Source organism: Zootoca vivipara, chromosome 12, assembly GCF_965207765.1.
Source record: "Zootoca vivipara chromosome 12, rZooViv2.hap1.1, whole genome shotgun sequence".
NCBI classification, from domain to species: Eukaryota; Metazoa; Chordata; class Lepidosauria; order Squamata; family Lacertidae; genus Zootoca; species Zootoca vivipara.
The window spans coordinates 47,565,174-47,689,102 of record NC_142595.1 but is presented as its reverse complement, the minus strand read 5'-3'; the positions used below and the strand labels follow the sequence as shown (position 1 = coordinate 47,689,102).

At 48.6% G+C, this 123,929-nt stretch overlaps 6 protein-coding genes across 10 annotated transcripts; 2 read left to right on the top strand and 4 right to left on the bottom strand.

Annotated features, from left to right (window-relative positions):
* Positions 1 to 6,082: 6,082 nt before the first annotated feature.
* Positions 6,083 to 18,767, bottom strand: REM2 (RRAD and GEM like GTPase 2). The gene is made up of 5 exons (XM_035136595.3): positions 18,603 to 18,767; positions 12,017 to 12,303; positions 11,019 to 11,092; positions 7,284 to 7,491; positions 6,083 to 7,104 (listed from the first exon to the last, which is right to left on the bottom strand). Exons 1-5 carry the CDS (start codon positions 18,638 to 18,640, stop codon positions 6,830 to 6,832), a joined length of 882 nt encoding a protein of 293 aa, XP_034992486.2. The 5' UTR covers positions 18,641 to 18,767; the 3' UTR covers positions 6,083 to 6,829.
* A 6,698-nt stretch (positions 18,768 to 25,465) lies between these two features.
* LRP10 (LDL receptor related protein 10) lies at positions 25,466 to 39,252 on the bottom strand. Its single transcript, XM_035136270.3, has 7 exons — positions 38,697 to 39,252; positions 35,769 to 35,807; positions 33,593 to 33,725; positions 32,822 to 33,012; positions 31,081 to 31,939; positions 28,773 to 28,902; positions 25,466 to 27,392 (listed from the first exon to the last, which is right to left on the bottom strand). Exons 1-7 carry the CDS (start codon positions 38,785 to 38,787, stop codon positions 26,814 to 26,816), a joined length of 2,022 nt encoding a protein of 673 aa, XP_034992161.3. The 5' UTR covers positions 38,788 to 39,252; the 3' UTR covers positions 25,466 to 26,813.
* A 9,927-nt stretch (positions 39,253 to 49,179) lies between these two features.
* Positions 49,180 to 75,840, top strand: MMP14 (matrix metallopeptidase 14). Its single transcript, XM_035135851.3, has 10 exons — positions 49,180 to 49,292; positions 60,893 to 61,041; positions 65,631 to 65,753; positions 66,620 to 66,927; positions 67,438 to 67,599; positions 68,150 to 68,313; positions 68,984 to 69,122; positions 69,506 to 69,656; positions 71,304 to 71,419; positions 73,441 to 75,840. The coding sequence occupies exons 1-10, from the start codon at positions 49,194 to 49,196 to the stop codon at positions 73,761 to 73,763; spliced, it is 1,734 nt and encodes a 577-aa protein (XP_034991742.1). The 5' UTR covers positions 49,180 to 49,193; the 3' UTR covers positions 73,764 to 75,840.
* A 4,272-nt stretch (positions 75,841 to 80,112) lies between these two features.
* MRPL52 (mitochondrial ribosomal protein L52) lies at positions 80,113 to 84,605 on the bottom strand. The gene is made up of 5 exons (XM_035135396.3): positions 84,568 to 84,605; positions 82,769 to 82,853; positions 82,253 to 82,320; positions 81,482 to 81,546; positions 80,113 to 80,277 (listed from the first exon to the last, which is right to left on the bottom strand). Exons 1-5 carry the CDS (start codon positions 84,593 to 84,595, stop codon positions 80,131 to 80,133), a joined length of 393 nt encoding a protein of 130 aa, XP_034991287.2. The 5' UTR covers positions 84,596 to 84,605; the 3' UTR covers positions 80,113 to 80,130.
* Positions 84,606 to 84,713: 108 nt separating this feature from the next.
* SLC7A7 (solute carrier family 7 member 7) lies at positions 84,714 to 103,690 on the top strand. 5 transcript variants are annotated; one of them, XM_088656220.1, is made up of 11 exons: positions 84,714 to 85,017; positions 86,820 to 86,874; positions 88,095 to 88,637; positions 93,773 to 93,898; positions 94,354 to 94,498; positions 95,609 to 95,732; positions 96,042 to 96,145; positions 98,248 to 98,344; positions 100,940 to 101,089; positions 101,972 to 102,155; positions 103,332 to 103,690. In XM_088656220.1, exons 3-11 carry the CDS (start codon positions 88,097 to 88,099, stop codon positions 103,412 to 103,414), a joined length of 1,554 nt encoding a protein of 517 aa, XP_088512346.1. In that variant the 5' UTR covers positions 84,714 to 85,017; positions 86,820 to 86,874; positions 88,095 to 88,096; the 3' UTR covers positions 103,415 to 103,690. The 5 variants fall into 5 exon arrangements, with proteins under 5 accessions (XP_088512346.1, XP_034991284.1, XP_088512345.1 ...); XM_035135393.2 differs by lacking the exon at positions 84,714 to 85,017 and having other exon boundaries at positions 86,802 to 86,874; XM_088656219.1 differs by lacking the exon at positions 84,714 to 85,017 and having other exon boundaries at positions 86,825 to 86,874; positions 88,073 to 88,637.
* A 1,509-nt stretch (positions 103,691 to 105,199) lies between these two features.
* OXA1L (OXA1L mitochondrial inner membrane insertase) lies at positions 105,200 to 115,894 on the bottom strand. The gene is made up of 10 exons (XM_060281839.2): positions 115,782 to 115,894; positions 113,857 to 114,006; positions 113,525 to 113,714; positions 112,505 to 112,648; positions 112,122 to 112,207; positions 111,575 to 111,739; positions 109,986 to 110,090; positions 109,276 to 109,438; positions 107,301 to 107,381; positions 105,200 to 105,439 (listed from the first exon to the last, which is right to left on the bottom strand). The coding sequence occupies exons 1-10, from the start codon at positions 115,869 to 115,871 to the stop codon at positions 105,336 to 105,338; spliced, it is 1,278 nt and encodes a 425-aa protein (XP_060137822.1). The 5' UTR covers positions 115,872 to 115,894; the 3' UTR covers positions 105,200 to 105,335.
* Between the last annotated feature and the right edge of the window lie 8,035 nt (positions 115,895 to 123,929).

Sequence of the window (123,929 nt, the reverse complement as noted above, 5' to 3'; positions counted from 1 at the left end):
GAATTAAAGGGTAAGAAGGTGCCTCAGCAGCCTTTGAAGTTCATTTTCCGGTTTGTCAGCTTGTTTCAGCAACCTGATTTAGACAGAAGAGATCGCATTTTTGTTGCTCCTGTCAAATAACTGGGAGTCTGAAACCTTGTTGGTCCCGACAGCTGATCTTGAGATCTACCATTAGATCTTGATCTGCTTTCCCCTTCTGTCGACTTGCCAGGAGCCTTTGGTTTTTTAACTTGTTTATGGCACATCCCCAGTCTTCCCTCCCATGGCTCCCTGTTCAGGAACGACTGATTTGAGAAGGAGACGGACTGTTTTCCACCGAGGCTCTGGGCAGGATGCCTTGCTTGAACTGTGCAAGTCAACATCCGCGGTTAGGCTGCCTGGGTGTCCCTGGGCCAGATTCAGCCCACTCGCCATCACTCATCCCCTACACACACTCCTTGTGACTCAAAGGAGTCTCTTGATCCTGGTTGGCCCACCTAAGCTTGCCTCCTGGTGGGAAACAGCTAAGAGCCCTGGGCTACCCCACCCCCCAAAGGATTTCCTGCAGCTTTTATTCCCAGGGGGTTCCTCGAGTATGCGTGATCCCCTTGCCCGGCAGAGAGAGTGGTTAGTGTAGAGAAAATGGCTGTTCACAGCGCACGTTGCCCTGAGCTGCCACCTTGTCTTATTTTCTGATGCTCTCCTCTTGTTCTCTTCGCCGCGTTTAGAGAGTTGTGAAATACAAGGCATATGTTGGTAATTGGGTCAAACGTTCACTGCTTGGGTGAGTGCAGATGTACATGCATTGGTGCGCTTCAGGGTCTTTTTTTGCTCCTGGTCTTGCAGGAAGATGGCCAGAGCCTGTTCACGGCGCCGTGTTAAGTTGCTCAGCTGTGGCTGTTGTTTGTCGCTTGAAAGCCACGGGATCCAGCTGGTGTGGGAGCGGAGGGGCAACCCTCCAGGCTCCCCGATTCTGCCATCCTTGTGACGGAATGCGTGACTTGTAGGGTGTGAGATTATTATTATTATTTTTCCCCATGCTGCTTTTGCTCATGGATATCTTGGCAGATCTTTTTCTCCTTCTTCCTTTGGAGATGGAGGGTGTGCGCACACCCCAGGAGTAAATCATGTGACCCATTCTTCTGCTGCCTCCTGCTCTTTGTGCAAGGCGGGCTTCTCGGTTGCCTGCTCCTTGGCTCCCAGGTGCTGTGAGCTGCAGATGGCTCTGAATGTACGCCTGTGAAATCTGTCAGCAAATTCAGCATCTACCCCCCCCCCAGCCTCCCGCAACCTCTAGCTGTACACCTGCATGGCCTCCCCTAGGGACACGGAGAGTGAGGATCTATAAATAACTTTAACCTTTTCTCCTGTTTCCCAAATGGCGTTCCTTTCCCCTGATTACAGGCCTGGGTTCATCTGTGGGGACTCCACATAATAATAATAATAATAATTTTTTATTTATATCCCGCCCCCAAGCCCCTTGTCCTTGATTTCGGTTGCAGAAGGCTAGGGTGGCAGTCTGGCTGCCAGCTTGCTCAATCGATGATCATCGCTATGGCAATGGGAAACATTTTGTCTCCATGGCAACCACCCAGCTGTGGACCCACAAGGGTGTTTCCATGGTGAAGAGATGCACATCTCCTTCCCATCCCCCCCCTTTTCCTTGCTCATCCAATTTCTGAGCACTTGAGCCATGGAAAGGGAGGGGAGGGGGAGGGGAAGACATTTTGTTCCTCATTTTCTCAAGTGCCCTAGCTTTGATAGCTTTCGCTGGCAAAGGAAGGGATTGGGGAGGGGAGAGAGAAAAAGGGGCTGCAATGTGGGTTTGGTTTTGCTAAGCTAGGAGGCAGCGGAGGCGAAAGCATTCCTTGCTCCTTGTGCAAAAAGATCGCACCCTCTTTCTGCAATATTTGTACGGCGGCAACTACCGTCCTTGGTGACCTGAAATTGCATTTAGGTGTTTACTGAATGAATGATCTCTCTTTTTACCCTCCCCCCTTTTTATTAAAAAAAAGAGCCATCTTCATGGTGAACAAACCTGTGTTAGTTGATGAGCAATCTGTCTTATGTGCTCCCGTGTATGAAAATGAGAGGGTCTGCTTCGAACCAGTTATCTGGTTTTGGAGACGTGTGAAGGGGAAAGTTTATATTATTGAGGCATTTTTCGTCTTTGGTTGAAATTCAAGGATGCATTCTGTTGGTTCTCTTGTGGGTTCAATTCTTGGGGGGGGGGGCAGATTCACTTTGAGGACCAGCATGCTCAGAGCGTTGGTTTAGGAGCTGGGAGATGTTCAAATCCCCACTTGGCTATGTAGCTAACTGCAGGGGTGTTCACACATTACATTCAGCAAGTATACAACCAGTGTACACCAACAGTATAGTGTTATACTCATAGAATGTGTAATGTAAGGATTTCTTATATACATAGGGAGGTGTGTGTGTGTTAATGCATCTATAGCCAGCAGTCCATCTAGTCAGGAATCCTGTTTTCATAGTGGCCACCGCTGGAATATATATACCTGTTTATACCTTCAATTCTTAACCCAGGGACCCCGCTGTAGCTTAAACCACAGAGCCTAGGGCTTGCTGATTAGAAGGTCGGCGGTTCGAATACCTGCGATGGGAAGGTACTGGTTTGCCAGAAGCGGCTTTGTCATGCTGGCCACATCACCTGGAAGCTGTACGCCAGCTCCCTCGGCCAATAACGCGAGATGAGCGCCGCAGCCCCAGAGTCGGTCACGACTGGACCAAAGGGTCAGGGGTCCCTTTACCTTTTACCTTCAATAGGCTTCTGCGTCCTCGATTGGCCTGGCTCTCTTTTAAAGCCCTCCCAAGTTTAAGAACTTGTAATGGGCAAAGGGGTTGCATAACACATAACACATCCAGGTGTTAAGTTCCTCTCTTCTACAGGACTCAGACACCCTCCGCCCACCTCAAATCTGCCTTGTGGCTGTGAGGTGTGACCAGCTGGTCCCTTCAGAAAATGCAAGTGCTTCTGAAGTTTTTGATAAGCCCCTTTCTCTCCCTACCCACTCCTTAGCAGTGGTAAAGGCACAGGGGCAGAGGCGGCTCAGGGTGGATGTTTTGAAGGTGGCAGTGGATGCTCAGGATCTGTGCAAAGGTTTGCAGGGAGGGGAGGGGAGGGGTGGAGAGGGAATAGAAATCTTCGTTGCAGGTGCTTCTCTTTTAAGGCAGGCGTAGGAGGGCCCCTGGAAAGCGCTGACAGCTTGAACCGTCAGCCTGTCTCCTCTGCTGATGAGGGGAGGCACACGGCTTGCATCTTAAGCAGGCTCCTTGCGCTGCCTTTCGCTTGTAGCCCCGCTGACTCCTTCCTCTGCTCTGCCGCTCTCATTGCTCATCAGGCCTCGGCTTCTGTAGGCAAACCCCCTCCTCTTTCTCCCTCTCCTGCTCCTTTATCTGTCCTTTCCCCACCCCCGGCCTATAGAGGCAAAGTGCAGCCCCTTGAAACCTGCTCTTGAGTGGGTTAAAGCCCAGGGAACAGATGAAGGAATGGACTGGTAACAGAGCATGTACAGAAGGCCTGCCTTTCTTGTCACAGCCAGGTCCCTGCAAAGCTAAGAGGAAATCACATCTTGGAGGGACCTCCATACCGGTGGGTTTTCTGTTCGGCTTTTTTGTGTGTGGATGCACCCTGCAATTTTAAGAAGAGCCTTCTGGATCAGGCCAGTGGCCCATCTCATCCTGCAAACCCGCAAGCGGGATTTTAACACAACAGCATCCTCCCTGTGCTTCCCAGCTAGTGGTATTCAAGAAGCATGACTGTCTCAGCGAAGGTAGCGTTAGCCATTGTGCCTAGTAGCTGTTTATAGCCTTGCCTTCCATTAATTGGTTCAGTCCTCTTTTATAAGCCACCTTGATTGTTGATCATTGCTGCTGCCGCCTCTGGAAGTGAGTTCCATAGTTTACCTATGCATTGCATGAAGAAGTACTTTCTTTTAGTAATGACTCACTAATAGGGAATTGGTGGAGGATTTACACTGCCCTGTCTAATTCACGAGTCGTTCTGCGATGCTTCCTCCACTGCTGAGTCTGGAGGGGAGCTCTTGCACGAAAGCACAACAACAAAAAAGGAGCATTTTGTGGTATAAAATCCTGCAGGATTTCACCAGGAAGTTAAGGGACACGTGCTGATTGGAAACAAAGCCGTGAGCTTAGCCACCCTTTGGGTTGACCCTTGTTTCGATTGTGTTGCTTCCTGATTAATTCCTCTGGGTTCGGGAGCTTTTCTCACTGTTCTGCCTTGCGAAAATGTGATCTTGCCTGCTGAGCTGAAGTTCAGTTCAGCAAAATATTTCTTCAGATTTTTCTGTGCATCTGATAAAATCCAATTCAGTGGGTAAGATTGGGGTTTTTTTGTGTGCAAGGCAGAGCCACAGAATGACAAGAAAAGCTCTCTGACCCAGGGGAATCGGGCTGAGCAAAGGTGTGGATCAGCCGGTCTCCCTCGAAACTCTTGCAGGCACAAACATGGAAAACGGGATCACGTATAACTGCCCTGATCCAGTTGTGAACACAATGGAGGTCCACTGCGTTTGAGCTTCTCATCCTATGCCCCACCCTGCTGTCAAATCATGCTAATGTCCACTTCTTGAGTAGGAGCTGTGCACTTCCAGGATCGCATAATTTTAATGGCCTTTCCACAAGTCATCTCCTGGCTTTACCACTCACTGCCTTGCCTCCTGCGTTCTTCCTCCTTCCCTGCAATTCCCCTGCCAGCCCATCCTTTTGCATCCCTTTTTTGCAGGTGGCGCTGTGGGTTAAACCACAGAGCCTAGGGCTTGCTGATCAGAAGGTCGGCGGTTTGAATCCCTGCGGCGGGCTAAGCTCCCGTTGCTCGGTCCCAGCTCCTGCCAACCTAGCAGTTCGAAAGCACGTCAAAGTGCAAGTAGATAAATAGGTACCACTCCAAGCGGGAAGGTAAACGGCATTTCCATGTGCTGCTCTGGTTCGCCAGAAGCGGCTTTGTCATGCTGGCCACATGTCCTGGAAGCTGTACGCCGGCTCCCTCGGCCAATAATGCGAGACAAGCGCCGCAATCCCAGAGTCGGTCATGACTGGACCGAATGGGTCAGGGGTCCCTTTACCATTTTTGCTCTCTACATCCCACACCACTTCTGAGCAACCCCTGGCCCAGACGCTACAGGTAAGATAAATGAAGGTACTATAATAGAAAATGGCTTTAATTGGAAAATAAGCACACAGCATTTGTCAGGCACTCTTCCTCAAGGTGTTTTGTTGTTTGTTTGTTTTTGGCAGGTGTGGGGTGTACATATAAGGCTACATCCTTCAAATCCGTCTTTTTGGAAGCTGAAAGCAGTCTTTTTCTTCCTGTCCCTTTAAGAGCTGCTTAAAAGAACCAGGCTCCAAGCTGGTTAATCATTAAATGTTCCATTTCATTATTGGTGTAGCCTTCGAAACAAAAGGTCCAGCAAGTCAGTCAGAAGACACACACACACACATCCCTGCCCCACAATCTCAAATTCTTTGAGGTTTGTGCCTTTAGTCTGCCTCTTAAAAGGGAGGTTATAAGCTACGGCATGTGGGGGATTCTCCATCTGTAGCTGAATGGAAAAGACTGCTGTCACGATGGCTTCTTTAAAACGATGTGCTAGATATGGCGGTTAACTGATCATCCATCTTCCACAACGACTCTCCTTAAGAAGAGCATGCCCTTCAGGTGGATGGTGATATTAAAAAGAGAAGCATATGTGTATTTAAAACAGCAATTCCTTTGATGAATTCCTTAATAATAAAACAGAGCAATTGTTTAAAAGGTGAGCATTGGCATAGGAAGCATCATTAAGCAAAGGAATTAAAGCTTTCCAAAGCTGCAGTTAGATGGTTGAAATAAGCACAGGTTTTGGGGACGCCCTTATGTGCTCTTTAAAAGTGAGGTACACAAAGCTTTAGAGATGCTATTCCTCCACCGTATCGATGCAATGAGATTGAAATATCCCCCAGCTGGTGCCTTTAAGCGAACACAAAGCATTCCTGTTTGCTAGACCATACATTCTAAAGTTGGTGCCTTTAAGCAAGGGCCTCTTAAAAGCGAGGTGCGCCGCACGACTATAGAGAGAATAAACTTCTAGCATTTCATATCCTCTGTATCCTCTTCGGTATATGTACAGACGCAGAGGGCAGCAAAATAATGCCTCCTAAGATAGCACGAGGGGTAAGGCTTTGCGCAAAGAGTCTAGGGGCCATTTGTTTACATATACAGTAGACATAACGTTTCACTCCAGAGTTAGTGCCTTGGGGGGGAAAAATTGTCCCATGAGAGATTATGGGCACCTGAGCGTCACGGACAAGAAAAGAACAGAAATCCTGAACAAAAGTCCTGAGTCTCTTTACTGAAGCGTTTTGTACCAGTTGGGCACGTTTAAGACAGACGCCCTTAAAGGCAGACAAAAAAATTTAAATCTCACAAGAGCGCCACGAGCAATATTTGAAAAAGTGAGAGGCACGTGAGTTTGGAGAGCAGTAGGCGCCTCCAGTCCTGTAAAGCATACTGTATATTAAATGTGTGTTTTTTGTAAAAACGTGTGTGTGTGTGTGTGTGTGTGTGTGTGTGTGTTTGAGAAGGCCTCTCGAAGAGCCAAGATGGTGCAGAGGACAGGAGCAAATAGTTTGTTCGGTTATGCTTTGAAGATGATGGGAGGAGAGCTGAGCCAAGGAGGATTTTGGGAGCCTTGCTATGTTTGGGAACTGCCCTCGGCCGACGTGGCTGCTCTCCTGAACTTGATGCAGCTGGGGGTAAGGGGAGTCTTACGTGTTTCCTTTCGTTGCAGAGATTTCTGGCATGCTGGCTGGCGATGGAGAGCGATGGGGCTCATAGCACTGAAAGGTCGTTGCAGGATTTTGACCTTTGCTTGAAGAAGCGTCCATTCCTCGGCACGAGGCTAGAGAGGAAGCGTTTGGCTTTCTTGGTGAGGCTCTCGCGCCGGCCCCCAGCCCCTTCCCTGCTGAAGGCATCGCCCTCGCGCCGATGGCGGCGCAGCCGTATCTGCCGCACGACGCCTTCGAAGAGCTCCTCCGTGTTGTGATGCAGCGCCGCGGACGTCTCGATGTGCTTGCAGTTCATCATGACAGCTAGGCTGCGGCCCTCTGGATATGGAGGCAAGAAACATGAGAAAATAAACGAGCAAACAATTCTCCTGGGTTTCTTCTCCTGCCTCGGCCCTTCTGAAAGAACGAATTATTCCCAAATGGTAGGCCGGAAGCCACCTGGGCGGTGCACAGACGGTCTCCCCAGCGTTTAGGGAGCGGGACCTCTAGCAACTCACCTTCGCGTGAGACCTCCCGGGATCGCGCCAAGTCGCTCTTGTTCCCCACCAGGATAATAGGGGGGTCTGTCCGAGGGCACCCTGCCCGTAGGCTCAGCAGGGTGGGGGGGACCCGTGTGAAGCTGCGGCGATCGGTCACCGAGAAAACCAACAGGAAGGCGTCTCCCGTCTGTAGGCAGGATTCCTGCATCCAGCCTCCGGGATCTCCCTGCGGAAATAGTTTGCGGGGAGGGAAGAGGTCAAAGTCAGGGAAAGTGAGGGCATGTGCATGTCCAGATCAGGGGCTGCCAAACTTTGTTTGATAGCATTTGGGGGGAAGTGCCGTGGGCGCCAGTCACAAAATGGCCGCCATTGGGGGTGTGGCATAATAAGACAAAACGGCTCCCCCACCTGAACAAGAGACAGGACCACAAAATGGGGGGAAACCCACTCCTGCCTCCCAAACAGTGCCTCTCATATATTTGAGGGGTGGGGTGGGGATGGAGACACGAGAGCCACGCTGGTGTGGCTTATTTGGTGATGAATTATGGTGCTGGAGGAGACTCTTGAGAGTCCCATGGACTGCAAGAAAATCAAACCTATCCATTCTTAAGGAAATCAGCCCTGAGTGCTCACTGGAAGGACAGGTCGTGAAGCTGAGGCTCCAATACTTTGGCCACCTCATGAGAAGAGAAGAATCCTTGGAAAAGACCCTGATGCTGGGAAAGATTGAGGGCACTAGGAGAAGGGGACGACAGAGGACGAGAGGGTTGGACAGTGTTCTCGAAGCTACGAACATGAGTTTGACCAAATTGCGGGAGGCAGGGGAAGACAGGAGTGCCTGGCGTGCTCTGGTCCATGGGGTCCCGAAGAGTCGGACACGACTAAACTACTAAACAACAACAATAACCCAGTTATAGTTCACAGCTACATACAGAATCTATTGCTATGGACATTTCCCCTGTTAAATCTTAGCTAGTAAATCATGCAAGTTTTATTTTTCTATAGCTGTATGAGATTTAAAAAGATATTCACACACACAAATTGTTCTGAAGAAACAACAAATTGTTCATAATCAGCAACATGTTAAAAGAAGCAACCTCTCTCTCTCTCCCAAGAACTACCTGCATTTTTTGTATATGTGGGTGATATTAAAAAGAACTACGGTACATTAACCAAAGCTGCAGCTTTTAAATATATTGGAAAATGTAATGGATCAATCCAGCATGTTACCAGAGTGAACGTGACAGCGATATTAAGGTGGGTGGCTGTTGAACATTTCCGATTGGTGTGTTTGGTTACTGGAAAGTTCAGATAAACAGGAGTGTGTTTTACATATTTTTTTATTATAATTATTCACACCTCACCTTTAAGGATACAAATTGTTCCAAGGTGACTTACAACTAAAGTCAAAACACAATAATCAAAATCGCAATTAAGATGATATTGAAACATAGAGCAGCTCATCAGGATCCTTCCCTGGGCCCTTCCGAATTGGCAACGGCGGGAGGGGAGAAGGCATGCAGGTATTTGAAAACGCAGATTTCGATAATCGGGGAATTTGGATAATAGGAATGCAGATAATGGGGGTTCTATTGCTTACTCTCCTGGGCAGTTGAATATGCTCTCCATATATTTGCATAATAGCACTGTATGCTGCAATCAAGCCGCCCAAGAACGCTGCCAGTTTCCAGAACAATTTGCATATCCATGCATGTCAGTGGTATACACCCACGCCTGACTCCCAAACGGCTGTGTTAATTTAATATGGATTTGCATAAATTTGCATACCACTCTCCCTCACTTCAGGGATGCTGTGCAATTTTGGAACGCATTTCCATGCAAACGAAATGCTAAAACAAAACAATAATAAAACAAGGCAATTCCATCCGGTTGTCTAGCTTTGCGTAAATCTTGGATATAATTGCATACATTCCTCACAACCATGCCATATTTTTTTTTTTTTGCATAATTTTGTCTTGTTTCCGTTTGCCCCTTGCAGTAACCCAAGAACTGCAGAGAAAACTATGCCCTTGCCAACCGGAAATCCCACTCGACAATCTCTAAAACATTCTGATATTGCCTGGCATTGCCCACAATATTCTCCTAAGACTTAAGATGTAGAAAACTGGTTCAAATAAACAATAACAACAGAGATTCTCAGAATGCTGGATTTGTAACTGAGAATTTCTGTAGACCTGAAAAATTGTGGAATACCCCAATTTTGAAAACAGAAAACCAGGGCAGATGCTGGAACCAAAGGTGTAAATAAATACTCTCAATCTCGTCAGGGTGAAGCCTGCTATGTACTGTGCTAGACTGGTTAGATTGGGGCTGTCACCCATCTAAAGATATATATTACCATTCGTGGGGCAATGAATCCACTTTGGTAGATGGGTGCGTGACTCACAAAATGCTGTTTGGGGAGGAAGATAAATTCCCCACCCATGCCGCTACAGTTGCAATCCACCCCTTCTGCTCCTGGTGACAGCTGTACCGTACAGTCATACCTCGGTTTAAGTATGCTTCGGTTTGAGTACTTTCAGTTTAAGTACTCCGTGGACCGCCTGGAACAGATTAATCCACTTTCCATTACTTTCAGTGGGAAAGTTCACTTCAGGTTAAGTACGCTTCAGGTTAAGTACGGACGGGGCCGGCCCTACGGCAAGGCTGGGGGGTGCCGGGCCGACGGGGGCGCTGCACAGCTGTGCCTGCGGCTGCCGCGCTACACCCGCCAGACAGCCGCGCTGGGAAACGGGGCGGGGGAACGCCGGAGGGATCTTCGCGCCAGGTATGCTTAAGACGGCCCTGAGTACGGACTTCCAGAACCAATTACACTCCTACCTCGGGTTAAGTGTGCTTCAGTTGAGTACTCTGCGGACCCGTCTGGAATTGATTAATCCACTTTCCATTACTTTCAATGGGAAAGTTCGCTTCGGGTTAAGTACACTTCAGGTTAAGTACGGACTTCCAGAACCAATTACACTCATACCTCGGGTTAAGTACGCTTCAGGTTGAGTACTCCACAGACCCGCCTGGAACGGATTAATCCACTTTCCATTACTTTCCATGGGAATGTTCGCTTCAGGTTAAGTACGCTTCAGGTTAAGTACAGACTTCCGGAACCAATTGTGTACTTAAACTGAGGTACCACTGTATGTTAAAACTAAAAGGAATGAGAGATCAAATCACAAGTCTCCATTGTATGGTCCGGTTATGAGTTTTGATTCAGTCATCGTGCCTTTGCTTATGAACAAGCCAACAGCTTTGAAGACCAGAGCACATTTTCTGTGGGTGGTATTCAGATAAGTCATGCCCAAAGTAAACCCACTGGAAAGGAACGAACATGACGATGTTAGGCCCGTTAATTTCGGTGGGTCTGCACTGGGTAAAACTTCATTGACTATCACCTTTTGTTGTTTTGGATTCCAAGTGGTCTGTGTCCCAACAGATGCTTATTTTAGAATCAAAGGTATTCCTTCGTTTGTGTGTAAGAGATAATTCTATATGGTCATGCCTTCCATCTTATGGCTGACGCAACTACTTGCATTAATAATAATTTTTTAAATCTTTCTTTCTGGTGTGTTGCCAGATTTATCCGCTTTTAAGTTGGTCAAAGGCTTTCAAATCGGTTTATGACTAAACATTGTAGCCGTTAGATGGGATAAGAGAACTTCTTCCTGTAATATTTCCTGGGGTTAACACTCTGGGTACATCCCACCTCAATGGGTAGCAAGGCGACAGAAATGAACCTACCTGGTCCCAGATGTCGTATAATATTAGAGTGACTTCTTCATCATCTACGTAGAAATTTCTTTCGTAGGAATCCTCTGAGGGAATAAAAGAAATGTGGAAGGGGAAAGAGAGGATTAGTATAACTTGAATATTACCTTACAAACTATTGCCAGATATGTCTGTACCATCAAATATCCACTTTGTGGCTGATTTGTCAAGTTATATGGGTAGGATTTGACCATATTCTACTCAAAGGAAACCATTAATGGGACTAAATTAGCCATGTCCATTAATTTCAGTGGGTCTGCTCTGAGTAGGACTAGCTGCAACCCTATACATTTAATAGTTTGAAAAGTTCAGGGGAGCCTTCTGGGTATAAATGTGGGGTAGGAATTAGATAAATGGAATTATTTTTTGAGAAACATCTCAAGGTAGTGTAGTTTACCCCTCACCGAGTCACAATTTCCAGCAACCTTTAGCTTACATCCTGCCCATTATTTATTTGCACGTGTGCTTTGAAGGCTTAGTGTGTACACAGCCTTAGACACAAACACACATATATTATATGATGTCAGGTTTTTAAGATAGCAGCGATTTGAAATTTTTTCAGAAGATCTATCTCACAGCTTCCCATACTTACCCCCTCAGGATTTTAAGAAAATCACCAGCGCAAAGTCATTTCCCACAGCTGCCACTTTGAAATTCTGGCCTAACAGCTTAAATTCAACACAAAACCTCCATTTATCTGGCGAGTTTCTACCTTCCCCTTCCTCAACAACAATGCTATGGAAGGCAGAAATTCAACAGGTGAATCGAGAGCAGGACGCCTGATCCAATATGGCTCTTCTCCTGTCTATTTAAATCAATAAAAATAAAATGTCCTCAGGTGGAGCACGCCGTTCTCTCCTGTTCCACGTCTGCTGCATGTATGGCAGGAAAAGCAGGACCCGTTGAACTTTTGCTTTTTTTTGCAGAGTGAAATATTGCAACGCCTTCCCCTGGCATCTTCTTGGGCTCACCTGTGTGCTCTTCCTCATGGTGGGCGCCTCCTCTAAGGCCTCCGAATATGGCCGCCAAGGTGGTCTTCCCCACCCCGCTCTCGCCAAGCAACATGACTTTGTAGGGGCCGCGTCCTCCTGCGGGGCTTGCCCCCCCAGTGCTTCCCACTTCGGGGGAGCTGGGGGGAGAGTCCAGTTCATCCACCGCCGACGCCCTCACCAGCTGGTGCTTGATGGGCAAAGGCATGCTCCCACGCCGTGGTCCAGCACCCACCAGCGCCGCGGGCAACGTCATGGTGGACGGCAAGCTGCAGGAACAGGGGCGAGATGCGCAAGAGGTCAGAGCATTTCAGCACCAGGACACATCATGCACACAAAACATTTTCAGGTGCAATTCACTCAGGCTCAGGGGCAAGATAACTCCTTACCCTCCAACATTTCTCCAAAGAAAACAGGGACATCCTAAGGAAAAGTGGGAGCTTCCACGATCAAATCAGAAACTGGGTCGGCTTCTCTAAATCCAGGACTGTCCCTGGAAAATAGGGGCACTTGGAGGGTCTGAGGTTGCCTGTGACCCAGATAGCGGAGTTATCAGCGGCAAGTGAATTATCTTTGGTCACAACTGCCCCATGCGTTTAAAGCACATTTATGCCACTTTGTGGCTTCCTCCAAAGGATGCTGGGAACTGTAGGCTACCCCTCCTCACGGAGGCACCATTCACAGCACCCTTAACAAACTACAGTTCCCAAGATCCTTGAGGGGAAGCCATGTGCTTTAAATGGACTCTTAAATAGTTTTTTAAACCCAGAATGTATTGGTTTTGTGCTGCCGTTTTAATTCTTTTTATTTGCATTTGTATTTTATAATGTTGGTTATATCTTTATGATACTTGTGTGGTTCTTCTTCACTCACTGGCTCTTTACTACATAAAAGGACAGTCTGGAATAGCGAATGGATCCCATTAATTTTACCACAGGGTGTGTAGAGATATCACAAGGTTGTCCAAAGATACTCAGTGTACTCTCTGCCCCCAAAATAATGTGTGAAAAAAAGGAATATGAAAATTGTTGTGGGTTTTCTTTGCTTGCCCTTTAGTAGCTGAGATGTCCACAAGTATCTTTGAGGAAATCTTGAGTTATCTCTAAATGGTAAACTTTATTTTCATCACAGCTCCATGCCACACACAGAATACCAACTAGGCTCATGTGCCAGGCTAATAGCACACATTCTCTGAGGCAATGCCTATGTTCCCACGTGGAAAAATACAAATATATTCACCAGGGGCATGACAGAGGGAGAAGGAGGGAAGGATGCTGAGTGTGCACACCGTTCATTTACAATCCATTTACCTCTTTAACAGTCATGGCTTCTCCCCCCCAAAATACTGGGAACTGTAGTTTACCCCCACAGAGCTACAATTCCCAGCCCCTTTCATAATGCACAGTTCCCAGCATTCCTCTGTGTGTGTGTGTGTGCTTGAAATCTATGTTGTATATGTAGCCAAAGTGTGTGCAATACCGTGTGTCTGTTCTGCAGGTTTTCAACATGGCACAACACACAATCACACTTTGGTTAGAAGCACCAAACTCCCCTTCTTTTTCACACACAGCTAGAGACACAGTAAAGCACATAAAACAGGCTTCCTCAACCTTGGCCCTCCAGAAGTTTTGAGACTACAATTCCCATCATCCCTGACCACTTGTCCTGCTAGCTAGGGATCATGGGAGTTGTAGGCAAAAAACATCTGGAGGGCCGAGGTTGAGGAAGCCTGACATAAACAATGCACATCTCTCTCACACAAACAAGCACATTTTCTCTACCGCCTTCTCTTGCACACTCTCTACTTCACAAACACATTAAAACTACCCATATTGCAGAGTATAAAGGCAGGCAGGCACAATATTCAATGCTCTCTTTGTTTATTCAAAATATTTACACCTTGCCTTTTCTCCATGAGATCAAGGAGTGATCATACAAGTGAAAATAATGGTGGAATTTGATACATGTCTGTATAGAAGAAGACTGTACCCTATTCTCCCAGAAATTACATCAGGGCAAGAAACAGACCAGCTTGGCCCCATCCATTGGCCAGTGAATGTTCAGCTGCTCAAACGCTTGCTTTCCTCCTCCCTCCCCATTCGTTATTCCTTTTGCATCATGACTCAAGATTGTGAACCTGCAGGCAGGGGCTGGTGTACTTTTTAATATACCATACGTACAGTGCTTTAAAAATAGTGGGTACTTTGCAAGTGTCAAATGAAAATTTAAAAACGTAATAATATTTCTACTAAATAAGTGAGCATGGGGCACCAGGCTTAGTTTGCAATTTTAATAAACAATTTAATCGCCTTCAACGAAGCAGCCATAAAACACTTAGAAGAGAAACAGTACGGCAATCATTAAATCAATCAAACGTAATTAAACCATAGCAATTGCTACGGCTTTTATCCAATGCTAGTCCTGCTGGGTCATTGAAGTGAATAGACATGACTTAGGTTAGTGGGTCTAATCTAGCTGGATACAACTTGTCACTTCTAAAAACGGAGCAACAATTTATATCCGTCCTCCCTCAAAAGAGATAAGAATAATAATAATAATTTGGATTTGATATCCTGCTTTATCACTACCCTAAGGAGTCTCAAAGCGGCTAACATTCTCCTTTCCCTTCCTCCCCCACAACAAACACTCTGTGAGGTGAGTGAGGCTGAGAGACTTCAAAGAAGTGTGACTAGCCTAAGGTCACCCAGCAGCTGCATGTGGAGGAGCGGGGAAGCAAACCCGGTTCACCAGATTACGAGTCCACCGCTCTTAACCACTACACCACACTGATAAGATTTTGTGCACCACAAGATAAGATTTTGGAGTGTCGTAAGTAAAGCCATTTGAGAAGCTACGAGGCGGGCCTCCCTTTGGAGGAAGCCACTGAAAAGGCCCTTTCCCTTTTCCAAATCAGGAATATCTCTGAGCAATATAGCACACTCAGGAGGATCTCTGATTATGACGATTTTGATAGGAAAGCAGTGGGTCAAGTCTTTTTCTCTGCTCCACGGGAAATAAATGGTTTTTCAGAGACACCCGGGGTTGAGGCTTTGATGTCTGAATTGGCACATAGAATTTTCACCAGGGTTGACCCTTGCGTAGTTTGACGTGTATTGCCATCCCTCGCAGCTTGGCTCGCTTTCTTGAGCTACCCGGCACCTGGGCGTTTATTTCTGTTCTACTGTTGTGGTTTGCATATGGGCCTCTCTCCTTCTAAGTCAGGGGAATTTGAGTAAGTGAAGTTGCTCCCCCACCTCGCTGCTTTTTTTCTTTCCCCCTTGCAGACCTCCTATTCTGCAATACAGACAGAAATTCAACTGGCAGAGCTTTCTCTAGGTTGGAGGTGCAATAACGGAATACATTTTGCCTAGCGTGCAGTTTGTACAAGGCAGAAGAGGAGCTTTGCTGGGGTGTGTGGAGTGGCCATCTTAAAAGGACAGGTGGGAACAGGATCCTGGCTTTAGGCAGAAAAGGGGGCTGCTTTTACAGCTTTCTAATTCTACACAACACAGGAATAAACACACCTTCGGGAAAAGCCAGGGCCTGCCGATAAAACCCACACACGTCCCCCTGCTTAGGAGCATGCACAAATAGAACGAGAGAACGAGCAAACGCCTTCCGCTCACATAGGCGGACAGACACACCCACAGAAAATGACACCAGCCCAGCCAATATACTCAACCAAAAGAGACAGTGTCAGTTTAACACCAATACACAACAGGACTGCATCTCATGTGCATGTGGTCCCTCCCTGGAGAAACACACCAATACATGTGGCAGGGTCACAAGGCCGGCGTGCGCACAACAGCATGATCGCCATGTGCCTGCAAACGCCATGCATGCTTGGGTTAAAACTATATCCTCATTCAATCCACATGATGGGTTCAGTAGGCACCGAAACGCAGAGCCCCCCCCCAAAACTAACAGGTTTGCTGTGTACGCACATTGGCAGAGGGCATGTGTGCGCACACGCGCAACTGCACACCGTGGCTGTATATACACACTGTGTGTGTTGACTGCATTTATAGCCCAGCCCACCTTCCTCCCAAAGGAGTCGAGGGTAGCAAACAAGGGGTTAAGCAACAAGCATATCTTGAAAAAAACGATTCAGGCACAGATGCAAACTGGGAAAGACTTCCAATTCAATGGCTTGTTGAAGATGTTTGGGCTCAGCAAGCACCTAGAAGACAACAGAGATGGCGCACATCTGATGGTCAAGGGGAAGACATTCCAAAGGGCAGGTGGAACAACACTAAAAGTCTGATATCTTCATTGTGCGGAACGTACCTCCTGATAAGGTGGTGCTTGTAGGAAGCCCTCAGCTGTAGATCGAGCGGGCGTATAAGGGGTGAGACAATATTTCAGGTGTCCTGGTCCCACACTGTGTATAGACCAAACTAGCATCTTGAACTAGTAGCTAATTGTACCACCCCTAAAGAATACTGGGAGCTGTAGTTTACCCCTAACAGAGCTGCAATTCCACTTGGCAAACTACAGTTCCCAGGATTCTATGGGAGAAGCACCGTGCACCAGGATTCTATGGGAGAAGCACCAAATGCACCGTGCGTACACAGCTTCAGACTCAAAACATAGCTAAGGTTTAAGCGGGCATCACAATGCATCTCTCAGGCACCCAAATATTTGATGCATAGGTTGTCTACTGAACACTGAAGGAATATGGAGGCATGCGCAGTAACGCCACACAGACACATCGACATTCCTCACCTTGTGAGCCTAATAGCAGAGATAATAGCATTCCAAACATCAATACTTACACAAACCTAATTACCCTCCATTTCATTGACTACTGGAATGACAGACGTCTACGGCATGTCACTCACGACCTCGTGAGCCGCAAGAACAAAGAGCCAGCCCAAATATAGCTGCTCCATCGGAGCATGGGTTAGAATCACAGAACTGTAGGGTTGGAAGGGGGACCCCCAGGGGTCATCTAGTCCAACCCCCTGCAATGCAGGGATCCAATGCTAAAGAATCCCTCACAGGTCCCTGCCATCTAATCTCTGCTTAAAAACCTCCAAGGAAGGAGAGTCCACCACCTTCCGAGGGAGTCAGTTCCACTGCCAAACGCTTCTTAACGTTGGGAAGTTCTTCCTAATATTTAGCTGGAAGCTCCTTCATTGCAATTTGAATCCATTGGTTCAGGTCCTACCCCGTGGAGCAGCAGGAAGCCAGCTTGCTCCGTCTTCCAATGTGACAGCCCTTTAGATATTTGAAGATGGCTATCTTATCACCTCTCAAGTCTTCTCTTCTCCAAGCCTAAGCACATGCAACTCCCTCAACCATTCTTCATAAGGCATGGTTTCCAGACCCTTTGTCATAATCACAACTTCTGCATGGGGACCCATGGCACACTCGCTGTGGTAGCACCAATCTCGCTGATGCCACAGACACACTCTTTTATCCACACAAACCCTCTCGTTCCTTGTGAACGCTGCTTGCAAGCACCCACACCCAATGCAGACAAGGTGCGTGTCCTCAAACACCACCATAAAATCAGGAACACGAACATTAAATTGTACTTTTGGCTGTTGCACACCAAAGCACATGTCAATGATTTTCCCCAGTTGTGACTATTGCAGCTGTGACCAGTTGCCTAAAGGGGTCCGGTGAGGCTACCACATTAGACAACTTGCAACAAACTCGTGAACATTGTGACAACACTGGCAAGCACCGCACATTAGACCCATCTGATTCTTACTTGGAGGCAAAATCCACAATGCACCATAGAGGCGAATTCAGTTGAGCCGAGATGGGCTGCCTGAATTGTATTCTCAGTGGTACTCAGTTGTCTGAAGGAGCCCACCGTGTGGTGGGTTTGATCATCTCCCTTTACACCCCCCCCCCATACTCCACCACACACACCCCAAGCTTGTCAAAATCTACCTTGCTGGAAGAGTTGTTCCTGCTGGAATCCTTTAGGGCAATTAGTTTCCTCTGGATGCTTTTCCCCACCAATCTAGTATTATGGGAGCAAGGTGGACTAGAGTTCGAATAGCCACAATTGTTTCTCCAGGTCAGAAAAGTGCGCAGGGCGGCGCACCAGTTTAATCACCGCTTAGATTGTGGCAGGAGCGTTTGCAGTCAGGCAGCAGCCTACTTTTGTCAGATGATGGGGGCTTTTGACTGTCAGGGCCCTCTCTCTCGCAGAGGCACCGGCAACTCTGATCTCATGTCTCCGGCGGAGGCACTCATGCTCTGCCATGTTCTCCGCTCATACCCTGGCTGGCACACTCATCTGTGCAACAATGCCAGTCTTGGCACACGCTGTCTCTCACAGACATCTGTCGTAGACACGGCGACAAAGGCACAATACCTTGTCAAGGGGACACCCACCCACATCGCCTTCCCCCACCTACAGTCCCTCCACACACACACACACCAGAGAACATTTATACCCAGCTCACCACCAGCTTCACCCCTTCCTTTAAATATCTGCCTTCTTCTTCCTGTTGCCTCTAGAGCTGCCAGCTAAGCTCCCCTTTTAAAACCCCTTCCCCTCCCTTATTTAAAACACAAAAATAGCAGGGGGAAAATAATCCAAACAAACCTGGGGATGCCCCGCCCTGGAGGGGAGTCGTCGCACATGTTTGGAAACTGCGAGGCCGGTCCTTGTCCTCAAACCCACCTGTTCGCGGAACGCCAAGAGCCAGAGGCGAGGATGCCAATTTTGGAGGGGATCCCAGGTTATGCCCACGGCTCCCTGCAGCCCAAATGTGGAGGGAGGGAGGAAGGGAGGAAGGAAGGAAGGGGGAGAATTAGCAGGAGGGATGTGTTGGGATGATAGACAGGTGGACCTAGGCGAAGGGGGTGTGTTTATGGAGAGGGGAGAGCATGGAGGGGGGGGGAGAGAGAGAGAGAGAGAGAGACAGTAAATGATTGGAGGATGGATGGAGAGGGAGGGGGAGAGAGGTGCACGGAGGGAGGCACAGCCAGATGGGAAACAAGATTAGGGCATGTATATGGGGGATTAAGAAAGCCTATGGATCTGTGCATGGCTTGGCAAATTGCTAGGCAGGGACATTTGCACTGGGAACGGATCAATAGGCTGATTAATCTTAGGGGGACGAGGGTGCTGGTGGATTGAGGGAGAAGAGAGACAGGCAAAGGAGGAGAACACACACACACACACACACACATCTATTCTGCCTTTCGGCAACTAAACCCCAGGTTTAAAACCCAACATGATGAAAGGGTGAAAAAAGACATGGCATGGGCTTTGTTTTGTGTCTCTGATTGCCACTTGCTGGGGGAATCACAACTGGGGAGAGCGCTGTGGCACCCAGGTCTTGCTTGTGTGGCTCCCTAGAGGCCTCTGCTTGGCCACTGTGTGAGAACAGGACGTTGAGCTAGGTTGGCCATTGCCCAACCAATTGGTCCTTAACACCTTTCAGAACTGGGCTTGGAGGTGCTGTGGCCGATTCCCTCAGCTGCAGGACAGGGTTACACACCCACCAGCCCCTTCCCCCTGACCAGTGTCCACAAAGAGGGTGGGTAAGGTGCCTTGCGGTAAAAGTGCCTTGCAGGCGACTCAAGGAAGCGAGCCATGCTGCACACACTGTAGGTAGAGCAGGCTCCCTCAATCAACCTCGGCCCTCCAGATGTTTTGAGACTACAACAATTCCCATCACCCCTGACCACTGGTCCTGCTAGCTAGGGATCATGGGAGCTGTAGGCCAAAAACATCTGGAGGGCCGAGGTTGAGGAAGCCTGAGGTAGAGCAATATAAAATTAACAATACAGTAGAGGTATATCTGTGTGTGAGAGACACTGAGGATCTGGAATGGTGACCCCCCCATCTGTTCTAGGCATTTGAAACAGCTTCATACAATTTTATAGGGCAATGGCTCCCCCCACCCCCCAAAAAAAGATTACTGGGAGCTGCAGTTTGGAGAGTTTTTAGAAGACCCGCCTCCTGCAGTGCTACGGTTTCCAGAGTGGTTTAACTGTCTGTCCATCTTCTCAGGGAACTCTCTGAAGGGAATACAGGGGTCTCCTAACAGCGGTCAGCATGCTCAACAAACTGCACTTCCCAGCAGGGTTTTTGAACTACAATCCCCATCACCCTTGACCACTGTTCCTGCAAGCTAAGGATGATGGGAGTTGTAGTCCAAGACAGCTGCCGACCCAAGTTTGGGGGACCCTGCTTCCCGGGATTATTTGGGAGAAGCATTGACTATTTTAAAGTGGCATGATACTGCTTTAAATTTACAGTACTGTATAGCACAAATGGGGCCAAAGAAAGAAATATGGTGTGTGTGTATATTTGTTTGTGTGTGGGGGCGGGTATTTGTTGGAAGGAGTAGCGAGAGCGAGACAGCCTAACGCAAAGAGTGAGTATGGGGCATATAAGATAATGAGAAAGTGAGCATGGAGGGATAAACAAAGGAGACAGATGGATGGGGGGATTAAGGGAAAGACTGATAAAGGCAATTTGTGTGATTGCGAAAGCACATTTGCAAAATCCACTCTGCTGTAGCCGCTGCTAGTCCTGCAGCAGAGCAGACCCACTGAAGTTAATTAACACATGGCTAAATTAGGTTCGTTGATTTCAATGGGTCTACTCTAATTAGAACTTCGGCAGGTAGTGTGTGTTTATTGGTTTGTTAAATTTGTATCCCCCGCCTTCATCCCAAAGGAGCCCAGGGTGGAAAACATGGGCGCACACAAAAGCAAAACAATGCATTATTATTATTACCTGCCCCTATATTTTAAACGGCTTTAAAAATACAGTATATCCAAAACACGGATTCAGCCGTCGAGGCAACTGATGATGTGGAAAGACGGTGAATGTTAGGTGGGTAAATGGATATTCAAAACAGTCACGGGAGGAAGAAAGAGTAAACAAAGTAATTGGATGGAGAATGAAACCAAGAGCGTGGGGAGGGGGGGCGGGGAGCATCCACTGGTGAATGGTTTTCGTATAGGAAGGGGATGGGCAGAGATGAGAGAAGCGCGCACAGGAGAGACTCTCTCCCTCTTTAATGATGCTGAATTAGCTGCTCAGCCTAATTAGGCAGGGGGGAGGGAATTACAGAGTTAGTCACGGGTGGGAGGATGCTAATTAGGCATAATTAATGCCTGCCATAGGGTGAGAGAAGGGAGCCCCCCTGGGAGACACAGGAAACAAGGCTGAGGCTTGCTGGGCCCGTGGGGATCCTCTGCGGGCAAGCGCCCCCTCCTGACTGCTGATTCTGCTCCTCTGTGTTTAGAGGTTGAGAGGCATCCAAATGACAGCACACCTGGTCGCTTTGCAAGCCCTGGTTCAGCATCCTTGCGCTTTTGGCCTCTCTCTCTCTCCCTCACATACACACACACACATACATTCAGCCTCAGCTGCAATCAGCCAGGCATCCTCCTTGCCCTAATTGCAGCCCGGGGAGGATTTGAACTCATGGCGGCGGTAGAGAAAGGGACAAACTCTGGGCCTCCGTTTTCCATCTGTGTTAATGAATCCAGAATGACCACCCATTTGGCACAGCAGTGCGGCATGTGGAAAGCTTTCTGTGTGAACAAGGCCCCCGATGCAGCCTGCATGATATTAGCCATGCAGAGCAAAGCTACCCCTTAACCTTATGACTGAAAATCAATAGCTTATTTTTTTTTTACACACAGTTGCTGGGATTTCCCTGTTTATTGGTGCCTGGCAGCTGTGCCAACTGCGGTTCTTTCCCAACGGGCCTAGGCAGTCGCTGAAATGGCTCCAAAACCCCCTCACCCACAAGAACTTTTAGGCTGGGGAAAAAAAGGTATTAAGGGATAATCTTGGTAAAGGGTTATTTGCAAATAAGATAGCTCATCCTGTTGGGTGGTGGTAGCTGATCACTTCCCCTCGTGCCGTTTTCTTAGCAAAGCTTCCCATCCCAATGTTTCCCTATTTGGACACTTAGCAAAGAGGTAACAGAAGTTGATCTGTATGCCAACCTTTTGTTTGTAGTACTGAATTTACTGCACGCTGCTTAGTTAAATCAATCTGAAGTGTGTGTAGATATGTTTGTTAGAAGAGCTGGGAAGGAACATCAAGAGGCCATTCAGTCTGACCCCCCCCCTGCAAAGGCATAACAACAACAACAACAACAACAACAAATATATAATTATTATTTATACCCCATCCATTTGGCTGGGTTTCCGCAGCCACTCTGGGTGGCTCCCAATAGAATATTAAAAACATGATAAAACATTAAACATTATAGGTAAAGGTAAAGGGACCCCTGACCATTAGGTCCAGTCGTGACCGACTCTGGGGTTGCGCGCTCATCTCGCATTATTGGCCGAGGGAGCTGGTGTACAGCTTCCAGGTCATGTGGTCAGCATGACAAAGCCGCTTCTGGCAAACCAGAGCAGCACATGGAAACACTGTTTACCTTCCCGCTGTAGCGGTTCCTATTTATCTACTTGCATTTTGACGTGCTTTCGAACTGCTAGGTTGGCAGGAGCTGGGACCAACCAACGGGAGTTCACCCAGTCACAGGGATTCGAACCGCCGACCTTCTGATCAGCAAGCCCTAGGCTCAGTGGTTTAACCACAGCGCCACCTGGGTCCCATTAAACATTATAAACTTCCCTAAACAGGGCTGCTTTCACATGTCTTCTAAAAGTTATAGCTGTTTATTTCCTCGACATCGGATGGGAGGGAGTTCCACAGGGTGGGGGCCACCACCGAGAAGGCCCTCTGCCTGGTTCCCTGTAACCTCACTTCTCGCAGGGAGGGAACTGTCAGAAGGCCCCTGGCGCTGGACCTCAGTGTCCGGCCTGAACGATGGGGGTGGAGACGCTCCTTCAGGTATACTGGGCCTTTGAGGCCGTTTAGGGCTTTCAAGGTCAGCACCAACACTTTGAATTGTGCTTGGAAACGTACTGGGAGCCAATGTAGATCTTTCAGGACCAGTGTTACATGGTCTCGGCAGCTACTCTCAGTTATCAATCTAGCTGCCGCAGGCTTCAATCGCCAGCTTCTTCAGAGCACTCACTGCTTGACCTGTGCTAACTGCAAAAAGCAGAGGGCACTGCCAGAGACACTTTCTTGATTTACCTGCCACCAGGCAACACTTCTCCCTCTTCCCACTTTTAGAACTGCGTGGGTCCATTGGCTGAGTTATCTTCACAGCAGCTCAACAAAGGCACTGTTTTTGTCGGTTCTGTCTCACATACAGGAAACTGAGACTCTGAGCGAGGACGACTCTGAGCCATCCATGGCTTGTTTCCATAGCGAAGGCTTTGGGGCTGCTGTTCTTATAGACTGATGTAGTAATCTGTAAGAACAAAGGGTCCCGGTGTATTTTCACCCGCGTACGTCTTTGCCAAGTATCCTGGGATAACGTCAAGCCATTCTGTCTCTCTGTGGCTCCCCACATTTCTTAATTCTGCACTACGTTTTGGGGAGGGGGGATCCTGGCTGGCAGGGACTGTTGGGAATTGTGGTTCCCAAAACATCTCGAGGGCACCGGCTGGTTTACACAATCTGCTAACCCTGGGATGGAAGAGACACAACATTGATCATGGCTAGAGGGGGTAGACCAGGCATCCCCAAACTTTGGCCCTCCAGATGTTTTGGACTACAATCCCCATCATCCCTGACCACTGGTCCTGTTAGCTAGGGATCGTGGGAGTTGTAGGCCAAAACATCTGGAGGGCCGCAGTTTGGGGATGCCTGGGGTAGACTCTCCAATTTGGGACTTGCCCTCATAAGCACATCAGAGGCGGACCAGAGTTGAAGGAACTGATACAACTGACCGTGGAAACAGCTCTAGGCAATCGGGTCTCTCCCTCCTCATCATATCCCCGAAACCTACGAGCCTGTTTTGGCAGCCGGTTAATTAGTTGGCTCAGGAACAGAAATCCACCTTACAGTTCAAAATCTCTCTTTTTAATTCTTAGCAAAAAACTCGAAAAGGCAACAGAAGGTGAAATAACAAAACAGTGCGTGGCCCGTTAGTGGTCACAGCTCAACGGACTAAAATACACAGTGCAAATATTTACTCATCTAGAACTCAATATTGTCAGTTATCCACACATCACACCTACCCGGGGGTGGGGGGGGGTGGGGGAGAGAGAGAACAGAACAAGACAGCAGGAAAACATGAACTCCTGGCTTCCATTAAATGTCGCCACCGATTTCTTCGAGAAGCATCTCTTGTCAGCAAACAAGAATAAATTATATATAATTTATATATGTATATATATATATCTATATATCTCACACCCATACATACTTGTGCCAGCAGCCAACAAAGCCATCTCACCTAATTCTTTTTTTTTTTAAGGGGAAAGACAGAGAATTTGTGGCCTTCCAGATGTTGCTAGGCAGCAGCTCCCATAATCCCCGTTTACCGACTGTGCTGGCTTAGGGATGATGGGATTCGCAGGCCCACTTCCCATCCTTGCTGGGGAAGGAGTTCAAGGCCCAGGTGGGCCAGGAGAGGTACAGTAATAGCTGCCACCTCTGCCCTGGTTTGCTTCGTCTGAGTCACATGGAGCGCCCATAGATTGTGCGATTAAGAAGGCACCGGTTTAGCTAAATCCTGTTAGGAGGTTTCTTCACCTGACAGGATTGTAGTGTATCGTTTTGATTTGGGATGTTCTGCAGATTTTCTAATCCGGTGGGGCTCCCACCCTGTTTGCATATCAACAATTGAAGAAGAATCCATCGTGGTCATTGCATCTGAGCCTGTTATTGCCACCACACTCCCTGTGGGACCTACGATTCCTCACATGCTGCTGGACTCCAACTCCCATGACTGCCAACTTCTAAGATAGTTGGGGTGCTGGGAGTTGGAGTCCAACAATGTCCCAGAGGTTCCCCAGCTCCAATTCACAACTAATGGGCAAGAGCCAAATAGAGTGTGAGAGAACTTCCACTTTTGAGATGTGGGCTCTCCTCCTTCCTCTCTTGCCCCTTCAGCCCCTCCTGAAACCCTCAAATGATGCTCCAAAAGGTAAGGGAAGAAGATCTGGAGGCAGCAGAGGAGAAACCAGAAACCTCCTTGCGCAAAGCTGATCTCTGTTGCACAAATGGGCAGATAACATTGGAAGTCACCCACAACATCCTTTTGAAATTGTTTTTCCAAATATTGTCAGTTAAATTAATTATTATTATTATTATTATTATTATTATTATTATTATTATTATTATTAAAAATAGACATACAAAGATTTGGGCAAAGACTCAGTGCAGATATTACCCTTTTATGCTTCTTTTTAAATACCTATCTAAGAAAGACGCTTAAGAATGAGCCGTTGCCTTAAAAAAAATCAGGTAGAATTAAGAGTTGTTAACTTTTCTAACTTCATGTTTAGAAAACCGTATCTTCATGCTCTGACTGGCTTGAATGAAGCCTTAGCTTCATATTTAAAAAATAGTATTCTTTATATTAAATAGCCAGAGTTACCTTTTAAAATCTAATTTTTATCAGCATTTATTCATTTATACCAAGTTATGTTAATTTATTGGGCCTTTGGATCCATGCAACATTTTCTGTGCTTTTGGTCACCGCCAAAGAAATAATCTGCAATGATCACGACTAAAAATCTGAACTGATCATTGCTCTCGAGGAGTGTTTTCTTTAAAAAAATAAATCCTTCATACACATTTTCCTTATTTAAAGCTGTTCGGATATTCCATGTGCAAAATTTAACTTCTTTCATTTTCTGTGTCTTTCAAAAAAATAGCTTACTTACAAAACATTTAATCAATAAATGGAACAAAACATTGTTCCATCTTTTTCTTTGCCTAAGGCTGTGATTCTGTCTCTATACTAGGGAGTAAGTCCATTTGAACAAATTTGGGATTTGCTCCTGAGTAAACATACATAGGGAGTGCACGGTTAAAACGTTGCTTTGCAACTACTGCAGAAGAATTTAAGCTGAGTTGCTGACTTCATCCTCTCCCCCTTCTTTTAATCTTTCCACAACTCGAATCACGTGATTTTTCTCTCTCTGCTGTGGCATTGCAAAATAAGGATTGGGGCCCCCCCCAATTTAGTCATTGCTTTTAAGGGTTACAGTGCCTGTAAGGATTACTTCTGACTACTACATAACTCTTCTTCCTTCAGGCAGACATATCTGAGCTTCTCCCCGCAGAAGCATATTTCATTTCCGTCCCTTCCTCCTCCTCCTCCTCCTCACTTTCCAAGAACATTTCTTAAAATGTCAAGTGCATGTACATTCCTATCACTTCTTCCACACAAGCCGCGATTTCAGCACCGACTGAAACAAAAACCGCAGCAGGCAGCTCTCAGAAGATGGAGGTGTCAAGATAGCTGGGTGGGCCCTAGGGATTTGTTTCCTCTCGCCTCGTTGCGCAGAACTAGGAACAGCGGCGGTATACCAGATCAGAATCTCTCCCCTTTTAAGAACCACGATTTACGTGGCACGCAAATATCGCTCCCCTGTTCCGCTGAGCTGGTATTTGAATCCTCAAAGTGACCGAGGAAAGAGAGATGTCGCGGTGGCCCCTAGGAGCATATTCTCTTGCTCAAACACCAAGCATGGAAAATAACCTTTAAGAACTTCCTTTTTTAAAACTGCCACCCTTTCCCATACACCACAAAATATACCTTTAGGGGAGCGGGAGGGGAAGGGATTGCTGGTGGGGTGGGGTGGGGGGAAAGGGAGAGGGAGAGGTGGTAAGCGGGAGAGAGCTGGAAAAAATTCTGCTCCTGCTGTTGTGCACAAATAACCCTGTTTGCAGTTCTTAAAAGGCAACGTCCAGTGTTTGGGTAAGAGAGTCCCCGATGGCCCGGATGCTGCTGCAGAAGGCCGCTCAGGTCAGGAGGGGCTCGTCGTCTGCAGCCCAGTCGGCAGACGCACTTCCGCTCTCGGAGTCGGGCACCGTGAGGGACACCAGAAGTACATCATCCTCGTCTTCGGGGGACGGAGGGGCACTGAGCGGGTTGCCCGTCTCCACAGAGCACGGCAGCACAGGGGAGAACAGCCGTACGCGGAGAGACCGCATCATCCCCGAGAACCGCGGGGTGGGAGGGGGCGGGGGCTGGGGCTCTGGCGCAGGCTCAGCAGGCGGGGGCGGGGCCTTCTGGGGAAGAGGCGGGGCTTGCTCTTCCAGCTGGCAGGAAGTTGCATTCTCCTCTCCGGGTAGTGGCTCAGGCAGGGTGTCGGGAGTGGAGTGTGACGAAGAGGTGGTTGTGGCGGTGGCGGCAGAGGCGGCAGAAGGGGAGGTGGCTGGAGCAGGCCGAGGCAGCAGTCCCAACCGCCGCATGCGCCTCGCCAAGCGGCGCAGGAAGCGGCCGCGGTGCGGGCGGCGGTTCCCACCAGCGGCAGTGGCGGCGGCTGTGTCATGGCGGAACAAATGCAGTAGAGACCTCAAGTTCCCCAGCACTGAGTTCTGAAATGAAAGAGCAGAGTGAGGGGTGGGTGGGTGAGGAATTCGGACAGACCGAAAACCAAACACAAGTGTGTTTACCTGGCAGGGAGAGTCCCTCAAGAAATCCCCGGAGGGCATATTTATTCATTCGTTGATTTATTACACTGTTCGGGAGTGGAATTTGCTACCAAGGAGTGTGGTGAAGTCTCCTTCTTTGGAGGTCTTTAAGCAGAGGCTTGACAGCCATATGTCAAGAATGCTTTGATGGCGTTTCCTGCTTGGCAGGGGGTTGGACTGGATGGCCCTTGTGGTCTCTTCCAACTATGATTCTACATTTGCAACCTGCCCTTCCCACTCCCCAAAGCAGCCCAGTGTGGCAAACATGCCGAAACAAGTACAATCTAAACTAGAAAAGATATTTGAAACATCAAAAACGCAAATCTGGAAAACACTAAAAACAATTGCATTTCCTCACAGTTACTAATTTCCAACATTTTCAGTAGCCGTCACCAGTCAAATGCCTGGGATGTCAGGCATGTCAGGATGTCATAAAAATTCATCCGGAAAGCCAATAATGAGGGAGACAGGTGCACCTCACCATTGAGTGCATCACACAAGAAGCCACCACCCAAAGTCCCTGTCTTGGGTCAACACCATCCAGGCAGAGGCGGTAACATTAACAGGGCCTCCCCTGCCAATCATAGGGCCTGAGATGGTCAATATGTTGGGAAGACTCCAGTAAGGTATTTTCGCTCTCCTTCTACAGGTGCATGCCCTACAGTTCCTTTGCTGGGCACACCTTTTATTCAGGTCTTCGCATCTTCGCATGTGATGGTCCCAGAGTTTTCAGAGACCTCTTCAGAACTGAGTGATATGGGGGGCTGCAATACTGACATTCATTGCAGCCCTCAATACGGCGAGAGCTAGCTGACACATATCCATACAGTGAAGCCTCGCCCGAGTGCTCTTGTTGCCTATCGCTCCTCAAAACTCCCGGCTCAGAGTCCCCAGACTTCTGCCTCGAAGACACGGCTTTCTGAGAACGAATTGCATCTTAATATGAGGGCCATTTCCCAGCTGGCCCGGACCATATGGATAGCCCATCGTACAAGCAATGGAGCTTACAGAGTGGCATCTGTGCAGTTTGGAATCCCTGTGGCAGCCAAGTAGCCAGAATAATGTAAAATCTTAGACCTCAGAGGCAATTTCAGGAAGGGAACCTTGTGGGGAGACATGAGGAGTCAAGACATGGAGCACCCGTAGGAATATTCTCAGTAGGGTGGACAAAACAAAATGCTTTGGGGAGCAGGCCAATTTCTCACACACACACAAATGAGGAGAGTGAGGCCTGTACATTTTGCCTCCTACCTCAGGTTCTACAAACGTAAGAAATTTGCTGACCTGATGAGGGTGCTCTGTGGGGAAGCCTTCGACGGGGGGGATGACGCCGCGAGCAATGAGTTGCCCGTAGGAAGGCGGCGCCTGCCGCTGCACCAGCTGGGCCTCCATCCGCGACAAGGGGGATAAGATACTGTCGGGAGAAACACACACACACACACACAAAATGTGAGAGTTGGCACCCATCAACCCTCTCCATCCCTCCATAACATTCTTTTCTTATCCCTCCTCAGGATAAGAAAGGGGACGACAGAGGACGAGATGGTTGGACAGTGTTCTCGAAGCTACGAACATGAGTTTGACCAAAGTGCGGGAGGCAGTGCAAGACAGGAGTGCCTGACGTGCTATGGTCCATGGGGTCACGAAGAGTCGGACATGACTAAACGACTAAACAACAAAATCCCTCCTCAACTCTCCCTCTCTCTGCCTGAGTGGAAGCTTCTAACTTCAACTTCCTTTCACTTCATAAGAACAGCCCTACTCGTTCTGGCTGGGGGCCTGTCCAGCCCAACATCCTGTTCCTACAAGTCGCCAACCTAAGGTCCACAAAAAAGGAACAGGGTGCAACGGCACTCTCCCCAAATGCGATTCCCATTGCCTCTGGCCATGCAGGTGGAGCATAGCCCCTGTGGCTATCAGCCATTGATAGCGTTATCCTCCACAAATGTACAAGCTGGGGGTCCTCACTGCTTCTCATGGGAACCGATTCCATAGTTTTAACTAGGCGCTGAGAGAAGAAGCCCTTTATTTTGTCTGTCCCGAATCTTCCAACACCCACTTTCGTTGGGTGCCCCCGAGTTAATTTTCATTGCCCACGTTTTCCAGCTCTACAATAAAGGTAAAGGGACCCCTGACCATTAGGTCCAGTCGTGACCGACTCTGGGGTTGCGGCGCTCATCTCGCGTTATTGGGCGAGGGAGCCGGCGTACAGCTTCCAGGTCATGTGGCCAGCATGACAAAGCCACCTCTGGCGAACCAGAGCAGCTCCTGCCAACCTAGCAGTTCGAAAGTACGTCAAAGTGCAAGTAGATAAATAGGTACCACTACAGCAGGAAGGTAAACGGCGTTTCCGTGTGCTGCTCTGGTTCGCCAGAAGCGGCTTTGTCATGCTGGCCACATGACCTAGAAGCTGAATGCCGGCTCCCTCGGCCAATAAAGCGAGATGAGCGCCGCAACCCCAGAGTCGGTCACGACTGGACCTAATGGTCGGGGGTCCCTTTACCTTTTATTCATCAGGAAATAAGGATTTGTTTTAAGTTTTTCATGTATGCTAAAACTCAGTCTGGTTTTTTAAAAATTATCTAACCACATCAGTTAACAAACATGTATACATGCGCTATAATGTTATTGTTTTAGCTAAATAAATTGTTTAAATTGTTATTAAGGAAATTATTATTTTTCTCCTTCCAATAAAGTACAGCAGAAAAGTTGTCCCAATATAAACAGTTAACTTATTAAACCTCACAATAAAGTCATAATTATCTGTCTATGTATTACTAATAGTATAACCAAATCTGTAATTTTTTATATACTGTATATACTAGAGCATAAGCCAACCCGAATATAAGCCGAGGCATCTAATTTTACCTCAAAAAAACTGGGAAAACTTATTGACTCGAGTATAGGCCAAGGGTGGGAAATACAGCAGCTACTGGTAAATTTAAAAAATAAAAATAAATACCATCCTATGCCTTTCCTAGCTGTCGGCTCCCCGCTGCCTCACACAGAGCAGGCATAGGATGGGGGTTCGGAGAGTCGCAGCGCTTCTCCGAACGCCCGGTCCTGTGCCTTTCTCCACCACCGCCGCCTGCCTCACTCGAATATAAGCCGAGGATGGCTTTTTCAGCACATTTTTGGTGCGGAAAAGGTAGGCTTATACTCGAGTATATAGGGTAACTGTAAAAACTACTCTGAAAATCTATTATTCCAAAAATGAATAATATTTAAATCTGCTTGTAAATATTAAATTATACCAGCAAGAATGAGTCTTTCTGGGGGGGGGAATGATTTAAATCAAGTCTTACTGACTAGTGATTTTAGATTGATTTGATTTAAATTAAATCCACCCTGGGCTGAAGAGTGTATTTAAGCAAATAAAGTAGATTTTTATACACCAGGGTACTGTGATCACTGCACAGCACTTCCTGGGGACACCTGTCTTCCCTCTCTGTATGGCTGTATTCCTATTACTTCCCACCCGCCTTCCCAGTCCTGTCCCCCCACTTTCCATTGCTCTCCTCATTTTTGATATCTCGTGTGCACATTCCCTAAGCCCCAGCCTTGCCCCTCGCTGCCTGGTTATGTCCCTCACCCAAACTCGTGGCTGCGGAGGGCATACAGCCGGCAGGTGCAGCCCAGCGCGATCACCAAGAGAAGGCCGCACACCAGGCTTCCGATGACGGCCGCCGTCACCACTTTCCGCGGGAGGACGTAGGAGCAGTCCGCCTCGTCGGAACCGTCAATGCAGTCCGCCTGCCCGTCGCACACCCAGCTCTCGTAGATGCAGCGCCCGTCCCGGCACCGGAAGTTCCCCGGTTGGCATGTGTAGCAGTGGCGCTCGTCTGCGGCGTCGGCGCAGAAAGTCTGGTAATTGCAGCGGTCGGCCGGCCCGTAGCAGCCGGCCCCACCGATCCCGCGCCCCCCGCAGGGGTACTGCCCCGCCGGGCAGCCTTTGCAGCCGTCCTCGTCGGCACCGCTGGCGCAGTCCCAGAACCCGTCGCAGCGTTCGGCGGCGCTGTAGCAAGTGGCCCCCTCGCTGTCGCCTCCGCCGCAGGGGAAGTCCCATGGTACGCAAAAGCCCCGCACATGGTAGGTGGCGTTGAAGCCCCGGCCGGAAGTTCCCGGCGCCGCCTGGTAGGACACCCACGCACGGCTGGAAGGCGAGTCCACGGAGACCACTTTCTTGTTGCTGGTGTAGTCAAGGTTGCGCAGCAAGTGGGGGAGCGGCACGGATCCAGGTGCCCCCTCGTACACCCTCAGGGAGTCCCCGACGTCCAGGCTGAGGGCGGTGAAGCGGATGCTCAGAGGCCGGCTGTCGTGGGCATCAAGGGCCCACTGGCAATGCGCAGCAGCGGCCAGGTAGGAGTCGGAGGCGAAGCCGGGCGAGAAAAAGATGCCGTAGAAGTTGTCCAGGGTGAGGTTGCAAGGGAAGACGGGTGGCCTGATGGCTTCTGGAGCAGAGAAAGAGAGTGAGGAAAGGGGTGTGGAAAACACAGAATGAGGCTCTCAGAAGGACTGATAGGAAGCCAAAAGAGGCATGGAATGGCCAGAGCCAATAATACACAGATTTGTATTCCATCAGTTTTGGAGATGTGGGTTGCTGGGAACAACAACAACAGCAACAGCAGCAACAACAACATATTTATACCCCACCCATCTGGCTGGGTTTCCCCAGCCACTCTGGGTGGCTCCCAACAGAATACGAAAAACACGATACAGCATCAAACATTAAAAACTTCCCTAAACAGGGCTGCCTTCAGATGTCTTCTAAAAGTCAGATAGCTACTTATTTCCTTGACATCTGATGGGAGGGCGTTCCACAGGGCGGGCACCTACCGAGAAGGCCCTCTGCCCGGTTCCCTGTAGCTGCACTTCTTGCAGGGAGGGAACCGCCAGAAGGCGCTCGGAGCTGGGCCTCAGTGCCTGGGCTGAAGGATGGGGGTGGAGATGCTCCTTCAGGTCTACTGGGCCTTTGAGGCCATTTAGGGCTTTCAAGGTCAGCACCAACACTTTGAATTGTGCTCGGAAACGGTAGGGATGGGGGACCCCCTTCAGTTCTGGTTTCTCTCACTTTCTGATTTTTTCAGCCTTGAGGTTTTCTTTCCTCATTCCCAAATCAGTTTGTGGTGGTTGCTTTTTAAATGAGAGAGAAGGGAGAGCCACACTTTAGAGGAAAAATAGCACCCCACCCACGAAACGGAGGGAAAGGAGGTCCATGTAGACATGCCTGTGTGTAGAAGGAGATGGATAATTGGAAACAGTAATCAGGGAGGGAAATGGATTGGGAGAGAAGCTTCTCTTCTCTTCCCATAATGCGCAAGACTCCTCCGTACCTCTCTCATATTTCAGCTGAAACCCATCTCCTGTCATGAACTTCCAGTTGTAACTCAGGGTGACGTTGCCTCCCTTTATCCGGAGGGGCTCTGGAGTGTGGTAGCCACAGATTTTCCAAGGAGATGAAGGGAGCGAGGCTGACTGGATGATCAACATCTCTGAGGTACAGGAGAGATGGAAGTGCTGGAACCTGTGGAAGGAAAAGAGAAATAGATATCTGTTCAGTTTCTGTTAATTGGTTCTCATGGGAAACTTACAGATTCTTGCTTCATACAATTAACTCAAGGCAGTGTCAATTTACCCTTGGCAGAAAGCCAAGGTCTGCCTGGCCTGGAAACTACTCTCTGATTGGTTATTGACCAGCACTGAACTCTGTTATCTAGGAATGCTAGCACAGTCGTTTCTTGTTGGGTGTTAGGAGTAGGAGTGCTGCGTATGGTTGGAGAGAGAGAGAGACAGAGAGGATTTATTTTGCTTTGCTTTGTATGCAGAAACTCTGCTTCTTTTATTTTCTTTTAATAAATCCTGTAAATAGTTATTCTGCGTCTAGCCGACTAGTCATTTCTACCTTAACTAGCTTCTGCGCTGTGCAGGAAAACTCTGCTACGTTCGGGCTAAAGCCACTAGAGCTATGCCTGACACTTCAAAATTCTAAGAATATCATGTGTGCATGCCAACTTTTGCTTCTATGTGGCGCTCCCCGGGAAATCTGAAGGATGCGCTCGTGTGAGGTTGGTTTCTGGGCGCAACTAAAAGTGCTCCCTTCTCACCTGATACTGATGATCTCCTCAGGGTCGGCCAGAATGACCCAGCTACAACTGCTGTATGTCGTCCCTTGGGAAGAAGGGCTACGAATCTGGCCTTGTGGCTCCCTCCGGACGTCAGGGAAGCCTTGACAGATAGCTGGGGGGGGGGGAGGAGAAGGTCAGTTAAGCAACGTTGAGCCCCTTTCCCCCATACTTCCAGCTCCTCCTGACTTATAGTTCCCCTTCGTAATACAGTGGTACCTCTCCGTTTCCGGACGTCTCGGAAGTCAAACGTTTCGGCTTCCGCACGCCGGAAACCCAGAAGCTTTGGTTTCCGAACTCTTTTTGGAAGCCGAATGTGCCACACGGCTTCCCCGTTGAGTTTCCCAGAAGTAAATGCTTCCGGAAAGGGCATGCTTTGGTTTCCGAACGTTTCAGAAGTCAAATGGTCTTCTGGAGCAGATTACGTTCGAAAACCGAGGTATCTTTCTAAGCAACCTGGTCTCCATGGTCATTTCAGGCTTCTCTCCCTTGCTGTCACTTATCCCTGAAATGGCTACCACCACCCCACTCCGCTCAGTGCCCTCCTCGGTCCTTAACCTTCTTTTTCTGAGCCTTTGTCACGACATCCTGGTTCTCCAAACCCAATGCAGAGATAGCCAACATTGTGACCTCCAGCTATTTTTGGACAGCAACTCGCATCTTATAAGGGCTATATTGCTTGAGCACCAGGTTGGCTACTATAATATAATATAATAATAATAATTTATTATTTATACCCCGCCCATCTGGCCGGGTTCCCCCAGCCACTCTGGGCGGCTTCCAACAAAACACCAAAATACAGAAATCCATCAAACATTAAAAGCTTCCCTAAACAGGGCTGCCTTAAGATGCCTTCTAAAGGTCTGGTAATTGTTGTTCTCTTTGACCTCTGGTGGGAGGGCATTCCACAGGGTGGGTGCCACTACCGAGAAGGCCCTCTGCCTGGTTCCCTGTAACTTAGCTTCTCGTAGCGAGGGAACCGCCAGAAGGCCCTCGGCGCTGGACCTCAGTGTCCAGGCAGAACGATGGGGGAGGAGACGCTCCTTCAGGTATACTGGACCAAGGCTACCCTTGCCTTTCCCTCAGGGGTGCTGAATGTGTGACACCCCAAATATTTATGGGCTGTAATTCTCCTCATCCCTGATCAGGAGCCATGCTGGCTGCGGCTGAGGGGAGCTGGAGTCCCACAGAGTCTGAAGGGCCACAGGAACCTTATTTCTAGCAAACGGCTATTTAGGTGGCTGCATAAAAATAAAACTAGGCCACAATACGAGCCTGCTGGATCAGGACAATGGCCCATCTGGTCCAGCATCCTGATATCGCAGTTGCTTGTGGGAAACCCACAAGCAAGATTCGAACACAGGAGCATTTTCTCCTCCCGAGGTTTCTAGCAACTGGCGTTCAGAAGCATTACTGCCTAGCTGCTAGACCTTGTCGTGCCTAATCCCATTTTAAAGTCACACAAGATGGTCATCACTGCCTCCTGTGGGAGCAAGGGGGGAAATAGTTTTTAAAGTCCTGTGTCTGTTTCCCAACTTGGCCCTTTTACGTGGTTTTGTGTGTATGCATTGTGGTGTTTCCAGGCATTGTGACTTGCAGTTATTTTTATCGATCGTAGTTTAGCAATTATTTATTCCAATTGTTAAGGGTGATCTTCGTTTCATAATTACTTGCTGGTGTTTTGTGAGTTGATTTTATTGTGTACTGTGACTAACAGATGATTGAACATGACTTTATCTGATACAAGTCATTCCATTTGAAATTTATGTTTTATTACGACTTTTTGTGTGCAACAAAATATGCTGTTTGTTGCATATTTTGTTACCGTGAACCGCCTTGGGTATCGTTAATATAGAAAGGTGGTATACAAATTAAAAATGAAATGAAAATGAAAAGTTATGAGAGAAAAAAACTTTTCTCCATCTCCTTTTCTCTAGGACATGCATAATTTTATAAATTTTCTATCATGTCACACACACACACCCCACTCACTAAGTCTCAAATGCTACAGCCTTTTCTCTTGGGAATCGCTCCACCCCCTTGACAATTTTTGTTACCCTTTTCTGGACCTTCAGATATAAACAATACCCCCCTCCTCCGCCCCCACCTTCCCTCTCCGCCCCATGCCTTGAGCCCCCACCTCTATCCCCCAACTCACCCATGTGTGAGGAGTTGCTCTCAGTGGACCGAATCCCACCTAGGGATTAGAAAGGAAAGAGAAAGTCAAATTCCAGACTTAACATGTCTGTGTTAAGTCTGCTTATCTGAAAAACACACAAACCAAGGACTTCCTGGTATGTTGAAGGAGCACATTCCTTGTGGCCTAAACGTCTGTTAGGCTGGAGTGCACTTTGCCAGAGTTCAGCTGGTAGATTAAAAACTCATGCATGGCAACAACAACAAACATTTCCTTGCCAGCATAGAAAACCTTTGCAACGGTTGCCGATTTGCTACCCAGCTTGGGAATAACATACCTACAATATATTTACAAGGTGTTTTATTTCTTTATATGCCCACTTGGCCACTTCAACCTGGGGAACTGTTACAGGTGACACATATTGTCTGTTCCACATTGGTAAGAAATCAGTATTTTAGTGCAGCGACAGCCACACTTTGGAACGGCTCAGGGCCGCAATACCTCAAGGACCGCCTCTTTCCATGTGAACCTATCTGAGATCATCTTCTGAGGCCCTTCTTCGCATGTCTCCTCCTCGAGAGGTCTGGAGGGTGGCAACACGAGAACAGGGCCTTCTCTGCAGTGGCTCCCCGTCTGTGGAATGCTCTCCCCAGGGAGGTTCGCCTTACGCTTTTCATTAAAGATGCTTTCGTTATACATCTTTAGGCGCCAGGCAAAAATGTTCCTTTTTAACCAGGCCTTTGGGTTGATCCGATTTACATCCTATGCCCTTTTAAAATGTGGTTTTTTTGGGGGGAAGGACTATTTTTATTTTTATTAGGTATTTTGTGGTTTTAAATCTTGATTTTATTCTGTGAACTGCCGTGAGATCCCCGAACATAGGGCAGTATATAAATTCAAATAATAATAATAATAATAATAATAATAACTCTTTGCCCCTTGATACAAGACAGGCACCTTTGCTATACTCTTTTTGGTGCCTGCTAAAACAATTTTGTTTAGGCAAGCCCATCTCGACAGGAAGAAGAACACTGACAGGTGTTCTAGTGTGGTTTTTAGCTGATCGTTGATTTTAATTATCTCTGAATGTTTTACTTGAGATTCCTGCATTGCAGGGGGTTGGATTAGATGACCCTTGGGGGTCCCTTCCAACTCTTATGATTCTACTTATACTTCTTTTTGTAAACAACTTCGAGGCTGGTTTGTTGTTGTTGCTGCTGCTGCTATATAAAGCAGTGTATAAATTCTATGAACTAAATACACGAAGCCCCTTCCCTTATAAACAGAAAGGTGAAAAGCCTGTTAAAAGCAAGATAAGAACAGAGCAACCCTTTCCCAATACCCTTCAGCAGGTGATAATGCTATCTTTATTGCTAACATACAATATGGAGAGGAATTACTTTATCTGGTGGGAAAGATACCACAGTCAGGAGCGAGTCTGAATCCAATAAATCCATTTAAAAAGAAAAGTTAGTTCCACAATGTGGCCTCCCTTTGCAATATATATATATTCCTGGACTACGGGGACTCTGAGGTCAGCAGCAGAGTGCCCCGCAAGACCATAGTGTGTTTTCCAGAGTTCTCTGAACACTGACATACAGGTGTAACTCGGAAAATTAGGATATCGACGAAAAGTGCATTTATTTCAGTAATGCAACTTATTATTATTTATTTTTCTTTTAATTTTTTTACAAATGCTTTCTTTTGGAAATTCCACAGTTATAAAACAAATAGTTACAATAATACAAAAATAAACATTGCCATTACATTTCATTAATTACATTTATAATTGACCCGCCTAACGACAAATAATTACAATTACAACAAATAAAGGCTTGACATATCTTGCTTTGCATGTCATGCACCTATCTCATATATTGGCTTCACCTTTTAAGTCGCATTACTGAAATAAATGCACTTTTCGACGATATTCTAATTTCCCGAGTTTCACCTGTATTTTGATGTCACATTTCTCTCAGATTAGAGAATCAGATTACCAGAGAGGAAAACAAGGCCTTTGACAGGTTGCCTGGAGGAAACAGAGGTGACTCAGAGCAGGTTTGACCTGGTGCATGACTCAGAGCAGATTCTGTTCCCCATATGTTTTGGAGACTGAAGTTCAAAACAACTAGAGGCACCAGGTTGGGGAAGGCAGGCAGGAGGGCTATTAGGCTGAACTCCAGAGTTTCAGGTTTCCTCCATCAGGTATAAACCGGAATGAATGCAAGGGAAATGCTTATTAAACTCCCTCCATCAAGGAAACTTCCTCCTCACCTGGGCTGATACCAAGTCTCCTGGGAGAAAAGGACTCTCAGAAAAGGACCCATAGCGGCAAAAAGTGCTACGCTGACCCTTATTATAAATTACTAGCTGACCCGACCACACATTGCTGTGGTTCTTTCCTGTGACCCCCCCCCCGTCCCGATTATTATTATTATTACTATTATATCTGATGTTAATGTTGACACCAGTGGATTGGCCATCCCCACACTTAGCTTAGACTCGAGGTTTAGAGACCAAACTTTACAGGTGTGCCTTTGAATGGGCAGATCTCTGCCCCCACCCCTGACTACCAAAAATGTGGGGTGCTGCATAGGGCTCCGAGCGGACGACCTTTGACCCTCCAGGTTTCGCTGGACCACAACTGCAACCATCATCTCTGACCACTGGGTATGCTGGTCCGGGCTGATGGGAACCGGAGCCCCGGCATTTCTTGGGGAGGGGGCACAGATTGAGCCCTCTCCCATCGCCATAGCTGTCAAGTTCTCTCCCCCCCCCTTTTAAAGGGAAATTCCCTTATGCTGAATAGGCTTCCTCGCGCGAAAAAGGGAAAACTTGACAGCTATGCCCATCGCCATCATTTCAGCAACTGGGCGACATGTGAAAAGGGGCGCTTGTGCCCCCAAAGGGAAACCGACCCCGCGCCCCACGCGCCAATCTCTCTCTTACCCAGGAGGAGAGCCAGGAGGAAGCCCCGGGCGAGCCCCGAAGGCGTCGGCATCTTGGGGGGCCCCATCGCCCCCTCTGCCCGATTCTCCATCCTCTCCGGCGCCTGCTGGGTTCCCACGCGTCGTGGCCCCGGAGGAGGAAGCCAGGTCTCAAGGCTGGTCGGTGGATCCTTCCTTGGGGATGGTGGAGAGGAGATAATCCTCCCCCCCCCTTCCAAAAGAAGAAAAGACTCCCCGAATCTGCGATGGAAGCCGGCCGCTTTCACTTTCTCGCGCCTCCCTCCCCAGCTTTGACCTCTACGCCTCCATCCCCGGTCCCTTTGCCAAGTCAGGGCTGCTTGTGGCCCATCGCCGCGGCCTCGAGCCTCGTGGCGCCCCGTTCCGCCGACTCCTCCCCGGGGTTTCTCGTTTTTCGGGGTGTTTTTTTTCTGGCGCTGGCGCTGCAGAGGACGCGTCCCCGTCGCCCTCCTCCTCCTCCTCTCCGCCCCGAATGTTTGCAAACTTTTGTTTCCTCCTTCCACTTCCTGCCTTTGCAACTTTCTCAGCCCTTGGCGGGGAGGAGCTGCGGGGTGGGGTGGGGGGTGGAGAGGTGGAGGGGCGAGCCACGTGACCTCTTCCTTCCTGACCCTCCCCTTTCCTCGTTCCTGTTTTCACACGCACACCCATCCTCCTCCTCCTCTTTTTAACTACTTCGTGGCACTGCCAGCAATTTTTGTATTTTATTCCCTCCCCGCCGCCCGCCCCGTGGGATAGACTCAAAAAAGGAAAGAGAGACAGAGAGGGAGACTCTCCCGACCTGAAAACGACCTGAAAACGAAGCAGGGCCCACAAAAAGCAATAGGGGGCATTAAACCGGAGTGACACCGGTCTTTACATGAAAACCTGATCTTCCAAACAATTCCTCCCCCCCGCTCCTTTTGAATCCTTCCCATCCAAAAGGATCGAGCGGAAGAGTCAGCACCCCTTTTTATGATCCTGCTTGCCCTGGGGGGGGGGGAATCCCATAATTTCACCTCCCAAACACACCCAATTGTCCGACGTTATAATGTGGGTCTGTCCTTTTAAGAGTGGGCGCTCCCCTCCCCGGACTCCGCCGTTGGCCAGCGTTTGGCGCCATCTAGCGGCTTCGGCGCGATTCTGCAAGCCGGGACAAGAAGGGAAGCCAAGCGCCACCCCGGCCTCAAATTGCAGGTTTCAAATTTGCTTGCTCAGGCTGCAGCTTGCATTCCTCCCCCCCCCATCGCCCCCGTTTCCTATCGCCAGCTTTAACCCTTTTTTTGCGAAGAGTTGCATCTCATCCATCATAGTCTCTCTCCAGCTGTTTCGCCCTTCTTTTTTCTTTCTTCTTCTGCCTGCCCCAGAATAATCTGGATGATTAATATATAGTTTCACTGAATGCAAGCAGGCAACAGAGTGTGCTAACACATTCCTGCTAACATCAGAAGCAGGGAGCGCATTTAAGTCCGACTAGCTTCTACCAATTGCTGCTCCACTCTGGCACTCCTAGGCAGTTTGATGGCCAAAACAGCAGCAGCAACGAAACCCAGTGGTACTAACTTGCCACAGTGGCTTTTGCAAAACTAAAACAGGCCCTCACCAAAACCAATAGGTAAATATTCCACTATTATAAAGACAAGGCAATCTTTGACCATGTGCAGAGTGCACTTCCACTCACATCACACACCAACCTAAACCCATTCCCACTAAGTTAGAGGGTAGTCCTTTCACATCAAGCTTAATCCCTGGAGCCTCTTTGTTTAGAAAAGAATTCGGAACAGCGATTCCCCCTTCCTTGTGCACTATTTCCAAACAGGCAAGCAGTGCTCTCGAAGCTTTTTTTTGCAGCATTTGGGACTTTTTAGAGAAAATGCCAGTAAAAGGTGGCATGATAGAATTTTTGTAAAATTATGCATAGCATAGAGAAAGTGGATAGAGAATAGTTGTCCTCCTGCGTTTCATTGCACTAGAAACTGTGGACATTCAGTGACGCTGGATGTTGGAAGATTCAGGATAGATGAAAGTCCTTCATGCAGAGCATAGCTAAACTATGAAACTCCCTCCCACAGGAGGCAGTGATGGCCACCAACGCAGATCGCTTTAAAAGAGTGCATGTCTATGGTTTATGTCCTTCATCACTGCAGATGGTGACAGCAGTCACAAAATTAAAAGATGCCTGCTTCTTGGGAGAAAAGCAATGACAAACCTAGACAGCATCTTAAAAAGCAGAGACATCACCTTGCCGACAAAGGTCCGTATAGTTAAAGCTATGGTTTCCCCAGTAATGATGCATGGAAGTGAGAGCTGGACCATAAAGAAGGTATCTGACGAAGTGTGCATGCACACGAAAGCTCATACCAAAATAAAAACTTAGTTGGTCTTTAAGGTGCTACTGAAGGAATTTTTTTATTTTGCATAAAGAAGGCAGATCTCCGAAGAATTGATGCTTTTGAATTATGGTGCTGGAGGAGACTCTTGAGAGTCCCATGGACTGCAAGAAGATCAAACCTATCCATTGTGAAGGAAATCAGCCCTGAGTACTCACTGGAAGGACAGATCCTGAAGCTGAGGCTCCAATACTTTGGCCACCTCATGAGAAGAGAAGACTCCCTGGAAAAGACCCTGATGTTGGGAAAGATGGAGGGCACAAGGAGAAGGGGACGACAGAGGACGAGATGGTTGGACAGTGTTCTCAAAGCTACAAACAAGAGTTTGACCAAACTGCGGGAGGCAGTGCAAGACAGGAGTGCCTGGCGTACTATGGTCCATGGGGTCACGAAGAGTCGGACACGACTAAACGACTAAACAACAACAACAACAATGTCTATGGGATCCTAACCCGTCCCTAATCCTAACAGAGACGTATGGCCTTTTCCCGAAAGTATCTTCTGCATGAAGAGCACACACACACACACACACACACACACACACACACACACACACACCACCACTCTTTCTTTCCCCCTCTCATTCCATAGAACTTGGATCTCTTGCTGTCGGTCTCTCCAGACGTGGTTCCTGGCGTTTACATTTTGCTGATCCCAGATTTTATTTTGTTTAAGGTTTCCCACTTCCTCTTTCTCCTTTGCCCTATGCATTTTCTCTTCTCTTCTTGTGCTGGCTGGGTCCCAGGACTCCTGGGGTTCTCTAGGAAGGGGAAGCATGCTCCAGTGATCATACAGATTAAATCTGAGCCGCCCCCAGCCCACCATACCTGGGAGGAAGGATGTAGATGTTTGCGGTGGGTGTAATGAGATTGCAAAAGGAGGTCATTTGATGGGGTAGGCAGAGAAGCAGGATTCCTCAGTCCCAGCTGCCGGCCTGGGGGTGAAATGGAGGGGGGGTGCAGTGGAGAGGGGGAGAGGAAGGGAGCTAGGTGCCACTAGGACTAATGGGTTTTGTTTTGGTGGTTACCAAGTTATACCGGTAGCTAAGCTCCCCAGTGGGAGAGAGAAACGCAGGATGCAGGACTCTTGAATTCCATCCCTTGATCCGGGAGGGATCTTTGGGCTAGAGAAGGCAGGGGCCAAGAGGAGGCTCTCTTCTTCCAACTCAGCAAAAATCAGTGTTTGCTGAGTCAACTGTAGGAGCCAGTGTCCCCACCCAGCAGGGGAGCAGACAAGGATCAGAGAGAGACATGCAGGATGGGGGGAGAAGGAGGGGGAATAATTTTTTGCTGAGAGGGGAAGCCCACATCATTTGCAAAATCAACATCCTCCACTGACTTGACTTGCTTCCCCTACACACCCTTTCGATTTCCTTCCTATTAGTCCTGTGGAAAGGCTGCAGGTTCTCTTTTAAGCTGCCGTGCTAACAATTTACCTGGTTTATTGGCAAATTCAAATTTTTTTCCTGTTCCATTAGTTTAATTTTCTGTTCAATCTCTTGATTTACTAACATCGAGAATTGTGTTTGATCGCTTGGGCAATATTTTTGTCCTTTGGTTTTTAAATTAACTCCTCCTCCTCCTCCATTGATGGTTGGATGTTTTGAAACCCACCAGAGGCACTAAGGTGCCAGCTTTGAAAACCTCTTGGCCCGCTAGCCCCACCCCTTTCTCCTTTGACCACACCCACTTAGCACCGCATCACAAGCTTTGGCCACACCCTTTCTGCGGGAAGCGGTTGTATATGTGGAAGTAAAGGCGGCCTCTGAGAACGCACAGAGTGCCGTTCTCTCAGCCTCTGCACACGTATTTGCAATTAACAAGTGGAGCTTCTGGAAGGTGGGTGAAAGTGCTTTGATGTGCTTTAAGCATGTTCACGCTCCTGTCTCAGCGACATCTACACTGGCTTGGTCACGTACACAGAATTGAAGTGGGCAGGATCCCCAAGGACGTGCTCTATGGGGAGCTGGCTTTAGGCACCAGGCCCGTCGGCAGACCAATTCTGCGTTACAAAGAAGTCTGCAAATATGACATGAGGGCTGGCAACGTAACCCAGCCATGTGGGAATCCCTTGCAGACGACCACAGAAACAGGAGACAGACAGACAAGTTGTGCATCCACAGCAGTGACCAGAGGAGGAATGACTGCTGGGAGGAGCGCATAGAAAAGAGGTGCCCAGTGCGTCTGCAACAGCGAAACCGGATGTCTTGATCTGCCCCGGCTGCAAGAAACATGTCTCTCCCGTATTGCTCCCCACAGCCACAACAGGCGCTGTTAACTCTCCAATAGTATGACTTAATCCCCAAACAAAGGCCCACTTTTCCATTGTCTCCCGAGACAGATGGATGGACACCAGCTCTTGTCTGCAGCTCTAGCATTAGGAGAGAGAGAAAAAAACTGGATTCACGTCACATTTCTAAGCAATACTAGTAGCACTGCAGAACTGACTGTATTTGCTTATTTCTACCCTTGGACCATAAAGAAGGCTGATCGCCGAAGAATGGATGCTTTTGAATTATGGTGCTGGAGGAGACTCTTGAGAGTCCCATGGACTGCAAGAAGATCAAACCTATCCATTCTGAGGGAAATCAGCCCTGAGTGCTCACTGGAAGGACAGATCCTGAAGCTGAGGCTCCAGTACTTTGGCCACCTCATGAGAAGAGAAGACTCCCTGGAAAAGACCCTGATGTTGGGAAAGATTGAGGGCGCAAGGAGAAGGGGACGACAGAGGATGAGGTGGTTGGACAGTGTTCTCGAAGCTACAAACATGAGTTTGACCAAACTGCGGGAGGCAGTGCAAGACAGGAGTGCCTGGCGTGCTCTGGTCCATGGGGTCACAAAGAGTCGGACACGACTAAACAACTAAACAACAACAACCCTTGGGTTATGGTGGTGATTTCCCCCCTTCCCTTCACCATAGAGCCTCAGGGTGGCTTACAGGGGTGTATAAATATAATATTAATATCAGTTAAAAGCAAGTTGCAGGTAAGATATTAGGGTGGGTCATCTATATCCCTATACTGTACCTATTTCTATATAATTTCCAAGGCCAGAAAGAGCAAAGACTTGCATCTTCAGCATACAACGGAAAGTGCATCATGCAAGTGCCAGGACACAACTCTTTGGGGAGGAAATACTTAAGAGGCTGTCACAGACAATGCCCTCTTCCTGGGCTGCTGCCCTCCCCACCCCCACCCCTGAACTTCTGAGGGCAGTGGAACTACCACCGAGGGCCCAGATCCTATCTAGTCTTAGTTCTTGGAACCAAAGTTTCAGCTCAAAGGTGGTGTGTGTTTCATGTGTGGGGTTGATAAAGCCATGCCAAAGTCCACAGGACGCATACCTGGAATTGCCCTTCCAGAACAGAGTTGGCTTTGCCCTAGAAAGCAGGGCAGAGCTTGTTTTCCCTCTGCGGAAAGAGAGACCCTCTTAAAAGAGGCAGAGTGGTGAGGGATGGTGGGGTGTGGGCTGCCTCAAATGGTGTGGTCTTAAGTAGGCACAGGGCAGGCCTCACCGGAGAATTCCCTTGCCCAGGATTTGGCAATTGCCCAGTGCTGGCTGGCTGGCTGCTGCCACCCAGCGCTGCTGAACAGTCCCATCCTTATCAGGAAGGAAGCCCCTAATGATTTCACGTTTCATATCCTCCCGCAAAGCGGATATTAGGAATATCTGGGTTTGCGCAGCAGACCATTCATGCCTCTGAGTCACCGCCTCTCGTATACAAGAAGCGGCCACCTGTCTGCCCTGCTAAGAAAGGCTGCGGTGCAACTCCTGAAATAGACGATGCTCAGGCAAACCTCCAGGGCAGAGCAGCTGGAGCCGAACCTCGCCGAGTAATCCCTCGCATTGTAACATGTTTGTCTTAACAGGAAGGTCCTTTGGCTCCAACCATTTCCTCACTTTCTCTGGAAGCCAAGACCACCGGTTCGCTCAGCCCAGCCCTACCTCCCTGGTCTGAAATCTGGGTGGGGGTGGTGAGCTCTGGCTCAAAGTGCATTGCGCTCGGAGGCAGAGGCAGAATCCAAGAGTCCCAGGCCATAGCATTTCTTTTTGTTCACTGGAAAATAAACCAGCATTCCAGCTGCCCGGTCCTGCTTTTTTTTTTAGTTGAAATGGTGCTTTTATTGTTTATTTGTTTTTTTAAAAAAACAAACGCAATACTGCTTAATATCATAAAAATCTCTCGAGTGCTTTACAGGAAAAACAAACAAACAGTAATAATAACAATTAAAACAGCAATGATTTCACTTAATATTTTGAGCTGCTAATCTATTTCAGAAAGAATTACTACACCATTCTGAGTCGAAAAGCTTTTGTGCCCAGGCTAATTCTCGGGAATAATTTCCTCCAATTGATTGGCGCTAATTGATATTGATATGGATAGATATAAAATATAGAGTATTATATAATGTGCAGTTGGGAACATTGACAATAGGACCCAGGGAGGGGATGGGTGGGGGGAGGTCTCGAAATTCAGAGAAATCTCTTTATATGGAAATGTATTTGGTTTTGTTATAAATTTATATTTGTAAAATCAAATAAAAGTGATTTAAAAAAAAGATATTGTAACATTTGCCCCGGTCCTGCTCTGAACATTTCTCCTACGCCTCATGCTATGGAAATGTTGGCTGGATGTTGATATATTTCTGTTTCTTGAGAGACAATGGACCGCGCCTCCAGGGGCGAAGTCAAACCTCTGGAGAATCGCAGCGCCTGCTGTGGCTGCAGAGACCGGTGACTTGTAACTGCTGCCTCCCACGTTGTTTAGCGGCACTCAAGTGACCTGTCTGGGAGGCAAGCCTGGGCAGTGTGTATGGAGGTCCTGGACTGGCCAGACAACAAGGCACCCCCCTTCCCCCGGTCTCACTTATGTGGTCTAAAGGAAAGCAGAGCAAGACATTTGGCACCAGCTTGGCTGCAGGAGTTGGTGGAAGGAGGCATCCAACCCGCTTAGGCAGGTACTCCACTCTGGATTTGTGCAGGGTTTAAGATGTCCCACAAGACAGAGGGTACGGATTTGTCCTCAGGGTTTACTCCTAAAGCCCTTTCTCTCAAATGAGTTTAGCCACAAGGCAGCGGAGGTTTAGGATCAGAATTTTCCTTGTCCTAGATGGGCTACGTTCCCAGGTGGGCGAGTCCCGTCTGCCCCTCGCTTCTCTCTCCAAGACATGCAGAAACCGCTTTCTTGACCATTGGACCCACTCTCGGTCTCGTCTGGCCGCTGTCACCCCATTAACCTACCCTGCTCCTCCTGCTCCAACCCTTTGTTCCAGAAGGACATTTAAGTAGAGCTTCCTGGCCCTCTAGCCCAGCATCCTGTCATCACAGCGGCCAGCCAGGTGCCTGTGGCATTGAAGCACAGCAACACACTCACTTCCTGCAGTTTCGAGTGGATGGGATTCAGAAGCATTTACTGCCTCTGACCAGTGGAGGCAGAGTATATAGCCATTGTGGCTAGTAGCCGCTCCATGAATTTATCTAATCCCTTTTATAAAGGTAAAGGTAAAAGGGCCCTGACCATCAGGTCCAGTCGTGTCCGACTCTGGGGTTGCGGCGCTCATCTCGCTCTATAGGCCGAGGGAGCCGCCGTTTGTCCGCAGACAGCTTCCGGGTCATGTGGCCAACATGACAAAGCTGCTTCTGGCGAACCAGAGCAGCACACGGAAACGCCGTTTACCTTCCCGCCGGAGCGGTCCCTATTTATCTACTTGCACTTTGATGTGCTTTTGAACTGCTAGGTGGGCAGGAGCTGGGACCGAGCAACGGGACCGAGCAACGGGAGCTCACCCAGTTGCAGGGATTCGAACCGCCAACCTTCTGATCAGCAAGCCCTAGACTCTGTGGTTTAACCCACAGCACCACCTGGGTCCCTAATCTCCCTTATAGAGCCATTCAACTTGAAGGCCCTCCTTGCCTCCTGTGGGATCAAATTCCGAGAACTTAACTAAGTGCTATGTGAAAAAGACCTTTCTTTCCTCTGACCCAAATTCTTCAATATCCAGCTTCTTCGGAAGTTCTAGCATTATGAGGGGGTGGGGGGAAATCACCCTCTAACCACTTTTCTCCATGACTTGCATAGTTTTACATTAACTTTCGTCTTGTTGCCTCTGCTTGCCTTCTCTTTAAATTGAAAAGCCCCACATGTTGCAACCTTTCCTCAGAGGGGAATTCCAGTCCCCTTTCTAGATCTGAATTTCTCCCTCCCTCTCCAGTAGGTAGACTAGAGCATGAGGCTCTTAATCCCAGGGTCGTGGGTTCGAGCCCCATGTTGGGCAAAAGATTTTTGCCTTGCAGGGGGTTGGGCTAGATGACCCCCCGGGTCCCTTCCAGCTCTATGATTCTATTATTTGATTACCTAATTAATTTCAGAATTTACACATTGCTCTACATTCAGAGAATACCCAAGCTGTGTAAATAATAATAATAATAATAATAATAATAATAATGTTTTACGTTAATGTCTAATTCTTTACAATTTTTATGTGTTTAAGCCACCCAGAGTGGCCGTGAATAAAGGAAATTATTAAATAATAAAGTAATAATAACATTATTATTATTATTATTATTATTATTATTATTATTATTATTATTATTATTATTTTGCCAGGCACAGTGATGGCATAACACCACCACCACCAATACTAGTAGCATGATAGAGAAAGACCAGAAAGGCAATGTGGGGTAGTGGTTAAAGTATAGGACTAGGACTTGGGAGGCCAGGGCAGGGCCGGATTTAGGTTTGATGAGGCCCTAAGCTACTGAAGGTAATGAGGCCCTTTGTATATCCAACTGTCCTTTTTCAACAACAAATTGTTGCTGTTTTTTATGTGTTGAATATATGCTACAGTACTGTATATGGTAATTTATGGACCTAACAGGTGTCTAAAGCCATTTGCACATAACAAAATAGGAGCCTACACAACACAAAACACTGTTGCTGTATGTAGGTTTTATTTGGTAAATGGTTATTTAATTGGTTTTATATTTTGGAAATGTACATCAAGGTTTTTTTCCCTTTCAATTTTTTTGGGGCCCCCAAGAGAGTAGGGCTCTAAGCTATAGCTTGTTTAGCTTATACCTCGGGTTAAGAACTTAATTCGTTCTGGAGGTCCATTCTTAACCTGAAGTACCACTTTAGCTAATGGGGCCTCCCGCTGTCGCTCGCCGCCGTTGCGCAATTTCTGTTCTCATCCTGAAGCAAAGTTCTTAACCCGAGGTGCTATTTCTGGGTTAGTGGAGTCTGTAACCTGAAGCGTCTGTAACCCGAGGTACCACTGTACATAAATCCGGCTATGGACCGGGGGCTCAATCCCCACTCAGCCTCAGCCATGAGCCTCAGGAGGTGCCTTGGGGCCAGACTCGTTCTTTCACTGCCCTAGCCTACCTTTTAGGGTTGTGGTGAGCAGGCAACGGTGACAGCGGGAGACAACCATGTTATGCAGGCCGCCTTGAGCTCCCCGGTAGAAAGGCGGCCTACCGGTATGCATGCAATAGAAGTCGCTGTACAGTAACATTAAGGCGAAGGTAAGTTCCTGCCCCCGAAGTGGGGGACTTACGGTGTTAAAGTTCAGCGCAGAGGGAAGAACCGGGGGATGGGAAAAGAGAGGGGGTGGAAGCGGGAAAGAGCATGCATGCATTTGGGTCGCATGTGCAGCGACCCTCTGCTCAGAAGTTGAGTTCAATAGGCGCATGCAGATTGGAGGCTCCCTGGCTTTCTTCCTTTCCTTTCTTTTCCTCCTCCCTCCGTCCCTCCCTCCTCCCATCTTCTCCCCCCCCCCCCTGCAAGGGGAGTCTCTCTCTCTCTCTCTCTCTCTCCCTCCATCCTCCTCGCAACCCTCTAATTGGAGCCAGACCCCGCGCCCGACCACGTCTCCACTTTGGGCGAGGGGGAGAGACGGGGCGGAAGGAGGGAGCGAGGGAAAAGCAGCGCGAGGAGGGGAGAGGAGAGAGAGAGAGGGAGACGGGTAAGGAGGGAGGGACAGAGAAACTCGACACCAGCAACTTTTTTTTTCTTTTTTTGCACAACGGGAGAAGGGAGAGGGGGAAGAAGAAGAAAAAAAGGCTTTCGAGTGAGTGGGATCGCCACAGAGCGCCACACTCGGGGGGAGAAGCAACATGTGTCCGTGGCTCGCCCTCCTCCGGCTGCTGCCCCTCGCCGTGGCCTTGAGCGCCCTCCTGCCCCGAGGATCCTCCACCTCCCGCTTCAGCCCCGAGGTGAGTGCCCTGCAAAATCGAGGGGAGGGGGGTGGGGAGAGGTAATGCATTGCCAGGTCCTCCTGGCCAGCTTTCCTCCGTTGCCTCCCTCCTCTTTCTCTCTGAATTTCCCAGGCTTTCCTCTGCCCGACCTGCTTCTCCGTTCCTTCCCTTGCATCCCTCCACCCGCCTGCCTTCCCCACTCCTTTGCTCTCTGCTTTCCTCCTCCCTTACGTTTTTTTCCTCCTTTTCTTTTCCTGGCCGGACAGTTCATTCCTCCACGTTCCCGCTTGGTGCGCTTTTGTTCTGGGGAACCTTTATTATTGTTTTTGTATGAATGAGACCCATTGGAGAAGATCCCCCCCTTATTTCCACCCCACTTGCTGGCTTTTCCACTCCCTTCTTCCTGCTCTCTGCCTCGCTCTCTCATTCTCTTGCGCCCGCAGTAGACTTCACCCTTGTTTCACTCTTCTCTCACCTCTCTCTCTCTCTCTCCTCTTTCCCTCGTTTTCATCCTGCACTCCTCTGCCAGCCCAGGTTTCTCATTCCTTCCTTCTGTGCCTTTCCCTCCTGCTAAACTTCTCTTAAATACTCCATTCTTCGATGTTCTTGTCTCCACTTGCCTGCTGCAGAGATGGCTCCGTTCCCTCTCTCTCTCCTGTGCTCGCTCTTTCCCTCGGCCTCTGCCACACTCATTCGCTTTAAGCTTGTCACACATTATTCTCCACTTATTCATCAACCAAGTGGCTGCCCTCCACCTAAACAGGATTCTTCCATCTCTCCAATGATAGAGCCTTCACCTCTTCCCATTAACTGGGCTTATATATTGCTTTATTGCTGCTTGCAGTTCAATATTTCTGCCTTCTTTTTTGCAAATTCATTTGTATGTGTTCTGCCTTCCACTGCACTCCTCCTTTAGGAAGCTTCTGACATCCACCCTTCCCTGGTGGTCAATATGGCCTTTCCCAATCACTCCTGATTTTTTCCTCCCCTTTTCTTCTTCTTCTTGAGACGCCCCTTCACGAGTCAGGCACGTTCTGAATTTTCCTTCCTGTATCTCCCTTCTGCCAAACTTCCCATCACCTTTGCTCCTATTCTTTTATTCACATTCCTTCTCCAGCTGTTCTTTCCATCTACTCCTCCCTTGCTTTTTCTTTTACCATCCTTTGTGTTCACCCCCTCCCCTCTTTTCTTGGATGTGTTCTGCAGCTGGACAGAGAGGTGGTGTTTTCTATGCCAAGGCATTTTCTGTTCCATTCGTTCTTTTGCCAACCTTCCCCATTCCCTCACTTCCCTGCGCTTTCGTGTTCCAGTTTTGGATGGCTGTCCCTTGGATGCAAGCTCCCTTTCTTCCTTGATTTTGCCCATCAGCTTAAACAATTTCATGACTTCTGCCCCCCGCCCCCCATATATTGATGTCTACCAAAATCCCTTAGTTTTAAGGCCTTTATTCTCTTTCACAACCTTTTCTCTTCCCTTTTGGAGAAACATTGCAGTTTAAACTCCCCTAAAGTGGATGGTAATCCAGCTTGCCTGTTCCCTTCCCTTCCCTACCGCTTTGTTTATGTACTTTAAAAGTTTTATTTATTTGCATTTATTTACTGGGTTCACACACCACATTTCCACCCAGACACCCTCGAGGCAGCTTGCAACAGTCCATCAGATTGTCATGCAATCTCTTCCTTCCTTTCTGTTATTTGAACTGGCTCCCTGCTCCTTTATAAATCAAGTACCAATGTGAAGTCACAATTCATTCCTTGCTTCTGAGCCTTCACCATTCTCAACAAGCAGATAACTCCCTCTTTCATTGTGACCCATTTCCTTTGCCCACTTTGTTCTCAAACTCCCTCCCTATCTTCCCATAGCTATCTGTCCACTTGTCCGCTTATATCTCTCTCTCCATCCACTGTTTTGAAGGGAGTTTGAAAGAGGAATTGCTACTTATGGTGGTCACACTCATCATCCCTCTTCTTCTTCTTTGCCTCACTCAGCCAGACAAAAGAATTATGTGTATACACCGGAGAGAGTGAAGTCTGTCTCAAACCACTTTCAACTCCCTTTAAAAAAAAGTTTCTACCTGCCCATCAATCATAACCTTATCTACTTCTTAAGTCTGCCATATCTCTGTCACCCATTGAACCTCCCTCATCCATATTTCTCCATTTAGCCATACATATCTCAGGCTCTCCCATCCATCATTCTTCCATCTTCCTTCCCTCTTTCTTGATCTTGATCATACTGCTCTCAGTTACGCAATCCTTGAAGAGGGAAAAAAAAAAAAACCCCAAACAAACCACCTTGGTCTCCTTCCAATTTTTCCTTGGCTTTTGACGGGGTGTCTGTTATTGTTACAGTTCCTTTCTCTCTCTTTTTTCTTTTTGTTCCTTGATTTTCTTGCCGATCCAAGCAACTTTTGCTGCTGAAACACACACACACACACACAATTATTATTATTATTTGTGGTAGCTGGGAATATTTTATGTTAAAGGGGAAGAACCCGAATCTAGTCCTGAAATGTCCTCGGAGGAACAAAGAGGAACAAAGTCTGTGGCGTTGGTGGCTGGTTTGGAAGAAAGAGCTGTGAAGCACTTAGGGATCAATGAGGGCTAGAATGATGGTGGTGGACATCCACTGGCAGAAGATGCAACTGGAAGGATGTCTTTTACCTTGTAACATAATTGTTGTGATAAGTTTGGAAGGAAAAAAATGAATGCAGAGAGAGAGAGAGAGAGAGAGAGAGAGAGAGAGAGAGAGAGAGAGAGGAATATGGGGAAAAGAACCCAGGCAGGAAAAGGGTAGCTTTTCATGTGGGTGTTCTCAGCCAATTTCACAATTGAAAAAAAAAATAAGAAGAAGAAAAGGAAATGGGCCCAGCATAGGAAGGCAGAGGAAAGAACAGGTCAGGGAAGTGGCGGTACCAGCTCTGAAAGGGGGTTGGCGGCTGTGACCTTAAGCCACTCTCCGAATGCCAGGAATGAGGATGTGGGGAGGGACGAGACAAAAGAAAGCCTTGTCTGAACCCTCGAGGAAGTTTGCAAGTTTGCCCGGACAAGAGCGAAGGCCGGGGACTGCTGGGGAATTCACTCTAAGGAAGGCTCTGGCCTAGGATGAAACGAAGGAGGAGGGCAGGACGGTTACTGTACCCAAAGGCCGCGTGGGCGGTGGGTTGTTTGTGTCTCTCTTCCAAGGGATATTTTTGAGACTTCGGGGATGAGGCATGGTGACTTTTTTTAGGGACCGCTCCGTCCCGAAGCGAGGGAAGGGAGGCAAGAGGGAGTGCGAAGGGAGAGCAAGCGGAAAAAAGCGGGGGCACGGGGTCTTTTTTTATACCCAACGTTGGCGAGTGGAGCAAGGGAAATTGGGGGGGGGGACGCGCGTTATGGACGGATAGGAAGGCAAGAAAATAATTGGCAACGCCCGAGGGTGTCGAAATTTGTCAGGCTCCTTGACATCATCACCTGGGCCTGCTCCAAGTTCTTTTTTAAAATCTTTGCCTTAAGGGGGTGTGTTTCTGGAAAAAAGAAAAACACACACACAAGGCCTTTATGTATAGAGTCTGAAATGTATACATCGCTGCTCACTTTGACCCTAAAGTCCCCATTTCCTTGTGCCCACTTACTTGACATAACTCTCAAAAGTAAGGCCAAAGATACCAGGAAAAGGTTTAGGCTGCACACTTACTAGGGAGTGAGCCCCATCAAATACCCACTTTGATTATTTATTAGATTTATATCACACCTTTCCTCAAGGTAGCATGGTTTCCCCCCTCCCATCTCATCTTATCCTGGGAGGTAGTTTAGGCTAAGAGACAGTGACTGGCCCAAGGTCACCCAACGAGCTTCAAGACTGAGAGGGGATTTGAACCCTGGTCTCCCTAGTCCAACGCTCTAACCACTACACCACCTTACTTCTGAGTAAGCACATGTAAGATTGTCCATGCATAGTAGTCTTCTCCTTTAGTGGAGTGTGGAAAAAGATCTCCTCTGGTGATGTTAAGAGCTCAAGTAGCTTGGCACAAGAGGAGGCAGATATTTGAACCCTAGGCTCTTATACAGCAGGTGTCGCTAACTTTGTGTCCTCCCAACTGTTTTGGAGTACAATTCCCATCGTCATGCTGGCTGGGGCTAAAGGGTGATGGAGAGTACAGAACATCTGACAAGCACCAGGTTGGTGAAGGTTGATTTAGGGCAGCATTGCCTTGAACTGGTCTCTGTGGTAGAATCTTAGAATTGTAGAGTTGAAAGGGACCCCGAGGGTCATCCAGTCCAACCCCCTGCAATGCAGGAAGCTCATCTAAAGCATCCATGACAGATGGCCATCCAACCTCTGTTTGAAAACCTCCAAGGGAGGAGAGTCCACAACCTCCTGAGGGAGACCGCGCCATTGCCAAACAGCTCTTACGGTCAGAAAGTTCTTCCTGACGTTGAGTCGGAATCTCCTTTCTTGTAATTTCAAGGCATTGGTTCGACTCCTACCCTCCAAAGCAGGAGAAAACAAGCCTGTCCCCTCTTCCAGATATTTGAAGATGACTATAAGATCAAACCTCTCCATTGTGAAGGAGATCAGCCCTGGGTGCTCACTGGAAGGACAGATCGTGAAGCTGAGGCTCCAATACTTTGGCCACCTCATGAGAAGAGAAGACTCCCTGGAAAAGACCCTGATGTTGGGAAAGATGGAGGGCACTAGGAGAAGGGGGACGACAGAGGACAAGATGGTTGGACAGTGTTCTCGAAGCTACGAACATGAGTTTGACCAAACTGCGGGAGGCAGTGGAAGACAGGAGTGCCTGGCGTGCTCTGGTCCATGGGGTCACGAAGAGTCGGACACGACTAAACAACTAAACAACAACAACAACATCCTATCTGATGAATAGGGAGCCAGCATACCTGTAGTTCCTTCAGAGTTGATGCGATATGTCTCTATCTAGATAAACCATCCAGAATGGTAGCAGGTGAATTCTGTATTAGGTGAGGGTTCTGAACTGTATTCAAGGGCAGCCCCATGCGTAGCACATTATAGTAGTCCAAGCTGGAGGGTGCTAGAGATCAGGTGGCCAGGTCACAGTTGCTAAGTTTCTTAAAGCTTAACAGTGCAGTCGTGTGTGTGTTTACTTCAAAGTACATCTCACTGGCTCAGTGTATACAAAGCGTTAAGCCGCAAACCATGGTTTAAGTGAGAAAGAGCAAACAGATTCCTAGGCTGTGGCTGTTTTGTTCCTTTTCTGGCCCTGCAGCTGCGAGTGAAGCTATGGTTTGGCACAGTGTTACGTCTGATCCCAAACTTGTGGTTTATCATATTCCGGACAAACCATGAATGGTAAAACCACAGAACAAACGTTGGTTGCAACTCAAAAGCCCATGTTCAGACATTATGCTAAGCCAAACCATGGCTTAGCAAACAGCAGTGCAGGAGGACAAGTGGTCACAAACCTGCATATTTGTGCATTCGCATTAAATCATGGCTAAGCCGGGTCAGTGTGCTGTTATTATTATTTATTAAATTTATATTCCTCCTTATACCAGGAGGTCTCGGGGCAGTTCACAGAAAAAAAAATCAAAATATGAAACCACAAAAAATATAATCAAATGAAAAACAACAACCCAATAATCCTTTCTAGTGGGCTTTAATCAGCTGATGAATTGGTTAAAAGGTAGGTGATTAATCAGCTAAAAAAACCAACCCTCTTGGATTGTTTGACAGCTATTAAAAATAAACTTGCAGAAAGAGAGCCAGCAGCTGTGTTGTATCACCCACTGTATGGGAAGCCAAAATTAGGGTGTTCCAAGGACAGGGCTGCCAATGGCTACCAGCCATGATAAGAATACCAGAATAGAAGAAGAGCGCTGCTGGATCAGGCCAAGAGTCGATCTCATCCAGCGTCCTCTTTCTAGGGGTGGCCAGGAAACTCGCGAGCAGAGCGTGTAAGCAAGAATAGCCCTCTCCTGTATTTGTGCCCTTCCGGCAGCTGGCATTGAGAGAGAGAGGTACACTGCTCCTAAGCCTGGAGGTTCTACAGGATTTCATTTGTCAAGGCCAATAACCACAGGCAGACCTCTCTTTCTCCCTCTGGGAATGTGGATGATTGCCCCTCTGATGCCTGCCCAAGCCAAGCTGGCCATTGCCATACCTCGCTGCTGAAAAATTTGCAAGTTGCACTGTCGGCCCTCTCAGCTGATTTTTCACGGGGTGCCCCTGAGTTCTAGTCTTCCAAGAGAGGGAGAAACATTTTTCTCTGTAGCTAAATGACACCGTCCGTGTGGAGAGGCAGTCTACCTCGTGAGTAAAGAACAGGCACTAGGGATAGACATCAGGAAAGACCTGCCATGCTTATGGCTCAGGACGTTCTTTTGGGGGGAACGGGCTGGCGGCTGTCAGAAAATGGATCGACAGGCTAATAATAATAATGATTTTTATTTATACCCCGCCCTTCCCAGTCAAGACCCGGCTCAGGGCAGCTAACAACAAATAATATCAACACAAGTATAAAAGAAACAATTCAGTTAAAACGCAGATTAATACAATGTTAAAATTCAATTTTGAAATTAAAAATCTACGAATAAGATAAAACCATTATGAAATAAAACCTTAGGGGAGGGTAACCGTGGGGTCAGACTGCGTCAGTCCGAAGGCCAAACGGAACAGCTCTGTCTTGCAGGCCCTACGAAAAGATGACAAATCCCACAGGGCCCTAGTCTCCTGGGACAGAGCGTTCCACCAGGTCGGGGCCAGTCCTGAGAAGGCCCTGGTCCTGGTCGAGGCCAGCCTAACCACCTTGTGACTCGGGATCTCCAATATGTTATTATTTGTGGACCTTAATGTCCTCTGTGGGTCATACCCACAGAGGCGGTCCCGTAGGTATGAGGGTCCTAAGCTGCATAAGGTTTTAAAGGTCAAAACCAGCACCTTAAACCTGATCCTGTACTCCACCGGGAGCCAGTGCAGTTGGTAAAGCACTGGATGAATGTGATCCCGCGGCCGGGACCCCGTAAGGAGCCTCGCCGCAGCATTCTGCACCCGCTGGAGTTTCTGGGTCAGTTTCAAGGGCAGCCCCGCGTAGAGCGAGTTACAATAATCAAGCCTAGAGGTGACCATCGCATGGATCACTGTGGCCAGATCAGGTTGAGAGAGGTAGGGGACCAACTGCTTAATGCGGCGGAGATGGAAAAATGCCACCTTGGCTGTCGTTGCACAGGGCTAGGAGGCCCTGTTGAATTATCCGGCCATGCAGTTTCATTTTGAGGGGGGGGGGGCGAGAATCGCCATCACAAAACCTATCGCATCACAAAGGGTTAAATCTTCTCCTTTCCCAGCTCTTCTCTCTGTCTTCCCCAGGATAATTCATTTGCTGCTTGTTTCCTGGGTTTCTCCCTCTGAGTAACATCCCTTTTGAATCACCTGGTGTTACGCAAGGAGATGATCTATAATGAGTGTCAATCCTGGACCGCAGTTCCTTGTAGAGACGGACCGCCCCCCCTTCCCCTTCTTCTTCTTCCTGCTCTTCTCTTTTCATGCTGCTCAAGCAGCTCCCCTTACCCCCAAAGCATTGCAGAAGACCAGCATCTGAAGATCTGATCCCAGGCCTCTTAGATCTGAGGAGAGCTTTGCCCAGCCTGCTTTTACCAAGGGTCACCATGCCTGGAAATGGCTTGCAGACTGAGTGATTCACAGTAAAGATCAATGGAAGGCTAGCAGTGGGGCGGTGAGGGGGGAGGAACTGAGACAGCCACAAGGCCTGTGTGCCTGGCAGGAGCTGACACACAAAAGCAACTGATAAAGGAAGGAAGCACTTAATAAATGCCACTGAAGTTAGTGGAACTTAAGATGGCATTTGATGTTCCCCTGACTGAACTGGGCAGGGGGCAGGGTGGGGGGTAAGTTCCCCTTAGCACCAGCCACAATCATCACAGAATTGTAGAGTTGAAGGGACCCCCAAGGGTCTTCTAGCCAAACCTCCTGCAAAGCAGGAATCTTTTGTCCATGGTGGGGCTCGAAGCCACGACCCTGAGATTAAGAGTCTCCTTCTGTACTGACTGAGCTGAAGGGGAAAGCTGGTGCAGATGGACAGGCAGAATAAGGAGAAGGTGTTATTTTGGAGTATTTCAGGGTTTCCCAAACTTCCAACCCTCTTACACGGCTCCCCAAAGTGTACTCCTTTAATTTTCAAAATATGTTTAATACTAGCTGGCCCTGTACGCGTTGCTGTGCATTAGTCTGTCAAATGGAGGGTAATAGCCCCCCTTCAGATCCCCCTGAGTCTCAGAGTTCCTGTTTTACAGGATCTCGTGGCGGAGGCGGAGTTTGTGGGTGCGGGCTAGACTCCATGGGGAGGGAGGAGGAGCTGTGGGAATAACGCCACTTGAGGGCACTGTTTTAGTTTGTGGAAAAGCATGTTTTTACCTGCGCAGGTATGAGATGTGAGCAATCCGAGGTTGTGCAAACACTCGGGTAGTGGCATGGACCGTTGTGTCCAAATTCCAGGACAATCGGTCAAGCGGTTTCGGATAAAAGTGGAGCCCACAGTTTCACCTTTTTTACATTTATATATATATAGATTCACCCCCTGGATGAGTCACTGTTCTGGGTATGACTCCTCTTGAGATCAGGTGGTTCTTTGGCACCTCTTTGTATTGGGAGCGATGGAATGAATTTATCCTGCCCTATTCATCACTGTTGCCTTCCATCCAGCGGAGAATGATGGGAAGGAGGGCAAGGCGATCACGCAGAGGCACAACGTGTCAACTCCTGAATGGGTAGATGCTTTGGGCTCACAGCACACTTTTAACGGATCAGCAGATGGACAGAAAGATGAGTTCGACGTATGGGAATGAGTCGGTGGATGGGCAGTGATTGGGGAGGAAAAGTGGATGGACAGAGAAAGGAAAGAAAGATGGAGGCAATAGATCAGGACTGAGGATGCTGGGGCCAGTCAGGTGTTGTTGGACTACAGCTCCCATCATCCCTGGCTATTGACCATGCTGATGGGAGTTGGAGTCCGACAGCATCCAAAGGACTAAACAGGTCCTCAGACCCCATGATCGCAAGACGAATGCCTCGCGCAACGAAAAACTCGCTAGACGAAAGCGTCTAGCGATTCTTTGTTGCCTCGCAAGACGAAACTTTCTATGGCCGCGTCTCGCAAGACGAATTGTTTTTGCCGTTTGTTTTTGTTTTTGCCGTTTTGTTGTTGTTGCCGTCTGCCGTTTGTTTCCGCAAGACGTAAGAAGGCACGACCCGCGGAACGAATTATTTTCGTCTTGCGAGGTACCACTGTATATATATGGAAACAGAAGGATTGCACTGTGAACTTTATTTGTTTAATTCATAAATTTGATATACCGCTGGATTGTAAAAACGAAACCGCAAAGCGATTATGTAGGTGGATAGATGAATGAATGTGGAGGGGAAGGTTGATAGTTGAGGGGCGTCCTTTATAAAGGATGCCCTACCTCAAAGCAGGCAACAGAGAACACACAAATGGATTGATATGTAGGGAGGAGTGTGGGAAGGACAGATAGACGGGAATATGCTGAAAGGTGGAGACACTGAGTGGGACTTATACCAGCAATTATTGGGCAGTGGGTCTTTGCCATGGATAGTGTTATGTATTAAGTTAACTGCAGTACTCCTTCTGCCACCGTGGCTGCAGTTCTTGCCCAGTGTGGCTGCAGTTCTCACTCAGGTCCACAACATGCAAATGAAGGATTGAGAGTGCTGTTCACTGATTGGGTAGCTAGGGGAAGTTTGTTACTGTTGCAAGTTACTGAGTACTATATAAGCCAGTTGGCTAAGCTACTGTTCAGTCTGGGACTCAGAGGTAGAATAAAGAGCTGGTTGTTTTGAGAGCTGTGTCTTCATCCTTCTTACCCACTATTCAGCAGATAGTATGGCTGAGCTGACAGTATATGGACATAGATCAGGGGTGGGAGACATGTGGGCCTTCTGGACGTTGATGCACTCCAAATCCCATCAAGCCCAGCCAGCGTGGCCAGTGGCTAAGGATGATGGGAGATGTAGTCCTGCAAAAGGTCTTGAAGGCCACAGGCTCCCCAGCCCAGTTTGTTCGATCCGCCGTCACTCCTGGCAGCCAGCTATTTTGTTTTTCTTGAGCTATCATGCGGCGAGCGGAGCTAGCAGGAGAAGGGCTGGGATTTGTGGGAAAACCTTGTTCTGAGGCCAGGGGTTGGCCTCTATCTGTGTCTGGTTCCTTCGAACCCTATGATTCTGTGGCCTAGCTCTCACCAAAGCGGTGAGCCAAGACTGGGCTGTACCACTTCAGATGGTCGAAGGGGTGGGCGTGTAGGCCCAAACGCATGTCCATATGAAAATAACCCCCCTGGCATAAAATATCAGCACACCAGAGAGGCGGCTGCTCTGCTCTAATATTCTTTGCCGTGCTCATCTTCTGCCTGAAGGGCTTTTGTTTTAAATAGGGTGAGCCCCCCCCCCCCGCAGATTGAGGTGGCATATTCCAGACACAGGTTTGACCACCTTGGTGAGAATGAAGCCTATAGGTAGAAATGGACAGAGGAAAGGAAAAATCCTGAAATAATTTGCCGTGGCTCAGTCCTCCATTCTTCTTTTTTGGGTTGTGCACTCTTTGCGGTGGTTCTGGCTTCACAAATGCGCTTGTGACCAAACTCGAGAGATATAAACTCACCAATTGGCTAATAATAATAATAATTTATTATTTATACCCCGCCCATCTGGCCGGGTTCCCCCAGCCACTCTGGACGGCTTACAACAAAACATTAAAATACAGAAATCCATCAAACATTAAAAGCTTCCCTAAACAGGGCTGCCTTGAGATGCCTTCTAAAGGTCTGGTAATTGTTGTTCTCTTTGACCTCTGGTGGGAGGGCGTTCCACAGGGCGGGTGCCACTACCGAGAAGGCCCTCTGCCTGGTTCCTTGCAACTTGGCTTCTCGTAGTGAGGGAACCGCCAGAAGGCCCTCGGCGCTGGACCTCAGTGTCCGGACAGAACGATGGGGGTGGAGACGCTCCTTCTTAAACTTGGTCACTGCAGTGCAATGTCTAGGCACCTTTTTTGCGGTAGAATTTATTGTCGTCGTTATGATTATTATTCATTTCATTTCTATACTGCGTTATATTTTAAAAGAAACGATCTCAAAAAGTGGTTTACAACTAATTGAAACGTCAAATAAAACAACCCGGAATAAAACAGGTTCGAGCTTCAAAGAAAACATTTCAGATCCTTTTCTAAGTGACATTTGGCTTTCCCCATATTTTATTCATCTACTTAACTTATAGAGCTGCCCCATTGCAGAAGTGCTCCAGGAAGCCAGTGGGCTGGAAGCCATTAAGAGTGTCAGACTAGGACCAGGGAGATCGGGGTTCAAATCCCCACTCAGACATGAAGGTCACTGGGCCAGTCACAGCCACTTAACCTACCTTACAAACCTACCTTACAGGGTTGTTGTCGGGATTAACCGGGTGTGTGTGTGTGTGTGTGTGTGTGTGTGTGTGTGTCAACCATGTACTCCTTGGAGATATAAATGCAATAAATAAGCAAAACGAGCCTGGGGAATTTCGACCGCTGCTTGTGAGGACGGCTGTCCTTCCTGCCATCTGTGTTTCTCACACCCTTCTCCTTCTCCCCCCAGGCCTGGCTGCAGCAGTATGGCTACCTTCCCCCCGGAGACCTTCGAACGCACACTCAACGCTCCCCGCAGTCGCTCACGGCTGCCATTTCGGCCATGCAGCGGTTCTACGGCCTTCAGGTGACGGGCACGGCGGACTCCGAGACCATGAAGTAAGTTCCCTCCTCCTGATGCTGCCGCTGCTCACTTCCTTCCTGGGTCCGTCCAGTTCAGCATTGCCTACACTGACTGGCAGCAGCTGTCCAGGGTGTCCGGCAGGGGACCTCTCGGATGCCTTTGTTGCAATGCTCAGGCTCTGTCACCATGGCCCTTGGTGTGACGAATTCTCCTTTTCAAAATCCGGTGGCAACTCTTCTCTGTTTTCACCAATAAAAGCCTTGGGACCTTCGCTTCACCCCTACCCACAAGTGAAGACCCCTTTTAAAAATCTCTTTTAGACCCATGCCCTTTTGAAGCCAATAATGCCCTTCTCCCTCCCAATAATTTAATTTTTAAACTTTTTTTGGGGTGTGTGTGGGGGTTGTTTGGCTGGGAAAGTTGCATGTTTCTAGAGAAGGCTGCTGCCTGCGGCGTTTGTCTGTGTTTTCATTCATTTTGAGGTGTTTGTAGCTGTTTTGCCTTCTTTTCTTTCTCGAGGGGTTTCTGAGCATTGCCAGTTTTTCTTATGTGAAATGAGTGCTTTTGAGGCTCCCCTAAAACAGTTTATCATTTGGGACCCCAAGTTTTAAGGTGTAGCAGTAAATAGTAATAATAATAACAACAATAGTGATTTATTGCAAGCCATGTCAGAAAACAACAACAACGGATTGTATTTACATGGTTCACTGAGGTGCTGTGGCAACCGCAGTGTTTTTGGTACGTGGGGTCTTTTAGTCATGAGGTGGGGGTAAAAAACAAAACTGTTTTGCTTTACTGGAAAACAGTATCAGAGGGGAATTGTCTTCCTACCAAGCATCAATCAAGCAAATGGGATATATTTCTCACAGGTCCTATCATGGCGGTCTTTAGTGACTGTGCTTCAGCCATTTTGAAATGAGTGTGTGGTCGGCAACTTTGTCCCTTGGTTGCCTGCCGGCCTAAGTTGGGTAAAGAGGAGAATTGAAGGAGAGGACAACTGTGAGGGCCTTCTTATTTGGGGTACGCGGTTGGCGAGACCCAGCCTTGATAAAACTCTACTGGATAGGAGAAACTTTTCTGAATTCAAGGAGCACCTCATAGGTGATAAATCTCGAACTCAGGACAGGCAAGACCACCAGTCCAGGAGCTGAGATTTGTCCCTTGCGAGGTGCTTCCTGCATCCGGAAAACTTCTCCTATCCAGACTTCCGAAGATTTGAAGGACTATGGGCAGTTTTTCCCCAAAATGCTGCAAACGCTGCTGGTGGGAGAACGATATGAAACCACCTAAAAGGCCCATGATGTAACCGAGAGAAAGGCTGGGACTGTGGTTGTGGCTCGGTGGCTGGCTGGCTTCCAGTTCCCAGCGCTGGCAAGCAGGCAGAACGGCTGAGCGGCATCCTGTCCCAGGGGTGGCCCTCGTATTGCATACAGAGCAAGCAGTGTCTGGTGGAGTTAGGGCTGACCAGTGGAACTCCACACCACAAGAGCTTGGCGAGGGTACAAAGAACAGAGGAGGAGGAGAATTTTAAACAGGACTCAGAAGCAGCTTCCGGCTGGGGAATAGTGGCTCTTCTATTGTCGGATCTACAAATTTTGCAAGGGGGGGGGAGCAAATGTGTGCACTGCTGTTCCCCCTCTTTGATTGTGAACTCTCTCTCTCTCTCTTTGTGGGGTGGGGGCTCATCTTTCGCGGTGGCAGCGCGTAGTTGCCAACTGCAATGTGCAACATCGTCCTTTAAATCACGTTAAGTGGTTCCTAAACTATAAGCTAGCAAAAGATTTAATTGACATTTTTTTACTAGAAATCTCGATCCATTGAGTGTTTACGATCCATTGAGTGTTTACATTTCCCCTCTCCATCCCCTCTCTGCCCCCTCTTTCTAAGCTCCCCCCCAACCCAGTTTAGTCTAGGGCCAGAACTTGCCTGTCGCGTAATTGCACACTCCAGTCGAAAGAGCAATTTTATTTGCCACGGCCGGTGAGGTATCCCAGGACTGCCCTCTGCTCTCCTGCCCGGAGCTGGCCTTGTCTCGCTTTTGCCAGCCTTGCTACTTGCCGCTTTTGCCAGCCTGGCCAAGCTGAGGGTGGCAGGCCTGGGGTCTTCTCTGCCTTGGTCAACAAAGATTGGGAAAGAGAAAAGTGTCACACATCTTCCACTATGTTTGGCATATAGAGCTAGGTGACCGGCAGCAAATTGGCACCCCTTGGCCTGTATAAAGCTGATAAACCAGTGTAAGAACTCCACGCACACGCTGGATGATGGGATTTGTAGTCCAAGGCATCCAGAGCTGGGGAAAGCTGGTTTGGAGATCCTTTGCAAAAAGCATTTTGGAGGAAGAGTGGGGCGAGAGATACCCTTTAAAACATGTTATTTGCTTGTCTGTTCTGGGTTAGTGATGATACGGGGAAGGGCTGGGCCAGAGGGATGATGGGGCTTGTAGTCCAACAACTTTGGTGCGGTGGGGCTACTGGTTTCCTTATCCCTGTGCCGAAAGCATCCTAGAAAGGCTTCTTTGTGCTATGCAGAGGAAGTCAGAGAGTTTTGGGTGTGGAGGAAGGGAGGGGGAACTGTGTGGGATTGGCAGAGACTGACTTAGCGTGGACACTGGCAAACGACAGTGCCGGAGAAACAAGTTGGCATGCGTATGCCATCATTGTTTCAGGCAGCAGCTCCGCCTCACAACAACCCTGTGAAGTAGGTTGCTGAGATCGGCCTCGGGTCCACCCAGGGAGCTGAGTGGGGCTTCAAACCGTGGTCTCTCAGGTCCTTTCCCCCCCATGCAACACTTTGTGCTACTCTCCCACAACACTATGGATCCTGAAGCAGAAGCCCAGGATGATACCCCTCCGCGTGAATCCATAGGGGCCCGATCCACCAAGAAGTTACTTCGCACAATCTTCTGTCTAATGGAGAATTGGCTGTCTGAGTTATGAAACTTAGCTTCCTCAGTCTACGATACCGCCTCTTGTATTTCTATGTTGTGAACTGCCCTTAGATCTATGGTTGAAGGGGTGGTGTACAAATTTACTTTTTATGTGCTAGAAGCCACCCAGAGTGGCTGGGAATAAACAAAATTATTTAATAACTAGTGTAATTCAGCCCGTTGAGTAAACGGGCACTAGAACCCCGGGGTTCGGAGAAGCGCTTGTGCAGCGCTTCTCCGAACCCCAGGACCTGTCCTTGTTGTCGGCGACAGGGGGACAGGAATGAAGGAGGAGAAAGCAGCCCTTTCTCCTCCTTCCTTCCTCTCCCCCAGCCGCCGCTAGGAAGGAGACATCCCGGGGTTCGGAGAAGCGCTTGCGCAGCGCTTTTCCGAACCCCGGGACCTGTCCTTGCTGGACGCACACACGCACGCTCTCCCACCCCCTGCCGCCAACGCTTAGTCCGGCTGGGAGCAGCGGTTGGAGGCTGCAGGGAAACGGTAGGTGGGGTGGGGGTGGGGAGAGCGTGTGTGTGTGTGTGTGTGTGTGTGCGTGCAGTCTCTGCCTCCAATCCCTGTGTCCGTGGGGCACATGCGCAGTAGCACGGACACAGGGACACAGGGAATCTGGACGCAGAGACACTTGCACTTTATTATATAGGATGATAATAATAATAATAATAATAATAATAATAATAATAATAATAATAGTGTAATCAGAGAGCAGAGACAGAGCTTTCTCTCCTCAGGAGTCTTCTCTTTTGGTCTTCATAGCAGTGGGCATCATATACGATCAGAGCATCCTGAAATCGTTCTCCATCTGTCGTTTCAAGCAGCAGAGGCTGGCTTATTAGGGTGAATACCTGACTGCCCCACCAACCTCAGTTTGCAGCTCCCCACCTGCCTGCTTTCCTGTCTACAGTCCACCCAAGGGTGGGAGCGCCCTGTCCGCTTCCTCCTCCTTAGCCCCAGTGTTGCCGTTTTAGGACCCAGCAGGGAGGAGGGTGGCAGACAGAACTAGAATGAGCTGGCTCTGCCTGCCATTGGCTCGGACTTCACCTGCTGCTGCGTCTCCATGTCTTCCGTTCTACCTGTCCCGATTTCGCACCCCAACCCCCACTAGTTTCAAGACGGCTAGAATGTAAATAACTATTCCGACAGAAGCAGCGGTAAATGCTGGCCAGGTGTCAAGGCATCGAACCACCAACATCACCATTTATCTCATGATTTCTGGAAGTCTCAAAGCAGTCCATAAAATATGCAAACACATCAATAAAATACAATTACTGGTTTTTTTTTTTTTGCTGAAAGCGCTCCTCCAGCAATACTGACCCTATAAGAAGGAGGCATCCTATCCCAGCCTACTAAATGATTAACACCACAGACGGGCCGATAATCACACTGTGGTATGATTCCAAGAAGGAACCAAGGGTAAACAGGAACGATTTAGCCTGGCAACTGAAAGCTGGCAGTGGCAGAGCATTCCACAACCGGGACATGATCAATGAAAAAGCTTTTCTCACATTGTCCTCCTCTCTCAGAGACGGCGCATGAAGAGAGACAGACCTCATGACAGTCACTGAGCCCGGGCAGGTTGTCCGGATGGCTAACATGAGGAGGTCGACCTACAGAGACTTTGGTGAGATAGAAATGCGTTTCTCAAGGTCAGCTGGAACCTTAAATGCATCTTCCTTCTTCCAGGGCTATGAAGAGGCCCCGCTGTGGCGTCCCGGATAAATTTGGGGCGGAGATCAAGGCCAATGTCCGGCGCAGGCGCTACGCCATCCAAGGGCTGAAGTGGTCGCACTACGATCTTACTTTTTGGTGAGGTTGGCAGAGGAGACGGTGTGGGGTAGGGAGTCGAAGGGCTGGCCTGCGGGAAAGGAGGGATAAAGGAGAATTAGCTGTGGGGCTGGGTCTGTTGGAAGAAAGGCAGGCGATATAGAAAAGCATGAATTCCTGGGGGCAGAATTCTGACCTGTTGCCAGAAGAAAATGCAAATACGGGGTTATTTTTATACACATTTTGTGTCCTGATGTTGAAATCAACATGGGACTTCAAAGGGGGAAACTTTTAGGAAATGAGACAATGAGGCAAAAAGCATGAGTAAAAAGGCAGCGTAGTGGCCTCTTGAGAAAGACCTGGGAAGGCCTACATGGAAGGCAAAGCCTGACTCCTCAAGCCCAGCTCTCATTTTTTTGCTCTCCAGCTTCATTTCTGAGTGCCCAACACATTATCCTAGCAAACATCATTTGCAAGAACTAAACACTTCAGATAGGAAGAAATCTGATGGTCCAAATAAGCCAACAAGTTTTGCACTACAAATCCAGATCCTCAGGTTCCCAGGCAATGGAACAGATTCCTTCCACCCTATTTTTCAGTGCTTTCCCTGAAAGTTTTCCAAACTTTCAGAGGAAGGGCAGAAGTCATAACAAGCTTTTGGCCCCATTGTCCTGCATGAAGAGCCATCTTAAGAGGGGGGAGCAGTTAAATGGCGTGCATGACTGAAAAAGGAGGGAGAGCTTGAAAGGTAATTTTAGCTGGATTTAGGAGGCATCCTGAAAGGGATGTCCAAGTGATCCCTTTGTGGAAGCAACGCAGGTTCAGAGGCCTACATGCCTGAGATGGTTGAGGTATCAGGACGGGCCTTTCCAAAACCCTTGGGATTTCAACTTCTGCTTCCGTTCCAGCATCCAGAACTACACACCCAAGGTGGGAGAGCATGCCACCTTCACCGCAATCCGACGCGCCTTCAGCGTGTGGCAGTCTGTAACGCCACTGCGCTTCCGCGAGGTTTCCTACTCGGACGTGCGCGAGGGCCGCCAGCCGCAGGCCGACATAATGATCTTCTTCGCCGAAGGCTTCCATGGCGACAGCACCCCCTTCGATGGCGAGGGAGGCTTCTTGGCCCATGCCTACTTCCCTGGGCCCCACATCGGTGGCGACACTCACTTTGACGCTGCGGAGCCCTGGACGTCCCGCAGCGATGACCTTAGCGGTGAGTGGAAGCTTAAGGTGCTGGAAGGACTTTGGGGGGGGGGGTTGGGGAGATAAAATATCAGGAGGAAGAAGCATAAAAGGGTGGCAGACATGACTGACAAACCCTTTCTGGGAATGAGTCACTATGAGTAACTACCGGCGAGAAGAAGGAACCCCTCTCTCCTCATCAGCTCGAGACCAGCCAGAACATCACTTCCTTTTTCTAGTTCCCCAAATCTCATAATGAAGTGAGTTCTAGACAAAAGCAGAAGGACTTCTTAGGAAGGAAACCCCCTGTATCCAATTCCTTATTTTCTCCTGAGCTCAGCCTTTGTTCGATCAGAACCGATGTTAAGGAATGGCTATCCTTGACCCAAGCTGTGTTGGATTCACCACGAGAGGAAGTGTCCCCTTGGCCAAGATTTTCACACTCCTTGAACCACTTGGTGTCCTTCATCTTGAGGGGATGGTTGACTCTGGCAAACCATTTGCAAAGGACGCTGGTAAATCGTTGCTTCCCTCCTCGTAGGAAATGACATTTTCCTGGTTGCGGTGCATGAACTGGGCCACGCGCTGGGTTTGGAGCACTCGAACGACCCGTCCGCCATCATGGCCCCCTTCTACCAATGGATGGAAACAGAGAACTTTGAGCTTCCGGAAGATGACCGGCGTGGCATACAGCAATTGTATGGTATGATCCCACTTAACTTCTGCTGTGACTTCTGACCCCTTGGCCTGATTCCATTTCTACAGTACTCTTATATCACCCTCACATCCCTGAGCGGAGCTGGGCTGTGTGGCTGGTAGCTACAAAACCCACTGTCAATTGTTCCCTTAGCATGGCCAATTAAGAGAGTGCTTCAAGGGAATGGCGGCCATGTTTACCAGGCCTGCTTTCAGACTTTCTGCTTCCAGTTCCACTCAGAGCTGTTTTTCTGACTTTACACTGACAACTAGCTGCCTCCTTTGGAATATGCTCCAGAGCACAACAGAGTCTTTCATCTCTGTTGTTTGCCCCCTGCCATTTTGTAATTGGCGGAATAGTGCCCTTGAACATGGAGGTTTGATTTTAAGTTGTTATGGCAAATAATTCCTCAAAAAAAAGGGGGGAGGAATCGCAGGCCAGACTAAAATCACCCCAGTTCTTCGCTGTAACCCTGACTTCTTAGAACTTTCGTTGCATGTTTCATTCACCTGCCCACAAAGGTTTCAAGATTCACCCTTTCCATCCTTGTCTCCAGGGACCGAAATCGGCCACCCCAGTAAACCTCCGCCTATCCCTCGAACCACTATGAAGCCCCGAGTCCCAGACCGGCCGCCCAAGAACCCAACATACGGCCCCAACATCTGCGACGGAAGATTTGACACCATCGCTGTGCTAAGGGGCGAGATGTTTGTCTTCAAGGTTAGCACCCAGTGCGGGGAGCATAATCAGAGCTGTGGGGAGGGCAAGGCAGAGAGCGGAGGTGGTTATAAGTTTGTAGGAAGGGTGATAGCCCTGCTTTGGAGCCATCTCTGAAAATACTATTACCTGGTTTTACGTTTGCTACATAAAAGAGATAGATCCATCATTCTGCAACAAGATTTTTTTCGGGGGGAACCCTGAACTCTGCAACCTGTATATGAAATACAGAGATTTAGCAAATCTGCTTATTTTGCATAATTTATTAAGCCTCTATTAGTCATGGTTGCAGATTAAGGTGTATGTAGGCCTCTAGTGCCCATTCCCTTGATAGCGACTGAAATTCTAAGTGGAATCTCCACAAACACAGGCTTAATATTATTTGCTATGTATTTTCAAGCTTGTCTGTTTAACTTTAAGGGCTGAAAATGTCTTGGTTTTTTAAAAATTTTATAGTCAGAATGTAGAAATCAGTACCCAGCATCAACTTTCTTTAGTAACCAACGTCAGCCCAAACCCAGCCTGACTGTGGAATTGCAAAAGCGTGCAAGCACCAGCTATTACTGCATTAGCATCAGTATCGTCATGATTGGACCCACCGATCTAAGTATGCAGGGCAATTTAAACACTGTTTCACATCATTTGACGTGTTTGGAAACTCACTGCTTTCCAGGACAAATGGTTTTGGCGAGTCCGGAACAACCGCGTGATGGACGGGCATCCTCTCCCTATCGGCCAGTTCTGGGTTGGTCTCCCCTCAACAATCAACACAGCCTATGAGAGGAAAGACGGCAAATTCGTGTTCTTTAAAGGTTGGCGGACTGTTACGAACTCTTTTGCTTCTGAAGGCAGCAAGGTCTTCCTCAGTGTGGAATGCCAATATGTTATATAACGAAATATATTATTCCCCCCTTTCCCAAATACTCTTTTTTATATTTCTGTGATTTATATACCTTTTAATTGCTGGGGTGGGCTGTGCCGCTGTCCTGCCAAAGTCCCTTGCATGGGAAAACAGCATTGCAGGCCAAATTGGGACCTGTGCTGGGCCAAATTTGGCCTGCAGGTCAGAGCCCCACCCCATGGTTCTTTGCGGTGTTTGATGGGGGTGGAAGTTTGGTCCTCTGGCTAGGCAATGGTAGACATGGTTAAGGCTGCTGGTGCATCTTGGGAAATCAGGTGGCCTTCCTTCTTTCAGGGGACAAGCATTGGGTCTTCAACGAAGCCACCTTGGAACCCGGCTACCCGAAGCACATCAAGGAGCTGGGCAGAGGGCTTCCCACAGACCGGATCGATGCTGCTCTCTTCTGGATGCCGAGCGGGAAGACCTACTTCTTCCGGGGAGACAAGTGAGTTACCGATAAGCTGCTGTGGCCTGCTAAGCGGCTCACATTCCGCCCCCAGCAAACCAGACTTCTCACCCAGCGAACGGTTGAAATTGTTTCAGCTTCAAGACTTCTAGCCATTCGCTTTGCCAGATGAAAATGCGGGAGGATTTGGGTAACGAGTGCTGGCTGTTTTGAGGGAAGAAACCACTGGGTGGATCAATGAGTCCTTTGCCCCCGCACCCAGGTCAGAAGGGTAATTTGCACGTCAGGACTGACTGCTGCAGAATTCTCCGGCTCCTTGGGACCAAAACAGAGTTGGAAGAGGTTGGAGGTCTCATAGCCCAGCCCCTTTCTTTACTCAGCGGCCCCACCCCTATCCATCATGGTCTTTAGAAGCATTCTCTGCCCGAGTGTCTGAATCTCATTGCTGTGTCCAGAAGGCCATTTGCAGAGAGGGTTCCCATGCCAATGGCAGCTTCCCTAGGCAGAGTGTAGGGGAATTGCTGCAGGTTCTCCGGGCGAATGCCAGCCAAGTCTCTGGGGGAAGCGAGTGGTAATCGCGAGCGCAGTCCTTTTTGCTTTCCGTGCATAATTTTTGAGAAGGTTTTTTTTTTTGCCACGTGCCCCGAGCCCTAGAACAGGCTGTTAGTGTAAGCAAATGGACACAGGAGGATAGGAGGTTGACATAGTACTGAGTTAGGCCATTGGGGCCCCATCTTGCTCAGTACTGTCTTCACTGACTGACAGCGGCTCTCTAAGGTTTCAGGCAGCCCTGCTTGGAGTTGCCAGAGATTGAACCCCTTCGGCATGCAAGTCAGACGTTGCTATAGCCCTTCCAAACAATATGCTACTGTGAGTTGCAGGGGGGAAGCATAGAGCTGAAGATCAGGGCGCGGAAGCAAGTTCTGCTCCCCCAGCTAACTCGGAATCTTCCTCGTCCTTCCCTTCTGGGTTCTGTAATTTCCCCAGTCAACACATGCACATTCCCAAGCCTGTCTTCACATCCTTGAGGGCGAAGAGCTTGGCTTTTATTTCAAAAGAACGGCAGCTGAGATTGTCAGCTGAGCGCTGACTGAACTGAACGCTGCGCCTGCTCTCAGAATCTCTGATTTGCGCGATCACAAGTGTTTCTGGTTCCTTGTTAAACCTAAAGGTTTAGCTCTCTTTCAGTTTGCTGTGTGCAGGTTAGTAGCCCCGCAGACCTCAGAATACTGCCCAGGGCAAAAAGTCCCAAGTCAAGGCGGTGGGGTGTTCTTCTGAGTAAATTTAAGCTGGGCTGCACACTGTAGACGTTTTACCTGCAGATCCTCAAGAGCTGTGTTGCTCAATGAGGCCAAAGATCCAAAACCTGCAGGCATGAGATATTCCAGATATTCTTAGACTGCCACTTTCTGAGCACTGGCCATGCTTGCTGAAAGGGCTGGTGGGAGTTTTTCACCCTTGGTCTAACCCTTTCTAAAGGCCCTCTTGTCTGGTAGGTCGGTGCCAAATCATGCAATCTTGAATTCCAATTTAAGGCATTGTCTGGCCACCAGAGGGAGGTTTGATCACCGCTGCTGCGGTTTTCTTGCTCATCCCATCGGGGGTTTTGCTACAAAGAGGGAAGCAATTACTTTTCTCTTTCTGCTCTGCAGTCTTTTTAACACGGCGTTCTTTTTCATTCTTCAGATATTACCGCTTCAATGAGGAGAGCCGAACGGTCGAGCCCGGCTACCCCAAGCACATTTCTGTCTGGGAAGGGATCCCTGAGTCACTTCGGGGGGCTTTTATGGGCAGCGATGAGGGTGAGAAAGGGGGAGCGGAGGGGGGGGCTATTGGGTGGGAGGAAAAGGGGGTTATTATGAAAGGGCTCCGCTTTCTAACGCAAAGCTAGGAAGGATGCGGCCCACCTGATACTGCCTTACCGTATGTAAGAAGCAGCTGCCAACATTCTGCGACCAAGAATGAGTGAACAGGATGCACACGAATAAAATTGGGTGGTGGTGTGCAGATAGGGTCAGGATTTGATACCTAATAGCTGGAGTCATTGTAGTAGAATCATAGAATCATAGAGTTGGAAGAGACCACAAAGGCCATCCTGTCCAACCCCCTGCCAAGCAGGAAACACCATCAAAGCATTCTTGACATATGCCTGTCAAGCCTCTGCTTAAAGACCTCCAAAGAAGGAGACTCCACCACACTCCTTGGTAGCAAATTCCACTGCCGAACAGCTCTCACTGTCAGGAAGTTCTTCCTAATGTTTAGGTGGAATCTTCTTTTTAGTAGGGAGCTTAATCAGCAGCCACCATATTGCAGCTGTCCAGAAAAAGTGGAATTTCTGCACTCTGGGACAGTGTGGTGTAGTGGTTAAGAGCGGTAGACTGCTAATCTGGGGAACCGGGTTCGTGTCTCCGCTCCTCCACATGCAGCTGCTGGGTGACCTTGGGCTAGTCACACTTCTCTGAAGTCTCCCACTCACCTCACAGGGTGTCTGTTGTGGGGGAGGAGGGGAAAGGAGATTGTTAGCCGCTTTGGGACTCCTTCGGGTAGTGATAAAGCGGGATATCAAATCCAAACTCTTCTTCCTCTTCTTCATTTGTTGATTATTAAGTGCCTGGTTCTCCTCCACTTGTGAGGCAGATTAGGCTGAGAGACATGGGCTGGCCTAAGGGTCACCCAGTGAGGATCATGGCTGAGAGAGGGATTTCAATGGGAGTAGGCCCGGCCCTCGTCCAATATTGTCTCTCTCCTCACTGTTGCAGTGAAGGCAATGCCTGCCCCGGCCCCTGATGTTGACAGAGGGTAGCTTGGCCTCAGCCGCAGGAATCTCCTGAAGAAATGCAATGCACCTAGGTGCAAAGATTATGCAAAGAATGTCTCCCAGGTGCTTCTTGTGTGAATAATCAAACCCCTGCACACTCAGCCATTCAAAAGGCATCCCGTTTTAATGACTAAAAACCGTTTGAGCCTTCATGAAAGGTGGCTGATGTGATACCGTTGACCGTCATTGTGCAGTTAATGTTGTGTTCCTAAAATGATTCAGCGGGTGGCAGCTGGTAATCATCTATTAAAACATGAATTTTTCATTATGTGAATTTTTTTTAAAGGAAGCTTTACCCTTCCCAACTCTGATCAGAAAGCCATTTTGCTACGATGAAATGTAAAATGCCTTAAAAAGTGATTATAGCTTGAATTGAAACCCAACCGTAAAAACTTGTTGGAGCCAAAGGTTATTTTTACGAATTTCTAACGTGAAATGAAAGTGAAGATTCAGATAGAAAACATTTTGCTTTCAGAATAATGAAACAACTCAGTGTGAAATACCATTTTTCTCACAAAAATGTCTCGGATGAAATAAAACATTGCCTTTATAATTTACACATGCCTTTATAATTGACACATTGGTGTCAAAATCCAAAGGGAAGGTCTGAAATGAACATTTGGGCCACAAATTCTCCATATGTACTCAAGATGGGGGCAGAAAATGAAATTCAGATTCCAAAGCTTAATCGGCAAAACACAGGCAGATATCACTTGAATTCCAAATACGCACACGAAATAAAACGTGCTTTGCAAGGTCCTCAACTTGAAACTGAAAATTAACTTTGAAGTATCCACCAGACAGATCCTACATTCCTGCCTCAGATGGGTTTTACAATTTAAAAGTGGGATTCAGAATTTCACAAAAACCATCTCGAATTTTATTGGGAATGATCCCATTGTTGCTCTCGGGTAATTTTTTCCTTTGCTGTTAAATGACCCACATTTTCTTCCTTATCTCTCCTGTTTCTTGACCACCCCCTTTTCCTCTCTCCTCCCCCTACAGTTTTCACCTACTTTTACAAGGGAGACCGTTACTGGAAGTTCAACAACGAGAAGCTGAAGGTGGAGCCAGGGTACCCCAAGTCTGTGCTCCGAGACTGGATGGGATGTAGCTCGGGTGGCGACCGCCAGGAAGACGGCGAGGAGGTCATCATCATTGAGGTGGACAATGCGGAAGCAGGGGAGGTGAACGCAGCCGCCGTGGTGCTACCCATCCTCCTTCTACTCACCATCTTTGCCCTGGGGATCGCCCTGTTCATCTTCAAGCGCTACGGCACGCCCAAGCGGTTGCTGTATTGCCAGCGTTCTCTGCTGGACAAGGTGTGACCAGGCGAGCTCCCTCGCTGGGCCGGGAGCACAAGGGCACTCCTGTCTCCCCCGCCTTGGCCACCATCTCTCCTCCGGTGCTTCTTTCGTGAACCCTTTTGCCCTAGTCGCCACACTCTTCCTTCTCTGCCTTTCCCCGGTGCTGCCCTGCTGCCATTTCATCCTCTTCTTGCCTTCGTTCTGCCACTGCTCCTTGCGTGCTGCTTCCTCATATCCTGATCTCCTCTTCTCCACTTGCATTTTCTCCTACTGCATCCTTTTCCCTGGTCCTGTTCTCCCTCCTTCCTCTCCTTCCCTCTCCTCCTCCTCGGTCTCTTCACATCCCCTCCACCCCCCCTGTTTCCATGCAAGCGTGCTCATCGTGAGTGTAACTTGAGGAGGCAAAAGAGGACCTTCTTCCCCCATGCTGGTTTCGGTCTCTGCCCGACCCCCGTCGCAGTGCACCCCTTGACCTCCGCTCGGGAAAAGGAGACTTCGCTTTTACCTGCCGACCTGCAAGGCAGGGGGATAAGACGGCACACTGTGAACGCCCACCAAAGTTTCCCCCGCGCTCTCTCTCCCATGGGTGGGATCGAGGTTAAATTATCGCGGCGGCCCTCCCAAGTATCCCCTGTTGTTCCTGCCGCCCACCCCGCAACCTTCTTCCAGGGTCACATGGGAATGAATGATGGGCATAAGGATTAGGAGTGATGGGAGGGGAGTTGCAGGCCTCGTGGTGGGCGGAGCTATGAAGGCAAAATAGGGAAGCTGCAGGATTTTGGGGGCGGGGCAATGTAGCTGGGAAGAAATCACGGCATTCCAAAAAGGGAACTCTTTTATCATTCCATTGGGCGTGGCTTGAAAAGGAGGGAGGAGCCATGGCTGACCAATAGAAGCGCTTATGTAGATTACCCAACAGGGAGTGGCCGGGAGGGCCCTTTGGTGGAAGGCAAGGGGCGGGGTCTAAAATGTGGGGCGTGGCATGACAGCTCGTACCTTTTGGAGGTGGGGAAGCATCTTAAAGGGCCAAACCTTGGGAAAGTGGAGGTCTCCCACACAGCAGAGGTGGAGTTGGCCATTGGTACCCTGAATGCAACAGAGAGTGGGGCAAGTTTGGGAGCAGGAGGAAAGGGAAGGGTGGTTGTGGCGGTCGGTCTGGAGATGGAGGAGGAGGTGTGGAATGGGATGGAGGTGGTCAGCGCGGTTCAAATGATTTTGCATAAATGTTTACTCCAATGTCTGATTATAACTGCATGAAGTTTACAGTTGTCACTTCCAATCCATTCTGGATTCTTAAGAAAAAAACCAAACAAAGCAAAGTAGCAATTTCCAAAAACGAGAAAAGAAAGAAAGAAAGAAAGAAAGAAAGAAAGAAAGAAAGAAAGAAAGAAAGAAAGAAAGAAAGAAAAAGTGGAAGAAAAATTCCTATTGCACCAGAGAACTGCCTCAAACTGCCTTATCCTCCTTTCTTAGGGAAAATGTTTAATTTTGTTTGTTTGTTGAATATGTAATTTTTTAATTATTCTATAGAAATGCCTTTTTTGAAAAAAGAAAGTTTAAAATAGTGCATTAACAGGGTGGGGAAATCAGAATAGGGGTGGGAGATGGAACCCCCCAATCCTGCAGGCCGGGAACGAGGTATCTAAACTCTCTCCTATTCAGACCATTTTCCATTGGGGGTGCGGGGAGGGCATGTCTGGATTCTGGATCTTTTGTTTTCAAATGGTCTCCAAACGGAATTAAACTGTGTTTAACGATACATTTGGGTTTGTGGGCGGGTTTTTAATATTGTTTATTGTTTCACTTTATTGTTATTATTATTTTGCTATTATTAATAAACACCCATTCTTTGGGAGGGGAATATAACATACATCGCTGGGGCCTGTTTTAAATCTGTTATTCCTTTTAACGTTTAGCAATAAAAACCCCCATTTCTGGGTAGAAATGGACTCAAAATGCTGGGAGTTTTCAAACATTTATTTTATTTTTGTCCCCACACAATTTGTTCATGACTATTTTGTTATTAAAAATAATCACCAGAGTTTTTTTGGTTTTTTTGGAAAAAAATAAATGCTGGAATTTCCCCTCCTTTTTAGTAGTATGTTGTATTAAAGTGTGATTTATATTTCTTTTTTGGGAATTGATATCTAAATACTCCCGAGATATTTCTGCACATTCTTGGAAAGTTTGCTTGCCATTCCTTTTCATTGACCCAAAGAAATGCTAATATAGAAATCCACAATGTGTTTGGCCCATTAAGGGCTAAGAGCCAAGTTCAAATCTAAGAATAATCACAGAGCTACGCTTCTCAAGAGTGTTTTAACAATCAATCCCTTTTCCCAGGGAACTCTTGAAAACTGTAGCTCTGTGAGGGATATAGGGCTCTCCTCTTAACAACTTTCAGCACCCTTAACAAACTACACTTCCCAGGATGCTTTGGGGCAGGCACCCCCAACCTGCGGCCCTCCAGATGTTTTGGCCTACAATTCCCATGATCCCTAGCTAACAGGACCAGTGGTCAGGGATGATGGGAATTGTAGTCCAAAACATCTGGAGGGCCGAAGGTTGGGGGTGCCTGCTTTAGGGGAAGCTGCTGCGACTGTTGAAAGTGCTATGATACCGCTTTAAATGTATAGTGCGGAATGGCCCTGAATGAACTAACGCTTCCCTGCCAAAATTAGCTGCTCGAAATCAAACACCAGAGCGAGACTTTGCCTGTGATGAAAGTCACAGGGAGAAGATGACTTGCAGAAACCCCATACTTCCTGTCCCCCTGCTCATCTGATCTTTTCAGAATTGAAGCTTCACGTTTGGGAAATTTTTTGTGATGATACCGCATTTGGAAAAGTGCGTCTCATTGTGCAATGTTTGTTTTGAAATCTAGTTTCCGAAGTACTGTATTTTGCTTTGCACGTCAACGCCATAATTCTGGGAAATTCAGGGCCAAGTTGTTTGTTGCTGGGGGAGTCAGATGAGTTGGCACAGGCGGTTAGGGACATGCACTCTGCACAAGGTCAGGAGCACTGTGCTCCATCTTCTGCGTGTGTTCCAGAGCTGAGCTGTAGACTTCACAGTTGCGCGGCTGAAATCCTGCCGATCACACTTTGGTTCAAAGTGAGCCCTGGGCAGCCTCTGGAACAATGTTTTGGAAACCGGCTGAAGTTTTAGCAAGTATTCCTTGACTGGGATAAGGCAACTTTTGGCCATCTTGGGGGGCTACCTCTATGGCACTGCTGTGCACTTTGTTTAACATACCATAGTCAACCTATTTTGGACAGCAAGCGCATTTGCAAAATGGAGAAACTTACAGGTGCCATGCACCACCCTATTCTCGGGGCTGCAACAGAATGCTTCTCTCAAGCCTGGTTTCCACAGGGACAGGGGTGGAGGGAACCCTGTGGGCACCAAGGAAGCCCCCTTGTGGGTGAATGTGCACCCATGGGTGCTGTACTGGCAGCCCGCAGCCTAGCGAGCTATAGCCAACTGAAGGAAGGGTTTGTTTTTAAGAACCACGCTTGTGTGTGTGAGAGAGAAAAAAACTATTCTAAGCAGTGTCTCCTAGCCATGATGGCTGTTGTCGACCCTCCACTGTCAGACAGAGTTTACCTGCAAATGCCAGTTGCCGAGAGCCACAAATTCCTGCATTGCAGGGGGTTGGACTAAATGACCCTCGGGGATCTCTTCCAACTCGTACGATTCTATAAAAAGGGTGCTAGACCACATGAGCCATTCGCAGGGCTAGAACGAACGCATTAACACCCCTCTCCCCAAATGTACTATATAAAAGTCAAATCGCCAGAGATGTACGTATGACACATAGCCCCTGTATCCTGTCTCCGGCACTGTGACGTTGGTATAACCGCGGCGGTCTCTCTCTCCCCCCCCCCCCGACACACACATTCAACTGAGTCAGGAATAATTCAATAGATACTGACAAGGGCTGCAGTGAGGCTACAGCTCAAATGTTTTGGCTGCCCTATTAGCTTTATGCGTGAAGATGTGGGGGGGGGAGCCCTGAGAAAGTGGGGCTGGGAGGGTGGGTTGCCGGGGCTCAATGGGGGGGTGGGGGGGCTGCAGCAAATGGCAGCCCTCTGCCCTGCTGTCTCTCCAGCCCCTTGGATGTCCCTGTGGGTCTCGTGCGCTTGGCAGAGGCCCCAGGCGCTGATCTCATCCATGCTTTCGTGGCTGCTGCATCTGGAAGCAATTACTAATATGGGGTGGGAGGGGGAGGGGGGGTGAGAGATGTGTTCAAAACACAGCTGGGATCAGCAAGGAAAGAGCTGGCAGAGTTGGGGGGAAGAATGGGGTGGGGAGGGGGAGAAACTAAACACACACACACACACACACACACACGGCCTCAAAATCCCGAAGCTTTAGGGTTGGGCTTTGTGTTGTCACTCCCAGCTAGGGTCACGGGATAGAAAGAGGATTTTTTTGGAGCGGAGGGGAAAATCCCTACTCTGTTCCCGTCCCTGGCTGAGCCACTGACCCAAATTTGGCATCCAAGTTCCTGTATTAGAAAGCTTAAACAGAGACAAATGCAGGGGACAAGCAGGCAGGCTGCGCTGGAGACAATGGAAGTGTTTCGCAAAACCACGTCCTCCCAAGATCACAGGCAACACAGGCCAACCCTACAGAATCAGAAGGCTTGTTGCCATTTCTCTGCCCTCAACGGGAATGATAGAATTGTAGAGTTGGAAAGGGACCATGAGAGCCATCTAGTCCATCTTTTGCCCAAGGTGGGACTCGAACCCACCACCCCGAGAATTAAGATCGCCGTGCTCTACCAACTCAACTGTCCGAGAAATCTGAAAGCAGATCGTGAGCAGTGTGTCAGTATTCTCCCCACTTAGGATTTCCCAGATACTGGCATCCTTGCTCCGATAAATTTCAGAGGCCGCCGTTTGCACAAAATCCTCCAGGGAAAATCAGCAACAGGGCCAAAGACTTAACCGTTTTTAAATTATTATTATTATTATGGCACCAGAAATTACAAGCGTAACCACTTTGTTAAGGTGTAACAATACTGTGATGCTCGCTGCAAAAATGGCTACTGGGTGTGACAGGAAACATCCCACCCTATTAGGGAAAAAAAGGGCAATTTAGGAGGGGTAGAGAACCACCAGAATAGATCATTGCGGTAGCGGTGAATGTGTGGGAACCTCTTTTCCATTGGGAAGGAATATTTTTGTGTTTGTGTGTGCACACCTCTGCTTTTCAAGTCCCTCGTTCTCAGCCCTTGATCCTTCTTCCTTCCTGCATTGCTGTGACTTCACCTCCAGCAGGCAGTGGTTCCCACGGGGCCGAGAGAGGGAAGGTGAAAAAAAAAAAACATAAAGAAGCAGCGAGCCATCTCAAGAGGGAATCTAAATGGCAGGAGGGGAAAAGGAGCGCTCCCTTTTCCAGAGGAGAGGGCCAAGATTCCTTCCAGCCTGGCTTACGGCCACCAGGAGGTCTGCAGCCAGGCTGAGATCTCCTCCAACCTAAACACACACACAGTTCCTCAGGCCAGCTGACAAAGGCAGAAAAATATTAAGTGTGTAATCCTGCTGACTCTCTCCAACCCTTGTACCTCTCTAACCCTTAGGCTGTACGGTTCGGGGAGAGGTAGCAGTAGTTTAAGCTTCTCTTGGAAAACCTCCCTGGACTCCAAACTGCTAGGACAGTGGAGCAAGGGAAAGCACTTTGCACGTGCTTTTGGGTCCTCTCTGCAGGGTTCCAGGGCTCCTTTAACAGCTACAGATTATTTGGGTAGGCCTTTGCAGCCTAAATACTTCCCCATATATTTTAATTTCTCTCTTCCCCCCCCCCCACCCAGTTTTCAGATTTTAGTTTCTCGAAGTTTAAAATGTCAGAGGTCCAATCTAGGTTTCTGATTGTTTGCAGCAATGTGTTATTGCTGTAAGGCACGTTTGAGAACCTAGATGAAAAGAGAGGACGTGCAGTTTGAAACAAACAAACAAACAAACAAACAAACAAACAAACAAACAAGGTTCCCAAAATTTTCCATGGCTGTTAAGAGTGATACAACAGTCCTTTAACATGTATGGTGGGGAGGTGACTCTAAGATGCGTGACCCTGAGATGAGCTTGTTGCAACGCCCCAGCTCCTGCCCAAACTGTTTTTTTAAGCCTAACTCACACACCCATAAAGCTGCATTAAAATTGATCCTCTGCCAAGCAGTGACCGGCTATTGTGCTAAAGGACCACCATTTTGTCCCACTTCGCCCTTAACCCAAACAAACAGGAGCTGCAGGTTCCATTTTCTTTGGACAGGAACGTTCTAGAAAGGCTCTCGATGGAACAATCTGGTGGTTTCCCCACTGCAAAAAAGGGAACGTTTAAAAAAACAAACAAACCAAGCCCCAAATTGGAGGGGTGAAAGTATTTATTCGGGGTCTTGCTTTTGGGAGCTTCCTTTAGGTTGAAGTCTGTTGCGTCGCTTTTCCTCTGCCTTTCGCTCTCGTTCATCCTGCTTAGCTTTCCACTTCTCCACCCCGTGATCCATTTCTGCGGAGATCATGGCTACCCGACGCTGAGGAGGCAAGGTGGAGAGTGGAGTGAGCTCAGCGCCTGAGGAAATCCTCAGCGGCCATTGGACAGCCGTCGTCTCTATTGGCCCCATCTGCATTAGACGTTCGAAGCAGTATCATACCACTTTAAACTGTCACAGCTTCTGCCCGATTCCTGGGAACCATAGTTTTTAATTTTTTTTATCACACCCACACCCACACAACCAAGCAGTATATAAATTTTAGGAAATTTAAAAAAAATTAGAAAAGGGTTCTGAGTATTGTTAGGAAACCACTATTTCCCTCAGAGAACTATCATTCCCAGAGTTCCCTGTGAGGAAGGACAGATTTGTAAGCCAGTCTGAGAACTGTAGCTCTGCTTGGGTGATTCTCTCTATCGCAGCCTATATTCATATTGGATCTGGAACGGTTTCTACACATGAAATTGCTTTTGAACAGCGTTGTTTTCTTTGTATACATGGAAAAAACTTTTTAACCTATGGAATCTTAAAAATCGCTTCTACATATGGAATTGCTTTTAGCTGTGATGCTTTTGTAAACTGCGAAATCAATTCAAGGTGTTTTAGGGGGAAGCAATTCATACGCTGGATCAAATAAATAAATAAGTACATAATCCGTTGCTGAGGGTACATTACGTTACACCATGAATTTTAAAACGGGTTTCAAACTGCACTATCCTTTCTCAAGAAATCTTGAGAACTGTTCAGTTTTATTCCGGAAGGCACAAAGCTAAAATTCCAAACGTTCGTGGGTAGCGATGGGATTCACACTGGTTTAGGTTCATAGCTTTAATGGAAACCCACCAAGGCTCCTGCTTTCCATCCATCCTTATCCCAGTTTCAAGAGGTGAAAGAGCTGGCTGAAGTTTCTCAGGCAGTGGGCACTCTGCATATGGTCATAGCAACGTACCTCTGAACATATGCAGACTTAATTCATGGGATCCAGGACTGAGCCTGCCATTTTAAAAAAACAAACAGACCTCTAGAGAGAAAACTCCCTGCCTCAGAACCCACTGGATCCTTTTCCTATAGGGCAACAGCATAGGAATAGCTCCAGATCGGCTCATTTCCATCTGTTGTTACCCCTGTGTGAGGTTTTCCAGCATTCTGCCAATCCAGGAAGCCCCACCCTCTTCCGTAACGGAATTCCAAAATTCCCCCTAAACCAGGACTGCTACGGCTCTTAGGCGCTCTGGCTCCCACTTACAGCCAAGTTTTCGTTCTTTTCCTTCCGACGGAGATGATTTTTCATCGGTGGGGCTGGCCGCCCATCTGGGGTAGAGAGAGAAAAAGGATACAGATTCTTGCTCCCTCCCCGTATGCTCAAAAGTACAAAAAAAAGTAATCTCAATTGCACCTCACGCCAGGTTGTTAAGGTTATTTCAACACGGATGCATGCTCTCTTCCAGCCTTCCCAAGCTGGCGCCCTCCAGAGATTAGACTACAACTCCCATCACTCCCAGCAAGGGGCTGATAGGAGTTGTAGTCCAACAACCTCTGGAAGGCGCCTGCTTAGCAAAGGATGCTAGTCACACCCTTTTACTGCGCTCTCAGATCACGACAGATAGCAACAAGTTTTATGGGCCAATTATTTATTTTAAAAAATTATTTTTATTAAAGATTTCTTAGTTTACAAAAGTACGTGCAATGTCTCTTTTTTCAAGCTGCGTTTTCTACAGATCAGTTTCATTTGCTGTGAGACATTAGTGTTACATTAGGAAGAAAAGGGGGAAAGAGGTGGAGGGCGGAATGGTGATTATGGGCCAAATTTTAACACTAAAAGTTAGTGCACTTAGCAAAGTACACTGGTTCTCTTCCAGATTAACCGAGCTGTGAGTTGGGGTGGAAGAGGAGATTATAAATAATGACCTTGTTGGTTCAATGGTCTGATATCATGTAAAGGCAATGTTATTTTTATTTTGCAAGTCTGCAGCCTAAATACAGGAAAACAAATAAGATAAACACCCATTTTTCTTACCAGCAAACGACCAGTCGGGAAGGTCTGTTAAGGGTCCGTAATGTGAAGGGTTTATAGGGAAACCGTGCCTGGAAGGAAGTATACAGAGAGGGCAAAGTCATTTGCAGTGCTGCCAGAAAAGTATTAATAATAATAATAATAATAATAATAATAATAATTTATTATTTATACCCCGCCCATCTGGCTGGGTCTCCCCAGCCACTCTGGGCGGCTTCCAACAGAAAAATAAAACACAATAATCTATTAAACATTAAAAGCCTCCCTGAACAGGGTTGCCTTCAGATGTCTTCTAAAAGTCTGGTAGTTGTTTCCCTTTTTGACATCTGATGGGAGGGCGTTCCACAGGGCAGGCGCCACCACCGAGAAGGCCCTCTGCCTAGTTCCCTGCAACTTGGCTTCTCGCAACGAGGGAACTGCCAGAAGGCCCTCGGTGCTGGACTTCATAATAATTATGAAGTAAGATGAAGGATCACTCTCTAGCTCTGAAGATAGCCCCCCTCTATCTCTGGCACTCACTTCACTCTCCAGGCCCCACCAGACTGATCGACAGTACTGCAATGGAAGGTGCGAGATACCGAAGCAATTTTTGCCAGCCGAGGTCCTGCAGGGTTGGAAGTAGAAAGAGAAATTCAGGACTCAGTTAGAATCACGGTGCCTTGTACTCTTGAAACCACTGCATATAGATGAATATACTTTAGGGCAGTGGTCCTCAACCTTGGGCCTCCAGATGTTTTGAGACTACAATTCCCATCATCCCTGACCACTGATCCTGCTAGCTAGGGATCATGGGAGTTGTAGGCCAAAAACATCTGGAGGCCCAAGGTTGAGGACCACTGCTTTAGGGGACCCAAAGCTTTCTAAGCCTTCTCTTGGTAACTGTTACAACCACCCTGTTAGGCAGCTCTATACTATCATCAATATCACCATCATCGTTAAAAATGCTCCACTGCCCCAAGGCTACCACCAAGTTCATGGGCAGAGGCAAAAATTGACCTGAGAACTTTGCAAGAATGACGTGCTGTGTGGTAGAGGAAAGCAGGTACTCATTCCCCCCCCCCCAATTATGGCAGGAGTGGGGAAAACCTGTAGCCCAACATTCACCAAACCTGTGCCCTCCAGCAGTTTTGGACTCTATTTCCCATGGTAGTTGGAAGTCCTACACCTGGAGAGTCAAATCGCCTCTCCCTCTCCTTACTTTATAGGAACACAAGAGAAGGCTACAGGATCAGGCCAACGGGCCATCTAGCCCAGCATCCTGTTCTCACAGTGGCTGACTAAGATGCCTGTGGGAAATCTGCAAGCAGGATTCGAGCCATCTCGGCTTTACCATCTATTCACCTCTCAAATCTTCGCTCACTTGCCAATAAAATGGATGAACTGGACCTTATTAATCTAGAAAACTCCAGAAACTCCCAATATGCTAAAGAGGAGGCTTACAGGAAAGGAGTCAGATTTTTGTACAGCCAAGCTAGGAATGCACTGACGAAGGAGATTAAAGTGGCAAAACGAAGCTATGATTCAGTCTCAATTCTCAAACAGGCTACTCTTTGGAAGAATTTACAGAACATTACTGAATATAAGAGAACATCTTATTCTGCTCCAGAGAGTCAAAAAATTGGCAACTGACCTGAATCAGTTTTATAGCAGGTTCGAAAGTCAAGCATTATCAACTAGTGCCATTCAGTTGGCGCCAGAGGCACCAACAACCACCTCAACCTGTTCTGAAGTCACTCCGCTGGTGATCTTGAAATAGTGTTCTGCACACTTTGTATTAAGTACATTTACATTGCAATGTAGTCGAAACAAAATTCCAAGACAAGTACTGTATGTTAGTACTTGGCCAATAAATTATCATTCTATTCTATTCTATTCTATCTACCCACTTGCAACTTCTAGCAACTGGTATTTCATAGGCACAACAGTACAATAGCATAATGCTATAGCCAAAGCCGGTGCATAAATCAGTTATAACCATTATGGGCTCTGGCAACGGGTCGTGCTTAAAATGTTGAAAGTCATATTATATTTTCATCGCAACACACAAGCAAAAGAAACTAAGCAAATGCCATTTAGAAATTATATATAATATAATATAATATATATATGCGCCATTTTAAAGCCATAAAAGTCGCACTCCCCCCGCTTTAAAAAAAATTGTTAGAGAGACAACTGTGCATGTTTCACTTTCCAGAATTTTAACACGGGTATAATTCTGGAACAGCAACCTGCGATGATAGTAAGAAAAGCATAGAGCATCCTGCTTCTGGACAGCCCCGCTCCCTTCCCTAGCTCTCCCACCGGTAAGATTTCCGTACCCAGCCTCCGAGCCACGCAAGCTGCCATTTTGACACTAAACATCGGAGAAAGGGACCATGCGCTTCCGTTCGCAGAGGTTGTACGGAAAAAAACACACACCTCCACTGGGAGTCGCCATTTCTAAATGAGCGCCGCCATTTTTGGGATAATTCGTCAGCGGAAACCAGCCACTTGCGACCGGAAAGGTCGCCTCATCCGGAAGCCTTGCGAGACGTAAAAAAAAGGCCAGGAGGGCGCCATCTTGTACGGATCGTTTCAGAGTTCTAAGAAAAAACCGTAGGAAAGAGGAGAAAACGCCCGAAGACTCCGTAAACCCGGTCAGATATAGCTGCACATTCCCACAGGCCCCGCTCCAGGGCCTTGGGAACGTGAGCTGATCAATGTTCCTAGTTGCCTAAGGGAGATATTTTCATTAGTGAGAGCAGCCATTTTGGTACGGGGACCAGGATGTGAGTACCGGCAAACGAAGCGCGGCGCCATTTTGTGATTTAAACCGGAAGCTATATCCCCACTCTCTGTATTGGGTTAGGGAACACGCTCTGCGTCGCCTTTTGACGTGAAAGACGCATTTCCCTTTCAGAACTAACACCTCAGTCTCTTAACACAACCCATAGCCTCAGGAAAGGCGGCGTTTTTGTTTGTTTGTTTATTTATTTCTGACGTGCCCTGACTGCCATTTTTCCTAAGGGCGGAAAGGGGCTCTTTGGCCATCTTTGAAATGGGCAAGGCTTTTCCGTCGCCATCTTGGCCTTTGGTTGCTAAGGAAGCCGTCGCCCTTGGAAACGGCATAAACAGGAAGAGGAGTCGCTTTGTGGAGTTTTTTGCTGGCAACCTCGGACTCCTGGGTTCCTGGAGGCTGGGTGCATCAAGTTGCTGCCCCCCCCCTTGAAGGAACTTAGTCTTTAAGCACGTGTATAAAACATATATTTATTAAATTATAGATTTATAAAGCTCACATTTATAAATTGCGATCTGATATATATTGAACAGGCGTGCATGTATGGTTCATGCAAGTGGACTGGAGCCCAAACCCGCTTGCATTTCAGTGAAGCCAAATCAATGCGTGTTTCTGCCTGTGATACAACTGAAATAAAAGGCGCGGGAACACAGCCAGTAAAAAAGGTAGCAGCCCTAAATTTAGCCACGGGGTGGGGTGGGGTCGGGGTGTTAATGTAACAGGATGAACCCCTCCCCTGCTGCTCTTGTCCCAATTCTCCCACAGCGTGATCCTGTGAATACTTGCTAGGTCCTCAGTCCCACGCTCTTTACTGAACGGGGCTTGCTCCCAGGGAAGTGTACAAAGGATTGTGCTCTTGCAGTGTAATCCTGTTTCGTGTCCCATTTGAATTCGATTAAGCTTATTCCCAGGTAGGTGCGCATAGGGTTGCAGCCTGGTTCAAAGCCATTATATGATTTGCAAACGTGGAATAATGTGTGGCTTACTTTTATCCAGAAAACAATTTCCAAGTAGCCAGGATGCAGGGTGTGTGTTGTGTAGCAATTGTCAAGAATCGCACAGGACTTTTTCTGTCTGAATAAGAGTTCGGTGTGGCTTGGAAAGTTGCCATCGTGTATGATCTATACAGTCTGGGAAAAGATAACATTTGAAGTTTTGGATTCCCAGTTGCCGTTCATTTGTCAAGTTGTGAAAGCAACAACTCCCCTGCTCCAACTCCCAACTACTCCTATGAGAAGCGAAGGTTAAGTTGGTGGATCATAGAACTGTATAGTTGGAAGGGACCCGAGGGTCATCTAGTCCAATCCCCTGCAATGCAAGAATGGTGGCGAGATTTTCCTCTTGAACCAATCTGACAGGCTTGGTTGCCTTCAGGGCTGATAACCTTTGCATTTTGAACCATTTGCCCCGGTAGGTCTAGCAAGCTGCCGATTCCCACAGGTCTCTTTGTCTCTGAAGAGGCACTCTGTGTGACTTGGGAGGCTTGACGTCTCACAGGATGCATAAGGGGGCTGCTGCGGGAAACTGATAGCGCCATTTGTGAGGGTGCGCACCCGTGAGACGTTCCTGCAGGAAGCCAATTCTTGGACGGCTCAGCCATGGGGTGCCCTAGAGGCACTGCCAGTCCTCTTATCTCCCATAGCACTCCCCCTGCCCCCACCTGGCACCAGACGGACCTTGGACTCGGCCAATGGCTCACCCTCCTTTACCCCCCCCTCACCCCGCCCCCGGCAATCCCGGTTAGTTCCTCATGTTAAAAGTGCTGTTCTGGCAGCTTCTGTCTCTATTCTTAAGCTGGCGTGGGGATAAGACGACAGAGCAGCCAGCAGGAGGAACTACACTGTGGACTGTGAGTATCTGTCAGTTTCTCTTTCCCATCACCCCCATCTATATACCCCTTTCTGTCCCCTAATAATATTGTGTGGGTGGTGGGTTTTAATCCAGCCCCAGAACTGCTCTCTCAAAGCTGAAACCCACCCTCTCTTTTCCTGGTTCCCAGCCCCCTGGATTCTCCGCCCCCCTCCCCGGCACCTCTCCCTGGGCAGAAAAAGGAAATCCACAGTGCATAGCTCCCAACCTCCTTAAGATTACCCAACCATTACCTGTTTGAGCTGTTCAGATTTAAGAGATAGTGTCTAGGTAACCTCAGTGCCCCAAACTGGCTTGCTGGACTCGCCTTCCAGAAATGAGGATCAAGGTTCTAGAGCTCACCCTTTGCAGCTCTTCAGGCAAATAAGAGGTAAGAACCAGGCCCTGGGTCCCAGTATTTGGGAGGCAGAGGGACATCTGCCCGCTTCTAGCACTTGCTTGTCTCTTGGGATGATAGCATGCTCCCCTCCCCGGGAAAGTAGAGCCACTCCTGTCCAGTTTCCTACCTGCCTGTGCATGCCAGCTTACACCCCCATCCTCTTTTCTCCCAATGCCCTGTCGAAACTTGCGCCTCCTTGAAGAGAACGCCATCCTTTTGGGTGTTGTACCTCCTAGAGCTACTACTTCATATTAGCAAAATGTGCCTTGAGTACAGCAGAAACGGGAGAGTGTTCTTCAAGTTGTTAAGGAGTTTGGGAACCGCTTTCTTTAAAGTGCAAGAGACAAACCCATCTTCTTGGTTTTGAAAGATGCACTAGAGCTCAAACGCCTCAGGTCCCCAAACACCTGAAAGATGGCCTACATCCTGACAGACCCTCTTAGATGCTTAAATTGGCAGAAGGGGTCCTCTTGGTAGTTCCTCCCCCCTCTGAGGCTGGGGTGTAGGTGGAGTGGCAGGCCAGGAGAGGACATGATCTCTGGTGAACCCCTAAGGCGTGGATCTTCCTCCCCACAGACATGTGTCTGGCACCTTCATTATACAGCTTCTGGAGGATGCTGAAGGCTGAAGACATCCCTCCTTACCCTGGATTTTGACTCTTGAGGCGTATATTTTTATCTATATGATTGTAAATTGTCTCAAATGGTCTTTAATGTTACGTTTCAGTGATGCAACCTGCCCTGGGAGACCTTATGGTTGCAGGGCAGGTAATAAATAATAATAATAATAATTATAACAGAACCGTTCCTCTTCTTGCCAAGCTATGGCCAAGACCACCCGCTACGAGCCGACTCCTCAGGATGAGCTGCCGGCCAACTCAGTACCCAACGGGACCTCGAATCCCTCCTCCCGCCAGCCCCTCGAGGACTCCTCCGGCAAGTCTCCCGACGACTCCATGAAGCTGAAGAAGGAAATCTCCCTGGTCAACGGCGTCTGCTTGATCGTGGGCAACATGATCGGCTCTGGCATCTTCGTCTCGCCCAAGGGCGTGCTGATGTACAGTGACTCGTACGGCCTATCCCTTGTGGTTTGGGCCATAGGAGGGCTCTTCTCTGTCTTTGGGGCCCTGTGCTATGCAGAACTGGGCACCACCATCAAAAAATCGGGGGCCAGCTACGCCTACATCTTGGAGGCCTTTGGGCAGCTGCCGGCCTTCATCCGCCTGTGGACTTCTCTCCTCATCATTGAGCCCACCAGCCAGGCCGTCATTGCCATCACCTTCGCCAACTACCTGGTGCAACCCATGTTCACGTCCTGCGAGGCGCCTTACCTGGCAGGCCGACTCTTGGCCGCCGTCTGCATCTGTGAGTGAGACTGCCAGTGGGCACTGTGGGGAGAGGTTGGGGAGGACTTGGGAGAACCCAGCGGGGCTGAAAAAAGCCCTGGCAGAAGTGCCTGAGCTGATTCAGCCTCAGGTGGGCTGACAGGCAGCCCTTTTCCCCCCTTATCTAATCTCCCATTGTTCATTTATCTCTCTCTTCTGCGACCTTTCCTTCCCAGTTCTGGGAAACTCTTTCCTTCCTTGGCAATGGTTTTGAATCTCCGGTGTAAGGGAAGCTTCAGACTTTGTGCTTTGCCAAAGCTCCACCTTGAGCTTCTGGAACTGGGTGTGGGATGGACCCAGGAATTCTGACACCCACAACATGCCTCTCTGCTTTGGAAGGGGCGGCGGGGCACGGGAGCATAATTTGGGGGGGGGGGAAGGGGTTACTGGGTGAAACCAATAGATATGGCTGTTATCTCAGATAAGGCCCGGCTTATAGCTCCCCTTGCCCACAATACATCTCACTCCTCTAGTTAGACATAAAAGACAAAAGAACGATTACCGCCTCACCAGGGCTCCACAGCCTTGATCAGCTGCCTTTGTTAGAAGTTAACCTTGCACCTCCAAGCTGGAGAGAGATAGAATCATAGAAGTGTAGAGTTGGAAGGGACCCTGAAGGCCACCCATCCTCATTCTCCCCCGCTGGAGCTCTAGGGTGGTCTCCAGGGAGAGCGAAGGGGGTCCTGAGTCTCCGCTTCCCTCTCTTGCGGAAGATGAGTTGGCATCTGTTTGCATCTGGGCAAGTCCGTGCCTGCTTGAAGCTGTTTGGGGCTGGGTTTTGCCACCTGTTGCCTCCTTGGACTGAGCAAGATGGGTGTATTTGATCGGTGGGGAGGGACAGGCACTCTGCACATGCTCAGAAGTGACACCGCTTTCACACCAAGCCTTTCTGACTCATGGTCTTGTGATCCACCAGTGGTGTCTAAACCTGGCGCGAGCCTCTCCTCTGGGGCCTCTCGGCTCTCTGTTCCTCCTAACCCTGCGGGTAATTCTGGGTCTCTCTCAGGAAATGACCGACTTCAGCTGGGAGACCTGCAGTGTGCTGAGTCGGCAGCTGTTGTCCAGATCCAGCTGGCGAGAGACGCAATGTCAGGCTCCCCGAAACCGCTCCCGTTGCAACACACAGGAATGTGCCGGCTGAGGGAGGCACGAGGTCAGGCATGAATGCCAGCGGCGATGGGGAGCTAGCTGAGAGCACCCCACAAGCCCAGTGTGTCTTCAAGCAAAGGGGGTCGGGAGAAGGTTAGAGCAGAGGATTACGTGCCCCCCCCCCCGCTGCTACCCAGGTCCTCAGTGCTTCACAAATGCTAACTCAGTAGCAACAGGTCTGTAAGTTAGGCCAGTGTAGTCATCCCCATTTCTTCACAGATGTAGAAGCTGAAAGATTCATTAACCTTAAATTTGGGATCACCCCAAAAAAACCTATTGTAGGGCAAGATTTGAGGTGGGGAACTGGGGAAACTGGGCTGCTTCATGCTTGGGGAATTGCTAGAGCCATGTGCAAGTGAGTGTAGCTCACGGTATGTGTGGTTTTCTATGTTCAGAGCATGTCACCCGCCTGATAAGAGAGAGGAATTTATGGCCTTGTTTATAAAGAAGCAGAGCCGCTGTTTGCAAGGTGTCCCCAGTTCCCCCCTGCTCCTGCCAATAGGGAAGCTCCATTCATACCCTGGAGCTGGGGGGGGAGGGAGGGACACCTTCTCTGTGCCCCCCTGACCTGTGTCTAGCATCACCCTCCTGTCAGGTTTGGGTGTCTGGTGGAAAGCTGAGTCCCACACAGCCCCTTGAGTCACAACAACTTGTTCCTGGAATAAAGATAAAGGTGAGCAGGGGAGAGAAGATCAGAGCGCCAGGAAAGGGATAAACAACCAACTTCTCCACCTCCTCTCAAGGAAGTCCCATCTCCCACTGAGGGCTCCCTTGGACAAAAAAACAAGGACACCAGCCAGGAATACCAGAGCAAAACAGCAGCCAGTAGGCTTGGTCTTTATTGAAGACTGTCGCGACAGGACTCCCACCTGCCACCAGGTGAAACAAGATGGAAGCCCCCGTACAAAAGAGAACCCAAACTTTTTAAAGCTGCTAATCCCCATGTTACACGCCCCCCCCCCAAAACTACATCACTACTACATCATGGTCACATCATGAAAGGTGAGGTCTGGTGGCGGTAATCTGAGCATCCTGGACCCTGCCCCATGCCTCCCCTTGCCCTCCACCAAACATCCTTCAAGTGTAACAAAAGAGATATTTACATTTCCCTGTTTCCCAGCCAAGTTAATCACACCCTTTTGTCTTCACCTGGGTTTGTTATTTCTGGAATGGCTACCTGTCTGGCGCTTAGGTATCAGGATGCCATGGATTATCACTTCAGGCAGAGGGGCTGCTGAGTAGCTGAGCTCACATGTCTATATGAATGTCTGAAGTTTTCCCAGTGAGCCAGTACATAGATTGCATTTATCAGTGAATTTTATACCTTTGGTATTGTGCAGCAGAGGCCCTTTGAATAGATAGGAAGAAACTGCGATGAAGTGTTTTGTGGGGACAAATCACAAAAGTCACAAAAGTGATTGTGCTGATTTTGGTAGTGGGCTGCAAGTGCATGATATCTGCTGGAGGGGCAACCCCCCCCAAAAAAAACCCTATACATAAATTCCTGCAACACCTCCCTCTTAATTCGAACTCTGGATGACTGTTTGTGCATTAGCCACAATCCTTGTTAGGTTTTCCCATGTTGTTTGGTTTTGTTAATGTTACCTTTTTTATGAGGGGCTAGGATGCTGATGGGCCCCCCCAAGTTTCCCAGCCTGCAGAACCACCATCCCTGCTTTGCATCCTCCTTGAGGATCCATGCTGTGTCTAGAAGCTAGCCCAGAAGGGAAGGTGGGAAAGGTCCCCCCCCCCTGACACACCCGCCTTCAGACATAAAAAGACCAGGAGCTGCCTTATACCAAATCAGGCTGTTGGGATCTGCCCGGCTCATTGCGAACACAGACTGCCAGTGACTTTGCACGGTTTCGTTTCAGGCAAGGGCGCATTCTCTCACTTCTGCCTGGAAATGCCATCAGGGATGGAAACTGGGACTTAGGCAGAGCTGGTGCTCCAAACAGCTAGACCCCACTCCTTCTCGGGACTAGGAATAGGTGATAGACTCTGCGCCCTGTGCCCCCCCCCCGCTTTTGCTCAATCTCTTAGGCGCCATGTATCTCTCAGATCTCACACATGCAGGAAACGAGGGGAATGAAGGTCGCCTTTTAGTTGGGGCAATGCTGTCCCGTTTGTAGGTCCCCCATCTTGATAGAGTCGGTTTGCTGAGAAGCCAATTTCCCAATGCTTACTTTCGCTCTCTTTGTCACTCGGCCTTGCATCACAACCCAGGAAGGAAGTAGGAGAAGAGAAGGTTAAGGGGTGATATGATAGGCATGCTCAAATATATAAAAGGATGTCATATAGAGGAGGGAGAAAGGTTGTTTTCTGCTGCTCCAGAGAAGCGGACACAGAGCAATCGATTCAAACTACAAGAAAGAAGATTCCACCTAAACATTAGAAAGAACTTCTTGACAGTAAGAGCTGTTCGGCAGTGGAATTTGCTGCCAAGGAGTGTGGCGGAGTCTCCTTCTTTGGAGGTCTTTAAGCAGAGGCTTGACAGGCATATGTCAAGAATGCTTTGATGGTGTTTCCTGCTTGGCAGGGGGTTGGACTGGATGGCCCTTGTGGTCTCTTCCAACTCTACGATTCTATGATTCTATGATTCTAGGACTGGAAGGCCAGGGCTATGAGGATTGGACTGAGCTCAGCAGCTGCGTTAATTTTCCATGGGAATAAACAGAAGCCAAGCAAGTAGTGGGGGTCCGGGGAAACACCTCCCCACCCTTTAAAATCGCAAGGAGTCAAGATTCAGATTTTGTCCCGCAGTGATATCTCATGAATACACACTCTTTCTCACATCTAGGATAAGGTTACCAGATTTTTTCCCCCCAATGAATCCAGGGACACTTTCCAACTTCAGTGGATTTTTTATGGAGACTGATTTGTAAATCCGGGGACTGTTCCCCGGGAAACGGGGACACATGTTAACCTTAATCTAGGAGAATTGGTGCATGTGAGAGCATCATCCCATGACAATAGGAAATGGAGGTCGCAGGGTCATAGTGGTGTGTGTGTGTGGGGGGGGGATCTGTCCTCCTTTGTGCCTGGTCCTAGACTAGAGATGGCTAACCTTCTTTGGAGCCGGGGCTGCATTGCCTCCTTGCAATTCCTCCGGGGCACACATGCCAGCCACTCAATTGTGCATCGCAAGACAGACAACATGCCCCCCCCCCTGCAGAGAGGCTTCCGTTCCTAGCAACTCATGCCCAAGAGACCCACAGTTAAGGGGGCAAGGAGTCCCCTCCTTCACCAGGTCACTCTAGGGGTGCAGCCACCCCATTTGCCTGAGAATGCCTTGGAAGGTTTGGTTCAACAGGACTAGACTTTTGCACCTTTTGTTTTATTTGCTCCTCGTTTGGAGCAACCGAGGACCTCATTCCTTCCAGGCAAAATGTGACCCTCCAGGCCTCTCTGTCCAGTTCTTAGAACGCTGCTCCGCAAGCCGCATCCCTCAGCAGCCCTCCTCTCTCTTATCCTTGAGGGCTTTTGCCTGGCTGGATTGTGGCCTTGATCTGCGATGTTGTCTAATGTTTGCCTGGGTAGAGAGAGGTGTGTGTAAAAAACTCTGATTCATACTTTACAAAGGTAAGAGTTGCCTCTCTTGCTCCACCCACTTTTGTCACTGGCCTCACCCACGACTGGGAGGTGGCCCCCAGGAGGTTCTCTGCAGGGGAATGTGGCCCTTGTGCTGCAAAAAAAAAAGTTTCCCACCTCTGCACCGAGAAAATAAAATGGAGTCCAGCAGAAAATTACTGGGCAGCTGCGTCAATTTCTCCCTGTCCCTCTCCTCTCTTTCTTTCTCTTTTCCCCTTTTAGGAATCAACCACTTAGGCATGTATTTATATTTCCGTATTGGATATACGTTTGAAATCGGAGAAGGGAAGGATTCAATGGGACTTTGCTGTGTATGTGGATGTAGTCCAAGGGCCCCTTGCCATGGGATGACTTCTGGCTTGTTTCCTCTTCCAGGCCTCCTCACATTTGTCAACTGTGCCTATGTGAAATGGGGCACGCGGGTGCAGGATCTGTCCACCTACGCCAAGGTGCTGGCTCTCATTGCCGTGATCATCGCCGGCGTGGTCCGCATCGGGCAAGGTAATAATATCTTTTTATTACGGTCGGGGCACTTTTGATGCACATAGGCATAGAAGCAATGGAGCCTTCTTGACCTTTACTGTGTTTCAACCTCACAGCCTTTTGGTGTAGGCCTGTGTGCCCATTCCGCAGTGGGAAAGTTGAGAGTTAGTGGTCCCCTCCAGGCCACTCACTGAACCCACGTCTGAGGCGAGACTTGAACCCAAAGTCCAAACCCAGACAGACTCACACCCCACTTTCCCACATCTTTTGGCTTTGTGGGCGTCTGTTTGCACCTGGACAATTTTTGCTCGACAGCCGCGAGCGTCTAGCGATGGCTTGCGCGAGGGAACACTGTGTCAGCACCACAGATGGGACTTTTGCGCCTCTTCCACTTTTTCCTCAGGCAGGATGTTTTTTTCATCGCAACTAGAAGTTGACCGATTGACAACGGATGTGGTTATCTTTCCCTGTAGGACATTCGCAGAACTTTGCCGACCCTTTCGAAGGATCCTCCTGGCACGCGGGGGACATTGCACTTGCCCTGTACTCCGCCCTCTTCTCCTACTCGGGGTGGGACACCCTCAATTTTGTCACCGAGGAAATCAAGAATCCTGAAAGGTCAGCATTTGCAGAGGATAATGTGACTTCCGTCCTCAGCTAGCGAGACCGATGTGTTTTTTGGCATTTTGTGTGGAATGAGGCTGCAGGGACCGATTGGACAGCGCCTGTGTGATCATCCCTAGGGACAAGCAACATTGTTCCCTCCTTAAAATCTGTGCTCTGCTTCCAAAGGAATTGAAACTGACTAGCCTTAAGTACTGCCCCCCCCCCCGCATCTTCAGTCTTTCTCTCTGGTCTTTAGTTGGGCTTTCTTCTGCAGAGACATGGATAAGAGGCTTCTCCATACTTTGCCTGGAGAGTTGCTTTTAAAACAGCTGAGCGAGTGCTCTCCCTCTTGCGTACTTGAAAGCACATCATACAGTTTCAAAAAAACGAGAAAAGAAAATGTGTGTGTGTGTGATGGAGTTGTGGTGGCAGAACGCCCGGTTCCTTTCCTCATTTTAACGGGCTTTGTTTGGGATGGGCTCTTGTGGAGGAGCTCTGCCATCTAGTTGCCACAGCTGGGCATTACATCACAATCCGGGGACAGCTGAGAGCGGCTCAGCTTGCTTCCTGGGTCCTGCCGTGGGCTTGGCAGTGAAGGGGGACGCTGTGTGAAGCCTAGCATAAAAAGTATTGGGTTTTGCAGAGCAAGCTGTAATCTAAAGATCCACTTTCGGCTAAAGAATTGTTTAAAGGGATCTCGGCAGGAATGTTGATTTGATTGAATCAAATAATAGCTTGGCTTAAGAGGGAGGAGGTGGCAATCTTGCAATTTTCATCACAGCAAAGCGAGTCTGCAGAGTCAAGCACTATATTTTCTGCTTAGCTGGAGCATTTTTTAATTTAACACCCTGCTCCGCCGCCTGGTAATAATTTTTCTCAATATTCTTTAGTACAGCAGGCAAATGAAAATAAAGGAAGCCCAGGGTGACACAGTTTCTTAGGCTACTTAGGGAGCAGGGGATTCTGGGAACTGGGCTTTGCAAAGCAGCTTTCTAGGGCCTCTGGGTGGTAATGTGGGCTTCAGTGTATTCTGCTAGCCCTGGGCAGGAGTAGTGCCAAGGGAAGTATGATGTGGGCGGTGGAAGAGAGTTAACATTGTTTTTCCTCACTGCCATTCCTCAGGAACCTTCCCCTCTCCATAGGCATCTCGATGCCCATCGTCACAGTGATCTACATCATGACCAACTTGGCATATTACACAGTGCTGAGCAAGACGGAGATATTAACAAGTGACGCTGTGGCCGTGGTGAGCAGATCCCGTTCCCTCTTCCTCCCGCCCCCGAATGACAGGTCACTTTGGAATCCAGTGGGCTGGTCCACGGGGGGCCATTAGCGTGGATCATTTACTCAAAAGAACAACTTCAAAGGGACAGTAGTACAATATGAAGTAATTTTTTTTGCAATGATTTGCAATGAGGTGCATTCCTCCTGCCTCGGCCTCTTGGAGTACAGGCACAAGTAGTCTCTTGTTGAGTTGGGAATGAAGTTTATACTAGAAACCCCCCCGCAAGGCATTCACCAGATCATTTTCTTCTCATGTTCCTCTTCCTTTCAGACCTTTGCCGATCAAGTTTTTGGAGTTATGAACTGGACGATCCCAGTTGCTGTCGCCCTGTCCTGCTTTGGGGGGCTGAATGCTTCCATTTTAGCTGCTTCCAGGTAACCTGCATGCATCTCTTGTTATAAAGATGTATGTCTGAACCCATATGCCTGCCCAGCACTTGTGTGCATTCCTACACACCCTTCCGACAGGTTTCGGGCTTTCCGCTAGAGTTCACATGTGCGTTTGCTACGAATATGTTCTCATGCAAGAAATTACGAGAAGTTCTCATGCATGAGCAGTAAAGAAAGGTTGGTTTATTACATGAAACGAGAGACAAAGCGTATAAACGTTGCTTCAGGCAGCAGAGTTGCAATATAAGTGGGCAGCAACTTGTGGAGTAAAAGAATCCCTAACTATTCCCCAAAGCCTAAAGAAAATGAGCGTGACAATTTTGCTACAGAACCTACAGTAAAAAACAAAGCAAGAAAGGTGAGGGGAAATGTATACCTGTCCTATCGACCTCGGTACAGTATATCTGAAGGAGCGTCTCCACCTCCATCACTCTGCCCGGACACTGAGGTCCAGTGCCGAGGGCCTTCTGGCGGTTCCATCGCTACGAGAAGCCAAGTTACAGGGAACCAGACAGAAGGCCTTCTCGGTAGTGGCACCCGCCCTGTGGAATGCCCTCCCACCAGATGTCAAAAAGAAAACCAACTACCAGACTCTTAGAGGACATCTGAAGGCAGCCCTGTTTAGGGAAGCTTTTAATCTTTAAGAAATTAGTGTATTTTAATATTTCTGTTGGAAGCCACCCAGAGTGGCTGGGGAAACCCAGCCAGATGGGCGGGGTATAAATAATAAATTATTATTATTATTATTATTATTATTATTATTATTATTATTATTATTATCGTGACTCCTAGTGTCAGGCTGGTCCTTGACCGCATTAGAGTCAAAAGGGGACGATGTTGGTGCTTTTAAGATCTCACCAACCACTGAAAATCTTAGGGTGTTAGTGCTGCTTTGAGCCAATGCATTCTCAACATTGAGGCGACAGGGTCTTTGGGATGAGTGATTTGTTAGATCACCTACATTCCTATTCTGTTGTCTTTTCCTACAGTTTCCTGCCTATTTCCCTATTTTGTTTACTCTGCATAATTGGGACTTGAAAGAACATAATCCTAGTTAGAAATGACAAAACTGGTTACCTTGTTTGTCTTCTGAGTTTATCTTGCTTTTGTCTACATGGACCCCATTCTTTTTACAGGAGGTGTAAATTAAATTTTGCTGGTAACACCAGATTACTGTGCTAGTCTTTACCTAAAGTATTAAGAAGGTCAGGAAGCCTTACATGACACGTTCACGATGAGGAGTTGTACCAGGGTCAAGAAAGTTCCTAACGGAGATCTCCTTCTATATCCAATTATGTCAACTTTTACTCGTGCCCATGATCTTCAGAAATAAACCATAGAAAACATTCAGATTGGCCCATGCCATTACACTCCCAGCCCTGGGAGTCATTCGAAATGTAATTTTGGAGCCCTTCCGCGAATGGATTAACACCCACTCATTTTCACCCGAGGAACCGTGAACCACATCGGGGAGGGGGGAAATGTCAGCATGCCAGAGAGGCCGTTTAGAAACTAGGTAACTCTCCACTTTTGTGCAAAGATTCTGTTTTGCACAGAAGTCTTCCCCCATGTGGTAAAGCTTCTTACATGTGAGAAAAATAAATAAATGCCTGGATTGACCCTTGGAAACTCACCTGGGATCCTAGGAAACTCAGTGGATACATAGCCATATGACGGCTGTGTTCTCCGTCCACAGTTGGTGGCAAAATGGATCTGAATCTGCCCTAATTTTATTTCATTGGAGGAGGCAATGTGCCACCCTGTGGGTATAGCAAACCTCTCTAAGTGCCAAATATATATCTGTTTCTCAGAGGTAAAGTTAAGCAGAGGAAGAGGGATTGCAGGAGTCTGGGGTGTGGAAGTCCTTTGGGAATGGCTGGTGGTTCCCTTGTCTGAATGGAATGTCCGTTCTCTTGTTCTTTTGAATTGGCACAGTGGATTCTGAGAACTGTGCCAGCCCACCCCCCCCCCCGGGGGGGGGACAGCCTGACCCCTTGCCCTGCCCCTCTGTGGGTCTTAGTCATCAGCTAGGACAATTCTGCTTTGCCTCAGCCAGCAGCTTCCTTATGCTCCCTCGCTCTTGGCAGGTTGTTTTTCGTTGGTTCCCGCGAGGGGCACTTGCCTGATGCCATCTGCATGATCCACGTCGAGCGGTTCACGCCTGTGCCAGCGCTGCTTTTTAACGTAAGTCCCGGGTAGCCGGGGAGAACACTCTAGTCTGCATGGCAGGGGAGGAAGGGAAGCCAGTCTTCAAAAAAAAAAAAGAAAAGGAAAAAAGCAAAAGGAAAAAAGGACTCTTTGTAGCTCTTGGCAGCCTTCTACCGGGGCGGGTCACTGGCTAAAGACTGCCGCCCTGATCTCTTAATCGGCTTAGATGAGATGGGGAAAACTGAATTTGTTACTGATCAAATATTTTGGAATGCAAGCTTATTTATTGGACTGCTGCATTTCAATTAAAAAACCCCTGTGAATGAACACAGAGAGGAACCGTATGCCTTTTTATTCAGAACTAGTGGAATTCAGCCCGTTAAAATAAACGGGCGCTAGAACAGATTTTATTGATTTTTAGTGTGCAAAGCAGAGAGGCTGGGACCCAAGAGCAGCGCATGGGGTGGAGGGAAGGAAGTCAGGTGGGCCGCCGCTGCCGCCGGAGCTTCAGGGTTGCGAGGGGGGGGTAACTTCGTTGCTCCAGCAGGCGGAGCAGAACCGGCCAAACGGTTAACTAAGGCCTGATGTTGCTGAGTCACAGAGCATAATTCATCAACCCAGATCTCTTTACCTGTCGAGACTTATCATATAAACATTAATACCTTCCAGAAGATAATCAAAGAACTGCTGAAATTCATCTGAAGCCCCACTGTCATCGAGTAACTGGGTGGGTGGGACTGATGCTCCAGGGGCAAATGCCCCTTTGTCTGGGATCTGAGGGGTAGTTCCCTCACCTGCAGGAATGATGGGAACGGGTGTGCAGCCCCGCCGAAGCTGCGGCCGTGGGAGGGGCCAGCCGCCCCCCCCCCACGCGCCGCCGCCACAGAAAGAGGCCGAATTGCGGCCTTCTTCTGGGCGCCCGCTGCCCAGCTGGGCTCAGCGGAGCACCCCAACGAAGCGGCGGCTGTGGGAGGGGCCAGCCGCCGCCCCCCACGCGCCGCTGCCACAGAAAGAGGCCGAATCACAGCCTTTTCTTGGGCGCCCGCTGCCCAGCTGGGCTCAGCGGAGCGCCCCGACAAAGCGGAGTAAACGGTAGGCAGAGGTGGGGGGGGGGAGAGAGCGTGTGTGTGTGTGCGTCCTGTCTCTCCGTCCAATCCCTGTGTCCCTGGGGTACATGCGCAGTAACCCAGGGACACACGGGACAACTTGGATGCAGGGACACTTGGACTTTATTATATAGGATCCCATCCCACAGTGTCTGCAGCAGGGGTAGGGAAGGAACCTTTTTCATCCTGAGGGCCGCATTGCCTTCTGGGCAACCTTTTGAGGGCCGGACACTGAAAACCCAGAAGTGAATGCTTCTGTTTTCGAACACACCTCGGGAGTCAAAAGGCTTCCGAGGCGCGCTTTTCATTTTTTTCTATTGACTTTGCAGCCAGCCCTTTGATCCTTGGTTTTCAAACGTTTTGGAAGTCGGACGGACATCCGGAACGGATTACGTTCAAAAACCGAGGTTCCATTGTAACAGCTCCCTTCCGAGGCAATGTGCAAAATATAATTTAAACAACCGAAAGGAACACCAGGCAAATGTAAAACAATATAAACCAGACGTCCCATGAAGAAATTTCCCGAAACTGCAGGCTGGGGGCACCCGTCTTATCTCGACAGGAATGCTCTTCCACGGAATAGGGGCAGCTGCGCCAAAAGCCCTGCTCTGCGTTCCTGCGGAGCAGCCTTTCTCCGCAGACCACGGCAGCCTAGATATCGCTCCATCTGTGAGGCAAACAGGGCTGGGTCTTGGCTGCGAGGCTGTCCTAGAAACCACCAAGACAGCTGCCCTCAGCTCCAGGAAGGAAGATGGGGGAATCAAGCGCCATGAGTCAGCACCCAGAATAGCACAAACCTGCGCTCCTGGGAGATCTTGTGGGGAGAATGTGGGTGGCCCTTTTTGGGAGGTCTGAGTTCACGGAGTCACAGTCTTCAGGGAGAGATGTGTCTGTGTGTTTGGTTAGACGGTGGATGCTGTGTTATTTATTGCATTCCCCTCCTTGTTTAATCCCCACAACAGCCCTGAGAGGTAGGCTAGGCTGAGGGACTCAGTGACCAATCCTAGGTCACCCAAGGAGCTTCATGGCCAAGTGAGGATTTGAAGCCTGGTCTCCCAGGTTCTGGTCTAATGCTCTAACCAGGCATGTCCAAAGTCCGTTCCGGGGGCATAATCCGGCCCGCCAGTCGGTTCAATCCGGCCCTCGTGGCAGTTTATTTCCTGGGGTAAAAAAAGCTCAACGACTTTGGGGTAAAATCAAAAAAAAGCTCAACTTCAATCCTTAAAAAAGGTCAACAACAGCCCTTCACTTCATCAAATCTGGCTGTCTTTGAAAAAAGTTTTGACACAGGGCTGGCTCTAGGGGTAGGCTGGGTGGCGCGGGGCGCCAGGGCGCCGGGTTGGCAGGGGGGCGCTGCACAGCGAAGCCGTGCGGAAACCACGCTGCGCGCTGCGCCCGCCCACCAGCTGCGGGAAGAAACGGGCGCCTGACCCGCTTAAGACGGCCCTGTTTGGACACCACACACCGACTTCCTAGCAGAGCTTATCCCACTTACCAGCTATTCCCCCCCCCCCAATCTTCACAGGGAGCCATGGCCCTGATCTACCTCTGCGTAGAGGACATCTTCAAGCTCATCAATTACTACAGTTTTAGTTACTGGTTCTTTGTGGGCCTGTCGATCGCGGGGCAACTCTACCTACGCTGGAAGGAGCCATCGAGGGAACGTCCCCTCAAGGTAGGGCAGGGAAAACCCTCAAAACTCGTCTTTAAAAAGATAAAAAGGATCCCGCAGCCTGCTGTTTTGTGCTTAAATTCACAAGGCACGATGCACGCTGTCTCTCGATTGCTCATTTAGGCGTTCACACCCTTTCTTGTGAACGGTACAAAGCGTTTTGCTGCATGAGACCAAAGTCCACCGTGTCCGGTATCCTTTGCAACAATCCCAGCCAGCAGGAAGCAGTCCGCAAGAAATCAGCCAGCGGTTCTTTGGGCTGCCTTCCTAAAACCGAGCTGCCACTCTCGCAGAGCATTTGCATTCTGCCCATACCCCAGCATCCTTTGCAACGCCGTGGCCGAGACTCCTGCCAGGAGGGGATGGGCCTGAGCTCGGCCATAATGGCTTTAATAGGCAGAGCAGTGCTGGAAATCAATGGCCCCCAGACTCCAGGAAAAAGGGTAGTAGTGTAAGGCTGAGAAAAGTTGATGAAAAGTCATTTCTCTCTCTCTCTGCATAATAGTAGTAATAATTTTATTATTTGTACCCTGCCCATTCTGACTGGGTTGCCCCAGCCACTCTGAAAGCGTGCGTGGCAATGAACATTAGCTTGAGATGGCTCCAGAAAGGGGATTGTTGCATTCCCAGTGTGGTTGCTGTGCTTGAGCTTCCATGTTCAGGTGCAGTATACCCCCCAAGGACTAGTCGACTGGAGGCGAAGAAAGTTCATGGCCTTCCTTATGATCTCACCCCGCTGGCTGCTTATTGGAAAGAGACTCCTGTACCCGTTGAACCGAGCTTGTTTCCCCTCAGTTCTTTGGAGGAGAGCCTGAGGTGAAGGCTGGGAGGTAGTTTGAGATGCCAAGTGCCTGCTTGACACCCCTTTTTTTCTTTCCCCACCAGCTCAGCATCTTCTTCCCCATCGTCTTCTGCCTCTGCTCTGTCTTCCTGGTAGCCATCCCCCTCTACAGCGACCCCATAAACTCCGCCATTGGCATTGCCATAGCAGCTTCCGGACTGCCCATCTACTACCTGGTGGTGAGGGTACCTGAGCAGAAGAGGCCGCACTTCCTCCGCCGGGCTGTGGGTGAGTCTGAGGGGCAAACACCCCCCCCTCCATTTCACCGATGGCTTCTTAGCTCTCCCTGCCCCACGGCTAGAACAGCTACGCTTAAATTGCAGAACAGAAATTAGCGTTGGGTCCCCATATCGGAGGGAGCTTTGTACTTTCCCCCCCACGATGTCTGTAACAGCAAACAAATGTGCTCAGTCTCTCCAACAGCCCTTTCAGGTGTTTGAATCATAATCTCTTAAATCAACTCCCTTCTCTAGGCTAAACATACCCAACCCCCTCCCAAGTCCCTATGAGGAAATGCTGAAGGGAGTCTGGTGCATTTAAGTCCTGGAGACGAGTAAGAGGGGACACGGTAGTCATCTAAAACTGGGCTGGTTCTCCCTGAAATATTTAGTGGTACCTTGGTTGTCAAACTCGTCGAGTCCATTGGACTTCCGGAATGGTTCGAAAGCCAAGACTCTGCTTCCGATTGGCTGCAGGAGCTTCCAAAAAACGTTTGCAAACTGGAACGCTCACTTCTGGGTTTATGGCGTTCTGGAGCCAAAATGTCTGAGTACCAAGGCATTTGACAACCAAGGTACGACTATATTAAAAATGCAGGATCCATGTTGCATAATTAGACTGTAATGCGTAGGCAGAGTTGGAGGGTGATTATCATTATTATTCTAACAATCACCCTCAAAACCAGGCATCCCCAAACTTCGGCCCTCCAGATGTTTTGGACTACAATTCCCATATTCCCCAGCCACCGGTCCCGTTAGCTCGGGATCATGGGAGTTGTAGGCCAACGCATCTGGAGGGCTGCAGTTTGGGGATGCCTGCTCAAAACCACCTGCCGCTTGAGGCTTGGACTGCAGGGGTTGCCAACTTTTCTAGGGCCCATTTGCAAACTGGAGAAACTGTTGCATCACTCACTCACGTAGAGCCTGCAGGATCAGGCCAATGGCCCCTATAGTCCAGCATCCGGTTCTCAGGATGGGGCCAATCAGATGCCCGAATGAGAAGCCTGCAAGCAGGATCTGAGCGCAAGAACCCTTTCCCCTCCTGTGCTTTCCAGCAGCTGGTATTCTGAAGCATTTCTGCCTCCAACCGTGGAGAGACAAAACATAGCCACTCCACAAATGCTCCCATCCTCAATCCTGGCTCTCTCTGGCCTCGACCTGACGTGTCCCTTTCCTCCCTCCGCAGGCTCCATGACGCGGCTCATCCAGCTCGTATCCTTGTGTGTCCTGACGGAGATGGATCCCGACACAGAAGCGAAGGATCAGTGATCGAGGAAGTGGGGAAGCCGGTTTCTCCCCCTTGCCTGCGCCTTCTGTAACAGACTCTTTGGTGACCTCTAATTTATTGTTTGCTACTTGCCCAGACCCATTCGTGAGGAAGTCTTTGGGGACTTTGTCGGAACGGCCGTTGCAGGAACTGAGAGACTCGCTCGCCTATTTTTGTTCTTGTCTAACGCAGGAGTGTCTGTGTGTCCTTTCACCCTCGGCAGCTAAGTCCCAATAAACCCTGAGAGCCACAGGTTTGCCTGTGGACAATGATTCTTACCTTCACGTCTGCAACCTCCGAATTCTTGGGCCTGCTGTCAAATGAGCCCCATGGCAATATTAAGACACCACTTTAAACAGTCAGACCAATGGCTCACCCAGCTCAGGCCTGTCTCTGCTGACTGGCAGTGGCTTGGCAGAATTCTCTCCCTGGGGATTGAACTTGCGACCTCCCGCATGCAAGGCAGATGCTCTAGCTCAGAGCTCTGCCCCTTCCTGTCCACGCTTAGGTTTTGCCGCCTCCTTCCTTGAGTCCCTCCCCTCCTTGCTTTCGTTTTCTTCTCAGTGAACCCTTTTTCACAGCCTGCCAAACCTATTCCTCCTAGAGTCCACTGGAATGCAAGTATATGCAGAATGTACAAAAGATGAGCCTTGTGGATCAGGCCCATGGCCTATCTTGTGCAGCATCCTGTTCTCACTGGTGGCTTTGGGAGCTGAGTGCAAGAGCACTCTCTCCTCCCCTTTCCAACAGCTGGTATCCAGAAGCAGCCAGCAGCCATGGATAGTCTTATCCTCGCCTAATACACTTTAAAAAACCATCACTGCCTCCTGCGGCAGTGAGTTTCATAGTTTAACTATCCGCTGTGTGAAGTAGAACTTTATCTGTCCTTGAATCTTTTGACATTTCGCTCCACTGGGTTTCCACGAGAGTCTAGTGTTACGAACGAGGGAGAAAACCTTTTCTCGGTCACCTCTCACTCACCTCTTCTGTAAACCAAGTGCTCCTTCTCCTTGATCATTTCGGTTGCTCTTTTCTGAACCTCCAAAATAATAGAATCATAGGGTTGGCAGGGACCATGAGGGTCACCTAGTCCAACCCCGCCACACAGGAATCTTTCACCAAACGCAGGGCTCTTTATATTATTATCACCCAAGGGCTCATGGCCTAAGATGGTTTTGGAAGAGCAAAGCTTCGCTTTAATCCCTCTGAAAGAGAGAGCAGGGATCTGGCATGCCAGGACTACAAGAGAAGACCCCTAGCTGGATCAGACCAAGGAGTTTGTTGTACTAGTCTTGCGTCTCATTGATTGGGTGTTGCCCGGGGAGCCAACAAATGAGGCATATAAGGCAACAGCCCCCTCCTGGGTTGGGCTCCGTTCTCGCAGCCCACACTTCCGGTATCCAGAAAAAGGATAGGGAACCTATGTCCCACCTGACCTTTTGAAACTACAACTCCCATCATTCCTGACCTTTAACCTGGGGGCTGCTGGAAGCAGGAGTTTAACATCATCTAGAGCAGGCATCCCCAAACTGTGGCCCTCCAGATGTTTTGGCCTACAACTCCCATGATCCCTAGCTAATAGGACCAGTGGTCGGGGAAGATGGGAATTTTAGTCCAAAACATCTGGAAGGCCGAAGTTTGGGGATGCCTGATCTAGAGGGTTCCTCCATCCCAAATTCAGAGGCTTACAACTCCTGCAGGTTCTGTCTGTCTACATTCCCATGTGGAAACTTTGCGGGAGAAAAAGTGAGCTTGAGTCGGGGAGAAAAATCTGGGAAGCACGAAACTTGGGAAGAGGAAGTTCCACATCCTTTTATTACCTAATCTCAGAAAACAAAGGAGTGGGCCAGGGGTGGGGAGGCGGGAAAGGGAAGGAGGCTCTTTCCCCTGTGCAAAGTCTTTTGGTTTGATGGTGTTCGCCGCTCAGCCTAACGTGTCCTCCCAGGGTCTCTTTCGTGGCGGCGGCTTCGCAGGACCCGGCTGGTGCTGCTCCAAAGGATTGTGGGAAAAGGTCTGGCGCAGCGGCCCTGAGTGGAAGAGAAGCCCACCGTTTCGTTAGTTTGTTTTCGCAAAGTGGGCAAGGAGACTTGTCAGCCCCCACCTGGGAACTGCGTTGAGAACAGAATAAACACAAGCAGAGCCAGGCTGAATGATCAGAACAACTGCCTACCCAGTCCACCACCCTCTTGGCCAACCTCACACATCTGGGAGTCCCAGAAATAGGGTCTGAAGGCGAGTCCCCCTCCCTGCTCATGTTCCCTAACAGGATACAGTGGCATCCTGACTCCGAAGGATGGACCAAAGCGGTGGGCAACCTGAAGCCCTTCCCCAAGTCCTACTATCCCAAGCCAGAATGACTGATGGTATGGAATGAGGGGAGCTGGGAGCCCACTCTGAACTGGTGGTGCAGAGATACCCCAGCCCCTGTCTTGGCTACTAGCCCACAATGCATCTTGTGGCAGTGAGTTCCATAGGTTAAGGATGCGCTACGAGTTCTTCTGCCTGTCCTGAAGCTACCACAAAGTCAGTTTCACTGGTCTATCCCGATTTTCTGTTAATTGTGTGTGAGAGAAACTTACTCTCTCCAACCCAAACCTCGATCACGCCTCCTTGCTCATATCTTAAGTTGCCATTTTGCTCAGCTGAAAAGCCACAAATACTGCAGGCTTTTCTAAGAAGGAAGGTGGCTCAGATGAAGCAGCCAGTCCCGTCCCACCCCAAATGATTTCGGCTGCCCTTTCTGTACACCTCCCCTGCCCTACAGTACCATGTTTTTAAGATGTAGGGGGCAGAATTACATTATGTAGGATCAAAAAAGCCCATGTGTAATTTGCAAAACTTATTCTGATGGCAAAAACAGGTCCTTAGCACAAGATTTCTTTCTTTCTTTCTTTCTTTCTTTCTTTCTTTCTTTCTTTCTTTCTTAGCTTCTAGCATTGAAAAAACCTTGAAAAAGGTTTCTAGCATTGAAAAAACATTGAAAAAGCCGACCTTCCCACAGTTGCTAACACAACTGCAGAGGCCTGAGTGAAATCAATGTCAATTAGTTGAAGGCGAGGAACCGCTAACTTATGAATAGGAGAAAGGGCCAGGAGAGCCACCCTGAGATAACTGCCTCTTCTCAAGTGATGAAATGACAGCAGAGAACTGGGAAAGGTAGTGACCTCTGATTTGGGGCTCTACGTGGGGCTACCTTTGAAGGTGACCTGGAAACTGCAATTAATCCAGAATGCGGCAGCTGGAGTAGTGACTGGGAGTGGCTGCCGGGACCATATAACACTGGTCCTGAGAGATCTCCACTGGCTCCCAGTACGGTTCCGAGCACAATTCAAAGTGTTGGTGCTGACCTTTAAAGCCCTAAATGGCCTCGGTCCCGTAGACCTGAAGGAGCATCTAAACCCCCATCATTCAGCCCCGACACTGAGATCCAGCACCGAGGGCCTTCTGGTGGTTCCCTCATTGCGAAAAGTGAGGTTACAGGGAACCAGACAAAGGGCCTTCTCGGTAGTGGCACCCGCCCTGTGGAACGCCCTCCCAGCAGATGTCAAGGCAATAAGCAACTATTTTACTTTTAGAAGACAACTGAAGGCGGCCCTGTTTAGGGAAGTTTTTAATGTTTTGATGCTGTACTGTTTTTAATATTCGGTTGGAAGCCGCCCAGAGTGGCTGGGGGAACCTGGCCAGATGTGCGAGGTATAAATAATAAATTATTATTATTATTATTATTATTATTATTATTATTATATTTGCACATTGACTTGCCGGGCAGAGCAAGTGGAGGGAAAAACCCATCCCAGGATTTCCTCCTCCCTGCAGGAAAAGGATCACACACATGCCTGGTGGTCGTGGATGGCGGCAGGAGAGGGCGAGGGGGTGCGGTAGACTTACCCTTAGCTGCCAAATTCAGGTGGTTTTTGATGCGCTGCTCCCTCTCTTCCATCTGCCGAGCCACCTGTGCATTTTTCCAGCCTGGAAGGGGGTGGAGACGCAAGTAAGTTAACCCCCTAGGAGCTGGAGGCCTTTGAGAAGCCCTTATCCCCTCCCTTGCGCCACAGCCACCTTTGGCCACCCTGCTCCTCCCAAGTCAGCTTTCTTTTTTGTTGTCTGTTTTTAAGTAAAAATAAAAAGTGGGAAAAGGTATACTATATCATTGTGAGAGCTAACAATTACAGTTCTGCATATACTTATCTAGTATATTATCTAGTATCTTGGAAGTCGAATGGAATCTGTTCCGGAAGTCCGCTCAATTTCCAAAATGTTCAGAAACCAAAGCGCGGCTTCTGATTGGCTGCAGGATGTTTGGATGTTCGGCTTCCAAAAACAATTTGCAAGCCAAAACAGTCACTTCTGGATTTGCGGTGTTTGGGAGCCAAAATGTTCGAGAACTAAGCTGTTCAAAAAGCAAGGTATGACTATATGGGTATTAAAGGTAAAGGTAAAAGGACCCCTGACAATTAAGTCTAGTCATGAACAACTCTGGGGTTGCGGTGCTCATCTCGCTTTAAAGGCTGAGGGAGCAGGCGTTTGTCTGCTTCCGCAGTCAGTTTTTCCGGGTCATGTGGCCAGCATGACTAAGCTGCCTTTGGCGAAACCAAAGCAGCACATGGAAACGCCATTTACCTTCCCGCCGGAGCAGTACCTATTTATCTACTTATTATTACCATCCCAATACAGTGGTACCTCGACTTACAAAGACGATCCGTTCTGCGGCGCTCTTCGTAAGTCGAGGTTTTCAGATGTCGAAGCGCCTGTTCTGCGCACGCGTGATTTTGCGCTTCTGCGCAGGCACAGAATGCGCGCGCGGAAGCGGCGCAACGAAAAGACTTCCGGGGTTGTCGGCTTCGTATGTCGAGGTACCACTGTACAAATATGTTTATTTTTAACCTACTACGGGCAACGACCATTTATGTTTCCCAGTTATCAAACTTCATATGTAGTTCAAAAAAAATTTCCTCTGAAAATTTTAACTTTTCCAGCACAGTCATATTGATATAATCTGCTCATTCCTCCCCAAACCTAATAACTGTTGTTGTTGTTGTTGTTTAGTCATGTCCGACTCTTTGTGACCCCATGGACCATAGCACGCCAGGCACTCCTGTCTTGCGCTGCCTCCCGCAGTTTGGTCAAACTCATGTTCGTAGCTTCGAGAACACTGTCCAACCATCTCGTCCTCTGTCGTCCCCTTCTCCTAGTGCCCTCAATCTTTCCCAACATCAGGGTCTTTTCCAAGGATTCTTCTCTTCTCATGAGGTGGCCAAAGTATTGGAGCCTCAGCTTCACGATCTGTCCTTCCAGGGAGCACTCAGGGCTGATTTCCTTCAGAATGGATAGGTTTGATCTTCTTGCAGTCCATGGGACTCCCAAGAGTCTCCTCCAGCACCATAATTCAAAAGCATCAATTCTTCGGCGATCAGCCTTCTTTATGGTCCAGCTCTTACTTCCATACATCACTACTGGGAAAACCATAGCTTTAACTATACGGGCCTTTGTTGGCAAGGTGATGTCTCTGCTTTTTAAGATGCTGTCTAGGTTTGTCATTGTTTTTCTCCCAAGAAGCAGGCGTCTTTTAATTTCGTGACTGCTGTCACCATCTGCAGTGATCAAGGAGCCCAAGAAAGTAAAATCTCTCACTGCCTCCATTTCCTCCCCTTCTATTTGCCAGGAGGTGATGGGACCAGTGGCCATGATCTTGGGTTTTTTGATGTTGAGCTTCAGACCATATTTTGCGCTCTCCTCTTTCACCCTCATTAAAAGGTTCTTTAATTCCTCCTCACTTTAATAACTGTAGGACATTGTAAAAATGTGCATTTAAAAAAACACCACTATCCTTCCTGCATCTCAGACAACGTGCTGCCTTAATCACCTTTCTTGAAGCTCTTTATGAAGCCTCCCTGAGCAGGCAGGACGCTGGGGTCGTGCTGCACCCGGTCGGGGATGCCAAGTCGGGTGCGAACTGCAGGCAACCGCAGAAAGGCCACTTGCACCAGCGAGAAGAGGTTGGATGTCAGCCAGTAGGTGAAAATGACCTGCAGGGAGGGAAAGAGAGAGACTCAAAGACCCCCTTCATTCACTGCACGTGGGGAAGTTCGTATAGAACGTGGCCCACCCTGTTGCAACAGGATAGCTGCCCCGTGGCATGAGAGGTGCTGGAGAATTGAGGGTCAGCGGGGAGGAAGTGGGAACAGCAGCCCCACAGGAAAAGGCGTTTTGCCCCCGCCCCCCCGTGTGATGAAAGTTCAGGAAAGTCCCCTTTGTACTTGCCCACAGCTCCCATCTGCCCAAGCAAGCATAGCCGATGGCAAAGAATGATGGGAGTTGTAGTTCGGCAACATCTGGAGGGCACAGTACCCCCTGCACCGGCCACAGAGGAACAGATCCAGCTGAAGCTTTATTTACACTCTTTTTGTTTCTCTTGGACTGTGCAGGCTAAATTGCAGGTTTCTGAACCGAACGGGGGGGCCAAGGCTGAGACGAAGGAACATGGGTTAGCGCAGGGCAAGTCAGAACTGGCCACGAGATGTTTCATAGGGAATACATAAAAGCAATTGCAATCTGCCTGCGGCAGCGTCTCACCGTCGGGAAGGAGATCGTGAGAGGCAGGATAACAAGTGGCATCACCCGGAAAACTGTTTTCATAATGTGGAGGTTCGGGTTCGCCACTCCGGATTCTGCTCCTAGCTGCAGAGAAGGTGGACACTGTTAACCCTCCTGCCATTTCCCCCATTTTTCACTGCGTTGTCCTTTCCTACATGAGGTTTTCTGCCAAGCAGGAATTCTGAAATTGTGGGGGGAATTTCTAGTGATGGACAGGATCCAGAGGTAGCCACAGCCTCTCTCGCCCTTGGCAGTGCACCCCATCCCTCCAACAACTGGCTTTAGGAGGTTCACTGCAGCCTTATTATCTAGGCCCCAACCCCCCCCCCACTTTATTTTGGGATAAAGCAAATTCCGAACGTTCCTTATGATCTCCTTTGGGTCTACCCCTGTCTAATACAGACCCATAATATTAGGGGCACCAAACCAATTCACACATCTGGTCCAGTCTGAAACATCTGGTTTCAGAGCCCATGAGGCCTCTGGTCTCTTTATTTCCTATTTGTTCTGTGATATGCAGACACCTCAAATTTCTTCATCGGTCCACTAATTCAGTTGCCTTCCCCACACCTTCTGCCCCCACAGCATAGGGGCTAGTACCCACAGAGAGGTTTGTTCTCCACAAACCTCTCTTAATCCCCCCCATCATTGCCTCTTGCAGAATCCAATGCCTAACTATGCACTGTGTGAAAAAAAACACTTTCCTTTGCCTGTCAATAAACAAACAAACAAATAATAATAATATTTCATTTATACCCCGCCCATCTGGCTGGGTTGCCCAAGCCACTGTGGGCGGCTTCCAAGACATAAAAACATAATAAAACATCAAACAGTAACAACCTGATCCAATATAAAACTCACAGTAACTTTAAAATCAGCCACTTATATCAAACAAAGCAACATTCAACAATCCCATCAGAATTTAATAGTAAACAGCAAAATTAAACACCAGCAAATAATAATTAAACAGTTCAACCACAACAAAGAATTACCAATCTGTAATCAATAAAAATAACAGCAAATCACAACTCATAAAATGCCCCAAAACATACAAAAGCATGCAAAAGGATCCGATTGAGAAACAAAGAAGCACAACTTTTAAAGCTATTTTTTAAATTTTAAATATCCCTGAACTCCTTCCTCTCTTCCCAGCTGCTGCTGCTGCTGTTCTCACAGTCATAGTCTGGGAAAGGCTGGGAGGGGCAAGGCAGGTGGAAAAGCCATTGCCTAATGAGGAACAGAAAGTCTCTCTCCCCTCCCAGTTTTTCCTCTGGAGCAGCTCTCTTATGAAGGCTTCCAGAACTGTAAGTTCAAACGTTCAGCCATGAATTCAAGCGTTATGGAGAGGGAGAATAAGGATCTCCCTAACCTATTTCCTCTACACCAGCGGTGGAGAACCTTATCGGCTCCATAGGCCAGATTCTTAACCGGATTGGCCACATGAGCCAAATTTGACATCGATGTGACGTCACACGTGGGCAGGCAGTTGGCTCCACCTCCCCAGTCAAAATCCATTGTATCCATGGATGCAGTATAAGAAGGACCCCTGGAGGGACCCAAAGACTCACCTCCAAGATGGCCCACATGGTGACAGTCACTGTCAGGGGCAAGACATAGTAGGGATCGGCAGCCGTGAGATCAGAGAACCACCACAGACCCCCAGTTTGAAGGCTGGGCACAGGGAGCTCCGCCATTTTGCGCAGGGCAATGAAGAACGAGATGAAAATGGGTGCCTGAGAGAGAGAGGAAGGGATAGAGGATGAGTGTGAGAAGGGGAGGAGGCAGAACTGGGAGTAATATTTAAATACCACACACACAATTCAAACATTTATATTTATTAATGCTTTCATGGTCCGCCCGTCCCCGGCAATTTCTATTTGTGTCGCACAAATCACTTCAGGGCACCCCAGCGTAAAAAGCGGCAAATAAATACAGCGAGCGATAAATAAACGAACAACACAGACATGAAATTTGGGGTGAGAAGCTTCTTTCAACTGACTTTCATATCTGGTAAGCTTGCATTCATTGCTGTGAAGTCTACAGGCAAAGGGCAGGATGTAAATTCATAAAAACAGAACAAAAACAAGCCAGCCTAGCAGTGGGGCAGAGACTCACTTGGACCAAGGGCACGAGAAACCCTCGTAGCGGGTTGACATCGTGGGTTTTCTGGTAGAGGTTCAGGTCTGTATAAGCTTTGGCAACTGCGGGAGAAAAGCGGAATGATTTGCGGGGAAGGCAAAGTAGATTATCACCCACAATCTCCTTCTACAAGCCCCTTGCCCTCCCCTATAGATCAGGTCCCAACAGGTGACATCATGTGGGGCAACCCTATTCCTTGAGAGCTCCACTGTCTGCCTCCCCAGCCTTGTCTCATCCTAGCAACCCAAGCACCCCCTCCCCGATTCATTCAACGTGGTCCCTTCCAATGTGGTTTGTTTGCAACCCCAGCTGTGCCCTTTCCCCCCAGAGCCCTTTGCCCCATACACCGTCCAACTCACACTCAAATTTGTTCCCCGAGTTCTTGGCCTCGTTCATGCGGGCGGTCAGCTCTGAAATCTGCGGCATGTGGTTGTTGAGCTTCACTGCCTCCCGCTGGCCCTTCACGATGAGCGGGAAAACCAAGCAACGGGCCACAAGCGTCCCTGAGGAGTTTGGCATGGGAGAGAGGAGGATACCCGTTACTCTCAAGTGCAATGGCCGCGATGTCACCCACAATGCAATTCCAGAAATCGCTACCTTACCCAGAACTTCTGTTGGGAGGCTTGTGCAAAAGGGGTAGGTGGGTGAACTTCTCCTGCAGAGGCTGAAGGCATCGTTTACCCAGAAGGCAGTAGTGGTGATCATTAGGGGGCCACAAATTTTGGTTCCTAGCCTGTCTTATTAAACCCAGAGGTTTTCTACATCACACCTCTCCAAGCGAGCTAGAGGACACATTCCAGTCAAGCCAAAGAACGAGGGAAAATGTGGAGCAGGGCAGGTAAGGGTGTGTGGGCTTTGGGGAAGGAGTCCTGAGGGGTGCAGAGAGAAGCTTGGAAAGCTGAATTTGGCCCCAGTGCCCAAAGTTCAGCTGCGGTTTCCATTTCAGAGAACGGGTTGAACGTTTCCTGCTGTGCTCCAGAGCTGCCTTAGCACTGCATCGCGCTACTTGTCTATCCAGCCCAATACTGCCTGCTCTGGCTGGCAGCAGCTCCCCAGAATCTTCGGCAGAGAGGCTTCTCTCTCATCTGCACCAGTTAGCTTGTCGTTTAACAAGAGATGCTCTAGGGAACTGAGCTTGAGGTACAAAGTTTGTGTTTGGGGTGTGTGTGTATAGCCTTGTCTCTCTCCGGGCTGTGCACAATTTTTGGCAAGAGCATGAAACCCGCCAAGTGCTAAGCACTCTGTTGCCAAGCTCTGGCCCCTGCTGGCAGCAGTGTCCAAGTCACGGGGCCAAAGTGCCCACTCTGATGATGCTCTCTGCCAGCCCAAAGGTATATCTAAATCTCCACCCGCTTCCCAAATACAGCAGGCCCCTTCACCTGTCACGATGGCTCCCCACCATGGCAGCCCTATATCCACATGGAGGGACTCCAAAAAGTTCTGGATCAGACCCACCGGAGTGTGGGACCCCAGGCCCAGCTCTGCAAAACTCTGCTCTTGGACAGCCTGGGCAAGGTCCCCTGCAGAGAGCGCACCCTCTAGTGGCGGGGAGGATACAGGCTGAAGAACCTGAAGAAGGAAGAGGCAGGAAAGTAAGTTAGCATTGACTAATGTGAATGCTCTCAGCCCCCAACTGCTAGGTTCTCTTCGCTACCTTCATTTGCAACCCTCCACCGTCACCTTCCAAATTTCACAACCATGCTGCTCTTACCTGTGTGCCAGCAGCAGCAGCAGCTGCCGTGCTCTGACACCTGTTTGTTGGCCTCAGCAGGAGAACATGGCAGCCGTTTTGAGGACGCGGGTGAGGGGCAAAAGGAGATTTAACTCTGAGCCACGTGAACGGGACGGACGTTCTGTGGATCTGGAAGGCAAGTTCTGAGAATCAGCATCCTGACAATGGCACTTGCTAGGAAGATGACTACTTCTGTGATATACAGTGGTACCTCGGTTTATGAACACAATTGGTTCCGGAAATCTGTTCATAAACTGAAGTGTTCAGCTCTCTTATCACTGCCGTCTGATTCTGGTTCGGAGGGGGAGCGGAAACCACTATAAATTGACAGGGAATCAAAATCCAGTTGTAAAACCATTTTCTCGCTTGTGCAAGTTTTAGGGATCAGGGTGTATTCATAGTTTGACGTTTAAAAATTATTTTGGGTTGGGTGGAGCAACTTTGGGTAACCAAAGTCTCTCATTCTAACCTACTTCACAGGGTTTTTGAGAATAAACTGGGGAACGTTTTAGAAGCAAGTATGCCACTGTGTGCATTTAATATGTATATTTATATAATTTTATAACTGCTTCTTTTTCTATCTATTTTTGAATTATGGTGCTGGAGGAGACTCTTGAGAGTCCCATGGACTGCAAGAAGATCAAACCTATCCATTCTTAAGGAAATCAGCCCTGAGTGCTCACTGGAAGGACAGATCCTGAAGCTGAGGCTCCAATACTTTGGCCACCTCATGAGAAGAGAAGAATCCTTGGAACAGACCCTGATGTTGGGAAAGATTGAGGGCACTAGGAGAAGGGGACAACAGAGGACGAGATGGTTAGACAGTGTTCTTGAAGCTACGAACATGAGTTTGACCAAACTGCGGGAGGCAGTGGAAGAAAGGAGTGCCTGGTGTGCTATGGTCCATGGGGTCACGAAGAGTCAGACACGACTAAACGACTGAACAACAACATAACTGCTTCTTTTTCTATCTACACACATATATTAATAATCTATTAATTCTGGACATAGCTTAGAAAGCAATAAAACACAATAGGGCAGAAAGGGTGAATCATATTTTGATGGACAGCAGATGTAACTAATATACATAATATAGATAAATCTACCCAGGTGCTTATGAGGTTGAAGCAATTTTAATTTCTCCCCCCAGCATTTTAACCTTTGTATGTTTTATAGCACAGTTGTACATTTGTAAACTGCTTTGAGGTTTTCTTTTTACAATCAAGCGGTTGTATAGGTTTTAGGAAACAAATAAAAGGCAAGCGTGTCTTGCGCTTCATAGAAGGAATACAAACATATGAAATGAGCTAAAAGGAGGAAAGAAGAAGGGGCTGCACACAACCCCTCCGTCAATATAGCGCCACGTAATCCATGCCATTTTCACATGTTTCACAAATATCTGCCAAGGCAGCTCTGGCCTGTTTGAATACCCTCCCTAATATAATACGGCAAATGTTTATTAAATACATCAATTGTTCAGACTGTTAGTATATTCATTGAGATCTCTTCAACCTGCCCCGAAGGCCAAAGACTCTTTACACCCCAGCTGGACTTAACCCTGGCCTCTCTCTCAACCTCGGCTCCCCAGGTGTTGTGGGACTACAATTCCCACAATCCCTGACTACTGGTCGTGCTCGCTAGGGGTGATGGGAGTTGTAGTCCACCAACATCCGGGGACCCAAGAAAGTCCTCGTCCCCGTCCTCATCCCCCCTGCCACAAAAGAAACGGTCTCCCGGGCTTCTTCAACAGCTGCGCGGCAGGAGAAAACCAACCAGGCGACGCTCCCCCTCCAAGGAAACAGCACCAAGCTGCTAGTCCCTCGGGTTCCGGCCCGCAAGGTCATGACCCCCGAGGCCAGGGCAGCGCCGCAGAGGCCTGGCGCCCGCTTCCCTGGATCACCCACCTGCCTACGGAGGCTCCCCGCGAGGGGTATCTTCCTCGGGAGCCCAGACCGGCTCCACGCTCTCCCGAACGCCGCTGCGGAAGCCGCCATCGCTCCTCGGCCCCACCCCCGGTAGCGTCACGCGCAGCCCTCGCGAGGACTGAGGGGTCGGGCGCGTGACGTCCGCGCAAGGCTGCCATCTTTGTTAAGGGTCGACATCTTGAGTAAGGGCAACGCTCCTCTCGAGACCCTGAAGTTCCTCTTTTTTGGTTTCGGGCGCAGGAGCCATGGAGTGTGTGTGGGAGAACCACGCTGAACCGCTGAAAGGGAGGCGCCAGTCGATTCTTTTCCCGGCTATGTTAAAAAAAGGGAGGGACTAGAGCAAAGTGGGCTGTGGCCATGTTTAAAAAGAGTGATGCTGTTCTTCAGTTTAGCAGTGGGTGAGAGGTGTTGTGGCTGATGCGGCCATGTTGGTTCCGGGCAATATTAGAAAAAGCGGAAGCTTGGCCATGTTGGTTATGGGCGATGTGGGAAAAGAGGAAGTGCGGTCATATTTACTTTGGGCAGTGGCGCCGCGTATCGCCATAATATATGTGGGCAAATGCAACAACAACCAAGTCTTCAAGATGCTACTGTACTGTATATCAGGCATCCCCAAACTTCGGCCCTCCAGATGTTTTGGACTACAATTCCTATCTTCCCTGACCACTGGTCCTGTTAGCTAGGGATCAGGGGAGTTGTAGGCCAAAACATATGGAGGGCCGCAGTTTGGGGATGCCTGCTGTATATGGACAAATCCCGCCCTTTCTTGGAAAAGGCCACAAGGAGGCAGCAGAGAACCGTTTTGGGAGAAAGGTGTTTTTTATTATTTAAAAAAACCAAGTATCTTCGCTGATTGGGACAGAGCTTGGTCAGGTTTAGCACGTGTTTAATTTTACTTTATTTTCGCAATAATTATATAACGCTTAATTTAAATACGCACACACATTTAAGCAGTTTACGCAAAAAATATTCAATTCAAATCCCAATAAAAACTGTTAAAACAAGTTGACGTCAAACTGATCAAAATAGAAATAAAACCTGCAGTCTCAAAACAAATACATTTAATAAAACCTCATGTTTTACAAAATCACACTGTTGTTATTATGGTTACAGGTAGGTAGCCGTGTTGGTCTGAGTCGAAGCAAAATAAAAAATTCCTTCAGTAGCACCTTAAAGACCAACTAAGTTTTTATTTTGGTATGAGCTTTCGGTTGCATGCACACTTCATCAGATACACTGAAACAGAAGTTGTAGTGTATCTGATGAAGTGTGCATGCACAAGAAAGCTCATACCAAAATAAAAACTTAGTTGGTCTTAAAAGTGCTACTGAAGGAATTTTTTATTTTGTTGTTATTATGATTACTGTTATCATCTCAATTTATTGCCCACTGTAATCCCAGGGACGATGATGATTTTACATGGATACACTTGGAAAAGACCTCATATTTGCTAATACCGGTACGAAGTCGTATTTGTTAACAGCAGTGCTGAGCTGGAAGCCACGTTTTGGAACCAACTCCGTTGAGGAACCGAGTGCATTCTTAGGAAAGGGCACAGGAGGGCAGCAGAGAGCAAAGTCTGGAGGAGCCCCTTTGATCTTGACACTTTCATCCAGAGTTTTCTAAACTAAAACCTTGTTGTCCTATTCACATTCTGCAGAGATGGGAAAAGATGGACATAGAAAAACACCCCCTCTTTTAGACTTAGGGACCGAATACCCAAGCCCCGGGGTCCTCACAGCAGAATTAAAGCTGCCCCTTTTAATTGTTCCCTTTTTTAAAAAAAATCACCCCTTCTTCTTTTTTAGTTATATATATAATTAGCCTTTATTTTTTTAAACTCTTATCTGTGAACTCCCAACCCCACCTCCCACCATGTGTGTGCATGGATGTGTGTGCAGGTGTGTTGCACAAGTCAGTGTATCAATAAGAAGTTCCCCAGGAACTTCGGCAGAGATGCCTCCTACTGCCCTCATGTGGACTTAACTACTTACTACAATAAAAAAATTCCTTCAGTAGCACCTTAAAGACCAACTAAGTTTTTATTTTGCACACGAAAGCTCATACCAAAATAAAAACTTAGTTGGTCTTTAAGGTGCTACTGAAGGAATTTTTTTATTTTACTTCGACCCAGACCAACACGGCTACCTACCTGTAACCATACTTACTACAAGTGTCTTAAAATCAAACCATGTTACAGTAATTTGCACCCCAGGCTGTTGCACTCAGGTAGTGCTTGTGGGGCATTTGGTTGGCCACGTACGTAGAGAACAGGTTGTTATACCAGATCCAGCCTGATCCAGCAGCCACCATTTTCTTAAGTTCTCTTTCTCTATATTGAAGACTCATCTATATATATATAAATGAAAACTGGGCATGTGGGTTACTATCCACTTTTCTCCAAAACCGCTTCACCGATTGCATTCAAATTTGAACACTATGTCCAAAGTGAATGTCCGAAGGCTCTTATAAGGTTTTCAAAGACAGATGCCACACCTCTGCCAGGTCAACCCCCCCCCAAACCCCTGTTCCAGAACCATAGCGGCCAAGTCCCGGTTAGAAAACTACGGGATCAGCAGCGCTGGTACTGGAGGTCGCTTCTACGCACGTCCAGACATGCGTAGAAACAACTTCCGGTGCCGGCGCTGCCCGATTTCCGGTGCCCAGACATGGGCAGAGCGGCACCGGAAGAAATCTGGGGGAATTACGGGATATTTCGCCATTTGGGGTGACAGCGGAAAATGGCTTTAAAAACGGGGATTTCCCAGGGAAAACGGCAGACCGGCTCCACGCTCTCCCGAACGCCGCTGAGGAAGCTGCCTAGGCCCCACCCCCGGTAGCGTCACGCGCAGCCCTCGCGAGGACTGAGGGGTCGGGCGCGTGACGCCCGCGCAAGGCTGCCATCTTTGTTAAGGGTCGACATCTTGAGTAAGGGCGGCGCTCCTCTCGAGACCCTGAATGCTGGGACATGCGTAGAAGCAACTTCCGGTGTCCAGACATGCGTAGAAGCAACTTCCAGTGTCGGCGCTGCCCGATTTCTGGTGCCCAGACATGGTCAAAGCGGCACCAGAAGAAATCTGGGGGAATTACGGGATATTTCGCCATTTGGGGTGACAGCAGAAAACGGCTTTAAAAACGGGGATTTCCCAGGGAAAACGGGAGACTTGGCAGCTATGTCCAGAATGCACCACTCAGTGTACACTCAGCAGTACACTGGTACTGCACCTATAAAACCTTCCCGCTCAACAGCACCTTGGCTCCCGTTTACATACTAGGCTGAAGACTTGACAGACTAGGCCGAATGGCGGTACTGACTCGCCTGGGTGGGGGTTGGGGGGAGGAGGGGGAGGGATTGGTCAGGACACGGTGGGACCAATCACAGGGATGAGCCAAGGGGGTGGGGGGAAGAGGGGACATGATACGTCATGGGTCGGGACAGGGTGGGGGGAATCACAGGGAAAAGCTGGTGGTGGGGGGAGGAGGGGGTGGGATACGTCATGGATCGCTGCTGCTGCTCTGCCAGGGAGTGTTTAGGAGGACTGCTCCCCATGAAGCCCACTTTCCACCTTGGGCTGGGGTGGGCCCCACACTCCACCACAGCTTTTAAGGCTCCTAGGAGGCCTGAAACAGTGCCGCTGCTGCTCGGCTTGTAATTTTGATGTGTTTGTAACTTTTATTGTTTTTGGTTTTTATTTTTTATTGTTTTGTTTGTTTGTTTGTTTTCTGTATTGGTTTTAATTTGATTTTAAGGGGAGGGGTCAGGGCTGCCTGGGAGTGGGTCCCAGCCAACAAAATGGCTGGGGCAGATTCCACAGGGGGGGGCGCACTGGGACAACCGATCTCAGTGATCATGGGTAGGAGGAGGAGTTACGCTAAGACCAGACCATGTCATTACCGAGGAGGCAGGTTCAGTCGTTGTCTGAGGACTATCCCTTCCTCCAGGTCTGGTCCTGACCGGATGGATACTGGAATCAGCAAGGGATACCCACACGACCTGAAGGTGCTGCTGTGCAATGCCAGGTCAATGATTCATAAGACCACTGCTATCCATGACTTGATCGTGGATGGAGGACTTGACCTGGCATGTGTAACGGAGACTTGGTTGGATGAAGCAGATGGGCCTGTTCTTGCTGCTGCTTGTCTACCAGGTTTCTCTTATGCACAGCAACCCAGACCTTGTGGGCGGGGAGGGGGGGTTGCAGTGATTTTTAGGAAGTCATTAGTTTATACCAGGCGTCCTATTGGGAAGTCCCAGTTCTCTGAGTGCATGTTCTGGAAGTTGGGCAATTGGGGCAGTACAGGATTCCTTTTGGTGTATCCGACCTCCCCGCTGCACCAAGGATTCCCTGCCCGAGCTGCTTCAGGCTGTGGCGGATGTTCTCCTGGAGACACCTAGTTGGGTTGTCCTAGGGGGATTTTAACATCCATGCCGACAGAGCCTTACAAGGAGCCGCTCGGGACTTCGTGGAAAGCATGGCCTCCATGGGGCTATCCCTGAATAAGTCTGGCCCAACTCATAGCCGCGGACATGCCTTGGACCTGGTGTTCACCTCTATGGATGTTGGTGATCTGACATTAATCAAAAGCGAAACTAAAGAAGTGCCATGGTCAGATCACTACCTGGTGCAACTGGACTTCTCCGCAACCCTTCCCCTCTGCAGGGAGGTGGGACCGATTTGGATGGTCTGCCCCTGCCACCTAATGGATCCAAATGGTTTCCAGAGAGTGGTAGGGGATGCTTTATCCCATGTTGATGGCCTTTCAGCCGATTCCCTGGTGGCCCGCTGGAATGTGGAGTTAACCAGGGCTATTGACTGTTTGGCTCCAAAGCGCCCTCTCCGATTGCAGGGAGCCCGGACAGCCCCGTGGTTCTCCACGGATCTGAGGGCAATGAAACAATCGCTGAGACGGCTAGAGCGCCGGTGGCGGATAACTCATTCTGAAGCTGATCGGACACGGGTTAGAGCTCAATCTCGAGCCTACCAAGTGGCGGTAGTGACGGCAAAGAAGACTTTCTTCGCCGCCTCTATTGCATCTGCGGAGAACAGCAGCAGGAGACTCTTTCAGGTGGTTCGCAATCTAGCGGAACCACCTGCTCCATCGGGGTCCAGTACGGGCCACATGATCTCCTGCAATGATTTTGCAAAGTTTTTTGCAGAAAAAGTCGCTCAGATTCGGGAAGAGGTAGACTCCACCGTGGGAGCAGGGCCGGGGCAGGGAAGTGCTAGAGTCCTGTCTAGTCAAGTTGTGTGGGATCAATTCCAATCTGTTACCTCCGAGGATGTGGACAGGCTGCTTGGACGAGCGAAACCAACCATCTGTCTCCTTGATCCTTGCCCATCGTTGCTTATAAAAGCTAGCCGGGAAGGGCTGGGCGATGGGCTTTGCGGGATGGTGAATGATTCTCTCTGTGAGGGAGCCTTCCCAGACCTGCTGAAAGAGGCGGTTATTAAACCGCTTCTTAAAAAACCATCTTTAGATGCGGCCAATATGGCCAACTATTGCCCAGTCTCAAAGCTTCCATTCCTGGGCAAGGTGATTGAGTGAGTGCTTGCTGATCAACTCCAGGCACGCCTGGAAGAAGCGGACCATTTGGATCCCTTCCAGTCGGGATTCAGGCCTCATCATGGGACTGAAACTGCCTTGGTCGCAGTGGTAGATGATCTCCGGCGGGCTAGGGACAAAGGTGAGAGCTGTTTCCTAGTCCTGCTGGATCTCTCAGCGGCTTTTGACACCATCGACCATAACATCCTTCTGGACCGTCTAGAGGGGTTGGGAGCTGGGGGCACTGTCATACAGTGGTTCCGCTCCTTCCTCCTGGGCCGTGTTCAGAAAGTGGTGGTGGTGGGGATGAGTGTTCAGACCCCTGGGCTCTCACTTGTGGGGTACCTCAGGGTTCTGTCTTCTCCCCCATGCTTTTTAACATCTACATGCAGCCGCTGGCAGAGATCATCAGGGGGTTTGGGCTGGGTGTTCATCAGTATGCGTATGATACCCAGCTCTACCTCTCTTTTAAATCAGAGTTTATCAGCTCCATCTGGTACACAGGCTGAGACCCTACCTGCCTGCGGACTGTCTCGCCAGAGTGGTGCATGCTCTAGTTATCTCTTGCTTGGACTACCGCAATGTGCTCTATGTGGGGCTACCTTTGAAGGTGACCCGGAAACTACAACTAATCCAGAATGCGGCAGCTAGACTGGTGACTGGGAGCGGCCGCCGAGACCACATAACACCAGTCCTGAAAGACCTACATTGGCTCCCAGTACGTTTCCAAGCACAATTCAAAGTGTTGGTGCTGACTTTTAAAGCCCTAAACGGCCTCGGTCCAGTATACCTGAAGGAGCGTCTCTACCCCCATCGTTCTGCCCGGACACTGAGATCCAGCGCCGAGGGCCTTCTGGCGGTTCCCTCGCTACGAGAAGCCAAATTACAGGGAACCAGGCAGAGGGCCTTCTCGGTAGTGGCACCCACCCTGTGGAATACCCTCCCACCAGAGGTCAAAGAGAACAACTATTACCAGACCTTTAGAAGGCATCTTAAGGCCTTCTGTTTAGTGAAGCTTTTAATGTTTGATGGATTTCTGTATTTTAGTATTTTGTTGGAAGCCGCCCAGAGTGGCTGGGGGAACCTTTATAATGATAAATTATTATTATTATTATTATTATTATTATTATATATTATATTATATTATTATTATATCGACATAGGGTGGGGGCAGACACAGGGATTAGCCACAGCAATGTGTGGCAGGGCCAGCTAGTAGAATCATAGAACTGTACAGTTGGAGGTGACCTAGGGGTCATCTAGTCCAACCTCCTGCCACGCAGACATCTCAGCTAAATTGGTGAAAAAAATTGTGGCAAATAGTTCCACTGTTTTACTGTTTTTTTTGCCAGTTCCAGGGACACTGGAATGTGTGCCTCTGGGAACATTTGGGGTGAGGTTAGAGACTGGTGTACAGCTCAGTCCTCACCCAGATTGTTTTCCCTTACTGACCTCTGCAGGGCTGCAGTTGTCAGTTCTGGGCCTCCCTGAGCACAGGCTCAGATAGTCAAACCAATGCCTAAGCAACCACTCACATGCTGTAATCAATAAAGTTGTGGTCAAAATAATGCCAAAAACCTTAAACCATAATTCTGTGTCTATTGTGAATTATTTCAAGGGTGGTTTGGAGACCTTGACACGCAAATGTACGATATGAGAACACAAAATACATAATCCTCTTTTGCAATCTTCTTTAGAGGAGAAGATGCAGAATTAGCAAAGCAGAGAAGGAACACTCTGACCTTACACACCCACTGCCTTGTGGCTAGACCCGTGAGAAAGGAATAGCATACACATCAACTGCCCTGAATTTTCTATACAAAGAGGCCTGCTTCTTGGGAGAAAAGCAATGACAAACCTAGATAGCATCTTAAAAAGCAGAGACATCACCTTGCCTACAAAGGTCCATATAGTTAAAGCTATGGTTTTCCCAGTAGTGATGTATGGAAGTGAGAGCTGGACCATAAAGAAGGCTGATCGCCGAAGAATTGATGCTTTTGAATTATGGTGCTGGAGGAGACTCTTGAGAGTCCCATGGACTGCAAGAAGATCAAACCTATCCATTCTTAAGGAAATCAGCCCTGAGTGCTCACTGGAAGGACAGATCGTGAAGCTGAGGCTCCAATACTTTGGCCACCTCATGAGAAGAGAAGACTCCCTGGAAAAGACCCTGATGCTGGGAAAGATGGAGGGCACAAGGAGAAGGGGACGACAGAGGATGAGATGGTTGGACAGTGTTCTCGAAGCTACCAACATGAGTCTGACCGAACTGCGGGAGGGAGTGGAAGACAGGAGTGCCTGGCGTGCTCTGATCCATGGGGTCACGAAGAGTCGGACACAACTAAATGACTAAGCAACAACAAGGGAGCCTCTCCAGAATGCAGCAAATCCCTCCTTCTCTCTCCTTGTACTGCCCCTGCTGCTGTCCCCTAGAAACGTCTCTCTTGGTTGCACTGCACCTCCACCCTATTCAATAGTTCTTACAAGTAAGCATGTTCTCATGTATTAATGGAATTATTTTCTGGTTAAACATAGGAATGTGTTGTGTTTTTAAAGCATCCCAAGGCTCTTTGTTGATGCTGC

Coding starts and splice junctions, on each gene's coding strand:
- REM2 (XM_035136595.3), bottom strand. CDS start 18,640: ATGTGCGACGACTCCCCTCCAGGGCGGGGCATCCCCAG. Junction 11,093..12,016: donor CCATGAGGAAGAGCACACAG/GTGAGCCCAAGA, acceptor TTATTCCCTCAG/AGGATTCCTACGAAAGAAAT. Junction 7,105..7,283: donor CCGGGAGGTCTCACGCGAAG/GTGAGTTGCTAG, acceptor CTCCATATCCAG/AGGGCCGCAGCCTAGCTGTC.
- LRP10 (XM_035136270.3), bottom strand. CDS start 38,787: ATGGAGAATCGGGCAGAGGGGGCGATGGGGCCCCCCAAGATGCCGACG. Junction 28,903..31,080: donor CTCCGCAGCCACGAGTTTGG/GTGAGGGACATA, acceptor TTCTCCCGACAG/TATCTTATCCCCCTTGTCGC. Junction 27,393..28,772: donor CCACAGAGCACCCTCATCAG/GTCAGCAAATTT, acceptor CTTTCATTTCAG/AACTCAGTGCTGGGGAACTT.
- MMP14 (XM_035135851.3), top strand. CDS start 49,194: ATGTGTCCGTGGCTCGCCCTCCTCCGGCTGCTGCCCCTCGCCGTGGCC. Junction 61,042..65,630: donor GCGGACTCCGAGACCATGAA/GTAAGTTCCCTC, acceptor TCCTTCTTCCAG/GGCTATGAAGAGGCCCCGCT. Junction 68,314..68,983: donor GCGAGATGTTTGTCTTCAAG/GTTAGCACCCAG, acceptor ACTGCTTTCCAG/GACAAATGGTTTTGGCGAGT.
- MRPL52 (XM_035135396.3), bottom strand. CDS start 84,595: ATGGCAGCTTGCGTGGCTCGGAGGCTGG. Junction 82,854..84,567: donor TTGCGTGGCTCGGAGGCTGG/GTACGGAAATCT, acceptor CCAACCCTGCAG/GACCTCGGCTGGCAAAAATT. Junction 82,321..82,768: donor GGTGGGGCCTGGAGAGTGAA/GTGAGTGCCAGA, acceptor ACTTCCTTCCAG/GCACGGTTTCCCTATAAACC.
- SLC7A7 (XM_088656220.1), top strand. CDS start 88,097: ATGGCCAAGACCACCCGCTACGAGCCGACTCCTCAGGATGAGCTGCCG. Junction 88,638..93,772: donor CTTGGCCGCCGTCTGCATCT/GTGAGTGAGACT, acceptor TTCCTCTTCCAG/GCCTCCTCACATTTGTCAAC. Junction 95,733..96,041: donor CAAGTGACGCTGTGGCCGTG/GTGAGCAGATCC, acceptor TCTTCCTTTCAG/ACCTTTGCCGATCAAGTTTT.
- OXA1L (XM_060281839.2), bottom strand. CDS start 115,871: ATGGCGGCTTCCGCAGCGGCGTTCGGGAGAGCGTGGAGCCGGTCTGGG. Junction 111,740..112,121: donor TTCTCGTGCCCTTGGTCCAA/GTGAGTCTCTGC, acceptor TCTCTCTCTCAG/GCACCCATTTTCATCTCGTT. Junction 110,091..111,574: donor CCATGTGGGCCATCTTGGAG/GTGAGTCTTTGG, acceptor CCTTCTCTGCAG/CTAGGAGCAGAATCCGGAGT.